The sequence below is a fragment of the Thamnophis elegans genome, chromosome 3, assembly GCF_009769535.1.
Source record: "Thamnophis elegans isolate rThaEle1 chromosome 3, rThaEle1.pri, whole genome shotgun sequence".
NCBI classification, from domain to species: domain Eukaryota; kingdom Metazoa; phylum Chordata; class Lepidosauria; order Squamata; family Colubridae; genus Thamnophis; species Thamnophis elegans.
Window position 1 is genome coordinate 46,150,548 of NC_045543.1, and position 144,179 is coordinate 46,294,726.

Genomic DNA, 144,179 nt, shown 5'->3' on the forward strand with positions numbered 1-144,179 from the left:
TCAAGGTGCTACTTATCACCTATAAAGCCCTTCATGGTAGTGGTCCTGGGTACTTGAGAGACCGCCTACTGCCAATTACCTCCACCAGACCGATTAGATCGCATCGATTAGGCCTCCTCCGAACTCCATCTTCTAGCCAGTGCAAACTGGCAACTACCCGGAGGAGGGCCTTCTCGGTGGCTGCTCCATCCCTTTGGAACGAACTCCCCGTGGAGATTCGGACCCTCACCACCCTCCAATCCTTCCGCACTGCTGTAAAGATCTGGCTGTCCCGGCTGGGTTGTGTGTCAAATTGTGTGATTGTTGCATTTTTCTTTTTTAATATGCTGTATTGTTTATTGTTTGTTGTTTCCCCCTCCCTTTTGAATTGTGAGCCGCCCTGAGTCCCCCTAGGGAAAAGGGCAGCATACAAATAAAGGCAAAAGTAAAAAAAAGTAAAGTATCTATCTATCTATCTATCTATCTATCTATCTATCTATCTATCTATCTATCTATCTTGTATTCAGGTCTTTTCCCATATAAGATTGAGATTGTCTTGGCAACGTTTCGGCGAGGTCTCACTTGCCATCTTCAGGCTGGTGTTTTCAGCTTAAAACATGGCCAGAGCTGTCGTCTTTCTATAAATCTTGGTGGGGGTGTGTGGAGTACTGGCGTTGTTTCAGTATGTGGATTGATTGGATGTGTGGTTGTATCATGATTGGTAGATTGGTGCTTATTGATGCTGGCTGTGGGTCTGTTGTTGTTTTGTGTTGTAATGGCCTGGGTGGTGGGTGGGGCTCGTTTGTTTACCAGGGCTGGTTTCCAGATGTCTAGTAGGTGGGAGGTATCATCAAGTTTATTCATGTTGTAGGGGTGTTTCTCTATTTCGATAGCTTCCGTAACAATTCTCGTGTTGAAGTGTTCCATTTTGGAGATTACACTGGTTCCTTCAAAATTAATTTCATGTCCTGTAGCTTTAAGGTGCTGGAAAAGGGAGGAGGTTTTTCCTTTTTTTCTTACTGCGTTCTTGTGTACTGCGATGTGTGCATTTATTCTCCTGTTCGTTTGTCCTATGTATGTTGCAGGGCAGATTTTGCATGGTATTTCGTAGACTCCTTGGTTTTCTAGCTGGATTTTGTCTTTGGGGTTTCTTAAGATGTTGCCTATTTTTTGGTCAGTGTTGAAGGCTGTCTTGATATTGTGTTTGTGGAGAATGTTGCTGATTTAATCTGTGATGCCTTTGATGTAAGGGAGGAGGGCGATGCCGTTGTCCTGTTCTGTGTCTCAGTTTTTGAGGGGAGCCTCCCTTTGGATTAGGTTGGTAAATGTTTTTCTTTGGAATCCGTTGGAGATTAATACATTTGTGAAAGTGTGTAATTCAGTTTTCGGGTGGTCTTTGTCAGCTAGGCATTTTGTTCTGGAGATGAGGGTCTTGGCTACAGAGTTGATCTGTTCAGGGTGGTGATGGGATTGTGTGTTTAAGTAGCGTCCTAGTAGTGTCCTAGGGAGCCATTGGATTTTTTGTAGATTAGGAAGTCCAGAAAGGGAAGTTGGTTGTTTGCTTCTATTTCCATACTGAATTATATTTTGGGGTGTAGGCTGTTGAGATGTGTGAGGAAGTTGTCCAGTTTTTCTTTCCTGTGTGGCCAAATCATGAAAGTGTCATCAAGATATCTAAGCCAGAGTTTGGGTTTGTGTTCATATTTATCTAAGGCGTTGGTTTCAAAATGTCCCATGTATAAGTTTGCGATGACGGGTGAGAGAAAGTTAATTTTGAAGGAACCAGTTTAATCTCCAAAACTGAACACTTCAACAAGAGAATAATTATGGAAGCTATCAAAATAGAGAAACAACCCCACAACATGAATAAACGTGATGATACCTCCCACCTACCAGTCATCTGGAAACCAGCCCTGGTAAACAAATGAGCCCCACCCACCACCCAGGCCGTTACAACACAAAACAACAATGGACCCACAGCCAGCACCAATCAGCACCAATCTACCAATCATGATACAGTCACACATCCAATCAATCCACTTACTGAAACAACGCCAGCACTCCACATACCCCCACCAAGATTTATAGAAAGACAGCAGCTCCGGCCAGAATACAACATACATACATACATACATACATACATACATACATACATACATACATACATTTATAGATATAGGTTTGATAAGAGAAAATTTCATATAAATTGCAAATGGTGACTACGAAAGGAGGTTTAGAAACTCTGTTATTAAATATGACCAATTTTTAATTAGAACATGTTATAGAGATGTAATATAATTAAGTCAAATTTAGTTAAATTTAAAGTATTATGTATAAAATGAAGTGATAATCGATACAGTTAAATAATTGATTGATAATGATAATAATGCATGTCTATCTATCTATCTATCTATCTATCTATCTATCTATCTATCTATCTATCTGGTTCTCCTCTTACCTCTCGGACAGGTCGCAGTCGGTGTTGGTCGGAGGGCAGAGATTGACCCCTAGGCCGCTGAATTATGGGGTGCCGCAGGGTTCGGTCCTGTCCCCCCTCCTGTTTAATATCTACATGAAGCCACTGGGTGAGATAATTCGACGGCACGGGATAAAATACCATCAGTATGCGGACGATACGCAGCTGTATCTGTCCGCCCCGTGCCAACTCAGTGAAGCGGTTGACGTGATGTGCCAGTGCCTTGAGGCTGTTAGGGACTGGATGGGGGTTAACAAGCTTGTACTCAATCCGGATAAGACCGAGTGGCTGGTGTGTTTCCCTCCTACTAATTGGCCAAGTTTTCCATCTCTCAGGCTGGGGGGTCAAACAGTACGCCCCCTCAGACAGGGTTCGCAATTTGGGAGTCCTCCTGGACCCACAGCTGACCTTCGAACATCATTTGTCAGCTGTGACCAGGGGGGCATTTGCCCAGGTTCGCCTGGTGCACCAGTTGCGTCCCTACCTGAACCGGGAGGCCCTCACAACAGTCACTCGTGTCCTTGTGACCTCTAGACTGGACTACTGCAATGTGCTCTACATGGGGCAGCCCTTGAAGAGCATTCGGAGACTTCAGCTTGTCCAGAATGCAGCCGCGCGAGCGATCGTGGGTGCACCTCGGTTCACCCACGTAACATCTATCCTCCGTGAGCTGCACTGGCTGCCTATTGGTCTCCGGATACGCTTCAAGGCGCTAGTCGTCACTTATAAAGCCCTTCATGGTATTGGACCTGGGTACTTGAGAGACCGCCTGCTGCCAATCACCTCCACTAGACCGATTAGATCCCACAGATTAGGCCTCCTCCGAATTCCATCCACCGGCCAGTGCCGACTGGCGACTGCCCGGAGGAGAGCCTTCTCTGTGGCTGCTCCGACCCTCTGGAACGAACTCCCCTCACCACCCTCCAGGCCTTCCGCAAAGCCCTTAAAACCTGGCTGTTCCGACAGGCCTGGGGCTAAAGAGCTGTTGCCCCTGTCTCGAATGGTATGACTGTTGTGTGTTTTTAAATTATGTATTGTTATGTTTCGTCTTTTATTTTCTGTCTGTACCCCCCTTCCCTGATTTGAATTGTGAGCCGCCCTGAGTCCCCTTCGGGGGGAAAGGGCAGCATATAAATATAATAAAATCAATCAAATCAAATCAAATATCTATCTATCTATCTATATCTATATCTATATCTATATCTATATCATCTATATCTATATCATCTATATCTATATCTATATCTATATCTATATCTATATCTATATCTATATCTATATCTATATCTATATCTATATCTATATCTATATCTATCTATATCTATATCTATATCTATATCTATATCTATATCTATCTATCTATCTATCTATCTATCTCTATCTATCTCTATCTCTATCTCTATCTCTATCTCTATCTCTATCTCTATCTCTATCTCTATCTCTATCTCTATCTCTATCTATCTATCATCTATCTATCATCTATCTATCTATCTATCTATCTATCTATCTATCTATCTATCTATCTATCTATCTATCTATCTATCATCTATATATATATATATATATATATATATATATATATATATATATATATATATATAAAGTTTGATAAGAGGAAATTCGATATAAATTGCAAATGGTGACTACAAAAGGAGGTTTAGAAACTCTTATTAAATATAACCAATTTTTATATAGAACATGTTATAAAGATGTAATGTTACTGGATGATATTAGGAAGAGCTAATGGAATGCCATTATGTGGTTTTGCTTTAAATTTGCAATATTTTATATAAAAGGACGTAAAAACAATTATAGTCAAATAAAGGTTGAGGTATGATGACAGTAATATATATATATATATATAAATATACTTGATTTAAAATATATGATTTGATATGAATTGTAGGTGATGACTGTGGAAGGGATGCCCGGAAGTTTTCGTAACCAATCGACACACTTTCTACAATTTGTAATGGAAGATGGTTTTGAGGCTTTGTGTGTGTGTGTGTGTGTGTGTGTGTGTGTGTGTGTATTTGTCTGTTTGTGTTTATTCAAAAATATTTTTTTTTTAAAAAATATATACTCCCTATTTATAAGAACCTCCAGTACCAGAAGATTAAGTTATAGCAACACTTCAATCATTACCACATTGTAAGAATACAAAAATTTATGGAATATTTACAGAAATTTGGCAAGCAACAGAAGAAGACGCAATAAAGGTTCTAATCAAATTATGCTTGCAAATCTAGAGAACAACATAGTGGTCAACAGATTGGAAGAAGCCAACCTATATATCAATATCAAAGAAACAAGGTTACAATTCTTCAAATTGTATAAGAATATTTAATTTCATATGCTAGCAAAATAATGCTTGGCATTATCCAATACAGATAACAACTTTACAGGGAAAGAGAAAGGCCAAATATTCAAGACTGAAGAACACAAGATCTTACTGTTGATGTATACTGGATATTTGAGAAAGCCAAAGATGTCAAAAGGAATTCTGTATGTGTGTCAACTGAATGATGCTACACTGTGTTAAAAACCTCAAGCTAAGAAAATGGGAATCATAGAACATTTCATTGTCTACAGACAGAACAGCAAGAATGGACACAGTGAAACAAAATGGTTCCCTGTTGGCAAGGAAACGAGACAAGTTTGTATTCCCTTTTTTAATTTATTCAACTATATACTGAATATATATCGAAGGAGGCTGAAATGGAAGAAGATGCACATAGTTTTAAAATTAGGGAAAGAAACATCAATACTGTGCAATGCTGATGTTGCTACTTTGATGCTGAAAATGCAAATACCTACACGTTCTAGTGATGAATGTCAAGAAGCACAGTGAGGGAAAAATGGAAATACAATTGAGTAAAAAGAAGACCAAACAGGACAACAAGTACAGCAACCAACATTAGAATTGACAATAAAGTCATCGAAGTGGTAGATAGCACCTGCCTTTTAGAATCAATACTGCATCAACAAAACAGTCAAGAAATATACCAGATATTAGTTCTTGGTAGAATAGCAGCTGTAAATGCTGTGAAAAAAAATATTCAGATGTTGTGATGGGTCAGCACTTTCAAAGAATAGAATCATGCACACAATAGGCTTTCTTGTTGCACTGGAATGCATTTCAATGGATATGAAAGTTGGGTTTTGAGACAACCCAAGTTGGGACAACCATGAGCTCGATGACTGAAAATATCCATAGACAAAAAGTAGGATAGGAAATATATTGTTACTTTTGCATATACTGTAGATGTTGGAGAGAATACCAAGAATCACCAAGAAAAAGGAAAAAAGATAATAGAACAAATGAGAATTCTCCTCAGGCTCAAGCTATTATGCTTTTGGGACACATTATATAAAAATCTGCCTTCTTTGGGAAACCACAATGCTGGGGAAAGCGGAAGAAAAGAGAAAGATGGCCAGCAGCAAGGCAGATGGACTTGGTTATAATAGCAATGAATGCACCACTGAGACCCCCAAAAGGCGAGGTTGAGGACAGATATTTTTGGAGAAAAAAATCTATGTCAACAGTGACTTGATAGCACTTATTCAATCAATTAGTCAAAAATCACTGAAATCGCTAAGAGAAAACCCACAATGGCACTAATCTGTCACTTACTATTTAAAAGAACCATGAAATGGTAGCATGGTTGATCCTCTTCGTGACAGTACAAAAAGTTCAGGAGGGAAGATTTCTCACCAAAGGAAAGTCATTCCATTCCCAGGCTCTATGGACTTCTAACTTTTAAAGTAGAAAACATAGTTCTGGATGAGAGCTGGAATAGAGCAGCTCAACTAAAAACTAAAAATGATGTTGTAGGTTTATCATGGTGTAGAATTGTCCTCTATATATAAGTGTGGAGGGGTTGGATGTATATTTAATTTCAGAGGTTGTTTTATAATGTTTCATATCCCATTTACATTTTTTCCTCAGACCCTATTATTTGTAAATTTCCACCCTCCTTTGCTTTTCATTACCCTTCTTTAGCCCTTCTTATTGTTATTTCCACCTTTCTTGTTTATGTCAGACCATGCTAGACTATTTAATGCAAATTGAAGTTCTATAACTGGATGCTTGCCTCTCTCTCTGCTTACTCTCATCCTTTCTCTGATTGTAGCATTTTGGTAAGAAGACTTGTAAGGTCCAGTGGGGGGCCTTGCACCCACAGTCCTCCTGAAAAGAAAGATACTTGCATCAGCAAATGTTAAGAAAAGATCGGCCAGTTTCTTCTTCCTCTCAAAATACAGAAGTCTTTTGCACATTTTTTATTTCATTTATCCGCTCCAGGTACCGCTGTGATTACCTAGTGATGCAGCCTGGCTGAAAAAGAGAGCAATAGCCATTTTGGCCTTCTGCTGATGTTGACCTGGCTAGAAGACTTTGGTCCTCTCTCTGCTTACAGGTCATTGCAGCATGATTTGACAATCTCCTTTCATTCCATTATATTGGTTTCATCTCATTCTTTGCTAATAACCAAAACAGTCTAAAATCAGTGTGACTAGAGGAATATGACTTGTCAGCAATGCAAGTCAGAAGAGCCACCAGGTGAACTTGAGATGCAGGAAGGAGACATTTGATGCCTGAAATAGAGCCAATATCTCTGTCCCCAACCAAATTAGGCAATGTTTTAAAAAGCATTGCACCATCCAGACTTTAGTTTCTGCCTTCATTTCCTTCTTCTCATAGTTGTGCCTGAAGCAAGTTATCTTCTGGCTGAATGATAGAGTGGTCTCAAACATTTCTGATGGTTTCCAGAAATGTTCCTATATTGCTGACTATTTTCCAAGGAAAAGAGGTTTTGCAGCCCACCTATCATCCACTGATTTATTTATTCGTTAAGACTACTTTCTCATTCCTGATGGCTGCCTGTAACAGCAACTTGCTGGACTCTTATCTGCTTGCTTCCTAACAGGAAAGTCATTGAAGAGTCAGTATTTTGGACTCTGAAAGCATCACAAAGCAAATCTCAACAGACGTGTACTTATTTCAGAGAAAGATATGAAAACTTGACACCAGAAATCCCTTAAAAAAAATAAAGTAAAATAAATTTCCCAATTGAAACAACAATGTTATTTTTGCATGGGCATAGTAGACTGCCAGTTTTCTGGCAACAAGAATATTTACTTCATCTGATTTCCAGTTTATTCTGTTTCCTTCTGGGCCTCATTCAGTGGATGCTTAAGGCCCAGCCCTGATAATAGGGAAAATTAGCTTTCCAAACTTTTCTGCAGCTTCGAAGAATTCAGCAATACATCTGCATGCCTTAGCTTTCACTTTGTGGAAGATTTGTCTGTAATATATTGTGATTTTAAATTGGACATGGGACTTTTAACAAATCACTTTATTCATTGGTTTCTGTGGGGCAAAGTTGAGGCTAGACAATCGTCAGCAAAAGCTTTGTTAAATATCATCTGACAGAGTGACTGGCTGTCTGTTACTTTAATTTAGTAGAAGTCACAAATCTAATCTTGTGGTTGCCTTTTCCTGTATTTTTGGAAAATGTTCTTCAAGCCTGATGAAGATTAGACTATGTTTCAAAGCTATGCTTAAAGGCCAGCTCCACCATATGGCTGAGTGAAGCAACCAGCTTAGGCAGTCAATCTTGGGAACCTATTATGAGCTATTACATTGTTAGTACTGCTATCTTTTTGCTGCCAGAAAAGGTTGTTGGGAGATTATTCTCCTCCAGTGGCAGAATTATCTGGAAGAAAATAGTCACATCCCCCCACCCCGCCTGGCCTGGACCAAGATCTCCTTAGAGCAGCAAAACAATGCTGAGGGTGCAGGAAACTCAGCATTTCTGGCTTTCCATAAATCTCACAAAATGATTGAGAGCCCAAGAGGTAGTCATTTTGCTGGAAGTAACCAGGCTAGATTTGGATGGGAGTCCAGTTGCTTGGTCCCCTGCCCCCAACCACCAGGCTGATTTCTGTGGCAGAAGAAAAACAGAATATAAATACATACACAGAAATGAAAGTAATTATAGGTACAATAGTATTTTGGCCTTGTTCTCATTTTTTAAACCAAATAAACAGATTTGATGGATAGCAGAAGATTTCAGCTCATGCTTTTGCACAAAGGCCTTCTTCAGCAGCTTTTTGTTGAATAAAAGCAGTGATAGAGAACACCAGACTCAATTAAATTTTTACCACAAGGATTCTTTTTTTTAATAGAAGTTTTTTTTTATTTTAAATTTTCAAAACAAACACAACACAAAGAATCCTCCTTCTTTACATACTGTAGAAAGTATATCAGTTGGTTTAAAAAGCTTTCGTGCATCTCTTCCACTGTCATCACAAAATTCGTATTAACTCAAGTATTTTAAATCAGATATTTTTATAAATATTACCATCATCATACCTTCCCATTTGCCATCTCTGCGGGACGGTTTATGTCCGATTGGACCACCCAGTGATAAAAGTTTTGGCAGCGATCTCAGAGCATTGAGATTGCATGTCCGTCTCGTAGCGATGTTGGCTCCTCCTTTTTTTCCACAAGGATTCTTCAATAATATAGCACAAGAAGATCATGGAGTCTTTATGAAATAATTGGCAGTCACAGCTTGCATTCTTCAAGTGTAAATTGAGCAACTGCTGGAACACTTTCACTTTGATGGGTGTCCAAATGGGTAAAGAGAGCTTATTGAATCTATCCATTGCATTTCATATGTAGCCCATCTCAGATTGAAATATCCTGATTATTCTTACAAGTTGCTGGTTTTAGCATGCCCATCTATTCTATCTGGCAAGGGCCAATCTCAGATCCCTCATTTTCCATCTTAATAACCAGATCTCAGGCTTTGAAATCAAGTTTGAAGAATGTACCCAAACTCACTATAAAGGAAAAAGAACCCTTTTTAGGGACTATATTATGTTACTTTTGGGGAAGACAAAGGAGTCTCCCAGGGCAGCCTGCCCACTCACAGCTTTAATGTTATCAGGAGATTTCAGGCATCTTAGACTTGTACTGCATTTAAGATGACATATTTGAATGACTTCCATTGAGGATTTATTGTGATGTCCCTGAAGGAGCAGAAATGGCACAGCAGAAGGAACTGGCAATCAGACAGTGAATTCTGGCCTGCAATATCTCTCTGGAAAAAGGAGAAATTGAGAGAAATCACCCAGACACTTGCTCCTTGTGAATAAACTGCAGGAACTGAGGCTTTTGTGGTCAATTTGTGAGTTGAGCAGCTGGAAGTCAAGGAATTTCAACCAAGATCAAAGGCATAATGTAGGCTATATGGACTTAAGTTTTCCCAAACCTTGTTTCTTAATCATGTTGGTAAATTACTTCTTAACTGTTTTTCATGTATTACGAACCTTTGGACTGACAAGTTTATAGTATTCACCAGGTAAGTGTCATGTCCTTGGAGTTGAACTCAGCTACAACACATGCTGCTCCAATCACTCATTTGCCTTTTGGCAATTTCTCTTGGGATCTTTGCACTCTGTTGAAATGTGTGATTCACAAGAAAACATCAAGACACTGAACTAGCAAAGCTTAAGGGAAGATTGCCAACAACTATGCATGCTGAGAAGATAGAGGATTTAACTCTTAGGGAAACACTTCTCACTTGCTAGAAGCAACATAAACATCTGGCTTTGTGTACCATGACTCTTGTTTGGGATTCAGTTATTTACAACATCAGCTTGTTAACTGACTAATGCCTTGTTTTTCCCTTGCTTTGTCATCATAAATCTTTGGGTTGACTTTGGACTCCTTGACTTGGAATCCACCTTTGCCCAACTAAATTTTCATCTGTGATTTCTGATTTATTTCAGAATAAAAGACCACAATAATAATATGGAAAAGATGCCACATTAGAAATACAAATGAAATAGGCTGATATCTTAAAAAAAAAAGGGGGGGGGTTATACAAATAAATAACAAACTAAAAAGATGACTTTCCTATATTGGATTTACAAAAGAGACCTGTTAAACTTTTGAAGGATTATGTGAAAAGGACAAAGAAAAAACGAAGAGAATAAAATTCTAGAATATTATTTGAAAGAATTAAAGATCAAGATTGTTAAAAGGAAGGAATGTAAAGTGGGCTTATTTGATCAAGGTTACAACAGATATGTTATTATCTATAATAACCCTAAATGGACTTTTGCTGACCAGTACTGAATGACAAGGCTTGAAGGATTTGTTTATAGATAGAGAAGAGATGTGAAGAAGATATAATCTGTTGTATTTTAAGAAAAAGTGGTAAGTTACTCAAATTATTTATATTTATTATGTTGACAGGGGAAGTAATTTTTTTATATTTCTTTTTTTCTATATTCTTATTTTTTTCTTTCCATTTTTCTTTCCTACACTTTTTGTTTTTGATTTTTTTAGTTTGCATTAGTTTTTATCTTTTTCATTGTAATGTTTAATAAAATTATTATTTTAAAATAAGTAAAATGACTTTATTTTTGAGACAAGCATTTTCCCTAATCACTTTGGGACTACACAATTGTTATTCTTCTTGAGTCGGGTAGAGAAAGAGTCTCCGGTTGGAAATTGGCTGCGTTCTTTCAGAGGTTTCTTTTTCCCTGTGGGCCAATCTTACTCTCAAGCAAACAAAGATAGCCACTTCAGGCAGCTGATCTTAGATGTCATGTAAGGAGAATAAATGGCTAATTATTTGATTTGTTATTATTGCAATTTTACTCCCAGGGATACTTTTGAGATTTTATACATAATATGCCAAAATCACTTAACTAGCTTTCTGCATCTTAACAAGATGGGGAGGGGTTGTGTGTGATTAAAGCACCATTTGTTGTTATTCTTCAACAGCAAAATGTGCTTCTCTTGTCTTTGGCTCAGCCAAAACCATTTCTTAATGGCTCATCTTCTTTCATACTAGTTGCTTCTCTGTTTTCCTCCCTCTGGCCCAAGACCTTTTAACCATATCTCACTTCCTTCTGTTCCAGCTTCCCAAATAGAGCTATCAAATCTGGCTGCAGAAATATGGATGATCACTAGATGGCAGAAAGGAGCTAAAGAAAACTAATTTTTTGTTGCAGCTAGTGATCATCTAGTGTTTACAGGCATCATTTGGTAGCTCTACAGTCATATCCATTTCCCTTTTTCAGCTCTCTGGGTTTTATTTTTCCTCCTTCATTTCCTTTTTATTCCTTTTTAAAGGTTTTCCGGCTCTGATCCTCACTTGTTACATTCACTTGTTTACTCTTCCCCTTATTTTTTAAAGTAGCTAACATTTTTAGGTTTATAACTGGCTAAGTGGCTAAGACGCTGAGCTTGTCGATCAGAAAGGTTGGCAGTTCAGTGGTTCGAATCCCTAGCGCTGTGTAACAGAGTGAACTCTTGTTACTTGTCCCAGCTTCTGCCAACCTAGCAGTTCAAAAACATGTAAAAATGCAAGTAGAAAAATAGGTAACAGTGCTCCTTGCACCTTCAGCATTTAGTCATGCCAGCCACATGACCACGGAGATGTCTTTGGACAGCTCTGGTTCTTCAGCTTAGAAAAGGAGATGAGTACTGCCCCCTAGAGTTGGGAATGACTAACACGCATGTGCAGGGGAAACTTTACTTAATCACATATTCCTGGCTTCCTGAACTGCATTGGCTGGGCAAATAAGCTTGTATATTCATAACCTGATGGAGTTCAGCCTATAGCAATACACTATCAGCCTGAGTAAATCAGGGCCCAGAATTTCTACAGCTTCTCTGAAGGTCTGCAGCCAGAAGGATTATTAAAATGGTCAGTTTCTTGGATCTAGGGAATATTGCACAGCACTTCTTAGTATAATCCAACCAGCAATTATTCTGTCACTGACTGGGGAAGAATCAGATAGAACAGGCTTCCTCTACATGGCACTCAGTAAACCACAACTTTGCTAGCTGCAAATTATTAAAACTGAAATTCAACTTATCTGTAAGGGTCTAAGTCATGGGAGGTTGACCCAAAATTAATTCATCATGAACAATCCATTAATACTTGAAAATGAGGTTACTTGAAGTGGTGGATAGCTTTTGTCTTTCAGGATCAATAAACTACAGTAAAGGAATCAGTAGTCAAGACATGCACCGCAAACAATACAGATGTACACTCGAATAGCCAGGAAAGTCTTGGAAAAATATTCAGATGCTGTGATGTGTCTGTAACCTATAAAGTTTAGAATCATGCAAGGAATGGTTTTCCCTGTGATACTTTATCAGAGCAAAAATTGGACACTGAAGCAGGAAAAAAGTATCGATGCTTTTTAATTTTGTAGCAGAGAAATCTCATAATAATATCCTGAGTAACCAAGAAAACAAATAAATGGATCATAGAAAACTTGAGTCTCAGATGACAAGGCTCACATTATCATATTTTGGACACATTGTGGTGTAACATGAGGCTGAAAATGACATGTGCTGCCAAAATGATCTAGGCACCTATACAGAAAAGTGGGGGGGAATCTAGAATATTTATCAAAAGATGCTTGCAGAAACAGCTAAGAAAGAGTCAAATTGTTAAGAGCCAAACGACATGCACAAGAAATGCCATTACATGATCAACAAAGAGAAATTGAGGGTTGAGCCCAAGGAAAACCTAATCCCATCAACAGCTGCTGCATTTAGAAATCAATAAACAGATTTTAGAGTAAAGGATAAAAGGAGGTCCTGGAGCCACCCCCCTTTTTTGAGTAGTTCAGAATCCAGCGACTTCTATTCTTCTAAGCTAGTACTTACTGGCCTAGTTGAATAAGATTCAGGGTAACGGAACATGAATGGAAATCAAGTGAGTTTGGAAGCACTCTTTAAATCAATAAAGCTTTATTATAGTTTTTAATTTTGGCATGATAAAACCTTGATTTCCTCAGCATTTGGTTGAAAGTTGTTTGTGAATATTTCCAATTCTTTTCCCAGTTATTCACTAGAACTATATATTCCATACAGTCCAGCCACATCTATTTGAACAGCTGAGGTAGAAGGCAAGGTAAACAGTGAGACCTGTTGTGGCCCGTCAGCGGCCAGTGGAGCTGGTGGCAAACTCAGACAGTGAGGAGGTTGGGGAGAAACATGGGCCAGTCCTGGAGTCTGGGAAAGGCTCTGATGGGTGCTCTGCATCGGAGGCAGAGATGGAGCCAGAACTGTCCGACAATTATCAGCTGCCTTTGGAGTTGGAGATCAGTGGGGCAGAAGAACAGCTGAATCCTGTTCCTGATGTGTGCATGCACAGAGCTGCCAGGTGAAGGGAACAGTTAAGGAACAAGGGCCGACTCGGGCACAGGTGGATGGTGAATGGCCCCTCCCATACGGAATAAAGAGGAGCGAAAGGGGAGTGGAGTTTGCAGGAGACAATTTGTTCGCTTAAATAGTGTGAAGATTTCTTCGTGACTCTCAGAGACTCCTTGCCAAGTATTTTCTTGTACAGCATTGTGTTTGGAAGATATCGCTTGGCAGCTCTCCAAGGCTGATAAAGTCTGTGGTTATAAATTCACCCTTGAAAGACTGTTTGCCAGGACTTTGCTGTATGTGAATGAGAGGAATTCACATTAGCTTAATAAAAAGGAATCTGCTTCATGATTTTGGGAAGCCTAAGTCAGAACAAGACCTGTGTGATTCAGCAAGCTATATGATTGGAGCAAATGAATATAAATTAAGCCTGAGTATTTTGTAATAATTCAAAAACCTCACTCTAAAATTTACACTGTTGGGAAAGATGGGAAGAAAAAGATTAGTACCAGGAGCAAGATGGTTGGACTCAATTAAAGAAGGTCATAGATGCATTGTTGGAAGACCTGAAGGACCAAGTTGGGGCAAATCATCCTGAAGAAAATTTATGTGGTAGGATCCAATTGGGGTTGGTTACCAGGACCAGAGGTTTAGTCTTCAAAGCTTTCAGACTCATGTTTAGGGAACTTCAGACAGAGAAGGTTCTCAGAGACTTGTGCTCAGGGAACTGAGTGAGAAGTTCCCCGAGGATGAGCTTGAGCACAAGTCCCAAAACCCAGAAGACTAAATTCTGGTATTGATGACCAACCCAGATTGGGTCCTGCAACATTATCCTGGGACACATACATTTGCCTTCATTTGTGAAAATGTGTGTGGTTGTTAAAAGTTCAGCACCTGCACATAATCATCAGTCAGTCCATCAAGGCATGAGGTAGGATTCAGACTCATATATAATGCCCCTTTTCCTACTCTTGCCTTCGCTCCTTCAGTGCTTTCCTGAAGTCTGACATTTCAGTTCCCATCTCCCTGAACAAGCCATGATGGGAACTCATTTGATTCATTTAGAGAGCATTAGTTTTTAGAAGCTAAAAATCAAATAATTAAACAAGTTCCCTGGATGGAAACTAGTCAATAAAAATGGCAATATAATTGAAAATGCAGATCTAATTTTAGGGGGAATGGGAAACAATTTTATCCAGTAATGAAATTCAAAACTTTTTCCCTACCAGTTCTGTGGGTTTGGCTTGGTGGGTGTGGCTTGGTGGTTATGTGATTGGGTGGGCGTGGCTACACAACTGACTCACACACTATGTAAAAAGCAGCGGGACGTCACACAAAATGACCCCTGCAACAAGCAAGAACCTCACAGACAATCAGACACACAGCTGATCACCGGAACTTTTAAAAAAACTTTTTGAAGCATTTTTTTACTACCGGTTCGGGCGAATGGTAGCATTTTGTACTACCGGTTCGGCTGAACCAGCCCAAACCAGTAACATTTCACCCCTGGTTTTATCCCATTAAGCATAACCAACTGGAAATATTATACTTCCTCAAAGGAACACTTGGATGTATCAATTATGGAGAACTCTCATTAACTGCATTGGAGTTTGTCCTGGGCCTAGAGAGACATCCCATGAATTGCGTATCCTTTGTGGCAAGGCTGTCATTTTTTTCCACTATTTGAATAGGCCAACCCTTTTGCCAGTGCTGTATTAAAGAGAACAGTAGATGTTTGCCAATCTATTTTCTGATAGATGGGACAGGACAGCTCCTTCCCAATAAAGTGCTGTAAAGGACATTAAAATTCTAGCTTGCGGGGGAGGCCAACATCAAAAAGAAAGCCCTCAGCTCTTTACATTTGGCCCACCTTGTAACCTGGTTAACAGTGTTGCTGGCCAAGGAGGAGAAAAGAAACTGTAAGCTCCTTGCTTATAGCCTTAGGGATGGTTCCCTTTGATGGGATCATCAAGGTGATGATTTATTTAAATTTTCAGCCTGTCCTATACCAAAGCCCCAGGGCATGTAACAATATGTGTCTCATATATAACATTTAATTAAAATCAGCTTTAAAAAGTTAAAACTTAATAGAGGAGGCCCGCTGCCTATGCTGCATGTCTATTAGGTCTAATTTCTGACTCTCAGAAAGCTAGGTAAGGAGGAAATGAATATTGATGATGCTGAGGTTTTAGTAGCCTGCAAATTAGGATGAAATGGCAGAGGTTTCAGCCACAGTTCCTGATGGACAAATGCTTATAAATGTATTGCTTTGTAAACGGAGCTATGTTTTAGGGTCGTCAGGGAGTCACCCGGGCAGCCAGGCCTTTCTCTAGGGAATAATCCAGCTCTGCTAATGTCAACTTGAAGGCAATTCTTTGCAGCCTAAGCCTCTTGTCTCCCACATAGCTCCTGGCTGTTTCTTAAGCCTGCTTCAGAAATGCCCATCCTGATTGCAGCGGAACAGGTTGGTGCTCAGCACAAAGTCACCACCGCCACAATTGGTCCTTCCCCTGCTTCTTGCCCTTCCCATCCCTGCAGAGAAGGAAGATCTCACTAGTTGGATCTGTATGGACTGGTCTACTAGTGCCTGCCTTTCCCTTTTAGAGATTAACAGAATGACCGAGTTGGAAGGGACCTTGGAAGTCTTCTAGTCCAATCCCTTGCTCAGGCAGCAAAGCCTATACAATTTCAGACAACTGGTTGTCCAATCTGTTCTTAAAAAACTCCTAATGATTATTACTCTTCACTAGACCCTCTGTCTTTCCTTTCCTAGATGTTTGAATGCAGGGATGTCTTCAGCCCCTTTCCCCACATTATCTTTTATGACACCACATCAAACCCTTTCTCTTTCTTTCATTTCTGAGGCCAACATTGCTATGATGCTATAATAAGCAGTAGGGAGCAGAGTGTCTTTTCATTTACCATAAATGTTCTTTTGTATGTCCATGGAAGCCTTGTAGCAAGAAAGACTTCATAGTTCAGTTTTAGAGACAGTGTTGCAACTGCAAAGGGATAGGAAAGGATATGAAGATTTATAGTATTGTGGGAAGGGAGGGAGGGAGGGAGGGAAGGAGGAACAATATGGCACTTTGCATGAGGGTTGTTTCCTTCTGAAGAGAAGGGGGAGGAGAAATCATAAGATGTATGACTTGAAAGGAATCTTAACAGTCATTAGCCCAATCCTCTTCTCACTGCAGGAATCCACTAATCCATCTCAAAGAGGTGGGCATCCAGCCCTCTTTAAAAAGCCTCTGCCAAAGCTTACCACTGTTTCAATGCAGATTGTTCCAATGCTCACTAGTTTTGATGTCAGGAAGTTCCTCCCAACATTAAACTCTAATCTCTGTTGGTTTAATTTCAACCCATAAATACTGGTCCTGCCCTTTGTTTTAATAGAGAACTTTTGGTGTTTGTAGACCACAGTTGCATCTTTTTTTTTTGTAAGCGAAATGTGCTACACTCCTTTGGTTGTTCCTTATAGGGGTAGGTTTCCAGGCCTGATTTTGAAGTTCCTGTTTTGAGAAACTGATTTGAGACTTTCCATAAACCTTTTAAGAGCAGTGCCTGGAATTGGACACAGACCAGACAGAATGTCAAATGGAATCTAAAGTGCAGTAGAATTATTACCTCTCACCAGTGGTGGGTTTCAAATTTTCTTAGAATCTTTTCTGTAGGTGTGGCCTGCTTTGTGGGAGTGGCTGACTGGCCATGTAACTGGGTGGGCGTGGCCAACTTGTAAAATGTGGTGAAACTCACTTAACAATGCTCTTGCTTAGCAGCCAAAATGTTGGCTCAGAAGCTCTGGCATTTGAAGCATGCAAGTCTTAAAGCTGTCAAGTTACAAGACCCTTGCACCCCTAACCCTTTAGAAAAAACCCCAGGGATGTTCAAACTTGACAGCTTTAAGACTTGTGGACTTCAACTCCCAGAATTCCTCCTCTCGCTCTTCATCTTGATGGTGTGCGGATGGGCGAGGGGAGGGAGCTGGAACCGGTTCTAAACGGCACCTCTTCTATAGACGAGGTTAGAACTGGCAGGAACCCACCTCTGCCTCTCACTCATCTCTCATGCTTCTATTGATGCAGCCTAAAACCACAGACACCTTTTTAGCTGCTATATCACTCTGATTCCTTCATGCTCAGTTGGATCCATTAAGACTCCTAGATCCTTCTAATATACTCTGTTGCCAAGTCTCACTCCCATGAATGAATATCTGATTTTTCCCATCTAGATTGTGGACCTTAGACCAGTCACTCTCAAATATTATCTGTTGGACCAGGCCCAATGTTCAAACAAGCTGGGGTAATTTTATATTGTGATTTTACCCATTAAGATGTCAGACAATCCCAAATTTCATGATCATCTCCTCCATTCCAACTTCTAGATTGTTTATAAAGATATTGAATACCATTGTCCAGAAGCAGAGACTTGGGAAATTCCGTATTTCCATATAAGAAAATATGGACCCCTTACTGGTTGAAAATGCATAGATCCAGAAAACATATTTATTCATTTCCCCCCACAATGATATCACAGCAGATGTTATTAAACACCACATCAGATATTATAACAGAATAACAGTGTTGGAGGGGAACTTGAACTTCTAGTTCAACCCTCTGCTCAAGCACGGAACCTATGCTATTTCAGACAAATGGTTATCGAATCTCTTGTTAAAAACCTTCAGCACCCACAACTACTGGGGCATCCACAACTTCTGAGGGCAAGTTGTTCCACTGACTAATTACTCCAACTGTCAGGAATTTTTTTCCTTAGTTCTAGGTTGATTGTCAAATATTTTTACTAGCTTCAATATACACTGTATCCACTACAAGCCCTGGATCTACTAAACTAGTAACTGTAGTCTAAAATGTTCTAAATAGGTTAGTGGAAATGGCACTAAGAACTAAGGAGAAATTTTGTCAATTTCAATGGTGACAGAGAAGCAGAGTTTTTGAGGAAGGGCATAAAAGAAGACAAAACAGACTGACTGAACAGAACAAGTCAGGAAAAACCTGAATGGAAACATTTCCAAACAATATGTTGCTAAGGACCTAGTCCTAGTGTATTAAGTTTTTAAAAAGTACAGAAGCCTGAAGTCTGTATTGCTAGCATTATCTAACTGCTGAATACCCATATCAATGCTTAAGCTGTCTATAGTACAGATGAAAATAATGTGTGTTATTTCCTTGCCTGCAAATGCCTTCCAGAGAGTAGCAGGATGATCAAGAGAAAAGTATCTCCAACCATTATATAAATCTCTGTAAATAACTTTGCAATTCTAAATGTTTTAAAGTTTTTAGCTTCTGGGCCAACAGCAGCAATAACCGTCAAGGTTTCTGAAAAAATGCAATGTACTTCCAGCACTTGAGCACTCCTTCTTCTGTAGTGCTTTGGATTTGCTGACAGCCCTCGGGGTGAATGTCTCCCTTGTTCTTGGTTTGAAAATGAACACTGACTTTTCTTTTAAATCTCTTGAATCTGAACAAGAAAGAAGCAAGCTTCCAACTCTAATGCTGCCTTCATCCAAGATGCCAAGTATTCCAGTTTCTGAATTTATATATGCTGCTCTGTTGTCTAAATTGACAGCTAGAAATTTTCAGATAGTGCAGGATTTGGTTTCAGAAGGATGTTATTTCTCCTGGATGGTCTTTCAATTAAACTCATGGTTCAAAATTTACAGATTTATTTGGGTTATTTAGTAACAAAGAAATACTCTGCCAGAATTCTGGCAGAGGAAAACAATATCAGGTAGGCATTATGGTCATTAATAACCAAAACTCTATGGATGAATAAAATAATTAAACAGTTTGTATTAAAAATAAAATAAGGTAATGTAAAATTATAACTAGGTCTTCAAGGTGATCCAGGATATGTCTAGTTTTAAATACAATTTAACAAATATAGTCACTTTCAAAGAGACAAAATCATACTGGTCTGTTAAAAGTAATTGTACAGTAAATAAATCATAATTGTCTGAGTACTTAACCAAATAGTTATAAAGCAATCTCTTGCTTCCATAAACAAGGTGCACTGTAACAGAACATGGGTTATGGATTCAATTAAATTCTTCTCCATCTTAGCTTACACAAAATGTTTTAATATTTGCAGCTGTTGGGAGGGCATTAAAGCATGCTAATATTTTAATGCTCTTCAAAGTTGGGGGAGAATTTAGATATCTTGCTACCTTAAAAAAAACAACTCTTGACTACTAAGGAACAAATTCCTGGGTAGTACAGATGGATCCAATTGGTTTTTCAAATCTGGAGCACACTTTTTTTTTAAAAAAAACAAACCCTAAAACTTTATTCATTATAGTTAATCTCCAGAATGGCCTTTCTTGACAATCTATCGAGTTGCAATTTTATTTATACAATTTATTGATTTTAAGCAGTTTACAACTGAATGACTCCCAATGTTTCTGGGTGGTATAAAATTCCAGGTTAAAAAAAAAGAAAGAAAACAAAAATAATCATGAATGGCCCCAAAAACAACATGCAGATAGTCTTTGACTTACGACCATGAATTGGAACCAGAACTACTGTTGCTAAGCAATGCAGTCACTAAGCAAGTTGCACCAGATTTTTTTTCATCGTGGTTATTAAGTGAAGCGCACAGCCATAAAATGTTTCCCGTTTCCCCCACTTTGTCATATGTCAGATGGGAAGGTGGCAAATGGTAATGATGTGATCCAGGGATATTGCAATCATGCATGCTAATTGCCCAGCATCTGAATTTTGATTGCATTGGCCATAGGGATGTTGCCATAAATCAGTTTTTCCAATGCCATCATAACTTCGAACAATTACTAAACAAAGAAATCGAGGCCTACTTGAATAACCAGAGAAAATTGATCCAACGAGGGCTCAACCTGTGGATCTGCCCTGCAGTCTGGGAGAATGGCCAGTTTTGAAAGTTTAAAGTTTTAAAGTTTAAAGTTTAATAACATTTAGATGCCGCCCAATCCCGTGGCTTACAATACAAAATAAATCAAAATGAATAGAAGAAAAGGAAAGATAGATTTAAAAGACACACCATACACTCCATTCTAAGTGGGGCTGGACCGTATTTTGGGGTCAACAGCACCAGGCCTGCCAGAACAGCCAGGTTTTAGTGGCTTTACGGAAAGCCGAGAGAATGGGAAGGGTCCGGATCTCTGCGGGTAGATCGTTCCACAGGGCCAAGGCAGCTACAGAGAAAGACCTCCCCCGAGTAGTCACCAACCAGCATTGCCCGGTCGAAGGTACCCAAAGGAGGCCCAGCCTGTGGGATCTTATAGGTCGTTGGGAGGTATGTGGCAGGAGGCGGTCCGGTAGATATCCAGGTCCCAACCCATGTAGGGCTTTAAAGGTAACGACCAGCACCTTGAAGCACATTTGGAGACCAATAGGAAGCCAGTGCAGCTCATGGAGGATAGGTGTAACATGGGTCTACCTAGGTACACCTGATATCACTCACGCAGCCGCATTCTGCACCAATTGTAGTCTCCGAACACTCTTCAGGGGCAGCCCCAAATAAAGTGCATTGCAGTAATCAAGCCTAGAGGTGACGAGAGCATGAGTGACCATTTGAAGTGCCTCCCAGTCCAGGTAGGGCCGCAACTGGTGCACCAGGTGAACCTGGGCAAAAGCCCCCCTGGTCACAGCCGACAGGTGGTGTTCTAATGTCAGCTGAGAATCCAGGAGGACACCCAAGTTGCGGACCCTCTCTGAGGGGTGAAGAGTTTCACCCCCCAGGCTAAGAGATGGAGTATCTAGTCCGTTCTTGGGGGGCAACATCAATAGTCACTCGGTCTTGTCTGGATTGAGTGCCAGCTTGTTTACTCCCATCCAGACCCTGACAGCCACCAGGCACTGGCACATCACTTCTACCAGTTCGTTGAATTGGCACGGGGCGGACAGATACAACTGGGTGTCGTCCGCATATTGATGATATTTGATCCCGTGCCGGCGAATGATCTCACCCAAGAAATGCTCTTCTCCATCTTAATTAATAACTGCCCTCAATGAACAAAGAGACACAATGTTTTAGAAAAAAAATAATAACCCAAAACTACTAGGCAGTAATACATCTCCATGCCATAACACTTGTTTCTACTTCAGTCACACCACTCCTTAATATGCAGTATTATTGAATGCAGTAGAATTTCGATTGAACCCTTTCTAATAAGGCAAAGCAGCTACATGATGTCACATAAGTACCAAACAAAAATTGCATAAGTGCCTTGGCCCCATAAGACTATAATGCTGCCGGAATATGCTGTGTGCCCCTGACAAATTGGAAGGATTGAATTGCTGCCACTGATTTTTGTGTATTTTGAATCACATATTTAGTAGAGCTCTGAAGAAACGTGCACACATACTTCGAGTTGTAAGCTGCCCTGAGTCCCCCCAGGGAAAAGGGCGGCATATAAATAAACTTTCATAACTCATAACTCATTTCAAAATGTTGACTTACTCCCCTGTTTGGCCATGTAACTGCCAAGCATCCTCTCTAGCTTGCTTAGTGAAAATTAAGATCTTAATTTTAGTGCAGCTAATTTCAACAGCTTCCTCACAACTGTATATTGTTAGGACATTTAGATATTGTTTTAGTCCAACTGATGAACAAAACAGTAATTTTAAATATTTAATTACAAACCCAGGAAAGTCCTAAAGCAAGCAAAAACTACAAGGGTATGTGCCAATTCAGCAAATTTGCTGAAAGTACTATATTTTATTGTCATTGTTTTTCTGAGTTTAGGGAGTATAATTTACAGTTGCTGAGTTAACAGTGTCACAGCATGAACCAGGCTGCCGGTAAATAAATAACTATATGAAGAATATGCAGAACTTTGGAAATAATACCATATTTTATGCTTTAGAGTAAAGTACTGCACCAATTTGCACCTCTTTAAGGCAACTACATCCTTTCCTGTAAATGATACTTAGCCAAAGAGAGCAAATTCATTATCAAAACAGACTGTGCAATGCTAGGGTTTCAATTTCAAGGAGACACTGGGAGCACATGGGAACACCTTTTTAAAGCAGCTGCATCTTTTCCTAGGATATGTGACAGCTGCAATAGTCAGATACAAACTACTGCAGCTACCACAGTTGTCAAATATTCCAGGAAAAGATGCAGCTGTTTTAAAAAGTTGTTCCCATCTGCTCCCAGTATCTCCTTGGAATTGAAACCCCTAGCATTGCACAGTCCTAATAGTTACAATTTGATTACAGCACAGGTGTCAAACTCATGGTGTCACGTTGCTGTCGTGTGATGTTAGACAACGTTTTTTCTCTTCGCAGAGCTGGGGTGGGCGTGGCCTGTGCATGAAACACATCTGGCCTGCGGGCTGCCAGTTTGACACCCCTGATCATTACAGCATTGATGTATGCTGCACATCTTTTAAACAACTGATTTCAAGGACAAAAGGGGGCAAGGGGATAATAAATAATATCAATTATTGCCAGCAAGTTTTATATAAATCAAATTATTTTCTATTCTATTTCAATGCATTTGCTCTCTTTGGCTGAGTATCCATCTCATGCCATCCCTAATAATTCCAAGGATCTCTGTCAGATTAATTTTCCCATGGAACCAGGGAAATTAACCCTGACTTGAACTCAAGAAGAGACAAGATGTCTCTTAATGTAATCCATACACACCAGTGATAGAGATAGAGATAGGGAGGGACGAGAGGGGGAGAGGAGAGAGGGGAGGGGAAGGGAAGAGAGAGAGTCAGAGACAGAGAGACAGAGAGACAGAGAGACAGAGAGAGTGAGAGTGAGAGTGAGAGTGAGTGAGTGTGTGTGTGTGTGTTTTTGTGTGTGTGTGTGTGTGTGTGTGTGTGTGTGTGTGTGAGAGAGAGAGAGAGAGAGAGAGAGAGAGAGAGAGAGAGAGAGAGAGAGAGAATAGATGCTTCACATTTGTTCTCATCCTTTTCCTCCTCCCTACCTTTCAATGTGCTTCTAGCTCTAGTTCTGGCATCTTGAGGAGATGAATATTTCTTGGCTACTGCTGTAGTAGAAACCTTTTCACTTTCCAGCATGCAAAATAAAAAACAATTCCCCTTCAAAAAAGAGGGAGGCAGGAAACCAACTTAAATATTAGCGCAGGTACACGGAAGAAGCTAAGGACTCCAGCTCTTCTTCCTGTCGATTTTCTTGCCCAGCTCAACATGCTGTTAAATCACAGTACTGCCTAAAGGACAGTAAATTTAAATAGAAGGAAATAAATTTAAAAGCCCTGATGGGCTTCTCAGGAATGTATTTAAATAGGCACAGCCAAGCATAAACATATCTTACCTGCCAAGTGATTAGTAACCTTTCAGTCTGTCAAAATAAAATGTGACCTGGCTTCCTTCTGCTATTTCTTCCTTGTTCATTACTGGCTACAAACCAACAATGGTGTAGAACTGCCATGGAGAGTTTAGAGGCTATTTCTTTCCAAGCATGAGCATAATTTAGGAGTAGATCTAAGAGAGACCAACACTGGCTCTCTTTGTGTGTCCCACTCAAGCTCAAATGTGGCTCCTTTCCATTCATCCTGTCTTCCCTCCAACCCCATTTCACTCATTCGATGAGCAAATTAAAGACTGAATCATTGGAGCCGACATAGAATCTGCTATGGAATTCGCTTTGCCCTTGAAAATTAAACCCCGATTCAAAAGGATTGTCTCAGTTGAAATAAACACAGACTTCCACACTTGCATAAATTCTTCCCATAGTGAAGTCACACCGAGATATATGTTTAAATATTATGAATAGATTAATCAGTTTAAGAGAGATTATTAATCAAGGAATAAAGCATCTTAAACCGCTTGTCACAATGATGCTATATTTCTCATTCCATGTACAGGTTTCCAGGCTTGTCCCAGGTATGTAGTTAATAGTGGAATGTGTCAGCTAAAGCTATATTATGGAAACTTTAATATTTTATTTGACTGTCAAATCTCACCTCTTGGCTAGTACGTGAACTGAATTTTAACATTGTGATAACAGTCAGTACAGCACAGAATTTGGTATGCCTTAATCCAGTGAAATTGATTTTCATTTTGATATTCGGGGATTGAGAAGTGGGATAATTAAAATATTTCTGTTATAAAACATTAAAGTACAGCAGTATGAAGTGATCTTTTGGAATTTCAGGGATTTGAAGTTAATTATTTTCAAAGTCTTTATAGGGCACCCTCTTAGACCCCACAGAAATGGTTCACTTCACTTCCTTTCTTACCTTCCCTTTGATCTCTTTAAAGCCTATTTCAAGTCAAATGTTGGGCAGTATCATTAGTGTCCTAGATTGTCTTACAGCTCCTTTCCAAAGTTTGAAATAAATATATGAAAAGGGGGAAGGGAGGGATGCCTATATTAGCCCTGCCCTCAATAACTTACCCTTAATATTACCGGCAGTGGTGGGATTTTACTACCGGTTCTGTGGGCGGGGCTTGGTGGGCATAGCAGGGGAAGGATACTGTGAAATCTCCATTCCATCCCCACTCCAGGGGAAGGTTACTGCAAAATCACCATTCCCTCCCGATCAGCTGGGACTCGGGAGAATAGATGGCCAGTTAGAGGTGGTATTTACCAGTTCTCCAAACTAATCAAAATTTCTGCTACTGGTTCTCCAGAATTGGTCAGAACCTGCTGAATATCACCTCTGATTACAGGCCTCTTGATGCAGCAATAATTTCTAACATTAGAAGTCCACATTTGACTTTGCTGTTAAAGCTGGATGGAGTGACTCTGAGTAGCCTTGCTTCAGGGCGATGTTTGCACTTGGGTTTGGACCAGATTTGGTATATGTGTGAATGTGTGAGTTTGTTGTTGCCTGTTTTTCTCTCCGAGCCAGTTTTTAACTTTAGGCACCATCTCTCAACCCTACTGTTTTCCTGGCAAGATTTTGGAAGTAGTTTGTCATTACCTGTTTACTAGGGTTGAGAGATGGATTGATTCAAGGTCAGACAGCTGGTTTTCTACCTAAGGTAGGACTACAAGCCTGGAAACCAAATCAACACTATACACCAAACTGGCTCTTGGACTAGATTGAGTGGTAGACAACTCTAGCATCTGTGCAGAGATGACATACGTATCCAGCACTGGGACTTTTCTGGATTCACTTTTTGTATGGCTATGCTTTAGTTTTTTCACCTATAATTCTAAATATGCAATGTGATAAGTTTTCTTTTTTTCAGAGACAAGCAAGGACATCTAGTTTGTATCAACTAGATCAGAGTGTCAAACTCACATTGTCATGGTGATGTAATATGATTTATCAGGACTTTCCCCCCCTTCGCTAAACTAGGTGAGGGCCAATGTTCCCTCTAATTTTTTTTCAGTGTGAGCGGAAAAGTACAGTGTGTGAGCGGCACAGTTTCATGCCTGAGCACCTAAGAGAGCCACAGTTTGAACTGCTGTCGTGTCTGCTGGACATTTGCGCAACATTCCAAGCGTCAAGCGCCAATTGCGAGCGAGGTTTGAACCCGATGAATGCCAGGCATGAAAAGTGCCACTCAAACACTATACTTTTCCGCTCACCCTGGGAAAAAAAAGGCTCTCTGCTCAGCTTTTACATTGTTAGATTGGCTAGAGAGAGACATGGCACCAACAGGGTCCTGGGTCCTGGCATTTTGCAGGCAACCTGTCCTCTCACATTCTTTGGAATGCAACCCATCACGTGTGAATTAGATTTTGCCAATTATCCTATTAAAAGATAATGCTATTATTCTAAAATACGACTAACTCAATATTAAAAACTGTAAATATTTGATGCTGATAAATAATAGCAGTAATTGTTATTTAGTATGAGTAAAATCAGTATTGATATATCAATATAATATCTATCAAAATTGACAATAAACACTAAAATAACAATACAAATATATAATGTGAAATATAAATGTAATAAATATAATATATAAATGCAACATAAATGTAATAAAATAATTTATCATGAAATTCTCCCCCTTTAAAGTAGTAAGATCAATTAAATAGTCTAGCAAGTTTGGACAATATGCTATATGTTATGTTACGTAAGAATATATATACCTCAGAGTCAGATACAACATCCACATCATTTCCAACTGAGTCAATAAAATCATATGCCATGCCAAAACTATTTTAAATAAAGATATGAAATTAATCAAGTATTGCATTTATTTTTCAAAATGAATGTACATTTTTTATTATTTAAGTTTTGTACCCTATCTTTTCTAACGTTAACTTTAAAAAGATGTTACATCAGACTACAATACAAGTAGTTAAATGAAGACTAAAATAAGTGTTTTGGCATATTGAGCTTTTTATATTTCTTTCTAATATTGCTTCCTTAGTTGAGAACTTCCTCCTCAGCTTACTTACGCATTAACTGTTTGTTGCTTTTATGGTTTATTCATTCACTGCTCCATCTTCAGTTTTTTTCACAGGGGGCAGGGCTTCCTTCCTTCCTTCCTTCCTTCCCTCCCTCCCTCCCTCCCTCCACTCCTTTGGCCACCAATTTTGATCCAATTCTCTCTCTCTCTCTCTCTCACACACACACACACACACACACACACACACACACACACACACGTTATTTGGGGGGGGGTTGAATTACTCCGCCTCACTGCGCAAAGTCGGCTCAGCATGTGTTCGGCCCCCACTTACGCCGAATCAAATCCGCGGCCGGCGGGACCAAGGCAGGGGTTGCATTTCAAAGCCGCCAGTCCTCTTGCTTCTTCTCCTTCACCAGCAAAGCTCCCGCTGGCTTCCCGGCCCATGGCTTTGGCGTCTCTCCCTCCACGCGGAGCCCCTGAGCTGGCTCCCGCGTTATCCCTCCCCCTTCCTCCTCTGCCGTGCTTTTGAGGCCGCGGGAGCTAGTAGGAAAGCGGCGGAGGGCTCGGCCGCTTTCCTACTAGCTCCCGCGGCCTCAAAAGCACGGCAGAGGAGGAAGGGGGAGGGATAACGCGGGAGCCAGCTCAGGGGCTCCGCGTGGAGGGAGAGACGCCAAAGCCATGGGCCGGGAAGCCAGCGGGAGCTTTGCTGGTGAAGGAGAAGAAGCAAGAGGACTGGCGGCTCATCAAAACAAGTCTGGGGAGGTCCTTTGCGGGCGGCCCGTTCTAGCCGCCTGCAAAGGACTTCCCCACGTTTGCTTTGGTAGAAATCTCTGCGCGGAAGTTAGAAACTTCTGCGCGGGGATTTCTTTCCATGTGCGCGGCCGCGCACGCGCGCACCTTAGAGGGAACAGTGGTGAGGGCATGGCCAGCATGTGAGGCATCTGGCCCATGGGCCAGAAGTTTGACAGCCTTGGACTAGATCATGTCAAGAGTGTGTTAAATTTTGGGTTAACACACATTTAACATATACATGTATCCATTAGAAGAAGAGATAAAGGTACATAGAGCAATCCATTCTTACAGTAAATAAGGCAACTTGGGATGCAAGTTATTTTTTACTAGTTTCTTCCCCCTCTCTTTTTATCTAGACATTTGTGTGCAATCTGCTAAAAAGTCACCAAAAGATGTCAAATTGCATCAGAGTCCAGGACTGCTTCTGTGCATCTCTCATTTATCTTAACAGTGCTTCTTGTCAGAATCTTTCATTTGTCTCATCCTTTTATTCATCTCCTGCTATTTTAAACTAGAGGACTTTAAAAAAAATCCTAATGACTGCATCTAACATTGGTTACAGACCAGCCTTTGAAAATTTGCATATATAAACATATCTAAACTCTTGCCCACAGGAGCCCAGGAATTAGACTGCAATAGTGCAAGCAAACTCTGCCTACAATCAGGAGTTTGATCTTGGCAGGGCTCAAGATTGACATAGCCTTCCATCCTTCAGAGATCGGTAAAATGAGGACCCAGATTGTTGGGGAAAATGTGATGATAATGTAAACCTCCCAGAGAGTGCTGTATCACACTATGGGTGGTATATGGGCTTTTGCTATTGCTATTTCAGCCAAAAAGGAGAAAGGCAGTTCCTTCTGCTTTAATAATAGATATTATGCTCTTACTTTCCAAACAGTATAACAAATGAGATACATGAATAAGATCATGGGAGGGGAAAGAGGCAGGAGATGCGAACTAAAAACAATCTGATTGCAAGCCCAATGAAGATACTGCAATAAGCATCAAAGAAACAATAGCAATAGCACTTAGACTTATATACTGCTTTACAGTGCTCTACAGACCTCTCTAAGTGGTTTACAGAGTCAGCATATTGCCCCCAACAATTTGAGTCCTCATTTTACCCACCTTGGAAGAATGGAAGGATGACTCAACCTTGTGCCTGGTGAGATTTAAACTACCAAATTGCAGGTAGCCGGCAGTCAGCAGAAGTAGTCTGCAGTACTGCATTCAAACCACTGCACCACCATGTCTCATGGCAATGACTTCTCATCACTCATCAAGATTGCTTCTTCGGAGAAGAGTTAAACTTTCCCCAGTAGTTTTGAAAAGGAAAACTAAAGATGCCTAACAAATGATACCAATCACAGTTAAAGGGTGATCCATAAGGATTAGCAAGAGAAGCAGTGAAGTGGAAATAGAGTTGAATCACAAAAAGGTATTTGAGAGATTGCATGTGGTCCATGGATTGCCCATTTGAGCTTTCAGTATTTAAATATGTATGGGATAAGGGCAGCGTACATACATCTAGAGATAGCACACATTAGTTGTACATTGGAAAAGTAGAAACATTACATTCTGCAAAAGCAGCTGTCATCTTCTTGGGCTACTTCAGATTATCAAATTTAAGTTAGTTTGTCAAGCAAGAGCAAAACACTGTAAAAAGAATTCAGAACTTTTCCAAAATAGATCTCAAAGGGATAATATGACAGAAAGCAGACAGCATTTTCTGCAGATGAAAGCAAAAGGAAGTAAATATTTTATCAGCCAAGATGGTGACTTAATATAGGTCAGCTGGATAAGAGATTGTCATGCAAAAGAATTATTACCAGGCACAAATTGATCTATAGATCAGAACATGGGATTAGTTCAGAGGTGGGTTGTTACCGGTTCGCACCGGTTCAGGCAAACAGGTAGTGGAAATTGGGACTGGGTCGCTGAACCAGTAGGGACAGCAGGCTGGCCACGCCCCCAAACGGTTCCCCAGTCACTGCTGCCATTGCCAGCTTGGTTTTTAATCATTTTTTCATGTTCTGCACATATGCAGAACAATTTACACTCAATTGCGCATGCACGTGCAGCGCACACAAAGCTCACAGAAAGTGAACTGACAGCAATGCCAGCAGAAACCCACCTCTGGATTAGTTCCTGAAATAAATACCTTTATCCTTTTGTTAGGTTTTGGTAAATTATAATCTGTTGATTAATTCATTTGGTAACTAAGAGCAAATGAGCATTTAAAACACTAGATAGCTATAGATAGATAGATAGATAGATAGATAGATAGATAGATAGATAGATAGATAGATAGATAGATAGATAGATAGATAGATAGATAGATATAGATAGATAGATAGATAGATAGATAGATAGATAGATAGAAAGATAGAAAGATAGAAAGATAGACAGACAGACAGACGATGATAAATAGATAGATAGATAGATAGATAGATAGATAGACAGACAGACAGACAGACAGACAGACAGACAGACAGACAGACAGACAGACAGATAGATAGATAGATAGATAGATAGAAAGAAAATAGTTTTAAAATTTTGAGCAGAGTTATTAAAAAGTGGTGTATGGTAATATGCAAGATGATGATGATGAAGATCATGATCATGAAACTTTTTTCTTAACTGCTTCATATAAGCAAAACACCAGAAAGATGATAGCTACTCGATGTAGCAAGAAAATTGTACCATTGGAGACTTCACTTGGGAGTTACATTTCCCAAAGATCCGTGGTGGCACAGTGCTTAGAATGTAATGAAACAAACAAAATGCTAAAAAAATTATGATATTTATGTAGTTACCAAGCATGTCTAAATTATATTAAACTAACTAAAATATCTTTACAATCACCAAGGTATGTCACAACTTTTGAACACCTCTAAAGTTTGGACATTGAAAGTTGAAAAAATTGACATGCCCTAGTAGGCTAACTCTGCTCACTGCCAGGAGTTCGATCCTGACTGGCTTGAGGTTGACTCAGCCTTCCATCCTTGTGAGCAATAGCACTTAGACTTATATATAGTTTCATAGTGCTTTACAGCCCTCTCTAAGTGACTTACAGAGTCAACATATTGCCCTTCATTGGATCCTCATTTTACTGACCATGGAAAGATGGAAGGCAGAATCAATCTTGAGCCAATGAGAATTGAACTGCTAGCAGTCAGCAGAATTAGACTGCAATACTGCATTCTAACCACTCCCCCCCCCCTCATGGCTGAGATTGGTAAAATATGAATCCAGATTATTGGGGAAAATATGCTGACTCTGCAAACCGCTTAGACAGGGCTCTAAAGTACTATGAAATGGTATATAAGTCTAAGTGCTATTGTTATAGTTATTTCCAAATCATACCTCTACATTAGAAAACTTTTCTGGAAATTAATAATCCAGTGGGGTAATGCAATCAGAGGATTCTCTTTACTGCATTAATTTTCTGTTTGTACTCAGATTTGTTTGACTTTTTAAATGAAATCCCATATATAAGCTGCTTGGCAATAGAATCTATCTATTCTCTCTCTCCCCCCCCCCCCCTTTCTCTCTAATGGGCCAATTATAAATTGCTGGCAGTCTTCAGGAAATACTTACTAAATTTACTTGGTTCTACAAATGTGAGCACATACATTACTCAGGCTTAAATATTTTTCTTCTTCACAATTAACATTAGTGTCAAATCCAGCACTGCATTATGAAAATTGGCCCTAGATTCAACTGTTGAGAAGGAATTTTTGAGGTAATATATTTTAAAGAAAAAGTCAATAGATACAGCAGGGGCCTGCCATCCATTCAGTAATCTGTCTCTGGTTAAAATACACTCCGTCTTTTCTTTTCAGGAAAAATAAGTGCGGATCCATTTGGTGTTTGCATGTGTGTGCCTTTCAGTCAGTCTTGATAGTGATTTATATGGACTAATCCCTGACTTTTTCTTGGCAACATTTTCAGTAATGGTTTTCATTGCCTTCTTCCTAGGTCTGAGGAGGGAAAAGGCTGTTTGAAAGTCACCCAAATGGTTTTTGTTCCCAAGGCAGAATGTCCTTAGTCCACAGCCTTAATCATTAGACCAAGTTGGTTTGATAGGGAGTACATAGGTCTATCTAGAACAGGGGTGTCAAACTCAAGATCCGGGGACTGGATCCGGCCCATGAGGTGCTTAGATCTGGCTTGTGGGACCACTCTGAAAACAACAAAGGACTGGCCCGTGGTTGCCTCTGCCAGTGAAGACAGAGCTCAGGAGGGCCATGTGTGGTCCTCCCAGCCTCCATTTTCGATCACAACAGCCTCCTGTAGCCATTCCGTTCCAAGTTCTGTTTTCACTGGCAGAGGGCTGCAGGAGGCTGTCATGGCCGAAAACAGTCTGAGAGCCCAGTTTTGCTGGCAAAGTGCTCAGGCCACCACAGACACATGCCATAGGTTTGTCATCACGGCTATATTCCAGAGGTGGTATGGTTTATGCTTTATTATTTATAGGCCGCCCTTTTCCCTGAGGGGACTCAGGGCGGCTTACAATTTATGGGGAGGGGAATACAAGACAGTACGACATAAAACAATACATAAGTAAAAATAGAACACAACATTCATTCATCATTCGGGCACCAATTCAATCAATTGGCACCAATTCAAGCAAACCAGTAGTGGCAGTGGCACGAGGCTCCAGCCACCCACCCTGACAATCATCACGGACCTTCTGTGCATGCACGTGCTCCCGCTACCGAACCGATAGTGAAGAGAATAGAATACCATTACTGCTGTATTCCATTATAGATTAAACTCAAGAAATTAGTAGGTTATGTTGGTAGCCAAAACTAACAATCGTCAGCTTTAAGCAACTGAAATTACAGACCTCTCAGGTACCTGCCAATGTTATGATTCACAACTGGGCTTCATTTTAAGAAGTAGATGGATTTCTTCCGGTGGTAGAAATCTTCTTGCAAAGTTTTTAAAATAAAATCTGAGTATAGTTATTTGAAACACTGGCAAGGGAAAACATATTTGATTTATTTATTAAGCTCATCAGCCAATAAATAAATAAATAAAAGATAGATAGTAGATAGATAGATAGATAGATAGATAGATAAATAGATAAATAGATAAATAGATAAATAGATAAATAGATAAATAGATAAATAGATAAATAGATAAATAGATAAATAGATAAATAGATAAATAGATAAATAGATAAATAGATAAATAGATAAATAGATAAATAGATAAATAGATAAATAGATAAATAGATAAATAGATAAATAGATAAATAGATAAATAGATAAATAGATAAATAGATAAATAGATAAATAGATAAATAGATAAATAATAGATAAATAATAGATAAATAATAGATAAATAAAATTAATTAGCATTTTATACATGGACAGGAAAGAGGTTGATCCCATGAGAGCGGAGAATTATATCATAAAATGATATAATTCATGGCAGTGGATCTGGATACTTGAGAGACCGCCTTCTGCCAATTACCTCCCTACGGCCTATAAGATCTCATAGGTTAGGCCTCCTCCGCATCCCATCGGCCAGCCAATGTCGGCTGGCAACCACAAGGAGGAGGGCCTTCTCAGTAGCGGCCCCGACCCTTTGGAACGAGCTCCCCGTAGAGATTCGCACCCTCTCCACCGTCCAGGCCTTCCGCACAGCCTTGAAGAACTGGCTCGCCCGTCAGGCCTGGGGATAAGGACCATTACCCCGCCCGAATGTTGTATGCATGTTGCGCATTACTTTTATTATGTGTTGTTGTCTTAGTATTGTATTGTATTGTATTCCCCTCTCCCTGGTTTCTGTGAGCCGCCCTGAGTCCCCTCAGGGAAAAGGGCGGCCTACAAATAAAATCAATTCAATTCAATTCAATTCAATTCAATAAAATACCAGTGTAGAGGAAGGAATGTCTATGCGATACATATTTATTTCAGGGCAATAAACAGAACTATGTGTTGGATTAGGCAACACAGTAACAAAGATGTTGAGATAACTTCCCTGTAAGGAAAAGCAAAAGTATTTGGAGACATTGAATGTGCTTTTCTGAAAGGCTGATCAACCTACAAAATGTTCAGTGTATTTTTGTAACATAATATTAGACTTAGCTCAGCCCTGACCTTTTTCTCATTTGTGTCTTTCAAAACTAAGTTGTTTTTTCAGAATAAACATGTAGCTGTGAAAAAGTTATATATCATTTCCAGTTGTTACCTCATGAGAAAAGGGGCAGGAAAGTTCTTTGTTTATGTACCAGTAGCAGTAAATCTATGCTCTCTCACTCACACTCTGTATGTGTATGTGTGTGTTACAAGTAGTAAGCAGTTTACCTATGAAAAATTGCAAAACATAATTTGTATCAAGGCAAGGTTTCTGTCTCACACAAGGACATTGCCTTCACATAACTAGCCCAACTAGCACCAGTCAATAATTCACTACTCAAACATTGTCACATTGTCACATTTGTCCCTCAACAATTTGCACCAAACACTAGTCAGATTATGACAGGCGAATGGGCTATCCTAGGATGCTAGGAAGTCTTTATTGTTCACTGAATTCTAGGATTGTGGTTCCAGTTGGAGGCAACCAGAAGTTTTGAAAAGCCCATAAGTAAAAAAGTGAACATTATCCTTCAGTGTTTCATCTTTAAATTAGAAAGCATTGAAACTAAAGTAGCTGCCTCCATATTTGGTGATAATGAATTGCATAAATTAATTTTGTAAATAAGTAGGAGGTGGTTGGTCCTTAGCTACTACTTACTAGTTTTGTTAGTTCATTCTGAATATTTCATGAGAGATGAAGGAGAGTATATCACTATCTAGCTTTCCTCCTTCATTTGTAATATAATAAATCTCCAACATGTCAAGCATTTTTCCACACCCCTTTTCCCATATAAGAGACACATTAACATTATAGGTTTGGTTGCTCTTATCTGAAGCCATTAGAGATCAAGTTTTGACACTGGGGCAACCAAACATCATCCCAGTTTCCAGATATTGTCTTTTATGGGTATTCCTTGACTTATGACTGTTCATTCAACAATGATCCAGAATTGTGAGGGCCACAGGATGGGTGCTTTATGGCCCATAAAAAACATTGCACACCATCTGCCTACGTTCACATGATTACAATCTGGATGCTTGGCAATCTGTTCAAATTTAAAACTGGCTCCAGGTGCCCTGCTACTGTGTGATTTCCAACTGTAATCTTCTTTGCTGGCTTCCCCAAAAAGTCAGTGGGGAAGCCTGCAGGAAGATTGCAAGCTGCTGCTGCCTGCCAAAGAACTCAGTTCTATGGCAGGCAGACTTTTGGAGTGTTAGGTGAAAATCTCAGCTGGGAGGTAATCTTAGTTATGTATGCAGCAGAGATTCTCCCCCCACCCCCAAACACATAGCAGGCAGACTTTGAGACCAAAAGGGCAACCTGCCAAGGTGAGGGGAACTCCTCCAGCAGGCTACAGAAACGATGCTCAGATCCCAAAGATCCCAAAGGAGGAGTTCTTTGCCATACACAGTGAGGACAACCACTTAATGACCCAAGCAATTGCTTAACAACCACACCTTGCAGTTCGAGGATTGAGCAAAGCAATAATGTAGACATACACTGTTTATTATCAGCTCATATGTTACAAATCTGGTAAATATATATGGCTGTATGGCAATAGAGCCCAATCCTTCATTTTGCATTCCTAACGTTTAATTTCACACCCCATTGGCAGTAATTCTTTTTCTTCTGTTTATGGATGTAATGTGTATCTGTTTTATGATCCCTATTTCCATAAGAAAGGGAAGTTTGGACAGTGAAATCTCCAGGATTTCAGAATAGTTTTTCATATGCAAATAGGCACTGTGACTAATTCCTTGATAATTTTGCTCATTGTAAAATTGTAATCTCCCCACACTATAAGTATAGTTTATTGGCAATTTCTTGAAGTTGGTGGCACAATTGGAGAGAAAGCCTTGGAGCATTCAAAACATTGAGTGTAAATATGGACTTATAACAAATCCAGGTAAACATAGCTGGGTCACAACCTGAGAATAATTTCTGTTGTCAGAATAGGATCAGATTAGACCATGCAGATCAGTGTTTTCATTTGATACAGGCCAGTCTCATGTGTAACCATGTCTGTATTCTAATCTGTTCCTAATTCTGTGCATACTATTTAAGCAAAATATAACATCAAAATGTAATTGCCTTGTTTCTCACAAAGTTCGCAGATGGCTGCTTGACTCCAACTTTCATCATTTCTGACAGTGACCTAGGAAAGATGTTATTTAATAGCATCTGGAGGATCATACATTGTATATCCCATTCTTAGAACTTTATTGTGTCTGGACTCTGGATACACCCCATGAAAGGGTTGCCTTTGAAGTTTATGATTGTTCAATTGATGCAAAAAGTTTTAGAAAATAGCCTGTAAAAATATGATAAAGAACAATGTGTCCAAGAACAATGTGGAGAATTCTGCCTATTCTCCACCTTTCAGCTAGGGTCAGGCAATTAGGTGGAATAAATTCTGGCTGTTAACTTCAAAGTTAGGCAATTTTGTTCCTACAGCTCTTATTAAATTACTTACTACTGAAATTAGACATTTCAGTTTCCCAGGATATGCCAGTGCAAATTTTTAAAGTCATAAAGAAACATATTTCAAAGAGAAGCTCAAGTATGAAACCACTTAATTGGAATTTGTTAGCAAATTAATCATGGTGGAATTTGAACTCAGAAAATTCTGGGAATAGCTAACCCACTACAGAAATTAATTGTCTCTCTTTAGGTATTTATTTACACTATTGATCTTGTTACGGCTTGTCTTGAACAGTTGCTGCTATTAGCACTGGGTCACACGCAAAAGCATTGGACTATGCATTCATTTAATTAGTTTCTATATTTATTTGTGTTGTGTGTAGCATAGAAGCATCTGTGAGAAGCTGCAATGATATCAAAAGGACATTGCAAATGTCATCATGCCAATGATTGGAACTTGCATTCTTGGCAACACAGTGTCTGATGCCAAGTACAACTTCTTCATTTATGCAGTAACTTGACATCTTCCCTTGTCTCTCCTGTGGATGTGTCAGCCCAACAAAGGAGACCAAACTAAGAAACCACTGTCATATAGGACATGATTTCTTTTATGGCACTAACTATAATAACAAAATTTTACTAGTCTGAATTCCCCATTTTATCCTATTCTGAACTAGGGAGGGCCTTTGTCTGAGACATTTTCTCAAGTTATTTTCTTGGCCAGGCTCAAACCCCTCTTATCTGACTGTTGCCTTAGTAGAGGTTCTTCCCCCTGCCCTTCAAATCTCTTTCTTGTGCCCTGTGTTGTAAGCTATGGTGTAATACAGGTGTCAGGGTAATGATGATTTAATAGCTGACCAGCTGCTGTAAGGCTGTAAACTGAGAGGATGACATGAGGATGAGTCAGCAGGGTACCACCACTTTAAGAAGCTGTATATATAAGGGAGGCCATGTGAGGTCTCCAAATTTGGCAACTTTTAAGACTTGTGGACTTCAAACTCCAGAATTTTGGGGATTGCTAGCTGAGGAATTCTGAGAGCTGAAGTCCACAAGTCTTAAATTTGCCAAGTTTGGAACCCCTTGGTGTAGAAACAAAAGTGTTGGCTTCTCCTTTTAGGTTAACCAAAATGATTTATTGCCAATACATCCATATTTAAGATCCTGTTCGGGGCCTTGTGTGGCACTTCTGAAATTCACCACCTTTCAAGGGAAAATTTGCTACTAAATATGGAATGGGGAGGGAGGGGGAAGAGCATGAAGAATTGCAAATGAGGTTTCACTGCTTAATGTTCAAAGTAGATGCTTAATTTGTTTCTGGATTTGAAGCCCTTTTAAAATATTCCAACTTCTGATATATGTTCCTAGTTTGTATCTAATTACCTGAGATGGTAGGACATTTGGGCAGGAATAATGAAAAAAGAAGGGAACTTTCTTTACATTCTCTGTTACGTCAGTTACAATTTGTTTCACATCTGGCATTTCTTCATTAACATCTTTAGACATAATTTATCCATAGAAGCAGACATCATTAGTGATAGTGTTGTTATTGTGGCCACTAATGTCATCTTGTAAAGTCCCAGTATTAACTGACATCAAGAACAGGGTTGTATTTGTTGCCTTCTGCTTAGTTTCTAAAATCATTATTTCCTAAGCTCCCTCTGATATCCAATTTCTAAAATCATCACTTATCTCTGTTATCACTTACCTTTTGTTATCATATCACTTATCTTTGTTATGATTTACAATAACCAGGATAGCCAAAAAAAGTTTCTATTTTCCATATGTCTGTGGAGATTCTTAGTCATCCAAGTTACAGTTGTCTCAAAGGTGCTTTTTCAAAAGGCAACTGGACTGTTTTTTTCCCTAAAGAAGATGTTTTGCTTCTCATCCAAGGAGCTTCATCAGTTCTGCCAGGTGATAGAAGAATTAGTTCTGACAGAATTTGAGGAGAGGATTGGAAGGATCACATTTCTTTCATCAGGTCATTAGCACTCTGTTCCCCATATAAACTATTTTTTACAGTTAATTGCAATTTAAAGTAAAAGTCACTATTCCAATTATATCTGGCTCTTAATTAAGGTGACCAGACGTCCCGATTTTCACGGGACAGTCACGATTTTGCACAATTTGTCCCGCGTCCTGGAGCATTCTTAAAAAGTCCCAATTTTTGTGACCGGACAGGAAAGTAAGCCTGCCCCGCCCCCAGCCCTGTATACCCGTCCCGACTGGTCGGTATTTTGTCCCTTCTGTCTCCCTGTTGCTCAGAAAAGCATTGCTAGCAGGCAGGTTCTAGGATGCCTGCCGCCACCAAAGAACCTTCCCAGAGTTGCTTTTCTGAGCAACGGGGAGACAGAAGGGACGCAATCTCCTTTCATTCTCCCTCTGCCTCATTCACTCGTTCGGGCAGCAGAGAACAAAAGAAAATTGCATAGCCAAGGACAAAGGAGCCTGCAGCCTCCTTCAGTCAAACGTTCAGGCAGTGGGGATGGGGGGGCTTTCTCACACGCCTTCTTTCTCTGAAGCCACGCTGGATTCAGCAAACCGGGCAGCACATGCCCTTGGGATTGTGCAGCAGCCGAAGATTGCCTGGTTAAAAATGAGGAAGAGGAGGCTCTGCTAGTCTGGAGCCCATCCATGGGGGCAGGGATACACACACACACACACACACACACACACACAGGGAGGAAGGGAGGGAGGGAGGGAGGAGAGACAGAGAGAGAGACAGAGAGAGACAGATGCACGCAGAGAATGACAGAGAAAGAGACAGAGGGAGGGAGGGAGATAGAGGCAAAGAGCCACACAGAGAGTGAGAGAGAGAGAAAGAGAGAAAGAGAGAGAGAGAGGCTAAAGGAGTGTTTATGCACAGAAGGGAGATTTAAAACTTCGGAGTGAATCCAGGAAGAGGGAAGAGATGGAGGACTGGCTTTTCGCTCCGATTTCTGAGCCCCCAGCTGTTAGTGACAGAGGAGGAGGAGGACGAAGGAAGGGGTTGCATTTTTGTCAGGCTGACAGCTCATTCTGTGGCATTTTAAAGAAGTCCCGTTCTTTTTTTTTAAGCACGAAAGGAAAAATCTGCAAAAAGTCACGGGGAGCCCGGGGAATGTTCCTCGCAAAGCATCATGGTCACAGAGAATGCAAATGAAGGTGCTTATCTCCCCGCCCGGCTCCGTGTCCTTGTATTCAAATTGGAGTCACGCTGAGTCCCATTCAGAGGGCGGAGGGACGCTATGTTGTTTTTTTTGTTTGTTTTACCTATGTTCTCACAACCATGCAAAGGTGGGTTTTGTACTACAAGGATCTTTCTTTCTTTCTTTCCCTGTCTGCGGTTCCGATTGCAGTTGCTTCGGATTAAAGTACCGTTTCTCATTCCTTGTAAAACTGGGGAAAGGACAGGGCTGCCTCCCCGCTTTCCTTGCAGCACCCTCGGTTGCAAAATGTTCCCCTGATTTGGTTTATAAGTTCACAGCAATGCGATCCAACAAATAGGAAAGTTTTAATAAGATTTTCTGACTTTATTTGGTCTCTGCTGCCCCCCCGACCCCCAACCCCTCCCAAAGAGAGAGTGGGAAGGAGAGGAAGGAAGGAGGGAGGTAGGAAGGAAAAGAAGAAGGGAGTGGGGGAGAAGATGGAAGGAGAAAAGATGGAAGGAAGGAGAAAAAATAGAAGGAGGAAGGAGAAGGAGGAAGATAGAAGAAGAAAGGAAGAAAAAGAAGAAGGGAGGGAGAAAAGAGGGAAGGAGGTAGGAAGAAAAGGGGAAGAGAGGGAAAGAGCAGAAAGACAAAGAGGATGAAGTTGGTAGGCAAGAGGAAGGAGGAAGGAAGGAAGAAAGAAAAAGGGAGGGAGAGAGGAAAGAAGAAAAGATGGAACTAGAAAGGAAAGAAGGGAGGGAGGGAGGAAAGGAGAAAACAGGGAAAGAGCAGAAAGACAGAGAAGGTGAAGGTAGATAGGCAGAAGGAAGGAAGAAGGAAGAAATAGGAAGGAGGGAAGGTGAAAGGATGGAAGGAGGAAGGAACAGAAGCGAAGAGGAAGAAAGAGATGGAAAGAGCAGAAAGACAGAGAAGGTAGATAGGCAAAAGAAAGGAAGCTGAAAGAATGGAAGGAGGAAGGAAGAGAAAAGGAGGAAGGGAGTGAGTGAGGAAAGAAGAGAGGATGGAAGGAGAAAGGAAGGAAGAGAGGGAAAGAGCAGAAGATGGATAAGGTGATAAGCAAGGTAGATAAGCAAGAGGAATGAAGGAAGAAGTGAGGTGTCTCAAGGAGGGGGAAAACATTTAGTGACCAAAGTTACAATGGCATTGAAAAAAGTGAGTGATGATCATTTTTCACACTTAGCGACTGTTGCAACCATTTTTCACACTTAGCGGCCATTGCAGCATCCTCATGATCACGTGATCAAAATTTTGTTTGGCAACAGATTCGTATTTATGATGTCCTGGGGTGACCTTTTGACAAAATATAAAATTTTTAATCAAGCCCCCCCCCCCCTCTTTACCAATCTGAAAATCTGGTCACCTTACTCTTAATGCATTTGTAACTTTCTGAGATAAAAATATTATTTACCTTTCTGCTATTTATTTCATATTCCTTAAGTTCTCAAGCTTATAATTATTTTTTCTTTTGTACAGAGTTGAAGATAAATTCACCCATTGAATGTCCTGCACCATTTTCACGTCACGGACTCCTCCTCTGCAAGATATTGCATATATTGCCATTAACTGCTGAAAAAACATAATGGCTGGATGGGATCTTCACAAATAATTGCCTACAGTTCACAGGGAAAGAATTTGCACTGCTTGCAAATAACATTAACTTTACTCATTTTACAGCCAACTCGGCTATCGCCAAGCAAATGGGGAAGCAAAAAGAAGGTTACAAACAACAAAGTGAATTCCAGCACAGGAAGATCTATTCTTAGCTTTAATAGGTTAATCACCAACTTCCCATTCATGCCACTAAGTGCAGCCCAGCAGAAATAATCATAGGTCAACAACTACAAACTCAGTAGTGGAAATAAATTTGCACACACATTGGCCTGATTTCAAAGAAATTTTGGCATCTGATGCAAAAACACTTTAAAAAGTCCGCTTCCATTGCCATTCACAGAGTACGTGATTTTCCAAAATTGAATCCAGGATCCCAGATGGAAATAAAATTAGATGACCAATCCGAGGGTGGGTGGTGGTGGTGAGCAGACTGTAGCAGATAAAGCAAATCAATGAGATGGCAAATCACAATCCAGGTGTATCAGAATTTGGGAGAAGGTATGTTTTGGATTTTATAAAATGTTGGTGTGTGTATAGACATACATATTGTAGGTGTTAACCCAATTTAATCCAACTTAATCCTTTGTTTTGCTTTGCTTCGCTTCACTCTAAATACTGAAAAACAGTGAGGCATTGCAGCCACCTTTTTATGGGTTGACACCAAATTTCAGCAGCATGATTTCCAGGAACACTGGGGATTTGAGGCACATGTGGTTGTGGCTTGCAGGTTGCCCATTTCTATATGAGGGAGAATAAGCAGCTGCAGATGACAGAACAACTTTCCAAATAGGCCATGCAAGTCTTGCAAAAGCCATGCCTGCTGTAATGTTTCAAACAGATGTGCCTCTCTTTGCAATGTTTTACACAGTCTGAAGGAAGAACAATTTCCTTTAGACAAGTTTCCAGAGATCTGGGATCAAGATATTAGGGCAATGTTCTTCAACTCGAAACTGAGCTTAGTTTTCTTTAAGGGATAGGACTTGAGCATAGACAGTGTGGATACAGAGCAGAGGGTAATCTTGTTGGACTTGCAGTTTTCATCCCAAGGAAGGTTCTGGTCCTTCTAGGAACTTGAAGTGAAGTCCTACAGCTCATCACTTCCTTGGACCTCAGAAGAACAGTGTTTTGGGGGGCCCTGGAGTGGAGTAGGATCTCACAGCCTAGAAGAGCCACCTGGTTTTGGTTGATCAACTGGATCAAGTTCAGACAGTAGAGCAATATACAAAATTACAAATATCAGACTGGTCTGAGCTTCCAGAGCACATGGCTCTGAAAAGGCTTGAAGCATGCTGAGGTAAATTAAAAGTGATGACGGTTCTTCAGAGGAAGCCCATACTTTGCTTTGCCTCCTTTGAAATTCTGGAGGCTTCAAGAAACAGCCTGTTTGATGAAAAGTAGATCATTCTCTCTTCTCCTCTTTATCTCCCCTTCTTAATCTACTATTTCTTTCTCTTTTTATATAGAGAGACATGCTTCTCAGCATTTTTACTTATTTTTTTCTTGTTCTTTCTTTCCTCATCTCTATATAATATCTAGGCTGGATTTCCTTCTCTTCTCTTCTCTTCTCTTCTCTTCTCTCCTCTCTTCTCCTCTCCACCCCTCTCTCTCTTTCTCCTGATGAACATCTGACTCCTGAGCTAAAGCATGTTTGCCAGTACTCCCAGTCCACTTGTTCCAAACTCTCTGTCTTTCTAACAATAAAAACAGCTTGTACAAAGCAGTCATGGGACTTGTTCGTCTCTCTAAAACTGGGTTGCATGCATTGCTTCACACTAGCTGCCATGTATTGTTCACCCTTATCCCCTCAACACTATTGATTGCTTTAAATGCTATTTCCTACTGAATGCTATCTCCGCAGTGAATGCAGCTTTCCCTTTCAGTGATCACCATTTTTTGAGGTCTGTCGCCAGGCTGGGATGCATAGCTTTTAAATGCCTTGTCACTAGAGAGCATTTAACTCACTTGCATACCAGTCCCTCCTGGCTGGTTCCCGCGTGCGGTGTCATTTCATCTCTAAATATAAACTGAATACAGTGAATTATATATAGCTTTTAACAGAAGAATGTTTGGACAAATATGTCAAACAGAATTACATTAACTATCTACCATAATGTTGCCAATTACATTCAGGACACTTCAGCTCCTACCCTGAGCCTACATCAGAGAGGTACAATGAGTTGAAATGTTTGGGAAGTTATTGCTAGCAGCATTGAAGAGATAAGAGCGTAACTTCACTTGACATGACTAATCTCAGTGGACACCTCCATTTGCCAGCCTTTAATCTTTCCTCAGATGAAAAACATGAAGACATCCCTCATCCCAGGCAGAAGGTCTGCTGACAGAGGGGAAGTTCCTGGCTCTAGGGAACATCTTGAAAGAAATCTTACTCAAATTGAGTGTGCAATGTGTGTGTGTGTGTGTGTGTGTGTGAAAATGAGAAGAGAGAGTGCTATTTATAAGATTTGTTTCATTTTCAGAACACATTGGTCCTACTGTTGTATGAATTCAGATTTGTTGATGGAGAGAAGGGGATTGACAGGTGTCATATGAACATGTGATGGGTAAAGAAGTGTCCTGTCCTTCCTTTGTGGATCAGGCAGAAGAGACTTCTTCCCTTCGAAAAGATCTCCTTCCACAGCCAGAAGTAATTGTGGCTCGTTCATCTCTGGGGGCTCCCTGAGCATAAACCTTAGAGTTCAGTGTATAGATTGCAGAGTTTCTTTTTCTAAACCCCGACCTAGTTCCTCAGGTATGAATTTTTAAGATTGTCTTTTGGTTTTCAGAGTTCTGTGGTTGGAAATTTCATCCTGTGAAGTCATTGGAGGGAAAAAGTGGTTGGTTGTGTTGTACTTTGCAGAATATTGGTGTGAGGTGTGTCAGGTGACAAAATGAATATTATCCTGACACATAAATTATGTAACTTATGTATATCAGAGGTGGGTTCCTACCGGTTCAGACCGGTTCAACAACCCAGGACTGCCATGGCTCTGAACCACTTCCCCGGTCAGACGGCAGCTCTGACCACGCTTTACTCACACAAACATGAAGCCGAAAACACCAGCCTGAAGATAGCGAGTGAAACCTCTCGGAAATGTTACTAAGACAATCTCAATCTTACATAGGAAAAGACCCGAATACAACAAGACCAGCATACCTACACCCGAGAAAATCTATGAATATATATATTTGTATTTGTATTTGTATTACAACAATATGTTGTATTTGTGCTATCTAATAGATAACATCTAATAGATATCTAATAGATATGTGTGTGTGTGTGTGTGTGTTATTTGTGCTGATAAATAAATAAAGGGAGACTAGTATAGATCTATTTCAAGCTATTTAGCTCTCATCAGCTAGCCATACCCTTACTGGAATTCGAACCTGGGCTGTATTGCATCTTAGGCAGATGTGTTAACCATTAAGCCACAGAGTTCTCCTTATCAGCTGATACATACATACATACATACATACATACATACATACATACATACATACAGGCACGAGGCTGAAGACACCAGCCTGAGGATGACGAGTGGGACCTCATTGAAACGTCGCCAAGATACTCTCAATCTTATGCTGGTCTTGTTGCATTTGGGTCTTTTCCCATGTAAGATTGAGGTTGTCTTGGCAACGTTTCAGCGACATCCCACTCGCCATCTTCAGGCTGGGTTTTGGGTTTAAAGCATGGTCGGAGCTGCCGTCTTTCTATAAATCTTGGTGGGGGAGCGTGGAGTGCTGGCTTTTTTTCAGTAAGTGGAATGATTGGTTGTGTGGTTGTATCATGATTGGTAGATTGATGCTGATTGGTGCTGGCTGTGTCTCCATTGTTGTTTCGTGTTGTAATGGCCTGGGTGGTGGGTGGGGCTCGTTTGTTGACTAGGGCTGGTCTCCAGATGTTTGGTAGGTGGGAGGTATTGTCATATTTATTCATGTTGTGGGGGTGTTTCTCTATTTCGATAGTTTCCATAATTATTCTCTTGTTGAAGTGTTCCGTTTTGGAGATTAACTTGGTTCCTTCAAAATTAATTTCATGTCCTGTAGCTTTAAGGTGCTGGAAAAGGGAGGAGGTTTTTTTCTTTTTTTCTTACTGCGTTCTTTGTTCTGCAATGCGTGCATTTATTCTTCTGTTCATTTGTCCTATGTATGTTGCAGTGCAGATTTTGCATGGTATTTCATAGACTCCTTGGTTTTCTAGCTGGATTTTGTCTTTGGGGTTTCTTAAGATGTTGCCTATTTTTTGGTCAGTGTTGAAGGCTGTCTTGATATTGTGTTTGTGGAGAATGTTGCTGATTTTATCTGTCGTGCTTTTGATGTAAGGGAGGAGGGCGATGCCGTTGTCCTGTTCTGTGTTTCGGTTTTTGGGGGGAGCCTCCCTTTGGATTAGGTTGGTAATTGTTTTTCTTTGGAATCCATTGGAGATGAATACGTTTATGAGAGTGTGTAATTCAGTTTTCAGGTGGTCTTTGTCAGCTAGGCATTTTGTTCTGGAGATGAGGGTCTTGGCTACAGAGTTGATCTGTGCAGGGTGGTGATGCGATTGTGCGTTTAAGTAGCGGTTGGTATGTGTTTTTTCCAGTAGATGGTGTGTCCTAAGGAGCCATTGGTTTTTTTGTAGATTAGGATGTCCAGAAAGGGAAGTTGGTTGTTTGCTTCTATTTTCATAGTGAATTGTATTTTGGGGTACAGGCTGTTGAGATGTGTGAGAAGTTGTCCAGTTTTTCTTTCCCGTGTGGCCAAATCACGAAAGTGTCATCAACATGTCTAAACTAGAGTTTGGGTTTGTGTTCAGATTTATCTAAGGCACTAGTTTCAAAATGTTCCATGTATAAGTTTGCGATGGCAGGTGAGAGGGGTGGTCCCATGGGTGCTCCTTCTATCTATTTGTATCTTTGTCCATTATGGATGAAGTATGTGTTGGTTAGGCAGTGGTTGGTCAGGTCCAGGATGTCTTTAGGGGGGGTTGTGTTTGTTCTGGATAGCTGTCAAGGCTTCTTTTATAGGCACTTGGGTGAAGAGGGATATGATATCGAAGCTCACAAGTAGGTCGCGGGGTTGTAGGTTTTTTTTTCTTTATTGTTTCTATGAAGTAGAGTGAGTTTTGTACATGTGAGGTGATGGATTCTGTGTAGGGTTGGAGTTGTTTGGCAAGGAATTTGGCAAGATTCTGTAGAGGTGAGCCTATGGAGCTGACTATGGGTCTGAGTGGTGTTCCTTCTTTGTGTATCTTGGGGAGGCCATAGAGTTTGTGGCATCTGGATGATTTTACTTTGGGGATGATACTTTGCTGGATCTCTTCACTGATAGGAGAGGCTTTTATTTTGGATTTGGTGGGGGGTTTTTTCCAGGTAGGTGGTGGGTCTGTGTTTAGAGGTTTGTAAGCAGAGTCTTGGAGTAGGTTGGATAGTTTGGCTTGGTAGTCAGATGTGTTCATCACCACTGTGGCGTTACCTTTGTCTGCTGGGAGAATGATTATGTTGTTGTCTTGCCTCAGGTTGGTGAGTACTATTTCTTCTTCTTGCTGTAAGTTGCTTCTGGGTGGATTACTGGAGCAAAGGATGTTGCTGACTGCAAGTCTGATTTTATTGGCTTCATCTGGGTTGATTTTGGTGAGTGTAGCTTCAACTCCGCATATGATGTCTTCAGTGGGAATGCGTTTAGGGACTGCAAAGTTGAAACCTCTGAAAAGGACATTGGTTTCAGCTGTGGTGAGGGTTCTGTCTGATATGTTGTGTACTGTTTGTTTCATGAGTTGCTGTGGAGGGGGGCTGGGCTCATGTTGTTTTTCTAGTCTGTGGAGTTTGTTGGTGTGTTTCTCTGTCTTGTAGGAGATTTCTGTTTCGGCTCTCCAGAGGACTAGTTGTTTGGATTTGTCTCAGTGCTGGGTGGATTTTGTTGCTGAGTTTGTGGTGAAGAGTGAATAGGTCTTGGTTCTCTATTTCGATAGCTTCCATAATTATTCTCTTGTTGAAGTGTTCAGTTTTGGAGATTAATTTGGTTCCTTCAAAATTAATTTCATGTCCTGTAGCTTTAAGGTGCTAGAAAAGGGACAAAGTTTTTTCTTTTTTTCTTACTGCATTCTTGTGTTCTGCGATGCGCGCATTTATTCTCCTGTTCATTTGTCCTATGTATGTTGCAGGGCCGATTTTGCATGGTATTTCGTAGACTCCTTGGTATTTCGTAGACTCCTTGGCATTTTGTAGACTCCTTGGTTTTCTAGCTAGATTGAAGAGCCTCTTTGATTGGAAGCCTTTGATGTTTTTTTAATTTCTTGTAACTGTAGCTGTTATTATTATCTCTTTCTTCATCGAGCAAAACCCTGACTTCACCCCATTGTTCACCTTGAGTCCCCTTACTGGCCTGATATCTACTCTCAGCTCCTTTGTTAGTCTTGGTTAAATTATGGCAATTTGGACATTAATTGACACTAGCCTACCCTTTAGTGGCCTAGAATCAATATCACACAGGGAACTGTTCCATTAGGTATGCTTGTTCATTTAGTTGAAAACATACTAATATGACAACCCATAATTGATTGGAAAAGGGCAACACATACCTTTCTAGCTGAGGTATGAAATCATAAGCATTATGATTATGAAACCACCATATTAGGGACAGAAGCAATTAGGTTGAATTTCTCTTGATTAGAACTTTAAAAGCAATTGCTGAATCCTTCATTATGTTAGAATATATCAGTGGCTGCTAATCTAGGACCTGTGGAGACACATCAGTGATGTTGCTTTCAATACCATAGGTTGTTTTTCTCTTTTCCTCTGGCCCTCAAATCTCATCATTTCTTCAGAGAGAAAAGAGGGTTAGATGAGAGGAGGTTACTTGTTCTCTCCCTCTCATTTGTTTGCATTTAAAAAATAGTATCCATGGACAACTTCCTTCTCTTTGCTCTGTTTCCCTGGATCACAAGGACCAAATGAAGGCACAGGTTATAATTGAAAGATGATACCAGGAAGAGATTTGAGCACTGAAAGGACCCAAGAATTCAATTTCCTGATGCTGATCCAGACGCCAAGAAAATTCAGGACATCTTAGTACATGAGCAGGAATTTAAGTCTGTAGCAGAGCTTTATGTTTTTATTCTTTTTGTTTTGCAAAACATTTTGCACAGGAAAATAGCAACAGGTAGGAAGACAGATAAACATGACTTGAGTTTATATTTCTTTGTTTTTTCTTCTTAGACCATTTTACAGTAAGCTTAGATAGATATCCAACTATTAAACTGCAATGTTTAATCAATTAAGATAATGGAGCAGAAACTCAGCACGGAGAGAAAGACAGAGAGAGACAGAGACAGAGAGAGCAGAAGGAGACATCCATCTAAAATGGAAGGAAGATCCCCTTACTGTGTTATTAAAAGTCTTAGTAGCTAAGGTTTGGGGAAGGTGAGGGACAGGGCAACTTGCAAAGCAGAAATCTGGAATGCCAAATATCCATTAAGATTAAGTGCCACATTAAAAATGAAATATGAAAAGTGCACATCAGGTTAATGAAATTATCCAGCAGCTACTCTCCATAATGAAACACCCTACCTGCCTCTCATCAATCAAAGGCCACCTTGTGCACCTCCATGCCGACAAAGCAGCTGCTTTGTAGAGTTTATATAGATGATGGAGCAAAGGGGAACCATCAAAGAAATATATGGAGATGAAAAAATCAGACCAGCCAGTGAAAGCAGCCATCAGTCAAAATGAAAACAGGGAATGGCAAATAGTAGCCTTTCGATGAATAATCTCCCAGATTAAAACATGTAGACATCCATGCATATGCACACACACAAACGCAAACACACGCAGAGGGACACCAGTAATTATCCTAAAAGGATGACTGATAATGCATGTTCTTTAAATATGGTTCTGAGAGCCATAACTGTAGCTTCAGCATTTTTCTGAAGGTTAAAATGTTCCTTGTTATAGTGGGTGCATGGAAAAGTCTGTTGGGAGGTCATATTGGAAAATGAATGATGAAGATTATGAGACTTCAACCTATCAGAAGGTAGGGCATTGTCTACACAGATCACATCAGTGGTGGGTTCCGAATCACATTGCAACCGGTATGCTGCAATGGGGCTGGGCGTCCACCACATGTATACACGCTGCGTGCACATGCACACCCACCACCTGCAATGTTCCTGCTGCTCGACAGACGCTGCACAGGCGTCACACGCTCTGTGCGCATGCACAAATGGCCCAGTTGGGTCAAATACAGGTAAGGAGAGCAGACAGGCAGGTGGGCCTTCGGGAGCACCGGACCGGAATGGTACCTGATGCTCCCAGCAAGCACTGGTACGCCCATACTGGGGCGTACCAGCCAGAACCCACCACTGGACCCCATGTGTATAAGTCTCAAAAGTTCATTCAAAACAGAAAGGAAGAGAAACCCACAATGGTTGGTTAAGATGATGGAAATGGCAAAGATGGCAAAATTAACTTGCACTCATGGGAAAATGCGAAGAAGTAAAAAAAAAAACCCAGAAAGGTGGAAGAGAAGGAGATTTCCCCACTTTAGTCTTCAGGAGGTCCAATATTGAAACAATTTTGAAATCCAGTATCCCAGACAACAGCTGATATGATAGATTAGAAGTCTCCAAGCTTTTTGGAGGAGACCTCTCAGCCATTTCTGAAAGCGTGTCACAAACCCTCAAAGGCACTTGCTGCCTTGGAGGGCTTGCCTGTTCACCAAATGGTAAAACTGTTGAAATTGTTCCCTGATTTCTCTCCCAACATCCCAACATAAAGTGTTTGCTGTAAACCTTCAACCCCCTCAGTCTTCTTTTTTTTTCTCACCAGTTGAGCACAAAGCTCTGGGCCATAACCCGTCCCCATTTCTATTCTTTCCAACTCAATATAAAGGTTTAAAAAGTCTCTGTCCATATTTCAATAGAATAACAGAAAACTTAGTAGAATGAGGCCAAAATTGGTGTGTGGAAAAAAGCTGGTGAAAGAAACACTGGATGTGAAAATGTCCCATATCTGACTCAGGGCTGTAGGGAAAAAAATTCTTGAACTTTTCTCAGAGCATTAGCTCAGCGGTTAAAGACACTGAGCTTATCAGCTGGAAAGCTGACAGCCCAGATTCAAGACCCGAGCGCTGTGCAATGAGGTGAGCTCTTGCTACCTTTCCCAGCTCCTGCCAACGTAGCAGTTCAAAAGCATGCAAATGCAAGTAGATAAATAGGTACCACTTTGGTGGGAACGTAACTGCATTCCATGCACCTTGGTGTATAGTCTTGCTGGCCAGATGACCATGGAAGGGTCTTCAGGCAAGGCTGATCCTCTCAGCCAAGAAATAGAGAGGAATACTGTCCCCTAGAATTAAAAACTACTGTTCGGGTGAAATCTTTACTTTTACCTTACCAAGGAAGGGCAGCTGGGGAGTGATTCAGAATGTTGCTGACAGATCTACTGTAAGCCTTCATACTCCTTCCTTGTTCCAGGACTCAAAGCAGAATATATGTAGCCTGTCCCATGTATATACAAGCATGAACACATGCAGATATAACATGATGGGGAAGCAGACACCTAAGCTCAGAGTCACTAAGTTACACACACAAACACACACACACAGAGAGACACAGACACAGACACAGACACAGACACAGACACAGACACACACACACACACACACACACACACACACACACACACACACACACACACAGGGATACTTCCCATGCTATTAAGCAGCAAAGAGATTGGAAAGACTTATGAGCATCTTGGTTTGCACACCTTCTCTGTCTTGTTATTTCCTGAATACGCCTGTGGAATTTCTGTGGGATCCAAGGAATTGGATCACACATGGCGTTAAGTCAATTGACAGCTATAGAGAGTAAGTGGGTCAGTCCTGTGAATACGATAGTACAGTATATTTGATCTTTATAATAGAGTGAGAGATTTAATTATTCTTTAGATAGAGGAATAAAACAAGTATCTAGCTCTTTATAATAGAAAGGCAAGCAGACAAATGTGTAGCCAGTGTTTGACGAAATTTTAGAAGCCAAACAAGTAGCTGAACAAACTCAGCCTTGGCTTAGGGTTTCTTTTCAATAAATTAGAGAGCTCTGTTCCCTCCATCCCCAACTGTGATGGAAAAAAAAGTTTGTATGGCTTAAGAATAAATGGACTTTTTTCTCCTCGCATAAATCTGGATGGAGCACCACCCTAGTCTGATAATCTCAGCCTGCTACATAAACTAACTCTGAAATGTAACACACAGATCACGTACAACACCAGAGACCAGCTCCCAGTTCTGTTCATGGGGAAGCCCACTGGACTGCACAATTAAGAATTTTTCCTCAATTTGTTTTCTTTTTGTAAGGGAGAAAAGAAACGAGAGTCTGTTTTGCAGCAGGTGAGCAACTGAGATTCCAGTTCTACAGAATATATGTTGCTCAGGGTTGAATGCTGTGTCCTTGATGTTTTCAGAGCTTGGTCATTTTCCTGCAGGAACATAAAGTACTCCCAACCATTTAGAGCAATGGTTGCCAACATGGGGCCCAGGCTCCACAGGGGAGGCAATTTGAATTTTTTTTATTAAAATTTTTTAATTTTTAATTTAAAACAAATATAACATCCTTCTTTACATGCTATAGAAAGTGTATCAGTTGGTTACAAATAGACTTTTGCGCATCTCTTCCACAGTCAACAAACATAGTTCATGTTAACTCGAGCATTTTAACTCAAATATTCATACATGTCACCATCATCATATATCCATTTTCATTTGACTATAATTGTTATTAAAATAATAATAATAATAATAATAATAATAATAATAATAATAATAATAATAATAATAATAATAATAATTTTTGTTTCTTAAACAATACATGCCCACACCAGTGGGAAACAAAAAACAAAAAACAAAGAAGACAAAAAGAACAAAAAACAAGGCAGGGGAAAAAAAGAAAAACAAAAGAAAAACAAAAAAAAGACAAATAAAGGAACACAGGTATATATTATTAAAAAAAGTATATCAGCTGGTTACATGTTTTGGTGCATCTCTTCCATTAATTCATATTAATTCAAATATCTTAACTCAAATGTTTACCATATTGACATCATTATACCTCCACTTTTAGTTGACTACAGTTATTTGAACATCCTTCATCCTTAATTATGCCAAAGATTTAATCCATAACCACATGCTGACATTTCATTTACTTGTTTGTAAAATCCTCTATTAACATCAAATCCTCATATCCTATTTTAGCTGAACATCCATAGTATTTAATACCAAGAATTCCATCTTCCATGCAGTATAGTTTATTATCATTCTCCCTTCTTTATGTAATTATATCGTATATCGTAACATTTTCCCCATATTAGTTAACATTTAACTGTATATATTTTATTTTATTTTTAATAGTGATAATTATTGTGATTAATAACCTTTGTATATGGTCCAAAAATATTTCCAACCTTCCCTTCTCATATCCAATTATTATTTATCATATCAACTCCACATTATATACATTACTATCAATATCAATTATTATTCAGCTATGTCTATTACAAATAAGAGTAATTAGATTTAGCTAATTTTAAATTGTATTCTTCCATCTATCAGCCTATGTCTCTCCAATAACAAAACCTCCTTAGTCCTATTGCCATTCGTGGAACAGATTTACCAAATGTTTTTATAAGCAAGTCCAAACAGGAATATCTTCGCACCTTTTTGCTCAGGATGCCTCTGATGTAATAATAACGTTGTCCCAGGCTAGTTGCACTTTTCAGTTTGTATTTAATTCTCAAGGGTGGTATCGAAAATTCTGCAAATGATGTTTCATAAAGTATAGGTTCTTTAATGCTTCTCATTCCTCCTGCGCTCTGTCTTTTAAAATAAATCTTCTGTATGGCTGCCCCCCTTTCAAGTGTTGCATCTCTTTCTCCCTCCGAAGTAAACCAGACGCCCGGCATGTCAGCAAGTTGAGAAACTTCGTTTCTGACATTCTTCATTTGTATTTCAGGAACATTCAAACATTCAACGTTCTCAATTTTTTCTTCATATTTTAATGTTAAATAGTCCAGTTTTTTTTCAAATCTTTCATATGTGTCAAACAACTTTTGAAATGCAGAGAAAATCATTTGAAATGAATCACTTGAAGCATGTATAGACGCCATGTTGTGACGCAGCTAGAAGGTCTAAGATATTTGCAAGTAAGGACACGCTGGGAGCTGTGCAATCTTATCTAATCTTAGACCAACACAGCCAAGCAATAAAAGTGTCAGATCGTAAGAAGCCAACTTGTAGTAAATTAGTTTACAGCCCACTTAAGAAGAGTCAGAGGGAATGTTGAAGTAATCTTTAAAACATTTAAGAAATAGGGTAACCACCGGCCATAAATCCATTAAAAAAAAAACCAATTCGCCGCTAGATTCTTCTGTTCTTTGGTTTCAATTAGCTGAAATTTTAGTGCGGACCGTCTCTCTTTGAGTAATAAAATCAACTTACCAGTTGAAATCACTTCCACCATTCTTAGGGGCAACCTGCAGTTTCGGTTAGCTTACAGCTAATCCAGAAGGAGCTGGCAAAAGGGGTTAAATTCCAAGCCCCCCAGAGACTTGCGAACGTCTCTGAGGTCACTGGATCTCCCCTAACCTTTCACTGTCTCTCCGGGACAACTAGGGTCCGAAACGACCCGTCCAATTCCTTCGGAATAGGGGAATTTCAGGAATAGCCTGAAACTCCGTCTTCTCACTGCTAAGCCCCACCTTCTTCCTCAGGGAGGCAATTTGATTTTTAATGTGAGCAATTTGAACCCTGTTTAAACCAATTTAATTGCCTTCTCAGGCTTCCTCCACATGAGTAGAGTTCATTTTTTGAGTAAAGTAAGAGTTATATGTCACACAGGGGCATCAGGATTTTAGAGATGCTTAGGTGGGCCATGGCTAAAAAAAGGTTGGGAACCACTGGTTTAGAGCTAAAATTATCCCTCTTTGGGTTAATTGTGGGCCTTAATTAACAGGGTTGCTATGTTTACATCATACACCCATCCAATTAAATCTTGGTTAATTGGCACTCAGTGATGTGGACCAAAGAAGAAGGCAAATGAGTTGTGTGTCTAATATATTTGCATCAGATATTATGACATAATTATCTATATCATGACATCATTATTTCTGCACTGAAAACATGACACATGTTTTCACTTTGACATCCTGGTTTATTTTGGAGCCTTATGACTCAAAGAAAGGTTTGAGCACCACATCTAGGCAAAACTCACTTAACAAATTTTTCATTTAGCAACATAAATTTTGGGCTCAATTGTGGTCGTAACTTGAGGACTACCTGTATTATTATTATTATTATTATTATTATTATTATTATTATTATTATTATTATTATTATTATTATACAATTGTATCACAGTGGCCAGTTGTTTCGCCGGATTTGGCATTGGTTACTAGTCGGGCCCCACCCAGGGGCCTAGGACGTTGTAACGTATTTTCGTAATATGCGTGCAGATCCAAGCAGTGCGGCTTTTTGCATTTGACTGATGGTGATTTTGTCAATTTTTAACTGTTTTAAATGTAATTCCAGTGCTTTTGGAATAGCACCCAGTGCGCCAATTACCACTGGAATTACCACTGCTGGTTTGTGCCATAGTCGTTGAATTTCGATTTTTAAGTCCTGGTATTTTGCAATTTTTTCATGTTCCTTCTCGGCGACCCTGCTATCACCTGGTATTGCGATGTCTATGATTGTGACCTTATTTTTCTCAACCAGTGTGATGTCTGGTGTATTATGCGCCGGTATTTTGTCTGTTTGTATATGGAAATCCCACAAGATGTTGACCATCTGATTTTCGGTGACTTTTTCAGGTTGATGTTCCCAGTTTGTTGCTGCTTTAATATTATAATTTTTGCACAAATTCCAATGGATCATTTGTGCTACTGAATTGTGCTGCAATTTATAATCAGTCTGCGTGATTTTTTTACAGCAGCTGAGTATGTGATCAACAGTTTCATCAGCTTCTTTGCAAAGTCTGCATTTGGCATCATCAGAGGATTTTTCGATTGTGGCCTTAATGGCATTTGTGCGGATAGCTTGTTCTTGCACAGCCAGGATTAGTGACTCTGTTTCTTTCTTTAATGTACCTGTTGTTAACCATAACCAAGTTTGTTCACTGTCCACTTTATCTTTTATTTTTTCCAGAAATTGGTCATGCAGTCCTTTGTTCTGCCAACTCTCCATTCTTGATTTTATCACATCTTTTCTGTATTCTTGTTTCGTCTGTTGGGCCTTCAGTAGATTTTTGTTTTTTACTTCGATTAATAGATGTTCTTGACTTTCTTTTAAATAATCAGCCAGTGCATGTTTTTCTTCTTCAACTGTTTGCTTCACTTGTAATAATCCTCTGCCACCTGATTTTCGGGGCAGGTATAATCTATCAGTATCACCACGTGGATGTAAACTGTAGTGCATTGTCATTAGTTTCCTGGTTTTTCGGTCCAAAATGTCCAAATTAGCTTGTGTCCAGTTAACTATACCAGCTGTGTATCTTATAACTGGTATTGCCCAGGTATTTATGGCCTTGATTGTATTTCCACCATTCAATTTAGATTTCAAAATTTTCCTAACTCTGTTGGTGTACTCTCGCCTGACAATAGTTTTTACTTCTCCATGCTTGATGTTATCCAACTGCAGAATGCCTAAGTATTTGTAGGCTTCATTTTTGTTGCATTTAATTAGTTGGCCATTGGGCATTTCAATTCCCTCACATGCAGTGATTTTGCCCCTTTTTATGGATACAGTGGCGCATTTTTCCATGCCAAACTGCATTGAAATATTGGTGCTGAATACTCGGACTGTGTTTGTCAATGATTGGATTTCTATTTCTGACTTTCCATAGAGTTTCAAATCATCCATATATAGTAAATGCGAAATTTTTTCAGCTTCTTTGGCTGTTTGGTAGCCTAATTTCATTTTTTTTAAGATTACTGATAGTGGGATCATTGCGATGATGAAGAGAAGAGGTGAAAGTGAATCACCCTGGAAAATTCCTCGCTTGATATTAACCATTCCGTAGATCTCATTCCCTACTGCCAACTCAGTTCTCCATTGTTTCATCGCCTTTTCAGAAAAGGATGTAACATTTTTGCTAATGCCAGTTGTTTCTAAGCATTTTATGATCCAACTATGTGGCAGTGAGTCAAATGCCTTTTTGTAATCAATCCAGACCATATTCAAGTTTGTTTTTCTGTTCTTACAATTTTCTAATATCATTTTATCAATTAGGAGCTGATCTTTTGTCCCCCTGCTCCTTCTTTTGTTGCCTTTTTGCTCTACTGGCAAGATGTTGTTTGTTTCCAAATAATCCATCATGTTATCTGCAATAATGCCTGTGAGTAATTTGAAGGTTGTTGGCAAGCATGTTATTGGTCTGTAGTTTTCAGGTGTTGTTCCTTTAGTTGCCTCTTTCTGAATCAAGTATGTTTTTCCAGTTGTCAACCATTCATCAATTTGGCCCTTTTGTAAAATTTCATTCAGTTGCCTGGCCAATATTGCATGTAAACTGGTCAGATATTTGAGCCAGAAACCATGTAATTGGTCCTTTCCAGGTGATGTCCAATTCTTTACCTTTTTTACTCGATTTTTGACCATCTCAGTTGTTATTTCTAATACTTGCATTTGTTTGTTGCCAATGCTTTTCTCAAAGTCATGTATCCACTTTGCTTCCTTATTGTAGTCCTTTGCATTTTCCCACAATTCTTTCCAGAATTCAACTGTGGCCTGCTTTTCTGGTTTTTCACTTTTGGTGTCACCATTCACATTAAGACTTTGATAAAAACGCCGTTGGTTTGATCGAAATTGCTGATTTTGTTTATATTGGATGATTCGTGCCTCATATCTTTCAATTTTTCTAGCTGTTGCTGTTATCCGCTGTTTTACAATCTCTACAGCTTCATTGATGTTTCTTGTATCCAATCTATATCTTCTGATTAGCCGATCTATGGTTTTGTTGTTTTTAAGCTGTTGCTCATGCATGTTCTTTAAGTTACTAGCATCTGCCCTTAATTTTTTGACTTTTTGTTCTAATCGGATTTTCCACTTTGGCTTTGATGCTTTTTCTGTTGTGTGACTAGGTACTTTGATTTTAATGCCTAGTTCATTAGTGACTATTACAGCTGCGCTGTACATTAACTGGTTCGTTTCCAAGATGGATCCTGATTCAATTGTTGAAAACACTGCATTAACCATTTTCATGACAGGGGCCAAAATTTTGTTAGGCACAGTTTTTAGTGATGGTAAACGTTGCCTTTCCTCATTAAGCAGAAAATGCTCCATGATCTTATCCTTCAATTCTTTTTGTTTTTGAGTTAGTTCATCAGTTGGTTCAGTGATAACTGGTTCTAGTGGTGGTGGTGATATTTCCTCCCTGAGAGCTTCTTCTGGGAGTTCTACTATAATGTCTTTAGTTGTGTCTTGAATATCAGTTATTTCCGCTTGTGATATTGTTTTTTTGCTTTTGTAATTTGCCTGAATTTCCTCAAGTTCAACTTCACTAAGCACTTTATTCCGTATAATAAATCGCCTTTGATCTGCTAGTCGTTGTTCACTAACATTTGAATCTGGATATTGTTGTTTCCATAATTCATACATTCGCTTTAAATAACCTCTTTTTTCTGGCTCTGAGTTGTAGTAGCAGGCCATTATGGCACGGTTTTCATCTGCACTATATTTTTGTCGTTTTGTTGGCTGGTCCACTTGTAGCCCACTTGTCGACGGATGTCCAGGTACCCCAACATCCGCCACGGCCCTTGTTAACCCGTGCGACGACCGATGCGGTATAAAATTTTTATTTGTTTCTTTCACCATATTGTATGGGTTGGCAGGTTTTTTTTATGGGGCCAGTTGCCAACCTGACTCCAACCCTCCTCCTTTCTCATCCGGGCTTGTTGTTATTATTATTATTATACAATTGCATCACAGCGGCCAGTTTTTTCACCGGATTTGGCATTGGTTACTAGTCGGGCCCCACCCAGGGGCCTAGGACATTGTAATGTATTTTCGTAATATGCGTGCAGATCCAAGCAGTTGTTAAATTATTATTATTATTATTGTACAATTGTATCACAGCGGCCAGTTGTTTCGCCGGATTTGGCATTGGTTACTAGTCGGGCCCCACCCAGGGGCCTAGGACGTCCTAACGTATTTTCGTAATATGCGTGCAGATCCAAGCAGTGCGGCTTTTTGCATTTGACTGATGGTGATTTTGTCAATTTTTAACTGTTTTAAATGTAATTCCAGTGCTTTTGGAATAGCACCCAGTGTGCCAATTACCACTGGAATTACCACTGCTGGTTTGTGCCATAGTCGTTGAATTTCGATTTTTAAGTCCTGGTATCTTGCGATTTTTTCATGTTGCTTCTCGGCGACCCTGCTATCACCTGGTATTGCAATGTCTATGATTGTGACCTTATTTTTCTCAACCAGTGTGATGTCTGGTGTATTATGCGCCAGTATTTTGTCGGTTTGTATACGGAAATCCCACAAGATCTTGACCATCTGATTTTCTGTGACTTTTTCAGGCTGATGTTCCCACCAGTTTGTTGCTGTTTTAATATTATAATTTTTGCACAAATTCCAATGGATCATTTGTGCTACTGAATTGTGCCGCAATTTATAATCAGTCTGCGTGATTTTTTTACAGCAGCTGAGTATGTGATCAACAGTTTCGTCAGCTTCTTTGCAGAGTCTGCATTTGGCATCATCAGAGGATTTTTCGATTTTGGCCTTAATGGCATTTGTGCGGATAGCTTGTTCTTGCGCAGCCAGGATTAGTGACTCTGTTTCTTTCTTTAATGTACCTGTTTTTAACCATAACCAAGTTTGTTCACTGTCCACTTTATCTTTTATTTTTTCCAGAAATTGACCATGCAGTGCTTTGTTCTGCCAACTCTCCATTCTTGATTTTATCACATCTTTTCTGTATTCTTGTTTCGTCTGTTGGGCCTTCAGTAGATTTTTGTTCTTTACTTCGATTAATAGATGTTCTTGATTTTCTTTTAAATAATCAGCCAGTGCATGTTTTTCTTCTTCAACTGTTTGCTTCACTTGTAATAATCCTCTGCCACCTGATTTTCGGGGCAGATATAGTCTATCAGTATCACCACGTGGATGTAAACTGTAGTGCATTGTCATTAGTTTCCTGGTTTTTCGGTCCAAAAGGTCCAAATCAGCTTGTGTCCAGTTAACTATACCAGCTGTGTATCTTATAACTGGTATTGCCCAGGTATTTATGGCCTTGATTGTATTTCCACCATTCAATTTAGATTTTAAAATTTTCCTAACTCTGTTGGTGTACTCTCGCCTGACAATAGTTTTTACTTCTCCATGCTTGATGTTATCCAACTGCAGAATGCCTAAGTATTTGTAGGCTTCATTTTCTTTGCATTTAATTAGTTGGCCATTGGGCATTTCAATTCCCTCACATGCAGTGATTTTGCCCCTTTTTATGGATACAGTGGCGCATTTTTCCATGCCAAACTGCATTGAAATATCGGTGCTGAATACTCGGACTGTGTTTGTCAATGATTGGATTTCTATTTCTGACTTTCCATAGAGTTTCAAATCATCCATATATAGTAAATGTGAAATTTTTTCAGCTTCTTTGGCTGTTTGGTAGCCTAATTTCATTTTTTTTAAGATTACTGATAGTGGGATCATTGCGATGATGTATTATTATTATTATTATTATTATTATTATTATTATTATTATTATTATTATTATTATTATTATTATTATTATTATACAATTGTATCACAGCGGCCAGTTGTTTCGCCAGATTTGGCATTGGTTACTAGTCGGGCCCCACCCAGGTGCCTAGGACGTCCTAACGTATTTTCGTAATATGCGTGCAGATCCAAGCAGTGCGGATTTTTGCATTTGACTGATGGTGATTTTGTCAATTTTTAACTGTTTTAAATGTAATTCCAGTGCTTTTGGTATAGCACCCAGTGTGCCAATTACCACTGGAATTATCACTGCTGGTTTGTGCCATAGTCGTTGAATTTCGATTTTTAAGTCCTGGTATCTTGCAATTTTTTCATGTTCCTTCTCGGCGACCCTGCTATCACCTGGTATTGCGATGTCTATGATTGTGACTTTATTTTTCTCAACCAGTGTGATGTCTGGTGTATTATGCGCCAGTATTTTGTCCGTTTGTATACGGAAATCCCACAAGATCTTGACCTTCTGATTTTCGGTGACTTTTTCAGGCTGATGTTCCCACCAGTTTGTTGCTGTTTTAATATTATAATTTTTGCACAAATTCCAATGGATCATTTGTGCTACTGAATTGTGCCGCAATTTATAATCAGTCTGCACAATTTTTATTATTATTATTATTATTATTATTATTATTATTATTATTATTATTATTATTATTATGGGGTTAATCTTTGGTGAGATCACAGCCTTTGGGGCTGATTGTTAGCTCAACTGCTCGAGTCCTAACCAAGGATCTAGGAACTGTTAAGGTAACGTCAGAGGATATAAGCTGCTCCAAGCAGGGTGGTTTTTTGTAGAATCAGAATGTTCAAGTCTGATAAATTTAGAATTTCCAAATAGTGAGGTAGCCCTTTAGGTATTGCTCCAAGGGCTCCAATTACAATCGGGACAACACACGATCTCTTTTTCCACAGTCGCTCAACTTCAATCTGCAAGTCCTGGTGCTTTGTGATTTTTTTCTTGCTGTTTATCTTCAATTCGTGCATCTCCAGGTATTGCAATGTCAATGAACCATACTTTTTTCTTTTCAACTATTGTTATGTCAGGTGTGTTGTGGGCCAAGTGCCATGTCAGTCTGGATTCTGAAGTCCCACAAGATCTTGACTTTCTCATTCTCTAAAACCTTCTCAACCTGATGGTCCCAGTGGTTTTTGCTGTACTCAAATCCAAACTTTTGGCACAATTTCCAGTGAATGATCTTAGCAACGCAGTCATGGCGTTGTAGGTAGTCAGTTTGTGAAATTTTGCTGCACCCACTGATCAAGTGGTCGACTGTCTCGTCTTTCTCATTACAGAGGCAACATTTGCTATTGGTGGTAACATGTTGAATTTTGCTTTCATGTAGTTTGTGGCTAAGGCTTGTTCTTGAGCTGCCAAAATAAAGTCTTCTGTTTCTTTTTTCAGTGCTCCTGATATTAACCAGTTCCAAGTTAGCTTTTGATCAGCTTTGCCTTCAATACTTTTCAAGTATTGGCTATGCATAGGTTTGTTTTTCCAATTTTCAGTTCACTTCTCAATTACTTCTTTCTTATATTCAGTTTTTGACTTAGTTGTCTTTAAAAGGCCTCCTTTATTTACTTCCTTAATCATTAGTTCTTCACCAATGTTGGAAGAGTCCCTAGGGAGTGTGCGGCATACAAATTTTATTAAAGTTACAAATTAAAGTTACTTTTCTGGATGTAATCATTCAAGCTGTGTTTTCTTCTTCCACAGTCTGTTTACTTGTAGGAGTCCTCGACCATTTTCTGCTCTTGGTAGATTGTTGTTGTTGTTGTTGTTGTTGTTGTTGTTGTTATGGTCCATCATGCAGCCATCCATCCAGATGTTTAGAATGGATTTAGCATTTTATTCACCTATCAAGTATTTCTCAAGGACTTTGAATAGGCAAATGTTGCTGTTTGATGGTGTTAAAGTTATTGTCACAGGATGTAAGTTGTTTCAATAAAGCTGCCTTTTGCAATTGATGGTGATTCCGTCAATGCTGATGGTGTTCAAGTGGTGCTCCAAATATTTTGGGATTGCACACAAGGAACCTATTATTATTGGTACTACCTTTGCTTTCTTTTTTGTTATTATTATCATTAATTTAACTATTATTACGTTGCCTTCTTTACCCATCTTCATGTTGCACGTGCCATTTTGATCTTGCATCCTGTTATGGACAACTACTAATTATGGGTTTGACTGTCTATAATTAGACATGATTGTATATAACATTACTGCTTGCCACCATCTATAACTATATCTAATATTATAGAGTTGGTGGATTAGTTGCATAATTGTCTATTTTGATTTTATAACAGTGCACGTTAAGAATCCAGGTTTTAATAGGAAAGAAAAGGATGTCCCCTTTTCATTTAACTTAAAAGATAACCTTCTCAATATGATGTAAAAGTAAAGCTTTTCTAAGCAGAATTCCTAAGTCTGAAGAAAAATGCATGCAAGCTACTCTGTAATTAATTTTCAAGCTGCAGAGTTTACATATTGGGAAGCGATGTCCTTTACCCCCCAAATACTTAATTTTCCTGCAGAAGGTGGGGCTAGGTACCAAAAACAAAAGGATAAACACTTTAAACATATTCATATATTCCTCATGCTGCCTAGTTAAATCTTGACATCAAATACAGGTTTTGAAGCTAGCAGTCTAAGCACATAAAAGAAGTTATAGGAAGCAAGATGTAGCCAAGAAAAGCAAAGAATATTATGGAAAGAAGGAGAAGGCAGTGTAGAAATCTTGATGAATGCATGAATGCATGCATGCATGCATGCATGAATGAATGAATGAATGAATGAATGAATGAATGAATGAATGTGTTGGTTGGTTGGTTGGTTGGTTGGTTGGTTTGTGGTTGGTTGGTTGGTTGGTTGGTTGATATATCTATACCTATACCTATACCTATACCTATACCTATACCTATGCCTGCCTGCCTGCCTGCCTGCCTGCCTGCCTGCCTGCCTGCCTATCTATCTATCTATCTATCTATCTATCTATCTATCTATCTATCTATCTATCTATCTATCTATATGTGTGTGTGTGTTTTTTTATTTGTGCTGATAAATAAATAAAGGGAGACTAGTATAGATCTATTTCAAGCTATTTAGCTCTCATCAGCTAGCCATACCCTTACTGGGATTTGAACCTGGGCTATATTGCACACTAGGCATACTAGGCAGAGATCTTAGCCATTAGGCCACAGGCTCTTATCCATTTATCAGCGAAGCCAGGGTGAAAGGTATCTATTAGATTTTTTACAACCCCTGGTAAAATCTAATAGATACCTTTCACCCTGGCTTCGCTGATAAACGGATAAGAGCCTGTGGCCTAATGGCTAAGATCTCTGCCTAGTATGCCTAGTGTGCAATATAGCCCAGGTTCAAATCCCAGTAAGGGTATGGCTAGCTGATGAGAGCTAAATAGCTTAAAATAGATCTATACTAGTCTCCCTTTATTTATTTATCAGCACAAATAAAAAAACACAAATTTAACAAAGGCAACAGTAAAAATATTGGGTTTCTGTCGTGATGGACTCTTGTGACAAGCCGAAGGACAGATGATGGAAGCAGTTAGCTTCCTCCCATAATTGGGGCTTACCAGGGGTTGTAAAAAATCTTATATATATATATATATATATATATATATATATATATATATATATATATATATATATATATATATATATATATATATATATATATATATATATATAGTCACAACCCCTGGTAAGCCCCAATTATGGGAGGAATTCACATTATCTGTGAATCGGCTCGTCACAAGAGTCCATCACGACAGAAACCCAATATTTTTACTGTTGCCTTTGTTATATTTCTTTTTTTATTTGTGCTGATAAATAAATAAAGGGAGACTAGTATAGATCTATTTCAAGCTATTTAGCTCTCATCAGCTAGCCATACCCTTACTGGGATTTGAACCTGTGCTGTATTGCATCTTAGGCAAACGTCTTAGCCATTAAGCCACAGGTCTCCTCCTTATCAGCTGAAGCCAGGGAAGAAGGTATATATTTAGTGTCACAACCTCTGGTAAGCCCCAATTATGGGAGGAAGCTAACCACTTCCATTATCTGTCCATCGGCTCGTCACAAGAGTCCATCACGACAGAAACCCAATATTTTTACTGTTGCCTTTGTTATATTTCTTTTTTTTATTTGTGCTGATAAATAAATAAAGGGAGACTAGTATAGATCTATTTCAAGCTATTTAGCTCTCATCAGCTAGCCATACCCTTACTGGGATTTGAACCTGTGCTGTATTGCATCTTAGGCAAACGTCTTAGCCATTAAGCCACAGGTCTCCTCCTTATCAGCTGAAGCCAGGGAAGAAGGTATATATTTAGTGTCACAACCTCTGGTAAGCCCCAATTATGGGAGGAAGCTAACCACTTCCATTATCTGTCCATCGGCTCGTCACAAGAGTCCATCACGACAGAAACCCAATATTTTTACTGTTGCCTTTGTTATATTTGTGTTTTTTTTAATTTGTGCTGATAAATAAATAAATGGAGACTAGTATAGATCTATTTCAAGCTATTTAGCTCTCATCAGCTAGCCATACCCTTACTGGTATTCGAACCTGTGCTGTATTGCATCTTAGGCAAATGTCTTAGCCATTAAGCCACAGGTCTCCTCCTTATCAGCTGATGGTATCAGCCATAAGGGTATGGCTAGCTGATATAGATATAGATATAGATATAGATATAGATATAGATATAGATATATAGATATATAGATATATAGATATATAGATATATAGATATATAGATATATAGATATATAGATATATAGATATAGATATAGATAGATATAGATATAGATATAGATATAGATATAGATATAGATATAGATATAGATATAGATATAGATATAGATATATAGATATATAGATATATAGATATATAGATATATAGATATATAGATATATAGATATATAGATGATATATAGATATATAGATATATAGATATATAGATATATAGATATATAGATATATAGATACATAGATATATAGATATATGAATAAAACAGGCCCTTGACATGTGCAGTACCTTAGGTTTGGAAACATAGCCAGGTTTTTAGGGCCTACTGTTTTTTTTATGTTGGAAGCACCTAAAGTGTTTCTGGGTTGAAAAGATTAGTTGGTAACATCACCGTTGCACAAGGGATGCCTGAGGAAACTCCTTTCCTATCCTCAGTATTTTCCCATCAAAGTGCTACCTATTTTTCTACTTGCGTTTGCATGCTTTTAAATTGCTAGGTGGGCAGGAGCTGGGACAAATTGATGGGAGCTCATTCTGTCACTCAGCTCACTGTCAGGTTTTGAACTGTCAAGTTGTTGACCTCTCAATGGTCTTCTAACTTCATATTCTAACCACATGAGCCACCCTGGCCCTTAGCTTTAGGTTTTATGAAAGACTAATCTCCAGAGGGAGAATGTTCCATGGAGCAGGGGCCACTGTGGAAAAATCCCATTTTCTGGACCACGCCAGCTCAAACTCTTTGGTTGACAGGATCTGCAGCATGCCCACTCTGCTAGATCATGTCAGATGGGTAGAAACTCTTTGAAAAAAAGAAAACCCCTTAGATAACCCAGGTCCAGGCTCTAAACCAGCATCTTGAATCGCACCCAGCAACATACCAGTAACCAATACAGCTCACACAGAAGCGATATCACATGTGCCATATATCTAGCACAATTTACTATCTATATTTCATACAACTCTATTTTCTTAGAACGCAAGTTTAAGATTTCTAAAAAGTCTATATAATTTTCAGGCTTCCTCCCTTCCTCCTCAAATTGCTGAGGTATTTTTTTCTTGAGTATCTTTATAATAGATAGAACTAAAAATGAAATAGCCTTGTGAGCGTTTCAAATTTTAGGAGTATTGGTGTCATTAAAGCCAATTTATTTAGTGAACTTGTGTGATCTCTTACTCAAAATTACAATCCCCTGAGCTTTAAGATTCCAGCCAATCCTCACTAATTTGTGTTTAACTTTCCCCCTTTTTAAAGTTAACTCAATGTTATTTGCATTGAATAGCATTTTTCTCTACACCAACAATTATAGTAAGTTGCAGGAGTCTTATGTATATCTGGATTTCAGCAAGCAATTGACAAAGTAGCCTGTGAAGGTCTGCTTAGTTCATTATTTAAACATGAGGTGGGTGAAATAAAATGATATGCAGCTGGCTCAGAAATCATGCTTGGAAAGAGTTCATCAATGGTTGCTCATCAGCCTGGAAGACGATATCAGGCATGGAAACGTAACGTTCAGTTCTGGGTCCTTTATTCTTCAACCCTTCATTAATTATTTGCATGGTGAATTGTGGAGAATGCTTATTAAATTTGCAGCAACAACATTCAAAACCATCTTGACATTTAGAGAAATGGACTGGAAATAATGAAATGTAAGAGAGAAATGGGAGAGTTTTTCTACTTAAGGAAAATTATGAAATATGTAAGTCTAGTACAGAATGGAGTCTGTCTGTCTGTCTGTCTATATCTATCTATCTATCTATCTATCTATCTATCTATCTATCTATCTATCTATCTATCTATCATCTATCCCCCGTCAGGCCTGGGGATAAGACCCTAATCTCGCCCCACCCGAATGCTGAATGAATGTTGTGTTTTATTGTTTTATTTTATTTTATTATACTCGACATTTTCTTTTTGTGTTTTGTCTTGCACTCCCTTCCTACAAATTGTAAGCCACCCTGAGTCCCCTCAGGGAAAAGGGCGGCCTATGAATGTCAAATAAATGACTAAAAAAAATGACTAAATGACTATCTATCTATCTATCTATCTATCTGTCTGTCTGTCTGTCTGTCTGTCTGTCTGTCTATCATCTATCTACAGTATCTATGTATATCTATCTATCTATCTATCTATCTATCTATCTATCTATCTATCTATCTATCTATTATTTATCTACAGTATCTATCTATCTATCTATCTATCTATCTATCTATCTATCTATCTATCTATCTATAATTTATCTACAGTATCTATCGATCTATCTCTATCTTTCTACAGTATATATGTATGTATATATATATATATATATATATATATATATATATATATATATATATATATATACAGTATCTATCTATCTATCTATCTATCTATCTATCTATCTATCTATCTATCTATCATCCATCCATCCATCCATCCATCCATCCATCCATCTATCTATCTATCTATCTATCTATCTATCTATCTATCTATCTATCTATCTATCTATCTATTATCTATCTATCTAATCACAATTCTATACTTCCCATATCATTTATGTGAGTGTTAAATTTGTCACAAAAAAACAAGGATACCAATCATGGCAATAGAGTTTATGAAGAAGACTTTGGAACTCTAGCATGGCTACAGAAAAGGAAATGAAAATACAGGCTACATCAACAGATACATCACTTCCAAATAACAAGAAGTATGGATGCATAAGCCCTTTGGAAGCTCCAGAATGTTGTGTTCATTCTCTGCATCCCACTGAGCTGACCATTCAGAGGTGAGCCCATTATTTTCTGAAACTTTATTTTCCAAACTGGAAATGGTTCATGATGTTCTAGAGAAGAAGGACTTGTTCGGTGTGGGAAAACAAAATTGAAACAAAGTTATCCAGGGTTTCCATTTTGCATGTAACTTTTCTTTATTTTATAGTAGCTGATAACCCGGCACTGCCTGAGTATTTATTCATCCCAACCCTCTTTCCATGAATATCACCCCAATTTCTAATGTTGGATTTTCCCTCTTACTAGAGGGAGCCTCCTTGTGTTGAGGTAATGCGAATTTCAAGTCAATTAAGCTCCTTTCTTCTGTGTGTTTTTTTTCCAGTGAGACCAGTCTATCAGGGGAACCTGGTCTACCTAATTATGGGATGGAGCCTACTGCTTCCACTTTCTCCTTTCAGCCTCAATCCAGAAGCCTTCGCAAGCAGTCACTATCTTATGGTTAAACGATAGATGCCTTCAAATGGATAGCTTCCCCAAGTCTGCTGAACCAGCAACAACCATTTTAATGAAAACCTTCGCAAGGGAATACGTCCCTTTTTTTTCAACTGTATTACAGCATAACCTGTTTTTATATCAATAAACAACTTTGAAACAGACATTACTAAAAGCCCATGGTCATATTTCTGTAGAATTATTGCTTCGTAGATCATGATGCATTAATTGAAAATTTGACAGGCTTAGCTAAAACATAAAATCATAATGCTAGCTTTGGGTAAAGTATTGCTTGACTGTAGCTTGATTATTCCTATTGTTCATCCTGGCATCATTCACTTTTATATTCAAAAAGTTTCCTTAGAGAGGTTTCTTGAGCAGATAAGTCTCCCAGTAGATTTAAGCAGATTAATTTTTCCAGATAATTTATCACTCCTAGAAAACTCCAAAATGCTTTGGGGCTGTCATATCATTCCACTAGTCTGATCTTTCCGTAACTTCTCAGGCTTGTTCACAGATTTGAAACTTGTGTGTTCCCTTTCCCGCTTGAGTTGTTCGCCGCCCTGAGTCCCGCAGGGAATAGGGCGGCATAAAAATAAAACAAATCTCAATCTCAATTTCCTGGTAGATTTCCATCAAAATACTAATCAAGGAGGGGGTCAAGCTATTTTCCAAAGTACCTGAAAGCTAGACAAGAAATAATGGATGAAAACTGAACAAGGAAAGATTCAACCTAGAAATAAGGAGAAATTTTCTGACAGTGAGAGAAATCAACCAATGGAACAGCTTGCCTTCAGAAGTTTGGGAGCTTCATCATTGGAAGCTTTCAAGAAGAGACTGGACTACCATCTGTCAAAAATAGTATAGGGTCTGCTCGTGTGGGGGTTTGGACTAGATGACCTACAAGGTCCCTTCCAACTCTGTTAATCTGTAATGTCAAAGTCTGATCTTGCTTAACATTTTCAAGTTCAGCTAAGATGAGTGAGGTGGAGTTGGCTATGACATCTATGAAAGATGATTTAATTTTGCTTTGTGGGAATGAGAACAGTGGTAGAACAATCTTTGCACAATGGATGGGTGGAACTGGATGGGTGGAACTGGCAGCATGGCAGTGGGAGATTGGACCATGTGATGGACTTGTGGGTGTGGGGGCAAGATCAACTGGATGGGGAAACCCCAGGAAGCTCAGATTTGGGTTTCCACAGATGTGCCAACATGATTCTCTTAATAAATTGGAACTTTGAGCAATACTTTACCTTGGACTCTGATTTAATTTTGGATGTTATTTGGAACCCTGACATTATAATTATTGCTTACCACCAACTCCTCCTCCAAATAGCCCCAAATAGTTGTTATTATAAAATAGGGGAGCTGGACTGACCGCCCTGTTTTTTGTTGGCCAATAAGGAACAAGTTGCGCTTTAGTGGTGTCTGAGCATAGAGCAACAAAGATAGTTAGGGAACTGGTTGCTAAAACATATTAAGAATGGTTGCTGGAACTGGGTATGTCTAGTTTAATGAAAAGAAGGACTAGTGGGTGACATGATAACACTGTTCCAATATCTCAGGGGTTGCCACAAAGAAGAGGGAGTCAAGCTATTCTCCAAAGCACCTGAGTATAGAACAAGAAGCAATAGGTGGAAACTAATCAAGGAGAGAAGCAGTCTAGAACTAAGGAGAAATTTCCTGATGGTTAAAACAATTAATCAGTGGAACATCTTGCTTCCACATGATGTGGGTGCTCCTTCAGTGGAGATTAAAATCAGATTGGACAACTATTTGCTGTAATATCTCCTGCTCGAGCAGGGAGTTGGAGTAGAAGACCTCCAAAATCCCTTCCATCCCTTATTCCTTATTGGAGGTCTGTAAATAAAGATTGGACAGCCATTTTTCTGAAATGGTATAGGGTTTCTGCCTGAGAAGGAGGTTGGACTAGAAGACCTCCAAGATCCTTCCAACTGTGTTATTCTATTCGATTCATATGCAGTAATGTCACTACGCAGGTCCCACCCTGCATTGGTGCCACAAAACCAACAAATAAAGGAAAGGTTGGTGTCATGACATGGTGGGTTTGTTTGTATCTTCTTCCACTTTTCAGCTGATACCCAGATTCTGCCCCGCAAAGCTTTTGATATCTTTTTGAAATGGCAAACAAAATGCTAGCAGAAATGTTTCTGGTGTGAATGGCCTCTAAACAGTCCATAGCAGCCAAATGCAGCTTCATGCTTCTTCTAAAGGCAGCATGATTCATCATTGAGACCAAAAGGAGCCATACATGTGGAAGATGTACAGTATAAGGTCACCCACTCTAATGGATAATGCTGCATGTTCTAGGAGCAATAAGAATCTGTCTTCTTATGTAAACCCTTTCTCTAAGTGGTCATATATCTTTTGTTATAGTGCTGCTGCAGCAAAAGAAAGCTGCTGGGAATAAGGGCGTCTTCAGAAGATTGAAAGTTGAGGAGGCCTCTCAAACATCACAGCCAAGAAAGGAAAAACTGAAGTGTGCTTCTCTGGATGATATCATGACTGGAATGCAGCTAGCATGCTTATGTTTGGGTCCTCTGATAAGAGATGAGATTTCCTTTTCTTCAATGGATTTTACAAATCTGGGCCATCTGTGCTAAAAGCACCTATCTCATAAAATCATCACCACAAGAGTCACTTTACATAAATGAGGAAAGCCCCCTTGGCTTCATCTATATTATCGTAGAAAACATTAGGAGAAAACCTGCCTGTTTCTCAAAAGCCACTAGCCAGAGAAAGCGGATTCCTAATTGCTCAGACCAGAAAGATAACTTGACCCGGAGATTTTTCAGATATAGTTGAGAGATAATGCCCGACTTACTCTCTTAGCCAGCTTCCAGATAATGTCTTCCTTTTCTATATCTTGTTCCAGAAGGTTGACTCATCCTTCCATCCTTCCAAGGTCAGTAATATGAGGACCCAGATTGTTGGGGGCAATATGCTGACTCTGTAAAATACTTAAAAAAGGCTGTAAAGCACTGTGAAGCGGTATATAAGTCTAAGTCCTATGGCTATTGCTTTGGCTATAGCTGGATGGTGACATTTTCAGAACCTGCTGTCCCAGGGGGTATCAAACTCAATTTAACTGCAGGCCATATCATGGCTGTGTTTGACCTTTAGGGGCTGGGGTGGGCATGGCCAGGGTGGGCATAGCCAGCTTGACAACATTAGTGTCAGGGGAACTCTCATTATAATCTTCCTCCCTCCCTCCCTTCCTTCCTTCCCACAATAATCTTCATATCCTTTTCTATCCCTTTGGAGTTGCAACACTGAACATTCCTATTTTGTTTCTGTGAAACTGAACTATGAGGTCTTTCTTGCTACAAGGCTTCCATGGACATACAAAAGAACATTTAAATGAAAAGACACTCTGCTCCCTACTGCTTATTATAGCATTGTAGCAATGTTGGTCTCATAAATCTTTTTCTTTCCCTCTTCATTCTCCTTTCTTCTTCCTTCCCCTCTTTCCTTATTTTCCCTTCCTTGCTCTCTTCACATCCCAGCCCACAATGCCCCTGCCAGTGAAAACAGAGCTCAGGAGGGCTGTGCATGGCCCACCCCAGGGCACCATTTTTGGCTGCAATGGCCTCCTGAAGCCCCCTGCCAGTGAAACCAGAGCTCAGGAGGTTCTCTCATGGTCCCCTGGGCCCTGGTTTTGGCTGCAATGGCCTCCTGCATCCCTCTGCCAGCACAAACGGAGCTTGGGGCGCCATGCACATCCCCCAAGCTCTATTTTTACTGGCGGAGGACTGCAAGAGGCCATTGCGGCCAAAAACAGAGCTCGGGAGGGCTGTGTGAACCCTCCCAAGCTCTGTTTTTGCTGGTAAAGGCATCGCAGGCTGGTCCTTTGCTGTTTCCAGGGCAGCCCTCTGGGCCAGATCTAAGCACGCCACAGGCCGGATCTGGCCCACGGGCCTTGAGTTTGACACCCTTGTGCTATTCCTCCTCCACCCCCAGATGCTTAACAGGATGGCACATGGTGTTTTACTTGCTGTTAGTAATACCCTTCCTTTCCTATTATACAGAAAGATATCTTTCAACCAATCAGTTGGGATCAATACCATATATAGTTCAACTTTTATATCAGTAGCCATAACTGGATAAAAGAGCTTGGGGAGGAAACTGAAATTTCTGCTTATTTACGCATCAACTTGTTCCTAAATGCAATAAGAGCTGATGTTTATTGCCTTTAAACTCTTATTTAACTTGGATTTTTGTCTTTTCAGAAAAGGAGTATGTTTGTGCCTTAGAGTCATTGTTGACTCCTGGTGACTGCCTGGCCTAGTCCCTGCAGTTTCCTTGACAAGGTTTTTTGGATGGGTTTACTGGGGTCAAAGTCATCCAGTTGGTTTTTTGCCTAATGTAGGACTACAATTCAAGGTCTCCTGGTTTCTACTAGTACTTTAACACTGCATCAACTTCAAGAAAATGTTTAATTCTATACATCTCCTCTGCACACACAAAAATAGACTATGCGGCCCCCAAGGAGTCATTCATTCATTATTTTATATGCCACCTATTTTCTCTCTCCACCTCTTTACCAGAGAGAATAAAGGCAGGGCAATCTTGAGTTTCTTTCTCATTCTCTCCTCTCTTTCAAACCCAAGCTGAGGTCTACATAATTGCAATCATTGCTATTGCACTATTTCTTCAGGTTTCTCCATACCCACTATAGTCTCTGTATTGCCACTTAATTCGGATTTTTGCAGCACAAATATAGTATCCCTGTGAACTGCTGTATCACTTCCCATTGAGCAGGGGAGCATAATTCAGATTTTTGCAAACACCTCTAATGAAAGTTAACAATCGTTGGCATCCTTCAGTCTCAAACTATGGTATCGTGCTCTGAAAAGAGGTCCTCAAACAGCATCTGGTATGGCTAAAAAGACCAATTCGAGGATGGCAATCACTTCCACAGTGAGGGCAAATACATTCTGTCCCCTGCCCAGCCCCCAGATTTCGCTGGTTCCGGGACTGCCTCTTTGCCTCAGCCTGCTGAACAAGTGTCTCTTTGAATTGGAGAAGGAAAGTTATCGAGAAGCAGATGAAAAGGCTCCCAGAGCAAGAACCGGAATATATTATAATAAATGACCCTTGGTATGTGGGATTAATTCAAAGCGTGGTATTTAATAAGATGACACAGGATAGATAAGTCACATTTTATATTGCCTAAAATGTAACTATCCTCTACAGAGTAGACCAACTTTAGTTTCCAAAAAGGACATTCTGCAGAAATCACAAACTTGGAAATTATTTTTACAAATTCAATAATAGGATGACTTTTTTTTTTCTCCCAAGAGGGTCCAGATTAGAGGTGGTATTCTACTGGACTGGACCAGGTCACCTGAACTGGTAGCAGAAATCGTGGACTGCCCACCCGCCCTGGCTCTATTTCATCCTATTTTGGGATGTTCTTTTAGCAAAGCACATGCCGAGAAGGCCAGGCGTGTGCATGGATGGGGCACATGTGAAGAAAGTGAGTGCATGCATAGACACACACATTTGTGAACCAGTAGGGAAGCTAAGTGCAAACCACCCCTGGTCCAGTTATGTTGGAAGTCCACTGGGTTTACTAGCTAACTGCATTGGTTGTCCAATACATCTGGAGGATGCCGGGTTGGGGAAAACTTGAGCAGATGTTCTTCACAATAAATTTTTGACTTCACAAACTAATTTCCCTTGTGGATTTAATTCTAGTCACTATCCAGAGGTTCAACTTTTGTCAGTAGGTGTTCAGTTTTTCTGGTGAAAATTTCAGCCAACCAGCATTACTGCATTATCCAGCCCTGCCCTGAGGACTAAAGGAATGATAAGCTTTTCTCATACCAATAAGGCATGAAGCAACATAGTGTTTAAATCCTGAGGAGAAACCTAGGGTGTCTTTCTAGGAATCCCAGCCTCTGCCTTCCAACCTTTGAAAAATGGTGACATTTGGGAGGTTCTTGGGATCAAAGGTCCTTGTGAACTGTGGAGCCTCCCAGTGTGGCCTGCCTGGCTTCAGTGGCACCAGCTTAGATTTATGAATGATCCGTTGTTTTGCTCCCTCTTCACCATCCAGGCAGTACTCAGGCTTTCAGTGCATCTCAGCAAGCCAGCCAATAAAAGCTTTTATTAGTTTGTAGTACTAATTTATTTCAGATTGATTGTTCCATTAAAACATCGCTTTCAATATTCTGGCTGGGAAAGCCTCATAAAAACACAGACGTCGGACTTGCCGAAGCCTTCACCTTCACCTGCTGCTGAGAGTGCCTGCCTGACACTTGACACAAAACTGCGCATAGAGATCGTGACAGAGGCGTCTTTAGTTATATATTTACACTGATGCATTTGCTGATGTGAATATCTAAAGAGTGCGGCATTTTAGGCCTTATATCATTCCAGCGTACAACATCCCATCCAGGCAATGGGAAAAATTTATATGTTTATTCCCCCCACAAAGGCTTTGAGGCTGCCTTTCAAAATATAATCCCCCCTCCTCCAGCAGTGTACATAAAAAGCATTTTAAAACAAATCTCAATAACATTGAAGGTAATAAAACAAAGAGGACAATATATACCATGTCAGCCGTCTATCTAACCACTAATCCATGTGTTAGTTTAAAAGTAACAAACAACAAACAAGAAGCAGCAGAGACATTAATCTAAAGCAGACTGTTGTTTTTTTTAAACAAAAACTCCTTTGGGGCTTGCTTTAATGTAAACATTAAGTAGAAGAAGAAAAAGAAAAGATAGACCAATAAAACTTGAAACAGGAAAACAAAAAAGGGCTTATAAAAGTTGGTGGGGGGAAATAGATTATAAGCAGAATAAATGGTTGACTGAGCTTCATCATTGTTGAATTCCTTTATTGAAGAGCTAACTCTGCCTTTTGGATGCCCCTTGCCAATAGATGCCAATCATCATTTCTCAGCATTGTTCCAGTATAAACAGTGACATCGACTTGGCCACTCCCACCTGGTCACAGGACTTCCAAGCCACTCCCATCCAGTCACATGACCGCCAAGCCACTTCTACTCGGTGACATGGCTGCCAAGCCACTCCCATGAAACAGGCCACACCTACAGAATAGATTCTAAAAAATTTTGATACCCACCACTGCCCTTAAAGGACAGAAGGAAGAGCCATTCCAAAGGCAATGATCAGATAATCCAGACTAAGTTCAGCCGGGAAACTAATTTGAGAAAAGATCTCTAGCATTGGTTTCTTGATTTTGTCTACTCTATATGCTGACAGCTCCTTCCTTCCTTCCTTCCTTCCTTCCTTCCTTCCTTCCTTCCTTCCTTCCTTCCTTCCTTCCTTCTTGGACACAAACTTAGATAGTTTTCACTAAGGAAATGGGAGGTCAATAGTCTTCCCTTCTCTCCCCCCAAAAAGGAATAAAGTGGATAAATATCAGCCACATAGAGTAATTTAATTGCTGAAATGCAAACATCATGTTCTGAAGAGGCAATTGAGTTGGGTCTATGACATCTCAGTGCCATATTGGTACCCCCATCTTGCCGTGGCCATGTTGTCATGGCCACTCAATACTGCCAACTCAGCACAGAGCAAATCATGGGAAACAGAGTCTCTCAAGTTCTCACCCGGTGAGATCCCCATGCAATTTGCCCCAAATTGAGATGGTGATGCCTTGATGGCCATGGTGACACAGCCGTGGCAAGATGGTGGTGCCAAGATGACAGTGCCATGATGTCCCGTTCCATACTGAGTTTCAGGAGCCATACCAAGGTGCAGATGGGGTTCAGACGTTTTCCTGTTTATAGACAACCCATTAGGCTGCTCATTCCTAATACAGTTGATCAAGAGCATAGACAGCATTTTCCAAGAATGATTCATGGCCCAGTACAACTCCTTGTGAAACAAAAAATTCTGGTCCTTAGAAAACATGCAACTACCGGTACTTTCTATCTATCTATCTCCCCCCCTCCCCCCTCTCTCTTTCTTTCTTTCTCTCTCTCTCTCTTTCTCTCTCTCCAACTAGCAGTGCCCCAGCTGCAATCTCCCCAGTGCTTGATTCAGAGACGAAAGAGGAAAGAATAGAGCATTCTGATTTAAGAGCATGCCAGCCTTAGAAAGCCTTATTTTACATATGCATAAAAGTCGGTCTTACATTTTGTATGTGCACACATTAAAGCAGAAATGCAATATAAAATGGCCAAAAGTCTGACTATGCAAAGTGGGTGAAAATTTATTATCTTTTCCCTTCTTTTTAAAATCTGCGTTTACACTATATTGGTAGGCACATGCAAACATAAAAAAAATACTGACATGTTTCCAGCTATATGATGTTTGAGAATCCCTGACTTAAGATGTTTTACTGAAGCTTCGCTTCAAACATCTCTTGAATGTTGCAGCAGGGAAAAATGTGTGAAAAATGCAATTAGGTCATATGTTGGAGATAAATTGCTAAACTAAACTAATATTTAGTGCAATTCAACATTTGTCAGACTTACAAATTTTGTTATTCACAGACTCAGTGTAAAATTTCCAAGACATTCATATTTTGGATAATCAGCTTTCTCTCCAGCTTTGAAATCTGAATGCTCCAGATTTGTTAACTAGTCTTAATTAGTTTCTTTTTAATGCCTGCCAAAATTAAATCACAGAAAAATCTGTCATTGCTGAATACTAATACATGCTTCTTCTCGTATACGATCAGATAGCGAATAATAAAATCAAGCCCTATTCCGTTAGTAAAGGCAAAATGAATTATAACTCTTCAAATAGGAAAATAGCACAGCATAGAAGACTGGCGTAGTGATTTTATGCACAACATTAGCAATAGCACCTAGACTTATATACTGCTTTACACAGTGGTGGGCTGCAATTTTTTTTAAATAACCATTCTCTGCCTGGCTGGGTGGGACTGGCTGGGTGGGCCTGTCAACTCGGTGTCACTTATGTCAAGGGGTACTTTGCTCGTCCACCCTCTCATGACAGGATGCTGCAATGGTCGTAAGTGTGAAAAACAGTCATAAGTCACTTTTTTCAGTGCCCCTATATTTTTGAATGGTCACTAAATGAACTGTTGTAAGTCAAGGATTACCTGTACAAAAATATAAAAAGCTTCTTTGTTTGCAAAAAGCTGCCCTAAATACCAGTCATTAGATTAGAAATGGGGAAACACCGAAGATCAATGAGTCACAGCCATCATGGAAACCTAAACCATTCTTTCTGAATACCTTCCTTTTCCCCAGCAATATCTGTAACCTGGAGTTACAAATCAGGCAGGTTGCCAGAGCACATTGAGGAATTAAAATAGTTAAAATACAGAAATAGCTATCAGCAGCCAAGTTACTCTTGGTCATAAAGTGAAACCAGTGGTGGGATTCAAATAATTTAACAACCGGTTCTCTGCCATAATGACAGTGTGACAATGTGGCCGTGGCCAATTCACGTCGATCGGCACTTCGCCTTAGCTGTTACAATGTAATAAAGGTTAACCGGAGAGGCAGTTTCTGTAAGCAGGGCAATAAAGATGAGGCTAGAAACAACACCAGAATTTTTCCTTCCTGCCTTCCTTACAGGATTAGCCCTGTAAAGTGGGGAAAAAATAAAATAAGATTTCTTCCAACAACCGGTTCTCTGAACTGCTTAGAAAGTTATGAACCAGTTCTCCCAAATAGGTGCGAACCGGCTGAATCCCATCACTGAGTGAAACCCTTTAGCAGGGAGGTCATTTAAGCTCTCCAGAAAGTAGGTGGGCATATTTGGGCTACAAAATGTTGAGCTAAAGAGATAAATTAACAAATTAACATCTTGAATGAGGGCTAATCCTATTCTGCCTTTGTTCAGACCTTGCTGCAGGGAATTTTTGCCTATGAATATAGCTATCTATCTCTTTATCTCTTAAGTGCTGACATCTTCTGTGGGCTATTCTCCCTCTAAGAAAACATGTTTCTCCTTTCTCGTTCAGGGAAATATATTTTTCCTTTTGAATATTTCTCAAAATATTTCATTCTTCTAGGAGAGGGGTGAGTGCTAACTTTCTACAATTGGTGCCATGTTACTATGCCATATTATCCTGAGAGAAAACTAAAACAAATTGGGAGGAGGATCCACTTATTATTAGTGAGCAGTCATGTGCCTTGGCCACTCCGAAGCAATGCAAGAGACTCCTGTCACAAAGGTGTTTCTTCAAGAGGCAACTGGACCTACTGGAAACCAAGGAAGTCCAGTTGCCTCTTGAAAAAAGCATTTAACGATACCAGCTTGTTTCACTCACCTCACAAGATATCCTTAGGTAATCATCCAGATTTAAGGAAAGATCACAGAAATTATCCCCAAAAAGGCAGTAAAAAAAATATCAGAATGCCAAGCTTGCATCCTGCCTCTCAGCCATTTCTTCAATGGCTATGCCTTCTACGGTGTGCTTGCCTTTCAGTGTGACCTTCTAAATATTCAGCGGGACAAGGCTGTTGTTTCATATGCACTACTAAAAAGTGTCCTCTGCAGGGTTTTTTTTATTTCCTATTTAGAAAAACCTGTCTGGTTTCTGCACAGGGGCTGCACAAGCAGCACTGAGCAGAATAATCCTCATTTACACACACACACACACACACACACACACACACACACACACACCTGTTGTATTGGCTGTCATTGCATAGATGGACATAATTTGCCCCTTAAAAGAAGAGGCATACAAGATCATTTTGACAGCTGGAACACAGATGACAGGCTACAATAACTGAGCTAAACCAAGAAAAAATAACACACACACACACACACGGGTGTGTGCACGTGCACACACACACACACACACACACTGTTCTCTTGCTCTCTTGGTTATGGTTGCATGATTTGGATGTAAAAGATTGTAATTCTATTTGACAAGAATTTGTGAACTCTCAGGTTGTTTGGGTATCTCTAAGTTTCATTTATGCTTTGCTGGTGTTGGACAGGATAGAGCATAGGGTAGGCAACAGGGATAGAATATATTGCCTTGGTATGCACATGTATTTATTATCACTTGTTGGGTCTTCTAAAATTCTAAAGTTACCAAACTTGTTTCATAAAATGCAACAAAGCTGTGTTCAACAAATAGAACAGAACAGAACAGAATAGAATAGAATGGAATAGAATTCTTTATTGGCCAAGTGTGATTGGACTCACAGGGAATTTGTCTTTGGTGCATATGCTCCCAGTGTACATAAAAAGACAAGATACATTCGTTAAGAATCATAAGGTACAACACTTATAGTCATAGGGTACAAACAAGCAATCAGGAAACAATATCAATATAAATCGTAAGGCTACAAGCAAAAAAGTTACAGTCCTACAGTCATAAGTGGGAGGAGATGGGTGATAGGAATGATGAGAAGACTAATAGTAATAGTAATGCAGTGAGTATTTTGAAAGTGGTGAAGGAATTATTTGTTTAGCAGAGTGATGGCGTTCAGGAAAAAACCTGTTCTTGTGTCTAGTTGTCTTGGTGTGCAGAGCTCCATAGCATCGTTTTGAGGGAGTTGAAACAAGTTGAAAGAAGCATAAGAATCTATGGACCCTCTCACTACTATTTTTTTTATTAAAAGATTTGCATGCCATCTGCAGCGAAGCAATTCTCTGTGGTTTACAGCCATAAAAATACAAAATAAATCAGGCTATCTTAAAGTCTTATAACCCCATACTAATGCATCAAAATAAAATCCAATGGTAGAAGAAAATGCTAGCACAGTCCTCAATGATGACAAGGAACAGTTCATTGAGTACTGAAGAATCTATAAAACAGAATCATTTTTAACATTTTTCAGAGTGGAAGCAGCAGGGGTGGGATTCTACCGGTCCAGCCTGGTTCGTGTGTACCGGTAGCTCAAAAGATCTTCAGGTGGGCCCACCCACCCTCAGGTTATACTTACCTATATTTCCTTATTTTTTTGCAGACCTGATTGGTGCGGCAGAGTAGATTGCTGCACCTCAGCTGTTTTCCTGTGAACTGTGCGCACACACGCAGCATGTGTCAAACATGTCAGGCACGCATGAGCAAAGCACATACTCAGTGAACTGGTTGTTAAGACGGTAGGATGCCACCTCTGGGAGACAGCCAGACCTTAGGGAGAGTCCCCCAAAGGAGGGGACCCAAGCATCCCCTCTAGCTTGAGTGCATGGGAAAGGCAAATTTCATTTGGGAAAAGTAGCCCTGAAGGTTCCTGGGAGCCAAGCCACATAGGACTAAAATCAGCATTTGGAGATCTATTGGGAGCCATTGCAGCTTCCCCCAGAGCCATCAATTAGCCTGCAAGAGCCACCTTCATGCTAGGCTTTCTTTAAAAGGAGCTCCATGAACAGTGCATTGCAACAGTCTTGAAGGAAGGTGGGCCTTACTCTTGAGTCACTGTTGTCAAGATCTCCCACTCTATAGACCCGCCAGCCAAAGCTGAACAAATGTTCTCCTGGCCATTATCTCTATCTCCCATTCCAACAATAGCTGTGAATCCAGAAAAATGCCCTGTGGTAACTTGATTTTTCAGGGGGAGTCTAATACCATTTAAAGCTAACAGAAATGCTGGTAGAGATGCATATGGGTTTTGGAAAAACAATTAACTCCAATTAGTTAAGATGGATGCTCCATCCAGTCTCTATAGCTTCTATGTCTGAGGTCAAGATTTCTACCACTTTTTCAGCTTGGCCTATACTGTAGATGTAAAATGAAATTGGATTAAAACGGTATGTTGATGAAATCTCAGCCTGAACCAATGGATGATCTCTCCTGGTGGTTAGATATAGATGTTGGCAGACTTCGCTTCCAATCATCTCTGGACAGCATGACAAAAACAATCAGAGAATATTAAAATTTTACTCTAATAATTTCTGGTAGCCTTTCTCACTCCAGGTTCATTCAGCCATTTCCAAATACCACATTTTAATATTACCTGGAATTATTTTTCTAAACTAAAACTGAAGCTACTTATTTAAAAAAAGCATTGATGAAAAGAAAGCAAAATAACAAGGATTCGCAGTATATAAATATACAAAGTATCATACAACACTTAAAAACTAAAAAGTTATTTAATCATCTAGTTCTTTGTAGATATAGAATAGAATACAATTCTTTGTTGGCACATGTAATTTGGAGACACAAGGAACTTGCCTCCAGTGCATAAGCTCTCAGTGTACATAGAAACAAGAAGATGATAGGTCATAGATCATAAATCATAATTACAATCATTAATAATCAGATACAAATAACAAGTGATAAATCATAAAATACCAATAGGCGAAGCTGGTAGGAAAGATGAGAAGGTGAAAAAGGTGAGAATATAGGAAGGATAATATCAATACAGCCTACTACATGGCTAAATATCTTTAGGCCTAAGACAGTGCTGTGGCAGCTAGGTGTTCAGCAGTTTGAGGGCAATGTGGGGGGGGGGACAGCAGGGGATGGGGGGAGACTATCTTTGTGTCTAGTTGTTTTGGCATGCAATGCCCTATAGTTGCATCTTGAGGGGACAAGTTGAGACAGTTTATGTCCAGGATTTGAGCAGTAGGTAGATATTTTCTCAGCCCTCTTTCTGGCTTGTGCAGTATACAGCTACATACATATACATATACATATACATATACATATACATATACATATACATATACATATACATATGCATATGCATATGCATATGCATATGCATATACATATGCATATGCATATGCATATGCATATACATATACATATACATATACATATACTCCATGTGTATGTGTGTGTAAAATATATGTGTAAAATGTATGTAAAATATATTTACAGGTTTATTTAAAAATTCAACTTTCTTCTCCCCCAGGCAACACCGTCATTGTCCCTGTCATTGACAGTGATGAGGACTGTGATCCAATGCAACTAGAAGGCACAGGATTAAAAAAGCTTATGGAAGCTAATCTTGCCTTCAGTTAAGGATGCAGATCTGCACATTTGCACGGCTCATTTCAATTTTCCTTTATCTGCCTGTGTCATCTCTCCTACATCTAAATTGAGAGTGGTAAGCTTCTTGGGGGCAAAGATCTGTCTTATTTTTTCATATGTTGCTTTGGAAATCATCATCATTCCTAGCATTATTTAAATATGATGCCCTGGCAATATCCTAAATGTTGCCTATTCATTTTTCCCCCTCTGTTAGTCATCTGAATGCTATGAGTTATTTAGCACCTGATGATTACTTCAAAGAAGTTTATAATTTCCTGTGTAATGTGAAAGGGGAGAGATGGAGGGTGGATTACAGAAATATATTTTCTAATTCAAAGATAATAATTATATCATAACCTTAACTCTTAGTTCCTACCTATTAAAACTTCTGAAATAAATACTAATTGTTTTGGAAACCATGAATGAGTAGATAAGAGTAAAAATGCCTAGATTTGAGTTTAGGAACCATTTGAGAAATGGACTGAAATAGTACCCAATAACAGAGGTGGATAATATATGCTTCTTCAAATGACTGGTAGACCTCCAAATAATTTGTTATAGATCAGCTTCATCAATAGCATCCTGTAACAGCCTTCAATTATATCTCTCATCATTTGAATGAAGGATGAGAATGTTGGGAGCTGTAGTCCTCGTACAGTGGTGAGATTCAGCCAGTTCGCACCAGTTTGGAAGAACCGGTTAACTTTCTGAGCAGTTTGGTGAACTGGTTGTCAGAAGAAATCATTACGGCAGAGAACTGTTAAATTATTTGAATCCCACCACTGTCCTCGTATCTGGAGGGCATCTGGTTTGGAAATGCATTTGGACTCCAGTCACTCAACAATACACTCTGCTTCCCTCCAAACTGGATTTTCTTTGATTCAGATTAAGCTGTTAAAATGCAGAGGTGGGGGGGGGGGGAGATTTCTGTGCAATTCAGAAGTTAATTTTTGCTTCTAATGAACTGAAACCAGAGAGGAGAGTAAATCGTGGTCAAGAAATATTAAGCTATGCATGTGTTCAGAAGCACTCACTTTCTGGTGAGGCTCGACTTTCGGAAAGCAATCCCCCACTGTAGGGAGGTGGAACCGATTAGATGGTTCCGCCCAGGCGCCTGATGGACCCTATGGAATTTCAGACGGCACTTGATGAGATACCTGACTCTCTGGCCCACAGTCTGGCGGAGTCCTTGGTCGCTGCTTGGAATATAGCGGCAGTGGAGGCTCTAAACCGGATTGCGCCTTTACGGCCTCTCCGTGGCAGTGGATCCAGGAGGGCTCCTTGGTTCACCGAGGAACTCCAGGAGATGAAACGCCAAAAGAGACGCCTAGAGTGATGTTGGAGGGCTAGTAACTCTGAATCTGACCGAACACAATTAAGAGCCTTTGTTAGGACTTATCTAGTGGCAATACGGGCGGCAAAATGTGCACATTTTTCTGCTCTTATCGCATCCGCAGAATCACGCCCAGCCACCTTGTTTAGGATAACCCGCTCCCTCTTGAAAGGGAGGGATGCGGACGAACCTCTACAGGGTAGAGCTGAGGAATTTGTTCAGTTTCTGTCGGATAAAATCACTCGGATTCGGAGGGACCTGGTCTCCACTTGGACGGTACCAGCCGAGGTGCTGAGGGAAGGTCCTGATCGGATTTTATGGAGCGAGTTTCAACTTGTCGCTCCTGAGGAAGTGGACAAGGCCATGGAGCGGTGAGAGCCTCCACCTGTTTACTGGACCCGTGTCCCTCCTGGCTGGTCTCAGCCAGCAGAGAGGTGACACATGGCTGGCTCCAGAGGATTGTTAACACCTCTCTTCGGCAGGGATCCTTCCCGCACCCCCTAAATGATGCAGTGGTGAGACCCCTCCTTAAGAAACCTTCCCTGGATCCAGCCATTTTGAAGAACTATCGCCCAGTCTCCAACCTCCCATTCATGGGAAAGGTTGTTGAGAAGGTAGTGGCCTTTCAATTCCGACGGACCTTGGATGAAACAGATTATCTGGATCCCTTTCAGTCGGGTTTCAGGCCTGGTTACGGCACCGAAACTGCTTTGGTTGCGCTGACTGATGATCTCTGGCGGGCCAGGGATAGAGGCCATTCCTCTATCCTTGTGCTTCTTGAACTCTCAGCGGCCTTCGATACCATCGACCATGGTATCCTTCTGCGACGGTTATGGGAGGTGGGAGTGGGAGGCACCATTCTAAGGTGGTTCTCCTCCTACCTCTCGGACAGGTCACAGGTGTTGGTCAGGGGACAGAGATCGACCCCTAGGCCCCTCACATATGGGGTGCCGCAGGGTTTGGTCCTATCCCCTCTCCTGTTCAACATCTACATGAAGCCGCTGGGTAAGATCATATGTCAGCATGGGATTAAATATAATCAATATGTGGACGATACTCAATTGTATCTGTCCGCCCCGTGCCAACTCAGCGAAGCAGTTGAAGTGATGTGCGAGTGCCTGGAGGCTGTTAGGGTCTGGATGGGAGCGAACAAGCTTGCAATCAATCCAGACAAGACCGAGTGGCTATTGATGTTGCCGCCCAAGGTTGGTCCCGATATACCACCTCTTAGCCTGGGGGACAAAGTTATTCACTCCTCGAAGAGGGCTCGCAATTTGGGTGTCCTCCTGGATCCACAGCTGACGTTAGAACACCATCTGTCGGCTGTGACCAGGGAGGCCTTTGCCCAGGTTCGCCTGGTGCACCAGTTGCGGCCCTATCTGGACCGGGAGGCACTTCGAATGGTCACTCACACCCTCGTCACCTCAAGACTGGATTACTGTAATGCATTCTACATGGGGCTGCCCCTGAAGAGTGTCCAAAGACTACAGCTGGTCTAGAATGCAGCCGCGCGAGCGATAATGGGTGTACCCAGATACACCCATGTTACACCTATCCTCTGCGAGCTGCACTGGCTTCCCATTGGTCTCCAGACCCACTTCAAGGTGCTAGTCGTTACTTTTAAAGCCCTACATGGTATTGGACCTGGCTACCTGAGAGACCGCCTCCTGCCATTCACCTCCCAACGACCAATAAGATCACACAGGTTGGGCCTTCTCCGGGTGCCGTCGGCCGGACAATGCCAGTTGGCAGCTCCCCGAGGGAGGGCCTTCTCTGTAGCCGCACCGGCCTTGTGGAACAAGCTACCCACAGAGATCCGGACCCTCACCACTCTCCCGGCCTTCCATAAAGCGATCAAGACGTGGCTGTTCCGGCAGGCCGGGGGCTGTTGATTAAGTTCCAGCCCCACCTGATGGAATGGATGTTGTATTAATTTTTAACATTGTATTCTTAATATTTTAAATGTTTTTACTTTGTTGTGAGCTGCCCAGAGTACCAAGGGAGTGGGCGGCATACAAATCTTATTAAAGTTCAAAGTTCACTCTTTTCCTTTATTCTAAACATACACAATATTTTGGGTGCATCTGGCAGATTTTGATGTTGTAGCACAAAATCAACTAAACATTGTGAGCCTAATGATTGTCCATTCTTTTGTGGAGAAAATACCTCTATACCAGTAGTGAAATTTAATTTTTTTTTACTACCAATTCTGTGAGTGGGGCTTGGTGGGCGGGGCAGGGAAGGATACTGCAAAATCTCCATTCCCTCCCTACTCTGGGACCAGCCAGAGATGGTATTTGCCGGTTCTCCGAACTACTCCAAATTTCCTCCACCGATTCTCTAGAACCTGCTGAATTTCACCCCTGCTCTATTCTGCTTATGAATTTTGCTAGTTGTTTGTTTGTTTGGTAATGTCTTTGGTCTCCTTTCCATGTTACTTGAAGCTCAACTCATTCATCAACAATTTTTAATTTTAATTGGAACGGCATGTTTCACTTTTATTTGATAGCACAAAGCAGTCTCATTTTCAGCTGAGGTTTTGGGGGTGCTTGGACAAAATGAAATCAGATCTTGTAACATAGAAGGTCAGGTGTTTTTTTTAAAATCACGGAAGAATACAAGATGCAAAACAGACCACAATATTGAATGAATTGCCAAGACACTGCACAAATACCTGATATTCAATGAAGGTGCTTACATGTTTTATAGGATAGATCTTTGTAATGACCAGATTTGAGGCAAGATCTTGATTTATTTATTTATTTTACAAGAGCCATTGGGACTATAATTCAGGGTTTCATTCATATGTAGGTGATTAATTTTTAGCATTTTTTTTAAAAAAAGGCTCTGCTTCCATTCAATTTTGAAAATTGCAAATGAGTTCTACATTAATGAATTATTAATTGATTGTGGCAATTACTACGGTTTTAAAAACCATGAGACTTGATTCCCTTGTGACTCCAATTTACAAAAGCATTAACAGGTCTAATTAATAATGTATGTACCAAGGAAGACCTAATTAAACAAAGGTGCAATTATAGATATATAAGAGGATACCAGGGAACCAAACTGTATGTTTAATACCATTATATTTTTTTATCTGAAATCTTTTAAATCATGAGTGATGGCCTTTTTTAAAAGCATTAATTAATATTTTATACTATTGGTTATAAAAGAGATCTTGTGGAGATGAGCAAATCACTGGCAAGGGAAACTGAGATTTGTATTTCAAATGTTTTCCCTTGTTTTTACAAGGAACAAGATTTACTAGTGTTCTGGCTGTTTCTGTCTTTTCATTACTGTAGTGTTTACAAGAACTCATTCATGATTTGCCTGCACTGACCTGTTGAGATCAGTGATTTCAGCCTTAATAAATTCCGCTAATAGCATGGCAATTGAACTACAAGGCCTAGCATGTTGCTATAAGAACTCACTGGAACCAAACACTTCTGAATAATATCCAGCCACTGAAGTCTCAATTGCTGAATGTCTAAATAGCTGCTCAAAAAAAAAAAAGAATATATTCCACAAGGAAATCCCTATCAAGAATGGAAGCTGCAGAAGCCCCAGAGCTCATTTTAACAGCATTGCCAAAAAGGCATTAAGAGTTGTTAACCTAATTTTGCAAAGCTTCTTCTCCAGTAACATTGTACTGCTAACTAGGGCATACAAAACCTTTGCCAGACCAATTCTCAAATACAGGTTGCCTGCCTGGAATCCATACTATTTATCGGACATTAATACAATTGAGCAGGTCCAGAAGTATTTCATGAGAAGAGTACACCACTCTTCTGCTCACAATAGAATCCCTTACACCACCAGGTTCGAAATTTTGGGCTTGGACCTAAGCATAGTACGCAAAATTGTCTGCTACAACGTCCTACAGTACGTCGACAACTACTTCAGCTTCAACCACAATAATACACGGGCAAACAAGCGATACAAACTCAAGGTAATTGCAGAAAATATGACCAGCAACAGGGTGGTCAACACCTGGAATGCTTTACTTGACTCCATTGTTACATCCTTAAACCCTCACAGCTTCAATCTTAAACTGTCTACCGTGGCCCTCACCCCATTCCTAAGAGGTCTGTAAATGGGGTGTGCATAAGTGCACCAGCATGCCTACTGTCCCTGTCCTACTGTCCCCATTTACTTGTATTCATTTCCTTTGTTCATCTCATGTTTATACTTATACCTGTTATCTTGTATGTGTTTGGCAAACTAAATAAATAAAATAAATAAAAATATGATCCAGCATATCAAACCCTGAGAAATTGGTCACTACCACTGATCCTTGTTTCCCTCTTCTCTCATATTTCTTGGGATTTGACTTGCATGCACTTGAGTAACAGGAAGTCCTTTAGATGAAAGGATCCACAACACATTGTGGTTAGTTTTGGTTAGTCACCTTTCACTACGTTCCTTTCTTTGAAAGTTGACTGTTCCCTGTAATTAGTTAGGAAGTCAACATTCCTGGAATTTGCTATCTATTCTTACTTTCTGGGTGGGGACGGGGTGTGTGATAAAGGCTTTAATTAATGGATTAGCTTAGGTACTTAGAGCAATTGGTTATTCATTTTATGAGCACAGCTTCACAATTGTGCTCATAAAAATAGCATAGAATAATAAGAAAATATTTCTGTTGCAAAAAAGGAAATCAGTAATTAAAAACCCCTTCCCCTACAGGGAACAGCAAGTGATTAAAGAGCTGATTCAAGAACGCTGAGGTCATTCAGCTGAAAAAAAAAGGGGGAGGGGAAGCAGCCACACTATACAGTACCTGAAAAAAAGGAGATTTAAGACAGGATAGTTTCAAAAAACTTGACAAATGCTCACATCTTTGCAACTGTACAAAAAAAAACCCCAAAATAAAACATACAAATCATATTTGAGATGAGAGAGAAGCACAACATGAACATTGCACTTGTCAGGAATAAAAACTATGTTTTCTATAAAAATGGTGTCAACAAAAGATATAAAATCTGAATAAAGCAGTCATTATCTCTAATGTTACTATATACCAGTGTCAATCCCTTGATTATGTAATGGTCAATGCCTTACGGTTAACCTGTGAAACATGGGCCATATTTGGAGCCCACCCATTTTCTGTGGCTTCTTCAGCATCCCAAGGTTATGCTACCAATATTTTACAGGATTATATGAAAATTCAGTCACCAGAATTTTCTGGATTTTTGTAATCAAACAAACAAAACAGTCCTGTTAAGTTCTCAAAGTTAAACAAAAAATGTTCTAAACTCCTGTTCTTGGTAAAACTTCAAACCAGAGTTTAAAATCATCCAGCAGCACAGCTACTTCAAACTTCTGCCTACACTAAAGTGTAAAATGCTTGCTAACCTGCTGAATACCGCCCCCCCCCCAATCAAGCTTAGGAACGTTTTGCTTGGAATCTGTGGTTAACCTTGGTTGCCTGAGCTCATATCTCCCTATGGTTTGCTTTTCTCAGTATATAGGCTTTGTTTTTACTAATGCTTCAAATCCCCATCTCTCCCTTTGATACACACCCTTGCCCATTGCCTTCCTGGTGTTTTATAGTTCTTTGGTCACTTAGTCATCCCCTATACCTATGAATTATTGAGAAGAACCAGCGATGCCTGCTGTGATTTGCAGTCATCTACACCCCACCTTGCCCCACTAACTGCCCTGGAATCTAATCTCTTGAAGAAAACAGTATGTTCTCCTACTTCCATTCCAAGCCCAAGATGTTTTAGAGGAGGGATGATCAGACAAGGTAGCCATGACTGACAATAGCTGTTAATAAATTATTGACACGGGGATACAATTTTCTCAGCAGTAGGCTGCTTTTCCTTAGTGCTATACAATCTGAACTCATCGGGAAGTCACTGAACTCCCTCACACAATCTAGATTTCACTCCACTCCACCCTTTCAGTTTCTTTCAACTTCAGTGAAGATCAAACAGCCTGTGTAAAAATCTCAGGGCTATTTGATTTGATTTTAAAATCCAATCTTTGAGGAGGGTTTTAAATCTAACTTCCTGTGATTGTTAGTATTGTGTTGAAAATCTGCAGGAGATGAAATGAGTAACGGGTTTGGGAAGGGAAGGGAAGGGAAGGGAAGGGAGGAAGGAAGGAAGGAAGGAAGGAAGGAAGGAAGGAAGGAAGGAAGGAAGGAAGGAAGAAACAGCTCTTCTGTTTGTTTGTGTGATAGGTGTGTATTCCATGGCTATGTAGCTGCTTCATAAGAATGAGTTTTCCAAGTACTTTAGCAACATTAGCAAATCCAGTGACAGCAAAACTAGATTAAGTGGCAAACCATCTTTAATATCTTGTGGTGGAATTAGTAGTTTCAAGAAAAACAATGAAATCCATAGTTCCCATTTCCCTCTAATAGCCAGCAAACAGATTGAGAAGCTATGTGCAAGAACTGGAGGGCAGGATAGACTGCCTAAAGCTTTCTTCATTCACTATCAATTTTTGCCTGAGGAGCAAAGAACAGTTGTACCTGAAATGACAATCAAGAGAGGATATAAGTGAACCTTTGAGGAGAACATTTGATCACTAGGTTTCAGTACTGAAAACTATTTCTCCAATTGCACTCTTCACTTATTCAGAGTAAAGTAGAGTAGAGTAGAATAGAATAGAATAGAATAGAATGGAATAGAATAGAATAGAATAGAACTGAATTCTTTATTGGCCAAGTGTGAATGGACACACAAGGAAGCAACTATTCATATCAATATAGGCATACTATGATAATTGCTAGGGAGAAGCCTTTTAATTATTTTCCTCCTGACCAAACTCTGCAGCCTCATTGCCTCTTTGCCTTCTGGAATGCAGGCCCTCCCTCCTGGGAATCCAGACTACATTCTACCACAGTTATTATGGATTATGGACCTCAGAAATTCTTTATTTTGTATTGTGATGACTTTATATTGTGGTGATTAATTGGAACATATTATTTTTCAATTGTTGCTTTATGCTATGTCTGCATTACACTTAGTTTAGTGCATGATAAATAAAACTACTACTGGTAATTCATGCGGCAATTAGAGGAGAAAAGTTATCGAGCAAAGGAACAATTAAACAATTCCTCTTATTTGTCCTTCTTTTCTTGCAAGTGGCTTCTTTACTTCACTACCTTAGAATGTTTGGGTTTTAAAACATGAAAATTGCGATTGTTTCTACTTTCATAATATTTCTATACCCCCAGACTCTAAAAATTTATTTAAAAAATCCAAAATGGAAAATAAGATGATTCAGAGCTTATGAAAAACCCTTCACTTGAATTGGCTTTAATGATGTAAAGGTGGGATGAAAATTATCAATGAACGAGAAGTAAAATTAGAAGCACAGGGTTACTTTTATAAATTAAATCCATCCACAAGTATGCAATACACACACAACCCCAAAGTTTCATAGTCACTTGGGAAGATGTCTTAATTGGATCTCCATAACAGCTGTTACTGCTGTTTATTTCAGTTATCAGAGACAAAGGCCAAGGCAATTGTCTTCTCGCATATCTTTATCATTGCTCATAGAAAGAAAGATAAGCAGCAAATTTTCTTTGAGCTGGAGTTTGAGCCTTGCCAAGCATCCTATAAAAACCATTCACTAATGCCAGCCTTGTAATGCTGACACAAATTGAGCTGTTAAAGCTCTAGCAGCTGTTTTTCCAGGTCTCACTTCCTTGTGAAGACAAATTACTTTAATAATTGCTCATTGACCAAATTCTAGTGTTTCATGTTGAGTTGGTAAAGATGCAGATTTCCTCCATGGATCTGGAAGACAAACTATTGCACACACATACAAAGTGCAATTTTGATCCCCAGAAGGCTCTAATCCAGGGGTCCCCAAACTCATTGATGCCTTCATGAAGATTTAGATTGTTTATCAACCACCAAACATTTATTACATGGGAATAATGACCTAAATAGTACTTTAACTCAGAGTTCTCCAACCTTTCCAGTTTTGTGGACCAGTGGGGGAGGGGGAAGAGGGGATCATTTCACACTAGTAGCAGGCAAGTGCACCTGCCTCTTGCACAGATGGAGCACACGTGCAGGTGCTCTCACCCACTGCTCACACACTCGCCTTCCGCTTCAGGCAGACCACATCTGAACTGAAGCTCGGGGATTGGGGACTCCTGAGTTAACTAATAACACTGCAAATAATAACCACAAAAGCCAGGTAGATTGAGGGTAGATATTCACCATTTTGGGGAAGCCTGTTCTAGTCTGAAAATCTGTTTTCATTCTCCTTGTTCCACTTCCTTTGGCCAAACTGTTTAGGTTATTGATAAAGGTCATGTTGAATATGTCAAATTGCCTTTTTCTTTTCAGTGGCTATAGACAATAGGGATTGTAGTAGTCCAAATGATCTAGACTGGAAAAGGCCAGTGAAGAGGGTCCAAGATTCATTAATCTCTTTGCTTTTAAAATATTATGGAGAAGGGAATAGCGTGATTTCTGATTGAAATTTTGGTTTGAAAACAGGTGGTGTTATTTTCTTTTATCCTCAGGCAGCAAGGAGGACAGTGGAACTAAAACTGGTTGACTTGTCTGCTTTCCACATTCAGCATTACCCCCGAATAAGCATAGCAAGGAGCAAGCTTCTTCCATTTATGAAGCATATGTTGGCATTTTTGAGTGGTAAGTGTTTGTCATTTTGATGTACAAGGCTAGGCCTTGGCTTGTCACTGCATGCTCGTCTGTCACTTTGCATTTTCATTGCAAATGTTGGATCTTCTCCCAGGCCCTCTTTCTTCCATGGATCTCAAATGTCCATGGAAATTGAAAAGTTACCATCTGATCAAGATGCCATCTTGTCACCTGCCCAAAAGAGTAACCCATTACAACTCTCAAAATATGTCACTCTGTCAGCTTGAACATTCAAGTCGATCCTTCAGTACACGAGCATTCGATCAGCACTCATTCCTCACTCAACACAACTCATTACTTCATGTCATTTCCCCCCATCATCAAATATTTTGTTCTCCAGATTGAACTACCAAAGGGTACATTAGATTTATAAATGTTCTTGACAAGCAGGCCCCAGAGATGGAGCGCAGTGAGGTAAAATAATATCCATTGACATGGGCAACTTTTTGTGGGGGAGGTGGAGAAGGTCAGGATCCCTGCCAGCTTTTTCTGCTGAATTATTTTTCTGTAAATGTTACCAGTAGTTGCTCATGGAGCAAGAAAAACTACACTTGATATTTTTGTTTTAGACTCTTGGGCATTTAATTAGAAGCCTAAACTTTTGTGTGTGTGTGTAAGTAATTAATTAGATTTCTAGACTGCACATTGAAATGACTAAGTGGAACACAATATGTTTCAACATAAAATATCCACACTACAAGTAAAAATGTTCACATAAAAGAATAATAAATAATAACTGGAAGAAAAATCAATATTCATGCTAAGAAAACCAAGAGTAACAAAAGAAAAATATTCACATAATGGCATAATCCCATTAACTAACTAAACAGAAAGCCCCTGAAAAGAGCTATCTCAACTAATTTCTGGAAAGTAATAAGCATCCAGAGAAGTCTCTAGGGAAAGGCTACTATAATACAGAAACCATGGCAAAAAACATCTCCTAGTTTCAGCCCCTTTGACTCAATGGGGATGAAGAATATCAGCAACTTCTCTCAGGATATGGGTTTCAAATTGGAGATTTCTAGATGGAGAAAGCAATTGCAGAAGTACCTCAATGCCAGCATTTTAATTTTCACTGGAAACATATTGACAATCAATGCTGGGTTTAATGTGATTTTAGCATTTAGTGCCACTTAATAAGAGGGCTGCTTCATTTTGTATTAGCTGCACGTAATCTTTAAAGACAGTGCAATATACAACTGATTAATGGTCCAAGTTGGAAATGATGGGAACAAGACTTAATGATATGTGATCATTGTCCTCAGGCAGTGTCACAACTGGCCATTTAGACCCTCCCGGCTACAACCTTTACTGGATGTATCTGTGAATGTAGGAGGAACCCCAAGTCATGGGCCCATTCCCTGAGAAACAAAGTATGTCATGAAAGATGTTTACACTGCCTTTGGAAAATGGAATTAGCCAAGTCTTGATGAATCAATATTCTGAAATAAGGCAGCTGTTTTTATGGGTTCCTACTAATCTCTACCAGTGAAAATGAAGCCATTATTTTAGTTGGAATTATGTAAACAGTGAAAAGATCAGGTATTTATAGGAGGGAGGGAGGGAGGGAGGGAGGGAGGGAGGGAGGGAGGGAAGGAAGGAAGGAAGGAAGGAAGTTATTTGGCTTTTTAAATAGTCTTATATGTAAATATGTCGTACAGTAATAATTCTTTGTCTTGAACTCAATCCATTTCAATTGTACATGAATAACAGAAACTGTATATTCATTTCAGTGGATGCTGCTATTTTATACATGGCCAAGATCTGGGCTTGAATTACCCAGTTGAGATTCATAGCTGTTCAGTAAGGCAGAGATACAGCTATAATGCATGAGCCTATGAATGTTGTGCATTTTAAATTGTTGTCTGTCTATTTGTCTATTTATCCCCTTCCTTTGTTTATTGTAAGCCGCCTGGAGTCCTTCGGGAGTGGGCGGCATACAAGACCAATAAAATACAAAAAAAAAAAACGAAATGAGCCACACCTTCTGTCACACAGAAACTCTGACAATGAGCCTGGCTAAAATTGAATGCAAACAGCCACCCTCAGTCTGGTGCAGAGAAAATTAAGTTTGCCAAATAAACAAATCTTCCATAGTGACAACTTCAACTATTCTATTGCAGATTTAAATTGAAATCCTATAGCACGATAATAAGTCAATTGTACTTTGTGGAGATTACATTTAAGAATATAAGAAAACCATTAATTTCACTGCTGATGAACGCTGCTTTCAGAATCATTTGAAAGTCATTTCAGCGGACCCGCCATTCCTGCCCAAAGTAATGATTTGTGAGTAAATGCATATGATGTGATAGCATTATGCTCAGAATTTATCTCTTCCACATAAGCAGCACTGCATGCACTGCAGTAGAATGCAAGCTATTTGAAGTGTGATATATCGCATGACATATTTTGTTTCATTTAATTGTGTGCAAATACAAAGAAAGGCATGTAGAGAGGGGCAGGAGGTAGGTAGATATAGAAATATGTATCTCAGCCCTAAAAATATTTGGAAGATTTTATATCCACCTCTCTAATCTGCAAAGGGTGATACACCAGAATGTTTTTATAACCTTAGATAAGAGGCTACTCACTAGTCTCATATTCTTATAAATCATAAGAACTTGCTCTTATATGGTATCTTCCTGACATCTAATTACGAGGCCAAATGAGCTTCCCCAGACTTCTTTGCAATTAGTTCTGCCTTGCTTCCATTTTCAGCTTTTCCCTTTCCACATAAACCCTTTTGATATCTAGACATTTAGTTGTATTGGGTTTTTTAAAAGGAATTTCTCAAGATTATATAACTACACCGCTCTTAATTCTCTACAGATCCAGCAAAATCCAATTCAAATTGTCAATTCAGTTCAGAAAATCTATTTAGTTTGAGTCAAGAATTCAATTCAGTTCATTTTTTTTCAAAAATCAACTCAGTTCGATTTAACTGTTTGAGCTGCATCATTGAATCACATCCATTTGATTTGAAAAGAGCTAACCTTATGTACATTTTGTGCAGGAGCATGCAAAATCACGTGATTCATTTCCACAGTTTAATAACTGAAATCAGCTTTCTAATTTTATTTCCAAAATCAATTTTACCGAGAAATTGAATTAAATGACTTTCAAATCAAATGCCCAAACTGAATGTTATGCACTCATATGAGTTATTCCTTGCAATCTAAGGTTTTTCACAAGATTGTCTGCCTAGCCCTGTGCTTTGAGGATTTTGGAAAAACAAAACTGAACATGACTTCCTCTGGCCCCATAGTTCATTTGAAAAAGGTAGTCTTTGACTGATGGGCTCATAACTTGAAATTATGAGACTCGTGCCATGTCAAATTCAAGGAGATTCTTTTCCACTGACCAACAAGATGTTCAAAAACCAGAGGATGCCTTAAAGTGAACAAAGATTTGGTTAGCAGTTTGCCAAAGCTCTAATACATCTTTAATTGCATTATATAATTATAATTATTTTGAGGAAATACATTCATTTCCTTCAAAAGCTAGGAACTAGGAACAAGGGGCAATCCTTTGCTGAAAGTTTCTTGTATTACATTCTCACTAAAATTTAGGAATGTATGGTAACATGAGGAGGATTAACATGAAAAACAAGATTATGAATAATTATATTTGAAATTATAAACAGACCAGTGAGACCTTTAAATTGTTGGACAGCTATGACATAAAAGATGGACTGAGGATGGATATAGAAGTTGCAAAGCAGCTGAAAGATATTTTTTTTCTTTCTATTTTCGCTGCTGAGGATAAAGGACAAGTTCACATGCCTGATTGGCTTTTTTAGTCAGGCAAAGTATGAAATACCAAAGGTGACTTTATAAGACTAATTTACAAATAGGCAAATTACTGAAATCAGACAGTATTCACTCTGGGATTTCTTACAGTACTTTAGTAAAAAAATGTATATTTTTAAAAAAACCCAGAATTTGTTTTAATAACATAACTTCTTTCAGTAATGTAACATCTGAGACATCATTTTATTTAAATTCAGTTACTCCTATTCCCTTCAGAAAACCTGCAGTGCTCATATCATGTCTGGGCAGAATTTGCTTTATATTGTTCTCAACATTTCTGAAATATTTAGAGATCTGGGTTTTTGTTTTGTTTTTTGATGCAGATAATAGTTCATTCATTATCTTTTTGACAACTGCCCAAATCTGTATCTAATGGTTTTGAGTTGTTTTTTTTTTTTAAGAAATGCTTTTACTTTACTTATGGGTGATCTTCAATTTAGTGTAAATGTCTCCCTCTACAATTATGTTGCTCATGAAACTTTATCAAATATAGCATTGTTAATCTTTCCTTGTGTTCATCAACACAAGGAAAGTTTTGTTCAAAATGCCATCATTAATGAAATAAAACCTGAGTAAAACCTGAAATAGAAGCAATGTGTATCTTTCTCTCAAAACAATTAAAGCACCAAATATATATGCATGTACATGACAAAAAGTTTATATTCAAAGACTTCCAAGGAATTAGCTACTAGTTCATTTGTAGAAGATGTTATTGCAGGACAGGGAAAATAAGAATAAGATCTTCCTTCCTTTTCTAGAATGGTTTCTGATGGACAACCAAATGTCTGGCACGAAGACATTTGCGCAATGGTCTAAAGGCTGTGAACTCTCGGCCTTTGCTTTCTAGAGCTTTGGCTACCTTTCCTCTGTAGAAATAGAAAGTGACTTTAGAGGAGCTTCAAGCTGAACTTTCCTGCTCTGATAGGTCGCAGTGCAAAGTAGTTTTAGCAGAATTACCTAGAGGGTTTTGTAGACTTAAATTGGATGTGGATAGGCAGCAAACTGAAATATCAACCCCTTCACAGTAGTTACAAAGGTAAAGGACCCCTGTAGATTTTACTCAGCTAGTATTGCCGACTGTAAGGGGCAGTGCCATTAAGCCAGCACTGTCTGAAGACATTTCCGCAGTCATGTGGCCAGCAAGATGTCACAGAGCTCTGTTACCTTCCCACTGAAGTGGTATCTATTCATCTACTTGCATTTTCATGTTTTTGAACTGCTAGGTTGACAGGAGTTGGGGCAAGCATGGGAGCTCAATCCATCGCATGGTGCTCAGGTCTTGAACCTGGGTTGCTGGATCTCCAGCTGACAAGCACAGCCTGTTAACTGCTGAACCACTGTGCCACCCTTTCACAGTGGGATTGGCCTGAAGAGGATTCTGATGGAATAGCTGGAAATGAGTACAAGCACAAATAAAGAAGAAAAGATCCTTGTGTCAAAAGTCACCATCCTACAAACTGATAGGTGTTTCATTTTAGAATTTCCTTACCTGATCTGGAATTCCTTTCTTTGTACTTTCAGCAGGATTAGCATGCATAAACACATTTAGCAACAGCTTCTGTTTACATGTGTTGATAGGTTTACCTCGCACCATGAAATAATATTTCCTCCAAGTTTGATTAATACAGTGAATCAAATTTACAGCTGACTGAACTGTAAAGCTACTTTCTATCAATCAAGTATTAGAATCTACTAAGCTAGAGCTTTCTGGGAGGGATACCTAATCTCCCGAAGAACAGCAGTGGTGCTTCGGAGAGAACGAATGGAGACATTTTCATGGAATGTTTTTTGAAAATGTTGAAGGCTGATTGAAGTCACTTTAACACACAACAATTTATTTAGCAAGCTTGATATGCTCCCCCAGGACTTTCCATTGCACAGCAACCTGACATTCTGCACACAATTAAACAGGAAAAAAATATATCAATACACTATAACAGAGGAAGTCCATAGTTCATAAGAATATCATCAGAACAATCTGTTTTTGGAACAGACCAGGATCCGTTTGGCTCAGTATTTTGTGTCACACAGTGGTCAACTAACTGCATTTGGAGCTCACAAAGTGCCATATTGTAGGTTTTGCATTTTAGGTTCCACGTTTTAAAAAGAAAATCAGAAAAACTGGAGCTGACGTAAAAAAGCCAAATTAGAATCATCAGGGAAGTGGAAATTAAGCTTTACAAGGAGAAGCTTAAAGATCTGGGCATGCTGTGTCTCAAGGAAAAAAAATAATGTGGGAAGGAAAGGATAACATTTTTTATTACTTAAAGAACTGCCACATAGAATAATGTCAAGGTCTGTTTTTCCAATATAGAACCCAGAATATTGATTGTAAGTTTCAGGAGGCTTTTAACAATGAGGGAAGTTTGACAGTGAAGCCCCTCTATGAGAGCAGTAGGGAATTCCCTTTTTAAGAGAGGCTGAACAATCATCTGCAGGGATATTTTCATGATGCAATGCCAGTGGGGGGATTTTAAGTTCTGGTGGTCCCTTCCAACTCTATGATTCCAAGAAAGCCCTATTACACCACCACCCTCCAGCAGTTGAACTTTAAGAACTGTTGCCTATATTCCTAGACAGTCACCAAGACTAGCAGCAATCACTAGCCTGATCCTCTACAAATTTATCTAGTTCTCTTTAAAATTAGTGGCAAGCATTAGATCTGATGGAAATAAATTTCACAAGTTAGATGGGCATTGAAAATGAAAAGAAAATAAAGGAAGGAAGGAAGGAAGGAAGGAAGGAAGGAAGGAAGGAAGGAAGGAAGGAAATATTTTACTCAGTCTTGACTTTTTAAAAATTTCATTTGAATGAGTTAAGTGAACCTGGGATCTAATATAGCAAAAGGGAAGGAAAATTCCTTCTATTCAAATATTGTATTTCATACTATATCTGATTTTATATGCCAGTGGTACATTATCACATGTGCTTCTGGACGTTTTGAGAAAAGAGTAGACAACCCCTCTGTGCACTTTCTGGCATATTCTTCAAGAATAAGTCTTCAAGTTTCCCATCCAAATTCCTGGATCATGCAGAAGATAATTCTTCCATGTTATGTCACCATGACTACATCAGGCCTAGTTTTCAATCCAAGGCAGGCTCATGGCTCAGCACCAAATTAAGAAAGCAAAGCATTTTGCTGTTATTATAGCAACAGAGAATCCCTTCTTCTCCATTGTAAACTGACTGTGAAACTCCTACTATAGCTTAGAAATTGTATCACTGTCTATTACAATTGCATGACCTCAATCTATTGCTGAATTCTGTAACTAGGCTGCAAGAGACACTATGTATAAACTACTGAGCTTCCCAGTGAGAAGGCATCAAGCTTAGCTTGAAATCTGTTCAGCAGTAATAGCTACACGTTCCACTTCAATGAATAAGGTGATAATGAAAGAACCAAAGATAAGTTTAAGGAAAATTGTGCAACATTTGAAATGAACATGGATGTGAAAGCTATTTTATGCAGTGACATGAGTGGGTGATTGAGAACAAGATATTAGTTTAGAGAAAAAATGATTGGGTTATTGGGAGACCCAAATATGAACAAAAATGGTTACTGTTGGTGACTATGTGACAAAAAGATGGTCTATTTATTTCAAATATATGGATTAAACTGAACTCTTACTGTGCACATATGACAAAAGGATAGATGATAGATAGATAGATAGATAGATAGATAGATAGATAGATAGATAGATAGATAGATAGATATAGAGAGGTAGAGAGATGCATAGAGAGATACATAGAAAGATACATAGAGAGATACATAGAGAGAGAGAAATAGATAAGTAGGTATCGAGATAGATAGATAGATGATAGATAGATAGATAGATAGATAGATAGATAGATAGATAGATGATAGATAGGTAGGTAGGTAGGTAGGTAGGTAGGTAGGTAGGTATGTGGATAGGATAGGATAGATGTAGATAGATGTAGATATAGATATAGATCTATGTATATATGTATATATATGCTTTTATATAAAGGAAAATTGACTTGATTGTCTAAGATAAAGAGATGATGAAAATTAGTAAATATAATAATAGTGAGTGGTGTGGTGCCATTTTTGGTAGTGCCAAGGTTGGAAAGTGTCAAGAAATTAAGAAAAGTATCTAGAGTATAATGGCTATAAGAAGAGAAAATATGTCATAAAAAAGCTGCTTGAAACAGCAAGAGTTCCACAGAACTGCGGTGTATTATACTAATGGCAAATATGCAAAAGGATACAAGGTGGAATGCTGAAGTGAGAAACAAGTGGATTGGAAAAAATGCATACCAGAGAATGATTTGTGCAAAATTGAGGGTAATGCTATATATTATATGAACGGAGAGAAAACATTATTTGCAAAGAATTTCATACAAAAGGGCAGGAAACAGGAGATTTAAAGGATATAAATTGTTTCTTTTAGAAATGACTGAAAAGGGCTAACTAAGAAGCCTCCAGTAGAATGCATGGGATTAAGAATAAAAGTCACAAAATTATTCAGAGGAAATTCAAGTGAATGAAGGCTGTACGATCTAATGTAATTTAGAGCTGTACAGGGGAACAGCACAGGCTTGAATTGAAGCAATGCTAAAAATGGTAGCACCTGTGAAAAAGGATGAAAGGAAACCATCACTCCCAGAAGAAAGCTGAAAATGGTAAAGGGAAAGATGTAAATGGTAGTTAGGTGGAGAAGCGTTAACTTATGAGTGTGGTGATTGTATGATTTGCTTACTATCCCTGCCTCAGCATTGGAAGGATGCTATTATTGTTCTCCTATACAAAGGAAAATGTAACAGAATGAAGGACAAAACTATAAGGGACTTTGTTCATTAAGTGTGCGGGACAAAGTGTGCCTACAAAGATGTTTCACAGAAGTCTAATTGAAAGGCGTTTATGAGCAAAATGGGGAAGTCAAGTCTGTGGATGCCAGCGGGGAATATGCAAAGAAATATTTTGCTCTGTAGATTGAGAAATGCATACAAAGAAAGTTGACCACATGGGGTTTTTTAAAAACCTAGAGACAGTATCTTATCATCTGTCTAGCCTTGGATGGTGGAATGCTGTGAGAAACCTTGGATTGATAGTTTGAAGATTGATTGCTGAATGCATAAAGAACTGTACATGATGTGAATGGAAATAAAGCACACATTGTCAGCCCTTTGAAATAGATCCCTACAAGTTTGATATGGAGTGGTTCTTTACTAATATAGGCAATAGAGTAATAAGAGATCTTGAAAACTTGACTGTGTTTTCTTTTCTGTTCCTCTTATATATCAGTGAATTAGTTGGAGCCAATCTTAGCTTCTTTCTCACACTTCATTTCCTGAGCTTAATGCATATTGTAGTTTTTGTACCACCTCCAAAGTCATCTCTGTGATTCTCCAAATACAAATCAGCCCTTCAGGTTTCTCCAGACATAAAATCAAAACCATGACTACTGATGTCCGAAAGGTGCTTTTTCCAAGAGCCAACTGGACTTTCTTTGTGTTTCCTTGAAGATGTTTTGCTTCTTAACCAAGAAGGTTCAGTTCTGAAGAAGAAATGAAGAAGCTTCTTGGATGAGAAGAGAAATGACTTTAAGGGAAAACAAAGAAAGTCCAATTGCGTATTGAAAAAGCACCTTTGGGACACCCATAACCTGGATGACTGAAAATCTCTATAGACATGAGTATTAATGGTTTATTGTTAAGGTTTCAATAGCTGAATCTTGCAAGCCTGAAAGCACTGCTATCCTCCCCTGCTTTTACTTCCTAGAGAACTAGGGAGAGTATTTCTGAGATGATTTATCCATCTTCATTCCTACTGTGGGTTTAGATTTCTTTTGTCCTACAATGGCCCTGGCTGCTGTTCTTCCTCCTGTCTCCCAAGTTACTCTCAGATCCCATTACGATGCATAAGAATAAATAAATGTTTTAATATATCTATGTAATAATATATAAATATACAGTATATACATAATAATGTGGTAATGCAGATACAAGAAAGGCTTGTGTGTATGAACGAATGTAAGCATATTTCTGGGTAGCTGATACCCACATGTTGGCTGAGAACTTGAATAATTTCAGTAAAAGTTAGAAAGATCATACAATGAATATAATTTTTTTTAAAAAAAAAAATTGAGGGATCATGCATCAAAGTACTTATATTCAACAGGGAAAATGACACAAATAATCATAAAACAATGGTGAAAAATTAGAGCAAGTAGATGAATGCATATGCATTGGTAGAATTACTAAAAATGGGGAAATAAATAAGACATTTTAAGTAAATATTACTAGAATATTGCCAAATATTCTAGAATATTACTATGTAAATGTAATATGTAAATGACTTGTAAATATTACTAGAAAGGGGATCTTTTGTAAGGAATAAATTTTGGATATATCAAGCAAAATGTAAAAATAAACCAAATGCAATGGTAATGGGTTAAAAGCAAAAAGAAATCTAAGAATCTGTGTATGGTTACATGGAAGCAAGAATAGAAAGATAAAGAGAGATATATTGGTATAAACCAAATTTCATTACATTTACTGCAATTTGTTGACTGCAATTTCTTTTGCCAATTACTTCTCATAGTTTGTCTGCATTCTGCACAATACTGTTTACACAGAAAAGGAATAGCATAATAGATATTTCTATATGATAGCATCATATGCAACCAGTCTTAAAATATATATAGTACATTTATTAGGACCTCATTAATATCCACTCCCACCAGAAAATGCTGTTTTTAACTTATGAAAAATATCATGGACAGCTCTCATCCATTTTATCTATGATTCCAATGCCCCATGAATATCAATTTTCAATATGTTATATATTTCAGGATCTCAGTATGCAAGAACTTTTGGGCACAAGTTGCTGCCTTTCTCAGTATGCTAGGAAAGGCAGCAACTTGTGCCCAAAAGTGCTTGCTTTTCTTAGGCATTTAGAAAAGGTATTTTCAAATGAGAGAGTGTAAGATTTGCAGTTATTAAATTCATAACAGAAGGCTGAAAAAGGATTTGATTCAGAGATTGAGAAGATTAAGCACATAGGTTATCTATTATGCTAATTAATGTCTATTTAATCTTTCTACCTTTATCTTTTCATCCTGTAAGAAGTATTTTCCCTGGTCCCAAATTGACATTACTAATATGCATATGTTTGTATTGAGGATAGATTAGGCGATCACTAGAGGGTTCAAGGTTAAAGAGGTATGCAGACAATTGGGGGGGGGATAAGAAGAAGCAACTGATGTGGTCAAAAGACTACCTATTTGAAAGACTCTGCACTGATTTCAATTAAATTCGGCAAGAACTATCCCCTCATAATGAGCTATATTTCCTGCTTATCCCTTACCAAGCTTATAAAAATATTATACATCATGGTAGTTGTAGACATTTTCTTCATAATGAAGATAATGAAAGGACACAATTTTGTTTTTCTCAATTCAAGTTCCAGAACCAGAAACAAATCAGACTATGCAATTTCCTGAACCCTAAAAAAAAACACCCCAATGTGTGGCAACTTTCAGATTCAAGGATCTAACATGGTCCAAAGACATCCATGAAGAGAGATGTCAATATCCATATGATTCAAATCCTCTTTTTTTTTTTTTGACACATGCACAAATGGAGACACCCCAAATAATGGGGCAATTGTTCAAACTGTCTTCTTTTTGGTCTTTCCATTCCTGAGGACTTTTCACCCACAAGAGGTCAAACTTCGTACAGAAGGACAGTACATGAAGAAAAGGCACAATAGCTTTTCTCCCTGCCAATGATGAATATTGCCATTTTTCCTGGCTGCTCAATCTTTATGGGATGAAGGTCAGCTACCCCAGATACCCCATACTGGAAGTTAAGGTAGCCCCATTTTCTTCCCAGGTCCTCTAAACTAGTTTGTTGGTTAGATGAATCAGTCATGTCACCAGCAGTGAAGCAAAGTTCAATTGTCAATTCAATCAATTGCGCTCAGACAATTTTTATTTATTTATTTATTCAATTTGTATAGCTGCCAATCTTCCTTAAGTGAACTCTGGGCAGTGCACAACATTAAAAATAGCATAAAAAAAACAAATCATAAAAGCAAACAGAGAAACATAAAAACTACATTAAAAAGTAATCATAAATTCTATTAAATCCAAACAACACTTCCTGTTCAATACAGCCACTGTAGAAGTTCTGCAATACAACTAGGCCCCCCAAGCATGCTCGCAAAACCATGTCTTCAGAAAACCATTTTGAAAATAATGCTCTATTTATATTAGTTTCAGGAATATATGTGATTTTCTACAGACCTTTTTCCTTAAGATTTTAAAATGAGAAAATTACTTTGCAAATCTCAAAAAATGCACATTTGGAATGAAAACCAAGTTTTACTTTGTTATTTGTTCAATAATGCAAACTAATTTAAGTTTCAGTGAAATTAAACTCTTCTATTAGTACTGCTAAAAGGGATTCTTATATTGACAGCAAGTTAGCAAGGCATTCCTGGTTTTTGCACTGTCACAAAAAAGTGTCACATAAAACAAAAGTTTTATATGAAAGGCACATTGTCTCTTGCAGAAAATTCAAGAAAGGGTCAAATCAGGGTAGTTTTACCCTATTCCTCTAATAGTCCTTTAAGACAGATCAGTTCATTATCAATGCAATTCAAAGCTAACATTATGCCAAAATTGTCAAGTCAACTTAATTTAATTTTCTAATACTTCCAGCTAGTCCTTGACTTACAAGAGTTTGTTCAGTGACCCTTTGAAATTACAATAGTACTGAAAAAAATGACTTATGGCCATTTTTCACACTTACAACATTTGCATTTACATTTGTCATCCTCATGTTCACATGATCAAAATTCAAATGCTTGGCAATTGACTCATATTTATGACAGTTGCAGTGATCACCTTTGGCGACCTTCTGACAACAAGCAAAGTCAATGGGGAAGCCAGATGTTAAGTGTTACTAACTTAACAACTACAGTGATTCACTTAAGAATTGTGGCAAGAAAGGTCGCAAAATGGAGCCAAACACACTTAACAACTATCTCACTTAGCAGCAGAATGGGCAGCATACAAGTTTTAATAATAAATAAATAAATAAATAAATAAATAAATAAATAAATAAATAAATAAATAAATTGTGGTCGTAAGTCAAACACTATCTGTATTTGTGTAGGTCAACCTCTTATGCGAATAGTATGAACCCTCGAGAGCAGAAAGTACACTGAACAGGGCAGGAAGCCAAATTGTATTCTTCATAACAAAGAGTCCTAGCATTGTTGGGACAAGATATGGTACTGTACAGTGATATATGGTGTAAAAATTTGATAAATAAATCAGTGATGATTTGCTTGTCAATCAACAGACATCCAGGAACAAAAACTCTTTGTTTGAGGTTTAGTGTGGTCATTCCTTTCTCTTCCAGAGCCGAGGTGGCGCAGTGGTTAAATGCAGCACTGCAGGCTACTGCTAGATCAGCAGTTCAGCGGTTCAAATCTCACCGGCTCAGGGTTCACTCAGCCTTCCATCCTTCCGAGGTGGGTAAAATGAGGACCCAGATTGTTGGGGGCAATATGCTGACTCTCTGTAAACCGCTTAGAGAGGGCTGAAAGCCCTATGAAGCGGTATATAAGTCTACTGCTATTTTCAATAAGTTAAATGCTACCCTGTTTCCCCAAAATTAAGACCTCCCCAGATAATAAGCCCAATCAGGCTTTTGAGCACATGCATTAAAATAAGCCCTCCCTGAAAATATTGCAACAAAGCAGCAGTCATGAGGTCACCATGTTTGCCGCCTCCTGCACCTCAAAAATACTAAGAACTCCCCCAAAATAAAGCCAAGCGCTTATTTCAATGGTCAAAAGAAAATAAGACCCTGTCTTATTTTCAGGGAAACATGGTACAATTTGCTTTTCATTTACTTGATATTATTTGTGTCCCTTCATCTACAATTCTAACCCAACCTATTGTATTAGAATTTCTTTGCTAATTAAACCTATTAATTTGAACGTTCCGATTCCTCTGTTCCTCTCTTCTGCCTAACAGCTTCACTATCCTGAGAAAAAGGACATCATTACTTTTTATGAACATTATGTTGCAGAACAGTCCCTCAACATCTGTTTGAAATTTGGCATGTTGTTCTACATACTGTATACTGCCAGCTAGGTCATCAGAGTCCATTTCCAGCAAACTGCCCATTTTACTGGACCTTTTTTAAGACTTGAGAACCTGCCCATGGATATCGGTGAAATCTGGCAGCCATAATAGAAATTCACTTTGCCTGCAAATTATGCTCCATTCTTTGGAAAATAAGGCGGTTGCAGCTGTATGTGTTTCTACCAAGATTAAAAATGTGACAAATGAAGTTCCACTTTAATCAAGGTCACTGCAGATTCTGGCAGATCAAATGATCTGTGGTACATAATATAAATTGAATCAGGCATTTTTCTTATACGTTCCTATAGCAACAGCAATAGCACCTAGACTTATATATCACTTCATAGTGCTTTACAGTCCTCTCTAAGCGGTATACAGAGTCAGCATATTTCCCCCAACAATCTGGGTCCTCATCTTAACGACCTTGGAAGGATAGAAAACTGAATCAACCTTGAGCCCATCAGAATCGAACTCCAAGCTGTAGGCAGAGTTTGCCTACAATACTTCATTCTAACCACTGCACCACCACAGCTCTTGCCTGGCCTTCATAATGATTTCCACATGATTTATGATAAATCACTTACCCACGCCAAGTCCTTTTGGTGTGGGAAATGTGTGCATGTACTGTATGTTGGTGTTGGGGACAGAACATGTATCATCTTGTCTTTGACCTGACCGAAGAAAATTTCCTGGCATGCCTAGCTCCAACACATTCTGAAGCAACTATTAACCAGCATCAAAGAAACTGTGAGAAATTACGAATGCCCAGCCTTCCTAACGAGTTTGTGTGAAGAACCAGGCTAGATACCAGGAGACCATGAGTTCTAGTCCTGCTTAGACCTGAAGTTAGCTAGGTGACCTTGGGCCAGTCACTTTCACTCAGTCCTAGGAAAAAGACAAACACTACCCATTTCCAAAAAAACTTGCCAAGGGGCTTATCAAACACACACACAAACACACACATATAGACACAGACACAGAAACACACAAATAGCTCCTTAATATGAGATACTATGACCAAGATTCAAGTAACCACACAGCTTAGTTTGTGTCGGTTTTCCCCACACTTTATCTGTTAGATCTGGTAACGGAAAGGCACACACAGGCTAACGGTAACAACAGCTCTTTATTAACTCAGTAGTAACTATGTACAATCCAGTGAAGGTTGAATCTGACAGCAGCCCTTTTATAGGGAGCTGTCATACCCTTCGACCAATGAAATTAAACCTCTGTTCCCACCAGAACAAAGGACCTTGGTGGAAACCATTATAGCTGAAGCTAGTATCTAATACCCCTCCACTCTTAAATGGAGTAATCCAACTGGTTACATAGTCACGCAGGTAGGCAGGCTCTTTGGTAGCTCTGCCTGACCTGCGAAGTTCAGTCAGAGGTGTTCTTTTGACAGGTCGGAAGGACCTGTTTGCTCTGCAGCTCCACTTGGTGGAAGCTCCTGGAACCTTTCACAGGCCGCGGCTGGAGCTTCTAGAGCTGGTTCGCTAGGAGCTCACTATGGGCCTGCAATACAACCAGATAAGTTCCCCGGTACTCTCGGGCTTGAGTTACCTGTGGATGGAGTGAGCTCTTGCTCCGTTTGGGTAGGGCTTTGGCTAACTTGTGCAGGAGTTACCTCTGGTTGCCTAAGAGTGGAATTGGAGAGGCAGCCATGGAGTTGGTCAACATGCCTTCTCCAATTCTGACCGTCCTCGAGCTCTACAAGATAAGAGCGAGGCCCGGTGATGCCTATCACTGTGGCAGGAATCCACAGAGTTCTCCCGAAGTAGTTGTGAACATAAACTGAACTGAATAAACTGAATAAAGTTCTGAATTTTGCTTGTGGAGTCAGGGAGCAATGCGGCAGAATAGTTTGGGTGTAGCCAGTCTAAATGAGACCTTAGCCAGCGACCCATGAGAAGCTCGGAGGGGCTTCTCCCTGTAGTGGCACTGGGTGTGATGTGCTGAATTAGCAAATGGTCAACCCGTGTTTGCCAATCTCCCAGGCCCATCCTAGATAGAGATCCTCTTTTGCAGATCTCACCATTCTCTCCGCCTGACCATTGGAGGCCGGATGGAATGGCATGACTAGGGCATGTCTGATTCCCTGTGCTGCTAAGAAAGTCTCAAATTGCATGGCCATGAATTGGGGCCCATTGTCAGAGACTAGGACGTTGGGCAGGCCGTGTGTGGAGAAAAGTCTCCGTAGTACCTTCTGCCATAGTGGAGGTCATCAGGACTACCTCTAGCCATTTCGAGCAACTACGAGGAATGTCTGGCCATGAACTGGGCCAGCAAAATCAATGTGCATCTTAGACCATGGTGCTTGAGGTCGCTCCCTCTCCTTAGCGGGCGCCTCTGGGGAGCTGGTCTAGACTCCTGGCACAGTGTGCAGGTAGCCACGCATTCTTCGATCTCCCTGTCCATGTTAGGCCACCACATGTAACTCCTGGCCAAAGACTTCATCCTGACAATTCCAGGATGCCCTACGTGTAAAGACTCTAATACTGCAATATTCAGTTTGGGTAGAACAATGACCCGGTCCCCCCACAGCAAGCAGCCATTAACAACAAACAACTCATTTCTCTTATGATAATACGTTTTGAAATCATACCCAACAGGCCCCTTGGTCCACCCCCTCCACACCCAGTTCAAAACCTGTTTGATCGTGGAGTCTCTTGCAGAGTGGTGGGCAATGTCACTAAATGAGACAGGATCAATCTCTAAACAGTCAATATGAAAGACTGGCGTCTTGGGGGGGGGATAGGGTCAGTGAGTAGTTCGTCAGTGCTTTCATTGATACTGGTCACTTCTAGTCCCAGGAGTTCGAACCAGTCAAGCCCCAGGAGGCTCTGCAGGTCACTGCTGACCACCATCACTGGAAGCTGGCCATTGAAGTTGTTGAAGTTCACCCAGAAGGTGCCCTGGCCCACGATGGGGACTCAGTTCCCCTGGTAATCGTGAAGGCAGATGTCAGGGTGCATAGATGCTGCTTCTTCAGGCTAGGGATAGCCTGCTTTAGTGTAGACCACGGCATGATGGTTAATGATGACCCCGTGTCGATCTCCATCTCGCATGGAGAGCCCTCGATGAGGACTGTGACCTTCAGCTTCTTTGACCGCCTTGTGAGGACTTGGCCGATTGAGGTGTGGTAGGTGACTCTGGTGGTCGCCTTCTGAGTGCTGTGGTGGTGGCTGCCATGTCCCTTGGTCGGGCCTCTGCTGGTGGTTAGGTCAGCTTCTAGGCTGCCAGGTCGACGTGGGGTGCTTGCTTCGGCAAACCTTGGTGATGTGCCCCTTTCACTTGCAGCGCTGGCAGATAGCATTGTGGATATGGCAAAACAATCTGGCATGGTCTCCTCCACAGCTAGCGCAAGGCAGGAGACACGGTTTGAATTTGTGCGCCGGCTTGGTGCAGCTACTGGGCACACGGCAGCTGTCATCTTCTTCACCTTCTAAGCTCTCGGCCTCTGCAGCCTTGAGATGTGAGTGTGCACTCTTCCGCGCATCATGCGGAGTACCATGGCACTGCAGGATTTCTGCAGACTTAATGGCCAATTCTAATGCCCTGGCTTCGTCCAAGGCAATTTGAAGAGTGAGGTCAGATTTAGCAAGTAACCTCCTCTGCAAATTAACGTCTCCCACACCACATATGATGTGGTCAAGAATAAGCTCATCAAGGTCTCAAAACTCACAGTATGCTGCAGCCTTTCGTAGCGCCGCAACGTACTCGTTCATTGATTCACCTTCCCTCTAGTTGTGAATATTAAATTCATGCTGGCAGACATGCTTAGATGGCTTGGGAGCGCAGTGAATCCTCAGTGTCTGCTGGAGCACGAACCAAGCGACCGATTGTAGCGGCGTCGGCTCTGACAGTTTCAAACACTTCCCATCCACAGTAACCGAGGAACATGTTCTTCTTACGGCCTTCAGAATGGCCCATGAGGTCATTGGCTTCGAGGAAGCAGTCGCACCTCAGCATATACGAGTCCCAGTGCTCGGTGACTGGGTCAGTGGGGCGTGCATGGCCATTTTGTGTTCTGAGGACTTTTTGAGTTTGCTGCTCAAAAATGGCTGCTTGAAGCCATGCTGAGCTCCGGCCTGGATTTACTTGCTGGATGGCTATGTCTTTTTGGTTTGCCCAGTTGCCTTCCAATCCCATCCTCATCGCCAGTGTTAGATCGGGTAATGGAAAGGCACACACATGCTAATGGTAACAACAGCTCTTTATTAACTCAGTAGCAACTATGTACAATCCAGCGAAGGTTGAGTCTCACAGCAGCCATTTCCTAGGGAACTGTCAGACCCTTCAACCAATGAGATTAAACCTCTGTTCCCGCCAGAACAGAGGACCTTGGTGGAAACCATTATAGCTGAAGCTAGTATCTAACATTATCTATTTTTGAATCTGAGGAAATGTTCAGCCTGCAGAATAATGCATTTCAAGGGTCCACTTAGAGTATTCAAACCCTCATCATTCTTTATTTGATCCAGTAGAATGCATTCAGTTGATAAATATTCATTGGCCTGTTTCCCAGAAGAAGACAGAATTAGGGAGATTTATGATACAGTAACGAGACGATGGTTGCAATGGAACTTGCATGTTTAAGGGCCGATTGCCTCTGAGTACCGACTGCAAAGAGGCAAAAAGCATGCATGGACTATTGCCCTCACAATCATGCTTGCAAGCTTCCCAGGCACATCTGGCAGATTACCATTGGAAGTGGAATAGCAAATAAAGTGACTATTTAGCCCTCCTTATGTCTTTGTATGCTCTCATGCACTTCTCTCAATACCAGGTGGCCTGAAGTGGGGGAAGAGAGACGCAGCCCCTTAGGCCCAATGAAACAAATATAAGCCCTGAGCAATGGCTGGATTTAAAGGGATAAGCACGGAACTTACAGTAAATACACCACCACCAGACCCCAGTGCACACACATTCACAGCAATTGTTCTTGAAGTAAGTAAACTGCTGTGGCTAGAAAAAAAATTATTATTATTATTTTGCTGACATAAATGCAACATGCTGATTCCCTTCGAGATATTTCTCTTCTCAGAAGGCAATGGAGGCCTTGCGTGGTTCACCTCAACAGAACTATGCCAACTCCTAAGCAAGAATGCAATAGGGGGAAATAAATTAGAGGCAGCTTTTTGTCACAAAACTAGAGCAGCAAAAGGGCAAATGTTGCCTTTAGAAGAAAAGTCAGCATAAGTACAGCAGCTGCTCTAAAGAGCAATTCTCACTGGAAAATAAATTCGGGACACTGAATAAGAAGGGCTGTTTCCAAACTAATTGAGATGTCATGAATTATGAAAACCTGAGCACACACAACCAACACATTAAAAATGTGGCTTAAAGGTTATTGCTTATTGTTTAATTTCCCTGAAAAGGTTTTATTTTATAACGCTGCAACATTTTATCATTTTTATCTGGGTGGGTGTAATTATTAAAAGCAATATATATGGGATTCCTTGCCTCTAATGCCAATGAAATCGTTACTTTTATTCAACGGTAGGGCTCTCAAGAATTTATTGATCATTTTGAGAGAAGGACACCTAGGTTTTGAGGTTAGAAAGGTTGCACAAGCCTCCACTCATTTGCATACTGTAACTCTAATCCAATATTGCAATGTTGGTTTTATGTATTTATGGTTTGGCCTCTGAAAGCTGCACTGTGCAGTGACACTTGGTTCAATTTATTTTGTGGCTTGGGTTTTCAAGTAAAATTAGGCATTCTGTACAGGCTTAATGCATCTCTTTTACCAAAACAAAACGAAGAACCTTAGCCACAAAGTTTGAAGGGAAAAACGGGATCAAAACATCCAAAAAAATAAGGTTCAACATATGCAGTGACTGGTTCCTCTCATCGCTGTGCTCTGATCAGTACCCTTATGTGACTAATTCTTCACTTCCTCTTGCAAAGCATTAAGAACTGACAATGCCCTGCAAGTTATAAATTGTCCATTGAATGACACTTCTGTACAGCACAAATATTTGTCTATTTAAATGTTGAAAAGTTGGCAAGAACAGCACCATCTTGGTGGATGCTTCAGTGAGGCACCCACTTCCAGGTGCTATTCAAAAGCCAAAGAGATTGACACATGATTAAGTCTTTCGTATTCCTTTGGCAATCAGCCACCAACACATGTTGTCTTTTGTGTGTGTTGTACTTCAGCCTGAGAGGTTCCCACAGATACCAAAGCCATAGCACATAGGAGAAACAACTGACTAAAAGCTGTGATCCCCAAGTGATTATGGCTTCTTCGGTGGCCAAAATTGCCATTGTTACTTGTCAGTCAAGAAAGCTTCATGAGAAATTAACCTAAGCAGTGAATGAAAGAAAAGGTTTGAATAACTTTGTCCTGATCTATTTGGAACAGGGATTTTCAAAGTACCATATTTTTCGGAGTATAAGACATACCCCTCCCACAAAAGTGGGTGAAAATTTTGGTGCATTTTATAGACTGAATAAGGGCCTGTTTTTGGCCTCACGAACCCTCTGTGCATTGTGTTTTCACTCTCTCTGACCCCTAGAAGCACTCTGCAGTGCTCTGCATATCCCGTTTTCACCAAAAACGGCATGTTTTTGGCCTGCAAAGTGCTTCTGGAGGGCAGGGAGGGAGAAAATGGGATACATGGAGGCCAAAGACTTTTTTCTTATTTTCCTAAATTTATGTGTGCCTTATAGTCCAAAAATATGGTAGTTATTTTAAAAATAATAATAATCCCAGGATTCATGATCAAGAAGCAAATCTCTAGCAATAGAAAATTGGAAATAAATAGAAGATCAATTCCACAAATGACAAAAGAAATAAGACTGTATTATTACTGGAAAGATACAGGCTGATATATGCAAGTTGATAATAAAAAAATAGTTAATTTTAGTAATTAGTGATTAGTAATTTAGTAATTTCTAGAATGCTATGTTAAATAAATAATTGATAAGTATAATAAGGTACATACATGTGTTGGTTTGATGAGAGGAAATTTGATATAATTAGCGAATGAACTTTTGTTAATAATATCTATAACAATAACAATGAAAAGACAAGGGATACAGTGAACAATATGTGTGTGTGTGTGTGTGTGTGTGTACTAGTTTAATAAAAGGAATTGGGATATAAATTGTAAACAGCGATTTGGAAAGGAGGATCAGAAACCTTGTTATCAAACATAATTAACTTTTACTTAGAACATGCTATAAAGGGGTAATGTTTTAGATGATATTATAAATAATTAATGAAAATAAAAATTATAATAATAACAATGAAATGACAAGGGATATATATAGTTACAACCCCTGGTATTCCCAAATATGGGAGGAAGTTTACTGCTTCCATTCTGTCTATCGGCTCGTCACAAGAGACCATCCAGACAGAAACCCAATATTTTTACTGTTGCCTTTGTTACATTTGTGTTGTATTTGTGCTCCCATATTTGGGCATACCAGGGGTTTTATCTCTAAATATATACCTTTCTCCCTGGCTCAGCTGATAAGGAGTAGAACTCTGTGGCTTAGTGGTTAACACATCTGCCTAAGATGCAATACAACACAGGTTCTAATCCCAGTAAGGGTATGGCTAGCTGATGAGAGCTAAATAGCTTGAAATAGATCTATACTAGTCTCCCTTTATTTATTTATCAGCACAAATACAACACAAATGTAATAAAGGCAACAGTAAAAATATTGGGTTTCTGTCTGGATGGTCTCTTGTGACGAGCCGATTGACAGATAATGGAAGCAGTTAGCTTCCTCCCATAATTGGGGAATACCAGGGGTTGTCTCTCACACACACACACACACACACACACACACACATATATATACATATATATACATATATATACATATATATACATATATATACATATATATACATATATATATACATATATATACATATATATACATATATATACATATATATACATATATATACATATATATATTGCATTTGTGCTGATAAATAAATAAATAAATAAATAAAGAGAGACTAGTATAGATCTACTTCAAGCTATTTAGCTCTCATCAGCTAGCCATACCCTTAGTGGGATTTGAACCTGTGCTGTATTACATATTAAGCAGTTTTGTTAAACAGCTCAGGTTCAAATCCCACTAAGGGTATGGCTAGCTGATGAGAGCTAAATAACTTGAAATAGATCTATACTAGTCTCCCTTTATTTATTTATTTATCAGCACAAATGCAACACAAATGTAACAAAGGCAACAGTAAAAATAATGGCTTTCTGTCGTGATGGTCTCTTGTGATGAGCTGATAGACAGAGAATGGAAGCAGTCTGCTTCCTCCCATATTTGGGCATACCAGGGATTGTGACACTAAATGTGTGTGTGTGTGTGTGTGTGTGTGTGTGTATGTATGTATGTATGTATGTATGTATGTATGTATATGTACTGGTTCAAGGTGTTGGGATACAAATAGTAAACAGTGACTTGGAAAAGAGAATTAGAAATGTTGTTATCAATCATAATTAATTCTTACTTGGAACATGTTATAAAGGTATAATGTTATTAGATATTAGAAATAATTAATGAAAAGTCATTATGTGGTTGTGTTTTTCAATTTTGGATTATTTTATGCAAAAGGACATTAAAACAATTATAGTCAAATGAGAATTGTGGGGTGTTGATAGTAAGATATATAAAGATTTTTGATTTAAAATATACAATGTGATATGAATTATAAATAATGACCGTGGAAGAGACGCACAAAAGTTATTTGTAACCAATCGACACACTTCTACAATATGTAATGAAAGATGATTTTTTTTCATGTTGTGTTTGTCTGTTGAACCAAAAATAAAAAAATCTTTTTTAAAAAAAAGAAAATTGGCTGTGTGAGAGTCAAATTTGGAGGAAAGGCTGTTTTTTCGGGGGGGTTGCCTTTAGTCTTTCATGAAATATCCAATTCTTTTGAAATCCTTGGATTCCATAGAACTCAGATTGCCAAACCATGATTTAGAGGAGGGATGCGCAATCAACATTCCCATTTTAGCTCCAATTAAACTTTGCCAGAAATTTAATAAGAAAAATGGTCAATTTTCAGTTAGTCCAATTTTTTTCTTCCTCCACTTAAATGTTGGAATGTAAGTGGTAAGTATCTGGGAAGCAAAGTGCTTTTATTTTCACCTCTGAAATTCCCCAGAAACTATGAATAATAGCTTGAAACTTCATTGCTGGAATTCAATCATTGCTAAAAATTGCTAGCAATATTTAGAACTCTCTCTGTGTGAATGTGTGTGTTTAGAAGAAGGATTAAGGTGGAATGAATAATCTCCCACTTCCATTCCCATTCTTAACAATCCCTAAAACAGGCTGAAACAGTTCTCATTACTCCTTACTGTGATAAAGGAAAGTGAATTGTGCCCCCATCTTCTAATGTTGACCATCCCTGATCTAGAACCTTAAAGATAAAAAGGTTTGCATTAAGTTCTGAAAATTGCTAACATATAGTAAACCAGTATTAAAGAATCCATTTAATATCTCTACTCTTTTCTCAATTTCCATTCATATCCCTGGCATATCTTTAATAACCTTTTTGATCAAGATATTCTTGCTCTGCTTATGGTTATTTATTTGTCTCACTGCTGCTCTTCCCCATATGCTCCTCAGTGGGTTTTGTTCAGGTCCTTAGTTGTCTTCATTAGGGCCAGACAAGCATTTTGGGAGAAGACACCTTTTTCTTTCCATTAACTTCTCTGACCCTGCTCATTAATTACGCCAATAGCTTCAATTTGGTAGCACCTTTCCTGACCTGAGACAGACATTTTAGTTGAGCTTTTATTATTCTAGTATTGAATAATCATCAAGTATTCTGAGGAGATTCCATCCTCTTGAGTTTCCCTTTCTTATTCCTTTTTTGAAGTTTCATTGTGGAAACTGTATTCTCTTGAAGTCAAAGGTGATTGCATTGAGCTTTGGGGAGGAGAGGAGGAATAATGTCCCCCCAAAACGTATCTGAAATGCAATAGAATACCCAAATATTGCCGTGCAGTGCATTACTCTTATTATCTATAATTTGGTTGATCACACATCATGTTGTCCATTCAAAACAGAATGTAATGCAGAGGGTAACGCAGTATAATTGTTGTTATATGTCACGTGAGTAATTGGCTTTAAGAGCCATAAATAATCCCTTTGTTTTCATTAAACTGGGAGTAAAGATTTCCAGACTGCTAGTTGGGATACTTATCTGCAAAACAAATGCACAATTTTCATGTGCTTTTCCACAGAGATCAAATTTACCCAGCTCCAGCACCTTTGTCATTTTTCATTTAAGCAATGATTTTGGAGGGATCCAATTGGAAAAGGAGTCTGAAATTCAGTTCAAAGGGTTCAACTCACTATACTGTGCTGAATATCTCCCCTAAAATGTTAAGTCCTCATCTCAGGAAGATTTAAGCCAAGGGTGTCCAACCTTGGCAACTTTAAGACTTCTAGACTACAACTCCTAGAATTCCACAACCAGCCATCCTGGTTTAAGCTTCCCAACTCATGCTCAGATTTTGCAGCTGGAATGGTAACAAGTTGCCAGGGAAAATAATTTTTTTCTTATTGGCTGCTTATATAAACCCAGTTCTTTCACCTATTTCATCCTTCTCGTTTTCAGAACAGATACAGCATCCAATAAATGACAGCCAATGTTAAACCTAAAGGCCATTTATTTATGAACTAATTTAGCTTGCCTTCCATGGTAAACTTTAACAAATCAAGGCTTGGGAGGCATGACCTTGGCCTTTAGGAATTTGTAAATGATGTTAATCCTTTGCTAGAAAATGCTGACATCCTTTGCATCAAAATTGGATTGTTTTAAATTAGGAAGCTCTGGACATACTGAACAATGGGGACTTTGCTTTTACAAGCTCACTGGTCCATTTAATTTAGGGATTCCTAACTCAAGGAGCTTCTTGCACATCTATAGGTACAACACATAAGACTGTCACTCTGTTTCTTGCTTCTTTGCATCTTGTATTCTGTCATATGCTCATGGTTAGCACAAAGCGCTCTCTCACTGCAGCTGGCTAATCCCCTGAATGCTACCCAAACTTAAAGTAAAGCCCCTCCATTCTTTTCCAATTCCCCATTCAGAGAGCTATTTTCAGGCTGAAACTATTGCCTTGATTTCCATGCGACATTTTGAACTAATAATGACTCCATATCTTACAAATGCATAGTCCCCAGTATTAAAATTCTCTAAAATTTAAGAGTGGTAAAATAACATGATGAAAGATTCATAAATGGGTTGGATTGTGTTGAAAGAAATGTCCTTCTGGGTTTGGCTCCAAGTGGGAAAAAAGACACTGAAGACATGGAGGCTGCTTGGAAAGATGGTTTAATGGTGGACAGGACCACATGGCCTGAACAGAAAAGGTGATCACATGCTTCAATGTTGGGTGAAGAAGAAGAAAGAGAGCGAAGAAGGGGCTTGCTGGGTTTTTATAATCTGCTTGGCCCCATCTCTCTGTTTCCTGTTCCAGAAATGTATTCTGATTGGTTGTCAGACTCCCATGGGACCAAGTTTGAGTTTCCAGATGCCATGTGGTGAGTTTGGTAAAGGGCTAATACTATCATACCTTAATCCCATCACCCTGGAGCTGTAGGGGAGAACTCTTTATTATATAGAATAGACTGGCTTGGGCATTTTAACAGGTCATTGAGGAAAGTGGGGGCTACCAAGAGTGAATCTGTTTCCTGCCTGAAAACATGTTTCTCATTTCTGATCCAGGGAAATGTAATATTCTGCTTTTTCAATATTTCCCAGGATATTTCAGTTTTCTAGGAAAGGGCTGGGTGCTAACTTCCTACAATTGGATTCATAAATCCAATCCAAAATCTATTGCAGAATATAGGAAGATCAGAAGCAAGTCAAAAATAGACTAAAACTATGTTATGAATTCATCTCAAATAACAATAGTAGCCAAATAAATATTTCTCCACTGGGAGTTTTATGGAAGGCAGACATCACCAAAAGGGATCTTGCCAAGAAAGTTATACTTTCTCCTGGATCTTTAATAAGGTCTGTAATGTCAACCTTAAGTATAGCTAAATCGCAGTATCCCAAATAACCTGGTCTGCATTTGGCATATTGCAATATATTTAATAGTATAGAATGATAGCATAGTAATGAGACTTATAGAAAGTAAGGGGCAAGATCTATATTTTATTATCTCCCTGTAAAACAGGCATATTTTTCTATTTCTTTCATGGGGAATAAAATGTATGATAAACAGTTTCAGAGATGGGAATTATCTTTAATGTGTCTTTAATTTAAATAACTCCATTCCTCCACACTTAAAAATGATTCAGGGATTGTCTCTAAATTGTACATTTTTCTAAAAATCATCTGGTCATCAACCCAATGTACCAGTCTAATATGACAACAGCATTCCTAACTGTCACTACCATTGACACTTCAATTGAGAGGAATGAATCCTGGAGAACACCTTCAAAGTGATTCCTAAGAGATCATTCATTCTGAATACACGAAGGACTAGGGGTGACATGATAGTAGTATGTCAATATCTCAGGGGTTGCCACGCACAAAAAGGGAATTAACCTACTCTCCAAAGAAGCTTATAAGCAGGAGAAGAAGCAGTGGAAGCAGTGTTAAAACCACTCTACCCTCTAGGAGGGTATCACTGTTAATGCTATCAAAGCTACCAAAATTCCAAGACAATTAGCAGTATTTTCATTACCCTCCACCTGTTACCCAGAATAGTTACCAGTTAACATACCCAAAGATGCCATTATTCCATTACAGGCCATCATTTCACAGCTGAGTCAAATACCATATTGGAACAGATCCAAATAATCAGTGTCAAGAAAGACTCCTGAATTTGAGAGACCACAACAAGTATCAATATGCTTTGGAAAAGAGCATTTGTAACTTAATTATAATTGTTTGGAATCATACTTCTCAAAAATGATTTTTGTCAGAGAAGTCCACAGCTTTCACTTAAGAGTAGTAGCAAGCAGAAACCCTTTCCCATTAATTGTATTAATTGTTATTAATTGTTTCAGAATCTCAGAGATTAAGCTTGGACCTCTCAAAGCATTTCATAATTTACCATCTTCTTTCGAATGCATCAATTAAATTATAAGCAAATCAATTTGGCTAGCATCCTGGCCACGTTTATCTCTAGCTTAGTTAAAAAAATCCACAGACAGTGTATATGATCGTGACCCGTCAAAACCGCGGAGGACAAAATCGCGCTCGACGAAAGCGCGCATTTGACGTCATCACAGCGCGACGAAAAAAATTAAAAATTGAAATAAAATTAAAATTAAAGCAAGCCGATTCACATAAAGGTAAGGGTTAGGTTTAGGGTTAGGGTTAGGTTAAGGGTTAGGGTTAGGTTTAGCGTTACATTAATGGTTAGGTTTAGGGTTAGATTTAGGGTTAGGTTTAGCGTTAGCTTAAGGGTTAGCGTTAGGTTTAGCGTTACGTTAACGGTTAGGTTTAGGGTTAGATTTAGGGTTAGGTTAAGGGTTAGGTTTAGGGTTAGGTTTAGGGTTAGGTTTGGGGGGGTTAGGGTAAGGTTTTCGCTTTATTTTTACATTTTTCGATCACAGTGCGATGTTTTCGTCGCGCTGTGATGACGTCAAATGCGCGCTTTCGTCGAGCGCAATTTTGTCCTCCACGGTTTTGTGGTGGAACCGTATATGATATATAAATAAATAATGCAGAAACAATCTAATTTTTAAAACACCAAAAAGATCAGAGTAGGACTTTAAGATTGTATCAGTGAAAATTTAGTATTTGCACGAAGAACATTTTACTCCAGTTTGGGTGATGTTGCTGGTCAGATTTCAGAGTTGCAAAGGTGATTAAAAAGTAAGCATTCTTTGCTGCTGTGACCATTATGGAATAAATTCATTAAGGCTTTTCACCTGGGTTTGGCTATGTTTGTGCCAAGTCTTTTGCCTCCATCCTTTTAGCAGTCACAAACTGAATCAGAGGGTGATCTGTGCACATTTTATAGCAACATGATCAATGGCTCATCTAGCTATATATTTATATATTTATCTACATGCACATAGAGAGAGAGAAATTAATCTGAATACCATCTTCCAAGTGAAATTTGATTGATTTATTATGTGCCATTATGTTGGTGATCACATAGATATAACTTCTCCAGAACATCATAAATTTAGTAATAGTACAGTGATATCAACAAACTATATTATTATTATTCTCAACAACAGAATTGTATCACAGCAGCCAGCTGCTTCACCGGATTTGGCATTGATTACTAGTCGCGCCCCACCCAGGGGCCTAGGACGTCGTAATGTATTTTTGTAATATGCGTGCAGATCCAAGCAGTGCGGCTTTTTGCATTTGACTGATGGTGATTTTGTCAATTTTTAACTGTTTTAAATGTAATTTCAGTGCTTTTAGAATAGCACCCAGTGTGCCAATTACCACTGGAATTACCACTGCTGGTTTGTGCCATAATCGTTGAATTTTGATTTTTAAGTCCTGGTATTGTGCGATTTTTTCATATTCCTTCTCGTTGACTCTGCTATCACATTATTATTATTATTATTATTATACAATTGTATCACAGCAGCCAGTTGTTTCACCGGATTTGTCATTGGTTACTAGTTGGGCCCCACCCAGGGTCCGAGGACGTTGTAACGTATTTTCGTAATATGCATGCAGATCCAAGCAGTGCGGCTTTTTGCATTTGACTGATGGTGATTTTGTCAATTTTTAACTGTTGTAAATGTAATTCTAGTGCTTTTGGAATAGCACCCAGTGTGCCAAGTACCACTGGAATTACCACTGCTGGTTTGTGCCATAGTCGTTGAATTTCAATTTTTAAGTCCTGGTATTTTGTGATTTTTTCCATGTTCCTTCTCGGCGACCCTGCTATCATCTGGTATTGCGATGTCTATGATTGTGACCTTATTTTTCTCAACCAGTGTGATGTCTGGTGTATTATGTGCCAGTATTTTGTCCGTTTGTATACGGAAATCCCACAAGAACTTGACCATCTGATTTTCGGTGACTTTTTCAGGCTGATGTTCCCACCAGTTTGTTGCTGTTTTAATATTATAATTTTTGCACAAATTCCAATGGATCATTTGTGCTACTGAATGGTGCCGCAATTTATAATCAGTCTGCACGATTTTTTTACAGCAGCTGAGTATGTGATCAACAATTTCATCAGCTTCTTTGCAAAGTCTGCATTTGGCATCATCAGAGGATTTTTCGATTTTGGCCTTAATGGCATTTGTGCAGATAGCTTGTTCTTGCACAGCCAGGATTAGTGACTCTGTTTCTTTCTTTAATGTACCTGTTGTTAACCATAACCAAGTTTGTTCACTGTCCACTTTATCTTTTATTTTTTCCAGAAATTGGCCATGCAGTGCTTTGTTCTGCCAATTTCCATTCTTGATTTTATCACATCTTTTCTGTATTCTTGTTTCGTCTGTTGGTCCTTCAGTAGATTTTTGTTTCTTACTTCAATTAATAAATGTTCTTGACTTTCTTTTAAATAATCAGCCAGTGCATGTTTTTCTTCTTCAACTGTTTGCTTCACTTGTAATAATCCTCTGCCACCTGATTTTCGGGGCAGGTACAGTCTATCAGTATCACCACGTGGATGTAAACTGTAGTGCATTGTCATTAGTTTCCTGGTTTTTCAGTCCAAAAGGTCCAAATCAGCTTGTGTCCAGTTAACTATACCAGCTGTGTATCTTATAACTGGTATTGCCCAGGTATTTATGGCCTTGATTGTATTTCCACCATTCAATTTAGATTTCAAAATTTTCCTAACTCTGTTGGTGTACTCTCGCCTGACAATAGTTTTTACTTCTCCATGCTTGATGTTATCCAACTGCAGAATGCCTAAGTATTTGTAGGCTTCATTTTCATTGCATTTAATTAGTTGGCCATTGGCCATTTCAATTCCCTCACATGCAGTGATTTTGCCCCTTTTTACGGATACAGTGGCGCATTTTTCCATACCAAACTGCATTGAAATATCGGTGCTGAATACTCGGACTGTGTTTGTCAATGATTGGATTTCTATTTCTGACTTTCCATAGAGTTTCAAATCATCCATATATAGTAAATGCGAAATTTTTTCAGCTTCTTTGGCTGTTTGGTAGCCTAATTTCATTTTTTTTTAAGATTACTGATAGTGGGATCATTGTGATGATAAAGAGAAGAGGTGAAAGTGAATCACCCTGGAAAATTCCTCGCTTGATATTAACCATTCCGTAGATCTCATTCCCTACTGCCAACTCAGTTCTCCATTGTTTCATCGCCTTTTCAGTAAAGGATGTAATATTTTTGCTAATGCCAGTTGTTTCTAAGCATTTTATGATCCAACTATGTGGCAGTGAGTCAAATGCCTTTTTGTAATCAATCCAGACCATATTCAAGTTCATTTTTCTGTTCTTACAATTTTCTAATATCATTTTATCAATTAGGAGCTGATCTTTTGTGCCCCTGCTCCTTCTTTTGTTGCCTTTTTGCTCTACTGGCAAGATGTTGTTTGTTTCCAAATAATCCATCATGTTATCTGCAATAATGCCTGTGAGTAATTTGAAGGTTGTTGGCAAGCATGTTATTGGTCTGTAGTTTTCAGGTGTTGTTCCTTTAGTTGCCTCTTTCTGAATCAAGTATGTTTTTCCAGTTGTCAACCATTCATCAATTTGGCCCTTTTGTAAAATTTCATTCAGTTGCCTGGCCAATATTGCATGTAAACTGGTCAGATATTTGAGCCAGAAACCATGTAATTGGTCCTTTCCAGGTGATGTCCAATTCTTTACCTTTTTTACTCGATTTTTGACCATCTCAGTTGTTATTTCTAATACTTGCATTTGTTTGTTGCCAATGCTTTTCTCAAAGTCATGTATCCACTTTGCTTCCTTATTGTAGTCCTTTGCATTTTCCCACAATTCTTTCCAGAATTCAACTGTGGCCTGCTTTTCTGGTTTTTCACTTTTGGTGTCACCATTCACATTAAGACTTTGATAAAAACACCGTTGGTCTGATCCAAATTGCTGATTTTGTTTATATTGGATGATTCGTGCCTCATATCTTTCAATTTTTCTGGCTGTTGCTGTTATCTTCTGTTTTACAATCTCTACAGCTTCATTGATGTTTCTTGTATCCAATCTATATCTTCTGATTAGCCTATCTATGATTTTGTTGTTTTTAAGCCGTTGCTCATGCATGTTCTTTAAGTTACTAGCATCTGCCCTCAATTTTTTGACTTTTTGTTCTAATCGGATTTTCCACTTTGGCTTTGATGCTTTTTCTGTTGTGTGACTAGGTACTTTGATTTTAATGCCTAGTTCATTAGTGACTATTACAGCTGCGCTGTACATTAACTGGTTCGTTTCCAAGATGGATCCCGATTCAATTGTTGAAAACACTGCATTAACCATTTTCATGATGGGGGCCAAAATTTTCTTAGGCACAGTTTTTAGTGATGGTAAACGTTGCCTTTCCTCATTAAGCAGAAAATGCTCCATGATCTTATCCTTCAATTCTTTTTGTTTTTGAGTTAGTTCATCAGTTGGTTCAGTGATAACTGGTTCTAGTGGTGGTGATGTTATTTCCATCACTTATTATTATTATTATTATTATTATTATTATACAATTGTATCACAGCGGCCAGTTGTTTCGCCGGATTTGGCATTGGTTACTAGTCGGGCCCCACCCAGGGGCCTAGGACATCGTAACATATTTTCGTAATATGCGTGCAGATCCAAGCAGTGCAGCTTTTTGCATTTGACTGATGGTGATTTTGTCAATTTTTAACTGTTTTAAATGTAATTCCAGTGCTTTTGGAATAGCACCCAGTGTGCCAATTACCACTGGAATTACCACTGCTGGTTTGTGCCATAGTCGTTGAATTTCGATTTTTAAGTCCTGGTATTTTGCGATTTTTTCATGTTCCTTCTCGGCGACCCTGCTATCACCTGGTATTGCGATGTCTATGATTGTGACCTTATTTTTCTCAACCAGTGTGATGTCTGGTGTATTATGCGCCAGTATTTTGTCCGTTTGTATATGGAAATCCCACAAGATCTTGACCATCTGATTTTCTGTGACTTTTTCAGGCTGATGTTCCCACCAGTTTGTTGCTGTTTTAATATTATAATTTTTGCACAAATTCCAATGGATCATTTGTGCTACTGAATTGTGCCGCAATTTATAATCAGTCTGCGCGATTTTTTTACAGCAGCTGAGTATGTGATCAACAGTTTCGTCATGTTCTTTGCAAAGTCTGCATTTGGCATCATCAGAGGATTTTTCGATTTTGGCCTTAATGGCATTTGTGCGGATAGCTTGTTCTTGCGCAGCCAGGATTAGTGACTCTGTTTCTTTCTTTAATGTACCTGTTTTTAACCATAACCAAGTTATTATTATTATTATTATTATTATTATTATTATTATTATTATTATTATTATCACTTATTATTATCACTTATTATTATTATTATTATTATTATTATTATTTATTACTATTATTATCATCATCATCATTATCATCAGTTTGTTTCTGTGTTTATTGTTATTGAGAAAAAACTCCATGTTAGTCCTTTATAAAATATAAACAATTGGTAACTATAATTATCAGAACAAGTTATCATTATCACCATGCTGACATTTCTCTGACCTGGCAATAGTCAAACTTCCATTGGTGAAAAAATGAGGCAGGCTGCTCTCTTTGTCTTTTAACTTTGTTTTGCTCTCTTAACTTTGTCTTTGCTCTCTTAATTTTGTAAGAGTAGACCTCCTAATTTGTTTGGTTGTTGTGTGCAAACATGTTTCCCTAACCAGGCTTTTGTATTATAGGATGAATTATTTTATAACTTATGTCTCAATTTTTATCACCTGCATCTGCTCCTGTTTTTTATTATATTGTGTTTATTGTTTAGAATGTTAAGTATTTTATCATTCATTTTAATGGCTGTTAGTTGTAAGCAATGGTTACATAGGGCATACATTTTCATGTATACAAATATAGCCCTAATCAAGTATATATTTTAATATTTTTTCATGTCTCTTAAGCTCAAATGTATCCAGCAATTCCATTTATCTCAAACCTCACTTGCACTATTGAGAAAGCAATACACTTTGGTTCAGTACTATACCTGACTAATACAAGGGAGCTCAGATATATTAGGGAATATTGCATATGCTATGATTATCACTGTTGCTTCTCATTCTTCTTAGCAATTTCAAAAATCTTCCAATTACATTACATATTGCTGAAGGGGTGAAAAAGAGAGAGAGGAGGGGAGGGAGGGGGGAGGGAGGGAGAATCAAAAGAGGAGATGGTGAAAACAAAGAGAACAAGGACAGAGGGAGAATGGGTAAATGAAAGAGGCAACAAAGAACAAATGTAATGTTGCTGTTTGTATTCATGGAAAAATGCATGAACATTATTTATGCATGCCCTGCTAAGACACTAAGGCAAGGAAGTGTGGAGTTTGGGGTAAGGTGAGTGTAGCAACAGATGCTAAAGCAACCTCTGAATGTTGCAAGAAATGAGTGAGGGAAATGAGATAACAGATGGGTAGATAAGGGATGGAGTTTTATTAATATTAAGGACTATTTCCCAAGTAATTATTAAAAGCCATAAAGTCTGTTCAAAATAGAGCCATTATGCTTCTCACTTCCCCCCAAATGCTATTCATGGCTTGCAAAAACCAATTTTTCCCATCTGCTAGCAAAGTCAAAGAACTCTAATTAATGCATTTGTACAGACTGTACTTTGTCTGCTGCATTTAGACAAAGGCAGGCAGGCTAGCCACACAAATCAACCCATGAATGGACTTTGTAAAGGGACATGGATTTTATTGTGTCTGGCTAATGAATTTAGATTGCATCTGGGCGCGCCAAGCAATAGGTACAAGGCTGAGCTGCTGAAGGACTTTTTGTGCATTCAGAAGTGGTTAGCAAACACAGGGGGTGAAGGATGGGAGGAGGCAGACGGAGGAGTAGGATGGGTGGCAGAAGAGCAGCAGCAACAATAGGCTTTTGAAGCCGACTCCATAAAAGCCATGAGGATTTTTCACAGGGATAGTTGGCATTTGCACTCTGGTTAAGGAAAAGAATGAAAAGCCCGTCAATGCAGGACAGAAATGGAATCAACTAACTCTATGCAGAAAATGGAAAGATGTTGCTTTTCCCTATTTTTCTACATCCCAATGAAAAACAATCATAAACTTTTGTTTCGTGACCATTCAATTTTACAAAGGCACTGAAAAAAAAAGTGACCGATGACCGTTTTTCATATTTATGACCATTGCAGCATCCCCATGGTCATGTAATCAAAGTTTGGCAAACTGACCCATTATTTATGACAGTTGCAGCATCCCTGAGTCATGTGATCACCTTTTGCGACCTTCTGACAAGCCAAGTCAATAGGGAAGCCAGATTCACTTAACAACCAGGTTACTAACTTAACAACTGCAGTGATTTACGTAACAACTGTGGCAAGAAAATTCGCAAGACTCAAGCAAAACTCACTTAACAAAAGTCTCCTGTAGCAACAGAAACGTTGAGCTCAATTATGGTCTATAATTATATAAGTTAAGGACTATACAGTGGCCACAAAGATAACACCAGCATGGGAACTAAGCTTATCATGATTATGATTCAGGTCAGAAAGGAGTTAATTTTATATTCTGTGATTTATTTTGCAAGCTGTTACTATATATAATTGTATTCATTTGCTTCATTCTGTTTTTGTTGGCTTCTTTTCTTTAAGCATTGCTGATCGTTGAGTGACTATATATGATTGATTGATTGATTGATTGATTGACTGACTGACTGACTGACTGACTGACTGACTGATTGATTGTCACGAGTACATAACCTCTGCCTCAATCTTAGCCTAAGATGAGGGGCAAAATATTTTTTTTAAAACAATCAGAATATAAATAAGGACAAGGGAGGACTATCCTTACCACCCAAACCTCATCTTTCCTTCCAGAGGGCAATTCCTACCATAATCATTGATCTTTAATGGCATTATAATGCAACTGTTCAAATTATGTTGCTAAATAAATATATAGTTGTGAGTTAACTTCCTTAGAAAAGAAGGCTGCTCACCATAATTGTTTAGAGAATAACCCTACAGTCAGTTAAGATCAAGTATGTATCCTACAGAAGAGCTTTGATGGGGATGGGAAGACCAGATTTTTTTTTATTTTTGAGCTATTGATTTATTAAGAATTGATGTTCTGTACTATGGTAGGAAAAATAAATTTAATAAATAAAATTAAATGTGCCTATTCAGGATATTCTCTCCTCTATCTTGTAGAATGCTTCTACAAAGGGGAAAATGCTCTTTTGTCCTTTATCCACTGTTGATTGCAAATGACAGGTTGTTGTTTTTTTCTCTCCATGGATGGTGAAATAATTGAGTGTATCCTAACTTGCACATCCCCTTTTCCCAATCACATTTTCACACATTGTGATTGATAATTGGTGAGCTCTTTCCAGAGCAGGTGGTGCCTTAGCATATTAATTGCTTTTATTCACACTTTCAGCAAGGTGTAAATTACCTGGAATGAAGACTAAGGTCATGTCTTATTTAGAGCCTGCTGCTGGGCAGCGCTGAATGCAATCCTCAAACACCAAGGACTCCCTTGGGGATGGTTGGAAGAGACAGATGGAGGAACATCTTTGAAAGAAGGGAATATATGAGTGGTCATTGTAAAAGGAAGGTAGGGCAGCAGTAGCCAGTCCTCATGACATTGACTGACACAAACATATACACAATATCATGTCCACTGAGGATTATAGTGGGGAAATATGTCTGCCCATTTTTGCTACAAGATTTTAAGACTACATATGCTCTAAGGGATTCATTATCCCAGAAATAAGACCAAGAAACACCGGAGTTGACCTGAAAACATCTACAATATTCCTTTTACATTGTGCAAATATCTTCTCTTATGTGTTCAATATAGCTATTTCTTTCGCTCAGGAGTTCAGAATGAAACAGTAGCTGAGAACTAGGGAAATAAGAATGTCTCAATAGCAATTGACCCTTAAAAATGTTTGGACCAGTCTACTGGAAATCCTGTTATGGGTGTTAAAGATCAGTCCTTTTTTTGTGAGTTTGACTCCATTCTTCTGATAACTACAGCCTGAATTTAAGTGTTTATGTGGCAGATTTGCAGGGACCTCTGTTAAATGTTTGTCTTTTGTGGTCTAAAACACAAAGGGGAAAAAAGCAGGATTCCTCTTTCATGTGAGCATGGAAGGTGATTTTTGTGGTGCTCTGATAACATCACAATATTCTGAAGAAGCTCAGTAATTCAGGTAATTAATACTCATTTCCATTCATCAGCACTGCTTTGTGCTACAATCATCAGACAACACCAGAAATACTGCATCCACAGGGCAAGGAAGAGGTTGAAGATTAGAAAGAGTGCAGAAAAAAGTAACACAAATAGGGAGAGGAAGTTAAAGCCTATGAAAAATAGTGAGCTGGGTATGCTCAGCCTAAATAACTGTAGCTAAAGGGGAATGGAAAATCAGACTTACATTATATGAAGGGTTATGATTTGTTCTCCACAGTGTTTGATGGTAGGACAAAAACCACTGGATGGAAATTTTACAGAGACAACTCCTAACCATGAGAGCTATTAAGTAGTGGAACAGCCTGGTTCTTGGAGTCATAGGTGTACCATCAACAGAGGGTTTTTAAAAAAAAAAACCTAGACAGTTTTCTGGGATGGTCTGAGGATTGGGCCAGAAAGCCTTCAAGGTCTCTTCCCACTCTGTGATCTCCCTAATTACAGGGAATGGGTAATCCTCTGGTGCCTCGAGGCCACACTCAAAATGATACAAAATGGACAGGACTGCACGAAGCACAGAGGCAAAACGAAAACCTTCTATTTTCCTCATGATGTCTAATAGGGATTTTTTTCTATCGAAAGACAGATACCACATGTTCATGCCAGCCCGCAAGGGATCATACAACAGATTTTCAGCAAACACACTATCACACTGGACAGGGAGATCAGAAAGAGCCCCAAAGATGGCCAATAAAAAGGGATTGAAAGAGCTGGAGCTGAAAGTTAAAACTTCTTGCTAATAAGAAGGATTGTTTATAACACATGCTTTGTCCTCTGCCTTAATCATAAAGTCTGGAGTGTTGGGAGGCATGTAATTGTAAAATGCAAGAATAAAACATCAAAAGTAAATTAAATTAAAACCTAAAGATCCCTAAGAATTTCAAAATTTATCCTAAATTGGGTATAACTCCATTTTAGCCAGATTCTTGAAGGCTATATTATTAATAGCAAGATGGGAGATTACTTAGAGTAATTTCAATAGCACTATGTTATTTTCATGAAACAAATGATTTTTTTTTCATTTCTTCGTGTGTGTCAGTGGTGGGTTGGACCAGTTTGGTCAAACTGGTAGTGGCTTGCCAGCCTGGGTCGCTGAAACCAGCCGTGACCAATGCCTGCCAGCCCCCAAACTGGTTCCCCATGTGGCGCCGTAGGCACCGCCATCTTATTTTCTAATTAACAATTTTAATTGCACTTTTTTCCATTTTTTAACATTTTGTGTGTGTATAGACCTATTTATGGTCAACTGTGCACACACACGTGCAAGTGAAGTGAGCATACACGCGGGCAAAGAAAGTCAGCGCATGCAAAATTGTGTGCACGCCGAACAGCAGTAATGCCAGCAGGAGCTCACCCCTGGTGTGTGTCTACTGAAAACCATGATCACAATTTGGGCATTTGGCACCTGGCGCCCAATTATGATGGTTAAAGTGTTCTCCACTCTTGTGATTGCCATTTGCAATCGTCCCAGTTGACTTCTAAACAAAGTTGATGGAGATTGTAACTCACTCCTGCAAGGGGCTTCCTTTCCCATCTTTCTTTCCTCCCATGAAACCCACCCACACTCCCATACTGTGTAGCACTCAGTCAGACTGCCCACCTGTCTGTATTCCTTAGTACTTGCCTGCAGCTCTCACCTGCCAGTCTTAACTCTGCAGTACCTGTCCATGGTCCTGCCAGCATTATGTGACATTCAGCAGTGGCACCCACTTGCTCACATTCTGTAGCACTCACCCACCCACCCAGAGCTCTTGTCCACCAGCCTGCTTGTCTGATTAGAGGTCTATGACTGCTATTGCTAATTGATGCAGTCACATGACATTGTGTTTTATGACCACATCACTTAGGGAGGGAAACTCCAATCTCAATTGTCATCATAGCCCAAGGACTACCTGTACCAAGGGAAGGGGGAACCACAGTTTTTCCTCTAGCTATTATGCTCTTAATAATTCCCTTCAGTTTTAGAGTACAGCACTTAGTGAGTTTTAATATCTTGTCATTTAAGCCATGGAAGAGCCAAGGGGGAAACCATCTATTGGCCTTAATCTGACCTTGCTCCAAATACTAAAGGAGTCAGGGCCTGTTCAACTTTTGAGTTTTATAACAGCTGTATCTACAGATTTCAGACTGAAATAAACTGTGTAACCTGCAGATGAAGCCACTAGTAAAGATATAAAAGGAAAAACTCATCTGCATTTTGAAGTCCTAACAATCTTAATCATATCAGCTTCGATACCTAAATGGAAGTTTGTATCATAGTGTTCTGTTCAGAAGGTTTTGTTGATTTGCTTTGAGATGTTAACGCTTCACTTTGGGCTGTTTTGACCTGGCTTGATCATTGTAGTTTTGGATAAACTTTAAGGAGATTCTTTGATTTTAAAGCCAGAAGATATCTATTGTCTCCAGATGAGCCTTTTATTCTTAGATGGGGCCTATTTGTTCATTCTCCTCTTTATGGAGTTTAGAATGTACCACTTTCCAATCTCCCTCTCTAAAACTTTACATTGGAAAAACTGGATTTTCTATGTTATGGCTCTTTAGAGAAGGGTGATTATTGCTGGGTCTCTGCCTCCTCCTCCTCCTCCAAATGACTGATAAGCTGCCAATTCAGACTAATTTTTGCATTAATACCCAAGTCTTCTGAGTTGTCTTTTGTCTTATTGCCAGTTCTAGGAAAGATGTTTTGGAGTTTTATGGCCTGAAGCCCAGAAGATACAGATTTCTGAAGTTCAATTTCCTTAGAAAAGGAAAATTAGCTTAGCTGCTGTGTGGTCTTGCATTTCTGCATCAGTCAAAAATTTCAAACATCACATTTAAAAATCCAAATAGAAAAAGGAACCTTACTTAGTGGAGAAACAAGAGAAGAAAGAAAGAAAGAAAGAAAGAAAGAAAGAAAGAAAGAAAGAAAGAAAGAAAGGAAAAGAAAAGAAAAGAAATCAATGCGCATGTAGACATAGTTCCTGATTAAAAAACAAACTTAATGAACTCAGTAAACTTTGATACAACTCTTTTAAGACCTACTTTCCTGAGGAAGAGGATAGAAGAAATGTATGTATGCTTAATTGGCCACAAAGAGTTGTGTTTATGCTTGTCATGGTACAAACCACTTTTGGTTTTCTGAAACCACTTTTTCAGAACCAGTTGTATCTATTTCTAATACCATGGCTGGAATAAAATTGATGGAAGATTGGCAACACTTTGGGATCAAACATCTGAGCACAAACAAGAAAGGGTCAAAGTTTTCGATATATAGGAAAGAGAAAAAGAGAGACAAATATGTGCATGCAGTAAAAATGTTGGCATCAGTGCAAGATGCAAGCTAGCAATCCAGCTCATACAATCTGTAGGTTAAAAGAAAGATGTTCCTTTTGCCTTTTTAAGCTTTCTTTTCCTTTTTGCTCTCTGCTTTGTCCACATTCTCCAGCCTTTCCCAATTGCAGGTGACAATAACAATAACATAGCCACAACAAGATAATGCTCACCTGGATTTGTTCTTCTAATGGGGGAACTCTCAGGATAATTGGGTTCAATGCAAGGAGAGACAATGCCAGCTAAGGACAGTGCAAAGAGAAGATGGGTTGGGGGGGAGGGGGAATTTATTTAGCACATATCATGTAAACAGACACACAAAATAGTCCTAAAAGTGCTGTTACTCCAATTTCTATGCCTTATATTTTGCTCATGATAGCAAAATATAAGACATGGAAATTGGGGTAACAACACTTCTTGCAGGAATGCATGCCCACATGTGCACAGACATGACTGCGCTGATACATTAAAGTATACAAAACAAAGACAGTGTTCACAAATTATCACCAGAACAGGTTGCCTAATTAAATAACATTGCTTTTGCAAACCAGTATGCCTTCTTGTAATACAGCTTGGATTGTTTATAAACCAGGCATTTTCCCAGAAGAGATGTTGTGATGAATTATATCAAATATTTTAGGTAACAGTAAAACAGAAAATCAAAGTGGAAAATTATGGACCAGTGCTCTTACCTTGCAACCATTCTGTTACTGCATTAAGTTGTAAATAAACCTGAAGAAACATATTTTGAAAGATTAATATAGGTCAGAGGTGGGGAACTATGGCCTTTTTACAACTTGTGGATTTCAACCATGCTGGCTCAGGAATTCTGGGAGTTGAAGTCCACAAATCATAAAGGGGCCATGGTTCCCCACCTCTGATGTAGGCCAATGGCCTAGTGAGATAATTTGATTCATGTAGAACACGGCATCACATTGCCGTCACGTGATGTACTACGATGGTTTTTTCTTTCGCAGAGCTGGGGTGGGCATGGCCTGAACATGATACATCCAGCTCAAGGGCCATCATTTGACACCCCTGATGTAGACGTTGGCTTGAGGAGAAACAAATATGCACTATTTGCCTAACAGACATTTGAAAACTCAGTTCAGAATCAAGACATAATTGCTTGGGGGACTGTGGTTAAAGAATAGAATAGAATTCTTTATTGGCCAAGTGTGATTGAACACTCAAGGAATTTGTCTTTGGTGCATATGCTCTCAATGTACATAAGGAGAATAAAAAACATTCATCAAGAATAAAAAGATACAACACTTAGTGATAGTTATCGGTTACTAATAAGCAATCAAATTATACTAGGAAACAAATAAAACAATATAAATTGATTCTAGAATCAAGCAACATGATTCTAGTCATAAGTGGGGAGAGAGAGATACTAGGAAGGAAGAGAATAATAATAATACATCTTAGTAAATTATTGCCAGTGTTGTGGAATTTAGTTGTTAAGCAGAGTGATGGCATTCGGGGAAAAACTGTCCTTGTGTCTAGTTGTTCTGGTGTGCGGTGCCCTATAGAATCGTTTTGAGGGTAGAAGTTAAAATGATTTATGTCCAGGATCTGAGGGGTTTGTAGATATTTTCACAGCCCTCTTTTTGATTCATGAAGTATACAAGTCCTCAATGCAAGACAGATCGATAGCAATTGTTTTTTCTGCCGTTCTAATTATCCATTGCAACTGCTTTCCAAGGTACCATGTCCCATCTGATTTAAAATTTCACCTTAGATCTGAAGAATCCATTTCAGAGGAAGCAAGATAGCCACTTGGTGCTAGCTGCCAAGATAGCAGCGAAATCTTACAACTGCCTAGAGCAGGGGTCAGCAAACTGCGGCTCTGGAGCTGCATGTGGCTCTTTCCTCCCTCTGCTGTCGCTCCATCACCAGTCAGTGCCACAATTTTGAGAGGAGCTTCCAGTGGGGGGGGGGAGAGAAGCACAGTGCGCCAGGAGAAGACTCTATGGCAAGGGGAGGGTTTTCCAGTTGTCTCCACAATTGATAGGGCTTTTGGTTATGACAGGTAGAAGAAAAAATATGCTGTGCTAGGAGAAGACTCTATGGTGAGGGAACTGAACTTCCGGTCAGCTCCAGAATTGAATAGGGGGCTTCCGGTTAGGACTTTTGTGGCTCCCGGTGTTTTCTTTTCTGTGGGAAATGGGTCCAAATGACTCTGAGTGTTTAGGTTTGCTGACCCCTGGTCTAGAGACTGGGTAAAAATTATGAAGATATTGCTAAAAGTAGGGACTACTGTACCTTGGATGCACAGACAATGACTTATCAACTGTAAAATCAGAAGGAAACCAGTTAATCGGGAGAAAGAAAGTCAGCAGATCAATGAGCTAATTTTACTTCAAGCAGTCACACTGGATTGATCTTCTGTTGTCAATTCTTCTGCTTGCATTTTTCACTTCTGAATAGTTATATGATGTGCAGAGAACAAGAAGCCATTATTGGACCTGCAGCCCTTTGATTAGGTATCTGAAAATCATAATAACGTAACATTTGGTACAGTAATTACAGGCTCTGAAGTAGGTCTGAGATACCAGCTCCTTTAAAGAAGATGGCAATGGCAAAACACATGATACTATCAAGAAAATTGCAAGGACCTGACCAGGGAGTCACCAGGAATCAGGACTAACTAGAAGGATCATAAGAACAAGAATAAAAGCAATATTTAATTACTTGAAACTAGTCTCCAAGTATGCATCATATGAGGAGCCCTTGGATCGTTTCCCGCAATCTGTCCAGTCCAAGGTCAGGAATCCCAGAAGCCATCATTCTGTTCACCTATTCAAATAGCTGTGCTCTTGGTGAACACATCAATGACAAATCACTAAATGGCTTAAAGCAGCTGCTACAAATGGTATAAAAAGGAACAACTTTCAATAATTTGAACTATGTGTATCAATATATGCATCAGTGATAAACTGAAGAGAACTATTTTGCATGGTAGTTCCCGCTCCCATGACCCCTTCAGGAAAAGAATAGAGATAGTATCTTTTCTCGTCCCTAGCCTAAGGGTATCTAACTATGTAGTACCATGACAAGGATACCCAGAATTGCCCTCTCTACATGGATATGCCAGTCTTTTATAAAGCCACTATCAAAGTAGGGACACGGTGGCTCAGAGGCTAAGACATTGAGCTTGTCGATCAGAGAGGTCAGCAGTTTGGCAGTTCGAGTCCCTGGTGCCACCTAACAGAGTGAGCTCCTGATCCTTTTCCAGCTTCTGCCAACCTAGCAGTTCGAAAACATGTAAAAATGCAAGTAGAAAAATAGGAACTACCTCTGGTGGGATGGTAACAGTGTTCCATGTGCCTTCAGCATTTAGTCATGCTGGCCACATGACCATACAGACATCTTTGGACAGCGTTAGCTCTTCGGCTTTGAAACAGAGATGAGTACCGTCCCCTAGAGTCGGGAACAACTAGCACATATGTGCAAGGGGAACCTTTACCTTTACCTTTTACAAAAGCCTTTCTCTAATGGCAAAGATAAGTTTGCATATTTCATTGCATAGAAGACAGGGAGCTCTTTCTATAATTCACAGTTTGCCATACATTTCAACAGTGGTGGCCTGGACCTATGCTAATCATCACCTAATGTCAGACCTACGACCACGATTGAGCCCAGAATCAATGTTGTTACATGAGAAATTGGTTAAGTGAGTTTTGCCCCATTTTATGGACTTTTCTTGCTGCATTTGTTAAGTGAATCACTGCAGTTGTTAAATTAGCAACATGGCTGTTAAGTGTATATGACTTTCTCATTGACTTTGCTTATCAGAAGGTTATAAAAGGTGTCATAAATACAAATCAGCTCTCAAGTATCCAAATGTAAATCATGTGATCATTGGGATGCTGCAACAGTCATAAGTTACTTTTTCCAGTGCCATTGTAATTTCAAATGAACTCTTGTAAGTCGAGGACTACTCGTACTAATAGAATAATAAAATAAGGGTCAGGTCTGGGCAAGAACAAGCAAGCCCACTTTCACTCCTCCAGACTACAGGAGACTATCAAGGTCATTCTGTCTAGATTTGGCCTCAGGTAGTTGACTTCCCTCCAGGCCAGTACTAATAGACTCCAATTAAGGATCAGAGCACAGCTAAGTTTGAATCCACTGAAAACTGAAAAGAAATAAGAATCCACTTACATAAATCTTCAAAACATCTTTATCTCATCTAGCTTTTCCCAGCTTGCTGCTCCCTGGATTGGTTGGACAACAGTCTGATCCTCATAAATCATTGTATTGCCTGCAGATGACAAGAAATGTGGTCCACCCCATTTGAAGGACCCAGAATGGAGAAGTCTGATCTAGAGACTGGTGTACTTCCTTCAAATATAAGTTTAATTCGTCTTGGTGATGAGAACCTGACAAACTATTTCTTGATGATACTGGGTGCACACAATGTATTTGCAGGTCCAATCTTACAAATATAACCAGAATCATATTAAGGCAGCCTTATTGCATCTCATAATCATGTTAGTCTCCAACAAGGTATCTATCAAGCTCCACAAACTCATTTTTTCTCAATAAAATTCTCTGTATACATTTTCCACTCAAGCTACTGTTTTCCCATTGGAACCTAATCAGATGGTGCCGTGGTGGTGTCCTTGACTTCTGCAGACAATATAAATTACAAATATTAAAGATAAATATGTTTTTAGTTTGGCCCAACCAGCTCATGATCAAAAAGTAAGAAAAGCAAATACTGTAGATGTAGTTGAGGTGTCATTGGCATTCTAAGGAAATGTAAATATAACATGAATTATGAAGGAGAGCATGTGCAGCTATTTACTTTTGCTTATTCTGCAACATTTTATTTGTGGACTAAATCTACATCATTACTTGCTAGCAAAGGGCAAGGAAGGTCAGGAGGCAAAAACACCCCCCCCCAATAAAAATTTCTGTCTGAAGCAATGGGAATGTATGTTCCATATACATAATAATGTATGCCATATATCAGGGAGACAGACAAGACATCAGCATGCCTCTCTGTGTCTTCACTTTAATCCTTTAATTGGAAATACTGCATAAAGCAGAATGTTGGGCTCCTTTCTAATTCTTGGGTTTCTGTAGTGTATGTTATACATACTTTATAGAGATAGAGACCTAGACAAAGACAGAGAAAGAGATATAGATGTATAAGTTCTGTGTTTTATGACTATGAAAAGTACTCTTCAAGCTGAGTTCAACTCCCGGTAACCATATGGGAAAGTCCGTATTAGCTTGTCGGTAAGAATAGTGGTATTACCTGCTTCTAGGATATTGTCAGACCTGGCCCACCTTGGTCCCTTAGGAGAGAAATACCGTATTTTTCAGAGTATAAGACACACCTTTTTCCCTCAAAAAAGAGGCTGAAAATCTAGGTGCATCTTATACACTGAATACAGCATTTTTTGCCTCCCGAAGCCCTGCCCCCTTCAGCAAAATGGTCATGAATAGCCTTATGGAGGCTTTCAGAGAGCTCCTAGGGGCTGGGAAGGGCAGAAATGAGCAAAAAACAGGCCGTTTTTGCTCACTTTTGTCCCCCCCCCAGCCCCCAGGAGCACTCTCTAAGCCTCCTAAAGGTTATTCATGCAATTGTTTTGACAAAAAATGATCCCGTTTTCATGAAAAACGGGCTGTTTTTTATCATTTTTGGTCGCCGTCCCCCCTGGAGCATTCTACAAGCCTCCTAAAGGCTATTCATGCCTTCTTTTTTTTTTTTTTTTGAAAAAAAATGGGCCCGTTTTTACAAAAAACAGGGCATTTTTAAGAGGTTTGCAGTGCAAAAACCTTTTTTTTAAATTTGCCTCTTCAAATCTTGGCGCATCTTATACTCCGATGTGTCTTATACTCCGAAAAATATGGTACTCTCGACTGGATTCATAGTGAAAAGGTTACTTTTACCAAGTGTTTCTTTTACCGTACCAAAACTATATCTAAAAGTTTACGTGCAAAGATTCCCTAGTTAACTTTCCCTGCTCCATTCCATCCCCCTGTAATCTCCCCATTGTCCAGTCATGTTCAAAGAAGATGTTTTGGTAACTGTCCCAGCAACAATTGGATAGATGGATAGGCATTACATTACATTCCCAAGTCTGCTTTGGGATGTGTTGTGGCCCATTAGCAGCCAACAGAGCTGGCAGCAGATTCAGACAGTGAGGAAGTTGGGGAGGAACATGGTCCTGGAGTCTGGAGAAGGCTCTGATGAGGTGTCGGAGGCAGAGAGGGAGCCAGAGTTCTATGCCAGTTATCAGCTGCCTTCAGAGGCAGACATCAGAGAGGCAGACAAACAGCTGGAGCCTGTTCCCAGTGTGTGCATGCACAGAGTTGCAAGACAAAGGGGACAGCTAAAGAACAGGCATCGACTTGGGAATAAGCCATAGGTCGCCAATGAATAGCCCCTCCCAGAGGAAATAAAAGAGGAGCGAAAGGGGAGTGGAGTTTGCAGGAGACAATTAGTTGACTTAATTGGTTCGTGACTTACCAAGTTTTGCAGATATCAGCCTAGCAGCTCTCCAAGCCAGATAAGGTCTGTGATTGTAAATCCTCCTTTGAAAGTCTTTGCTGGATGTGAATGATCAGAATTCACAGTAAATTAATAAAAGGGGTTTTATTAGGACAAGGAGTTCGCTTCATGCTCTTGGGAAGCCTCAGTTAGAACAGGATGTCTCAGATCTCAATAATATTGCTTTTGGTTTCCCCCATCTTCACACAGTTCTCTTTCTCTCTCTTCCCATGACTTATGGCAAACTGGCATCTAGCGAAGCATAGCGAGCAAAGAATGGCAGTTCTGACAGATACTTTTTCAATTGCCTGATGAGAGTTCCTGGTAATCTCCCATCGAAATACAAATTCAGTCTAACCCATACCTGGCCTCACAATCAACCAAGTCTGGTCAGTTGTGATATATTTCATGCATAAACATATTACACACCTCTACACACTACGTATGCATGTGGTGGAGGAGGGGAGAGAGGTGTCTTAGTGAGCTTTTTAATGTCTAAAGTAGGCTGCCCGGGAGATTGTGATACTGCCTCCCCTGACAAAAGCTCTGCAGAAGCTCAGCAGAAAATCAGGAGGAATATTCAGAAGATTTCACCACATCACACTCCAGGCAAACACACATGATTCCCAGCTCAGGGAGTCTCATTCTCAGGTCATAGAAAATAGACTTTTCAAGTTTATAATAAGTACAATAATTGAAATTGCATTTATAAATTCATACAAAGGCATGCCTAGGATTAGAAAACAAAGAGATATTTATTCTGCTGGGGATGTGAATCATGGAGCCTTCAAGGCAGGTTATAGTCATGAATGGAACCAGAATTATTTGCTAAGTTGTGTAAAACAACAAGCAAAGCTTCTGACAAATGTGTTTGCATTTGATGAAGTGGATGCTGTCACGGAAACCTAGGCCAGAATAAATGTGTTTATCTCCAAAATGCTACAAGACACTGTTGATTTTGGAACAGCTAACCTGGAAACATTCCAAATTATGTTTTTTTCCCCCTTAAAGTGTCAACATTTGCTGTCTATCATTTTTGACAATTACAGTGCTCAGTACAACTGGTGTCATCAGGTTCCTTCCTTCATACAAATCATAATCCTCGGGGTGTGTTAAAGCCTCAATTTGGCTGCCTTTAGCATCGAGGGCCAAAGGGGGTGGGGGATTGCTCTGGATGCAGGACAAAATCAGGTCTTTGGGCATCCTCCTGCTGCATTGTTGTCTGCAATTATGAAGGCAAATCCATCTGCATTCTGTGGAACATCAACAGATCTCTTCAGCCTTTGCCACTTGATGCAAAGTGTTTGGAAACTGGACTCGGGGAGTGAAATAAAACAGGCAGAACAAATGAAAAACCAGAAGAGTTTCCTAAACGGAATAGCAGTGCAGGCTTCAGCAAAAAAAATACAGTGTATACGGATATTATACATATGTCAGACCTTTTCTTTCTACAAATAAAATAATCTTGATCAAATATTAATCTCACTTGGCTGTACCCAGTTACTAGGGTGATGCCTAACTCTGTAAATGATCAGAGCTACAATCTTGTTAAGGTGCTGTGGAAAAATCAATATATATTTTGCACAACCTTGATTTGCTCAGTTCCCTTGCTACCTCTATGCCAGCTTGGTCAGGGATGGGGGCCAACTCCAATTTTTTTCTATGTAAATAAAAAATACATTAAGGCTCAAACTGAAGTCCACATCCTAATCTAACTGCATTGGCTTCAACAAATATCAGGACAATATTGGCAAATAGTTACAGGAGAAGAAGCTCAGGTTTTTCCCCTCATTGAAACCAAAGGCCTCTGTATTTCTAAGGCCTACCTAAGACTTTTCACTCATTTCCCTCCATAAAAGGGCATTATCCTGTATGAAAGGAAACTCTTTGCTTGGGTACAATGAACTTAATCCAAAATTGTTCTCTACCATCAAATTATTCCTTTCCCATTTCCACAAGAAAATTCTATTTCAAACTGAATTAGGCATTGCTTCTAGGTTAATTCGGTGGACTATATTTATGTTGTGTGGTTTCTTATAGCCTTTCTCAAGTGACTGTGAATTTTTCACAGACCTCAGTGTTTTATGCTTAAGCTCAGGCTTCTTATCCAACCCACCTCAGAAGAGAAATCCCAATACTGATTTTTATCCTTAAAAATGTATGGGTTTAAATAACTATCAAAAGGCAGAAAAACACATAAGCGACTTAATAAGAATTCTACTCTATCACTTTTGGGATTGGGGGTGGGATTATGAGAACAGAAAGAAGTCTCTTGCAGCTCCCAGCGAGATCTTTATGTGTGCCAGCTTCTCAAAAGAAAGAAAATACTGAAATTGATTGATTACTTGCCATCAAGTCATTTTTTTCACTGCTAATACCATATAGATAGATTTTCTCCCTGCTGAACTAGTTCTAATCTTCAGATCTTGCAACAATGCACCCATTCCCTCTGTAACTGAGTCCATCCACCCAGGGGTGGGCTGCTACAGGTTTGCCTGGGTTCGGGAGAACCCATAGCTAACGTTATGGCTGGTTCAGAGAACCTCCAAATTCCACCCTGGCTGACCCTGCCCACCACACCCTTCCCTGCCAACCCATCATGCCCCTCCCAGGAGTCTCCATGCATCCCATTTTGGATGTGAGGTAAGTGCAGGGCCCGCACAGAGGGTCAGGGAGGGGGGGAAATGGGGCTCCCGGAACGCCTCTGGAGCCTGGGGAAGGTGAAAATGTCATTCCCCCACCACTGTGGTGCAGGAGGCTGATGAGGCCACACCCACCCAGTAACCGAGCAGAGAACTTGTTACTGAAATTTTTGAAGCCCACAGCTGCATCCACCTTGCTGGTCTTCTCCTGCAATATTCCCAGCATTAAGGGGAATTTCTCCTGGGAGTTATGTCTTTGTATAATGCATCTGAAGTAGGATAATTTGAGCCTGAACATTTCTGTCGAAAGAAAGAACTCTGAGTTGATTTATTTGCTGATCCATTTGTTTGTTTTCTTGGTGGACCGTAGAATTCTCTGGAGCCTTCTCTTATACCACAGTTGAAAAATACCAATACCATTCCTGTTCTGCTTCTTCAAAGTCCAACTTCTGCTTCCATAAAGTGTCACACACTGTTCTGATCTTTGTAGGCACAGAAACATAATGGCATTTGAATATTTTTCCCGAGACCTTCGTGGTTGCTCTACTATATGCTAGTTTGCAGCATATTTCTTGACTAGATGAGTCCTCTTTCATTGATCCTAAAAGGCAAAGCTATTTACCAATTTGATATTTTTATTGCCAATTCCAAAGGTGGTTGTTACACATGTTGTCACTAGTTTAGTCTTTTTATATTTAATTATAAATATATTATAAATGTATTCATTATAAATTTATATACCATATTTTTCATAGTATAAGACACATCATTTCCCCCCTAAAAGAGGGTGAAAATTTGGGTGCATCTTATACACCAAATGTAGCCCCACCCACCAGCCCCCACCCTTTGGCCTCTGCCTCCCAGCAATTTACCTCCTTGCAGCAAACGCGGAGGCAGCAATAGGGTATAGCAATCCCTGCAGCCTGAAACAGCTGATGATCGGGAGGCCCCTACTGAAAGTGAAACAGGCTGTTTGCTACACAGAGGCAAATTGCTGGAAGGCAGAGGCAGATTTTTTTTTCTTGTGCTAATCAGGCTGTTTGCTGCAAGGAGGTAAGTCAATAACTATAAATGCCTATAGAATGTTCAAATTATTAAACTTATTTTTTAAAGACTGCTTTATTATTGCTCTAGGCAGCTTAATAAAATGATGAAGCTTTTAAAAATAAATACTTGATCTGAAGAGGCCCAGTGCTATTGTATCTTCTTGTAAATAGCAGAAAATAAAGTATAATTCCAGAAAGCCACATCAATTTTAACAGCATCTGTACAAGTATAGTCTGAAATGTAACACCACAAACATTGTATGTGATCTATATTGTTTGCTGTTTGCAGCAAGGAGAAAAATTGTTGGGAGGCAGAGGCAGATTTTTTCCCCTTGCTTTCCTCCCCAAAACTAGGTGCTTTGAGGCATCTTATACTCCGAAAAATACAGTAAGTATAATTAATGTTAGTCCCATTTAGTCATTTTGTTCCATATTTTTATTACTAGAACTTGCATATTCTTTGCATTTTCAACTCTCAAGGATGAATAGTGAAGGAAATTTCTTCCTTCAGTTTTAAAGCCACGTTTATCCTCCAATACAGCTTCCCTTGATATACATTCTGCATATTGGTTGAATAAATAAGGAGAACATACACAGTCTTGTCATATTCTTTTGCCAAGTCTGTTTCCTCATGTTTTGTCCACCCTGTGGCTGCCTGGCCTGTATATAAATCTGCCATGAGGACAATGGGATGTTCCGAGATACTCATTTTTCTCAGCACTTTCCACAGCTTGACATGATTGCCCAATCAAAGGCCTTTTTATAATCAATGAAATTCATGCTGACTACTTTTTTGATACTCTTTGATTTCTCAATTATCCAGCATGAATCGGCAAGACTGTCTTGTGTTCTTTGGCTTTTTCTAAATTTCAGAAGCCAGCTTGAACATCTGGCATCTCTTTTTCCAAGTAGGGCTCTAATCTGCATTGGATGGTCGTAAGTATTATTTTCCTAGCATGTAAAATCAAGGATATTGTACCCTGGTTTGCACATTCTATGTACCAGGAGTGGGTTCTGGGTTCTGTTACTGCCAGTTTGCTCAGGGATGCGCTTCGTGCATGCGCACATGCGCAGTAGTAAAAAAATTGCTTCTGCACGTGCGCAGAATCAAAAAACAATGGCGGCACCTACACCGTCACCGATAAAACCAGTTTGGGGGTGTTGCTGGCCAAGTTACTACCTACTTGGCTGAACCGGTCCAAACCGGTAGGAACCCACCTCTGCTATCTACAGAAATACACCAAAAAATAAAATGCTAAAATCTTCCTAGATTCCTCTCCAGTTCAAAAACAAGAAATTGATGCCGACTATAATGTTAGCTTTGAGTCAATTTACTTTATGGGGAAATCTGCAAAGGAACATGCTTACATAGTGACATTGCTTCCCATTTAAAACTTGTACTGCAGTAATTTAGGAGGGGATTAAATTACAGGGCAATATAAAGTCAGGCTGCCAAGTCTAGTAGAGAGATCATTACACAACACTGAGACCACATTGATATCCACATAACCAATAAACAATGTACAGCCAACAATACTTTTTGTCCTACAGAATTAATTGCGTCAAATTCAAGGACTTGGACTGGCCACTTCTGGTCTGTTTTCAGCTCGGTGGATTATTCTACTGATTCCCCCCACCCCACCCCACCTTCTTACAATGGTTCAGTCACTCCCATGGTGTTTTGTTTAGCTGCATCCTTCTTGCTACTAGAACTGTAACAGTAACCTGCTTCACTGCTTCCATTTGCAGCAAATCCTATGTACATTTCAAAGCTTTTCTAAATATGCACATTTTTTTAAAAAAAAATTCTGACTTCTTTTTCCTCAATACTGTTTGACAACCTTAGTCTTTTGTCTTCTTGTTCATTGTTTTGCCTATGTAGCTTTTAACCAGCCTCCTAGGTGTATTGGTTGAGCACTCTCATAATAATAAGCATCCTCACACATAGAGATAAACCACATTTACACACCATTCAAAAGAGACAATAAAAAAGCTAAGAAGGAAACAAAAAGGCCAGAAAACATCCTCTTCAATGATCCAGATAAGCAGGAATTAATACTAGACAAAAATTCAAGCCAAAAACAATACCCTAAGCAAGGAAGTACCAAGGGATAAACTGCATCCCAACCAAAGCTGGCAGAGCAAGCTATTATATATAAACAGGAATCAAACCCTACATTCATTAGACTAATGATGTTAAATAGCTGAATAATGAAATATCTGCAAACAAACATCCAAACTCAGAGGGTATCACAGTTCAAACATGAACTACATATACTGTTTTCTTCTTTTGATACACCCATAATCTCCTATCACCGCGACTAGTGATTTGTATTGGACTACTACATCTGGCTACAAAACTCCAACCCCTAGATGGCAGCAACGAGATATAGAAAACTCTTTGTTACTAACATGTGGACATCCACAGCCCTATATTAACAACCTTATTTGCTTAACCTTATGAAATCTTGTTTTGGTTGCAAAAAAACCAGCAAATTTTAGTGTAGCTCTATTCTTCTGCAGATAATCTGGCATTTAAATCTAGAGGTGGCACAATTACAAGTTATCATCCACTAATTATTTCCATATTAATTTTAAGGTGTAAGTGCAAAAAAAGTAGGAAATTAGCATTTTTAAGCCCTAGTACATCTTCCATACCAACAGCCCAAGTGTGATTTGTGCCCTCTAGATGTCTTTTGTCTACCCGGTTCTTGTAGAAAATATATTCTTTGCAGAATCAGGCCTTTGAGTTAATGCTTCTGGCCACCTGCCCACAAC